The sequence below is a fragment of the Diabrotica virgifera genome, chromosome 8 (genome assembly GCF_917563875.1).
Source record: "Diabrotica virgifera virgifera chromosome 8, PGI_DIABVI_V3a".
In the NCBI taxonomy this organism is placed as follows: Eukaryota; Metazoa; Arthropoda; class Insecta; order Coleoptera; family Chrysomelidae; genus Diabrotica; species Diabrotica virgifera.
The window spans coordinates 150,361,436-150,483,331 of NC_065450.1; the positions used below are offsets into that span (position 1 = coordinate 150,361,436).

The 121,896-nt window shown below is 32.9% G+C and overlaps 1 protein-coding gene across 1 annotated transcript; it reads right to left on the minus strand.

The window, feature by feature from the left end:
• Positions 1–51,453: 51,453 nt before the first annotated feature.
• Positions 51,454–104,721, minus strand: LOC114332037 (activating signal cointegrator 1). The gene is made up of 9 exons (XM_028281744.2): positions 104,542–104,721; positions 104,259–104,482; positions 103,294–103,412; positions 86,114–86,169; positions 85,767–86,028; positions 82,386–82,597; positions 74,085–74,206; positions 67,122–67,325; positions 51,454–51,567 (listed from the first exon to the last, which is right to left on the minus strand). The coding sequence occupies exons 1-9, from the start codon at positions 104,610–104,612 to the stop codon at positions 51,500–51,502; spliced, it is 1,338 nt and encodes a 445-aa protein (XP_028137545.1). The 5' UTR covers positions 104,613–104,721; the 3' UTR covers positions 51,454–51,499.
• Positions 104,722–121,896: the final 17,175 nt, after the last annotated feature.

The window sequence follows — 121,896 nt, forward strand, 5'->3', positions numbered from 1 at the left end:
TTCCAAGATCTGACTAGTCTGAAAGTGCCAACTTGGTTTATCAATCCTTTTAGAGTGGAAGTTTCAACGGCATGTCCTTATCTTCAAGAAAGCTTGATTGATTTTAAACATGATGTTGAAATTGAAGGTCTGTTTCAGGAGTGGGGCTATGAAAGATTTTGACCGCAGATAAAAGAAGTGTATCCAATCTTGTGGAATGCAATCAAATTACGATTATCAGCATTCCCCACAATATATCTAGTGGAGAAAGGTTTTAGTTCTGTATGCATATTGAAAAACAAACAAAGAAATAGGCTGGACATAATTTAAAGAGGGGATTTGAGGTTGCTATTAACCAACATTAAGCCAGACGTAAAGAAATTATGTGAGAGACACCAGGCCCAAAGAAGCCATTACATATAATCATTTATCATTTTACGAAATGTAAAAATAAATAAATACGGATACGTACCTTTTTAGACAAGACGAAAACGGCGGGTTCGTTGAAAAAAATATTTCCATGAGGTTTTTTTCCATAATCACATTCGTGAGACATCCCAGAATAAGGTTCAAGAAGTCGCCCACGTGAAAAGTGGTCCAAATTTTTTTTAACAATTTTTTTTAATCAAATTGTTAAAATCAATATTTTTGGCCCGGACAATTTTTTTAGTTTTTTTTGGACTATTCTGGACAAAAAAGATATCTTATAATTTTTCTCTAAAGTTGATTGTTTTCGAGTTATAAGCAATTTATAATTGAAAAAAACGAAAAATGGCGATTTTTAAGGTTTAACAACTAGGTTAAAAGTTATTATTCTGAAAGTCAAAAGTGACTAAATCAAAGTGTAAAGCCCTCCCTACAGGATCCTGAAGAAATTTTTGTCATTATTTTATTACTAAGCTGTTATTTTTAAATAATAATAATGAGCGCCATGCACGTGTTAGGCGGCCGTCAATGCTGAGTGCGAGAGAGATGCCATTCCGGCAGTCCAATTGTGCATCTTACTCGCACTCACATTTACAGCCACGTCAATACGATCTAACCGCTCATTGTTATTAGTTAAAAATAACAGCTTAGTAATAAATTAATAACACAGATTTCTTCAGGATCATGTAGTGGAGGCTTTAAACTTTGTTTTAGTCACTTTCTAACTTTCGTAATAATAATTTTTAACCGAGTTATTAGGAAAATGGCAATTTTCGCGTTTTTCAAATTTTAAATTGCTTATAACTCGAAAAAGATCACCTTTAAAGAAAAATTATAAGGTCCACAATGGTCCAAAAAACCTAAAAAAAATTTGTCCGGGCCAAAAATATTGATTTTTGCAATTTGATTAAAAAAATTGTTAAAAAAAAATTGGACAACTTTTCACGTGGGCGACTTTTTGAACCTTATTCTGGGGTGTCTCACGAATATGATTATGCAAAATAATCTCATGGGGATATTTTTCCCAACGAACCCGCCGTTTTCGCTCTGTCTATTTGTACTGATCAATTATTTCTTTCAATTTAATTTGAAAGGGGGGGGCGATTGTAGTATTCATAACTGACGAAACATGTCTAAGGGGGCGATCATCGGAAAAAGGTTGGGAACGACTGATTTATATTGTCCACAGATCTCTACGCCTTCGAGATAATCGGTTTTTATCAGTAATTTTGTGATTGAAAACGGCAGTCACAAAATAAAACTCCACTTCTCTGTTTGATGGGCTTCCACACCTGGCATATTTTCTGTATTAATAAGTCCAAAAACTTATACGAAAACTATTTAAAAAGGCAGTATAACTATTAACTAACTTTTGTCTGTTGTTTCTCTTCTCTCAAATTTTATAACACAACAACCACAGCTGTGCTACATCCGCAATATTAAATAATTTTTGACATGTCATTTGAACACCCAATCAGAGCAAAGGTATAACGCGCGTACGTCCGGCACTAAGGATTTTGATGTAAAATTCACTCCCATCGCGTCTAAAGAAGTATAACTTCAAAAAAACTTTTTTTTCCACCTTGTATAAATAATTAAATTATTGTTTATATTACTGAATAGAGAATTACGAATAGAGAATAGAGAATAACCTTTCAAATAAGCTAGCACACGACCCCTAGTCTCATTTAAAAAAATCATTGATTACGTCCTCACGTCCAGATGGATAACGTCACTAGTATGATGTATATGCCAAAAAATTACAACTTAAAAATAAAAATCGACCTGTTTCGGGATTTTTCCTTAAAGTCGCCAGCTTGCGCCATTACGAATTTATTCCTTTCATTTCCACCATACTGTATGTATGTGTGAAATTAATTTTTTTATGTTGAACCCATCACCATCCTATGATAAATTATTTATATGTTATTAACAACATTACTATGTATTTGTAGGAATATTATGAAAATTTTAAATTATGTACTTTTTGGAAAAAAACTTAATCAAATTACAAACAACGGCAAAATTAGCCGAACACCTTAAAAATGGGACATGTTTGATGTCTCGAATTTCCTAAACCTGTTGTCCGATTTGAGTGATTCTTTTAGTATGTTATAGCCTTATTATTTAAGAATATCGGCGTAATAATATTGTTGCTAGACAGGTAAATATCATTTTATACCGGGTGTAGCAATCATACTGTATTTTTTCTTAAAGTATGGAACACCCTGTGGAATATTCTAGCATATATGTATAAAATTTTGAAATTAAAACTCAATTATAGCCTTAGGCTTTCTTAACATTTTATTTTTTGATTAATTTGCTTATTTTGGAAAATAAAAAGTTATGGGCTTTAACAACTAGCCATGTTTTTCATCAATAAATCCTCATAGTAGGGGAGGAAAGTATGCTAAATTTGCAGTTACTCGAGCATTATTGGGACCTATTGGATTGTAAAGAGTGGGTGCTAAAACCAAAAAAAGTTAAGTTAGGTTTTACATAAAGTGTGGGACTCTCCATTTTTTAATTTAATTTTCCATTTCCACCAATCGTTTTTTCCGATTATAGCGCTATCTATCCATAATTGGAAAAAATGTTGCGAATAAAAGTTGCTTATTTTTACGTCAAGAATCCAAATCTGCAATAAAAATTGGGGCTCCCATTTAAGATTTTAAAGTAACCCCCCACCTCACCTCCGTGGGGGGACGTGTTTGGTGCCATTCGATACATTTTTGAAAAACATTAAATACGTGTATTTTGCAGTTTTACGATATGATGTTCATTTCGCAAAATATCGTATTTAAAATTTTTAATTTACCCCCACCGCTCTCCGTGGGATGACGTGTTTAGTATTATTCGATAGATTTTTGAAAAATATTGAAACCCCCACGTACTTTTTAGTATTTCGATCTGACGTTTATTTCAAGAAATATTCGCTTTTTTTGGTGAAACTTTGTGACTCACCCATTTTCTTATGCCCCGCTTAAATCGTCAGATTTTTTAAATATACACTATTTGCATGTACTTAACTTACCTTGTCTTAATGTGACGATTTCGAGCTTTTCTAAGAATAATTTTTTTTTCCGTCCCCCCTTAATGAATTCCCCGGTGTTAAGAACCAATATATGGTATAGGTACATTTACAGGGTACCAGGTTTCTCCCCATGTGATAATCTGACGCGCTCGAGTAACTGCAAAAATCCCCGTTTGGGCTCCCCCACCATCATTATCTGCTTAGTTTAATAAACAAGCCTAAAGTAATTAAATAGATGTATTAAATAAATAAATTAATAAGCGATGTAAGCGATGTCACAATGACGACCTCCCGTGGATTTCAGCTGGAAGGATTTCCTGGCTGAAAAATCTACGAACGTAGTTCAACACAACCACTACAAATCTTTTCAGAGCAGCAGTGTGTAAAGTGCAGATTGCCATGATGGTCGCCAACATCCGAAACGGATAGGCACTACAAGAAGAAGAAGCTTCGAGGGGGGTTTTAATGTCAAACGCTGAGCGCACATGCATTGTAATATTCAGTATTTATTTTTGCATGTTTTTTTACAAATTTTATAGAGAACATCGACCAAAAATGAACATCAGATTGAAAAACTGCAAAATACACGTATTCAATATTTTTGAAAAATATATCGAATGGCACCAAGCACGAGCCCCCACGGAGGTGGGGGTGGGGGATTTAATTTAAAATCTTAAATAGGAGTCCCCAATTTTTATTGCAGATTTGGATTCTTTACGTAAAAATAAGCAACTTTTATTCAACACATTTTTTCGAATTATGGATAGATCGCGCTATAATCGGAAAAAAACGATTGTTTCAAATTGAAAATTAAATTAAAAAATGAAAAGTCCCCCACCATATAGAAAACTTAACTTAACCTTTTTCTGGTTTTAGCACGTACCCTTCACAATCCAATAGGTTCCCATAACGCTGGAGTAACTGCAAATTTAGCATATTTTCCTCCCCTACTATGAGGATTTATTGATGAAAAACGTGGATAGTTGTTAACGCACATAACTTTTTTATTGTCTCCCACATAAGTAAATGAATCGAAAAGGAAAATGTTAAGAAAGCCTAACTCTACAATCGAGTTTTAATTTTAATATTTTACATATGCTAGAATATTCCACAGGGTGTTCCAAACTTTAAGAAAAAAACACAGTATGATTGGTACACCCGGTATAAAATGATATTTACCTGTCTAGCAACAATATTATTACACCGATATTCTTAAATAATAAGGCTATAACACACTAAAAGAATCACTCAAATCGGACTACTGGTTTAGGAAATTCGAGACATCAAATATGCCCCATTTTTAAGGTGGTCGGCTAATTTTGCCGGTGTGTGTATATTTTTTTTTGTTTGATAAAAACTTACTTTAGTCCAGAAAGCCACTGCGCATCCGCTAGGAAAAATATTCTAATTCGGATTTTTTGCCCAATCTTACTCAAAAAGGACTCCTTTTAAGAAATTGTCATGTTGCCAGGACCAAAAAGTGGTCAAAAATTTTTTAAACGTTGTTTTTTTTGTTTTTTCCTAAAATTATTTTTTTTGCATGGAAAAAAAGTTTTTTTAGGTTTTTTGGATCATTCCAAACAGAAAAGGTCTTTAGTGACTTTTCTGTAAAAATGATAGTTTTTCACCTATAAGCGATTAAAAATTGAAAAATTGCGAAATCGGCCATTTTTAACCCTCAAAAACTATGTGAAAAACTGAAAATTTGAATGTTGCCAAGGTAGGTAGATATTCTTTATACATCGATTGATGAAATCCCGAAGAGTTTTTTCCAACACATTATTCAAAACTCCTTTGTTTTTTAATTGCTAATCAAGCGTGCGCGACACTATTTTCCACCGACATGATGGTGCAAATGAAAGGAATAAATTCGTTATTTCGTAAACCGGCGACTTTAAGAAAAAATCCCGAAACAGGTCGATTTTTATGTTTAAGTTATGATATTGTGGCATATATGGTATACTAGTGACGTCATCCGCATGGGTGTGATGACGTAATCGATGTTTTTTTAAATGTGAATAGGGGTCGTGTGCTAGCTCATTTGAAAGGTTCTTCAATTCTGTATTCAGTAATGTAAACATTTACATAATTATTTATACAGGGTGTACTTCTACTTCTTTTGTTGTCAAATAATTTAATTTAATAAAAATTTGGACACCCTGTACAAATAATTATGTAAATGTTTATATTACTGAATAGAGAATTGAATAACCTTTCAAATGAGCTAGCACACGATCCCTATTCTCATTTAAAAAAATCATCGATTACGTTATCACGTCCAGATGGATGACGTCACTAGTATACCATATATGCCACAATATCATAACTTAAAAAATAAAAATCGACCTGTTTCGTGATTTTTCCTTAAAGTCGCCGGTTTACGAAATAACGAATTTATTCCTTTCATTTGCACCATACTGTCGGTGGAAAATAATATTGCGCACGCTTGATTAGCAAATAAAAAACAAAGGAGTTTTGAATATTGTATTGAAAAAAACTCTTCGGGATTTCATCAATCGATGTTTAAAAAATATCTACCTGCCTTGGCAACATTCAAATTTTCAGTTTTTCACATAGTTTTTGAGGGTTAAAAATGGCCGATTTCGCAATTTTTCAATTCTTAATCGCTTATATGTCAAAAACTATAATTTTTAGAGAAAAGTCACTAAAGACCTTTTCTGTTTGGAATGATCCAAAAAAACCTAAAAAAAACTTTTTTTCATGCAATAAAAATAATTTTAGGAAAAAAATAAAAAAAAACGTTTAAAAAATTTTTGACCACCTTTTGGTCCTGGCAACATACAAATTTGTTAAAAGGAGTCCTTTTGAGTAAGATTGTGCAAAAAATCCGAATCAGAATATTTTTCCTAGCGGATGCGCAGTGGCTTTCTGGACTACTTGGCATAACATCATGTTGTATACATAGTGCAGTCAATAAAGGTTTTCACCTCCGATTTCGTTGAACCTCCATTGATTTTCATGAAAATTGGTGAGTAATTAGAGGATACCTCAAGGAACAAAGGTGACATGATGCCAACTTGAGCTTTTACCCTGGGGGTAGATACCCTTCTCGGAGGTGAAAATTACTTTATTAAAAATAATACCACAAATCGATAGAGGCTCAAATTGTAAGTGAAATATGTTATATAAAGTTAATAATATAAATCAATACTTTTTGAGTTATTAAAGATCAAAAATTTTATTTTTCCGTAAAAGAAATACATGTTTTAAAGCTGTTTTTTACGTATAACTCAAAAACTATAAGCTTGTACAAAAAAGTTATAATTACCAAAATTAAAGTTAATAAAAAATTTAATACACTACTCACTTAAAGAACTAAACTAATGTTAATTAAAAGTGAGTTATGGGTAACTGAATATGTATATTTTTTTTTTTCGACGACTACTCAGATCTAAGTAATCAAGCCTAAATAACGGGAAAACGATGCATTTTATAAAATATATCTGCTAAGAACTTCTCAAAGTACTTCGAAATACCAATCAAATGAGTTCCAGAAGAAGTAAATAGCTTTAAAATTAAGCAATTTATGATGAGAATAAGAGAACCCTTTCAAATTTTTTAGGAAAAAGTGAAAAATAAAACACACGCCATTTCCACAAAAATTACAATTTATAGTAGTGCTTACAACAATTTCTTTATATTATCATAAGTAATGATTTTAATAATTTTGACGGGTTTAAATGCATATGTTTTGAATAAAAGATATAATTTTAAAAAATCAGAATTTTTAAAATTATCGTATGTTTCATTTTCTTTTGATAATAACCCCAAAAATACTCAATATACGTAAAAAATTATATATAACCAAATTTTAGCTTTTTCTATATCAAATATTTCGCCGCTCTTGCTATTTCTGAAGGGTAAAAAATAACCGAGATAGAAACGTTTAAAGCTTAAATTTTGCTGCGAGGACAATGTAACCGGGGCCATTTAACCTTTTATTTTTAAAAAAGTAAGGAGTTTAAAAGACTAACTTTAACGCGGCTTAATAGCCCTTAGAATTATATTTCAAATGGATTCTAAGTGAACCTGATATCGTAAAAATTAACGGAGTTATTATAAAAAGCAATAACATTTTTTGGAAAAATTTTTAAAAGATAAATTTTGAACAATTTTTGGAGAATAAATTTTAATGCTATCAACTTGTTCGTGGGCTCATTTGATAGATATTTGACCTTTGACAAATTTTTAATAGGTTTGTGTTATAAAATGCATCATTATCCCGTTATTTAAGCTTGAACACTTAGATTTGGGTACTCGCCGAAAAAAATATACATTGAATTACGTATAACTCACTTTTAGTTAACACTAAAAGGTTTTTCTAGTAAGGTGTTTATTTACGCTTTTACTGGCTTTAATTTTGACAATAATAACTTTTTTGTAAAAACTTTATAGTTTACTAAACTAATAGTTTTTGAGTTATTTAAGAAAAATCGGTTAAAAACATGCATTTTCTCACGAAAAATTATAATCTTTGATCTTTAAAAGCTCAAAAAGTTTTGATTTATTTTAATAACTTAATATAACAAATTTTGCTTATAATTTGTTCCTCTATCGAATTATGGAGTTATTTTTAATAAAATAAGTTTCACCCCCGAAAGGGGTGGCATCCACCCCCAGGGTAAAAGCACAAGTTGGCACCATGTCACCTTTGTTCCTTGACATATCCTCTAAGCACTCACCAATTTTCATACAAATCGATGGAGGTTCAACAAAATGGGAGGTAATAGCTCATATTCTCCTCCAGTGACTGCACTAACAGTGATGAGCGCGCTAATATTCGGCAAAGTAGCGCAAAAGATGGAAAACATACTACATTGCGAAACAAAAAGAGATGAAAGTGGAGGTGGAAATTATCGTTATAAATGTATAAATTAACATTACGTTACGTAGTTTCCCACCTTTAGACGTATCAGAAAAGTATGACAACTGTCACTGTGACAGTAGAATTTTATAAAATACTACTGTCAGAGACGTCTAAAGGTGGAAACTATGTAATGTAATGTTAATTATTACGTTTATAACGATAATTTCCACCTCCACTAGTTTTATCTCTTTTTTTTTTCGCAATGTATTATGTTTTATTTCTTTTTATCTCACAATTTAATACGTTTTCCATCTTTTGCGTTATTTTGCCGGTTATTAGCGCGCTCATCACTGTATATCACTGTAAAGAGCTTTAAAAATGCTGCAAAATGACACCTCTCCCAGCGTTCTAGCTCAATCATGACAGCTTCTAGAACCATTCCAAAAAAGTATGGGCGCAGTGTTTTGGATTTTTTTGGAAAATTTTACATATAGACCAGGGTGCATCTGTAAAAATATTAGTACATTTGGACGTTGAGAGGTGACTCAAATTTTTTTGCAGAAATTGCTTGAAAATAACTCAAATAATAATATTTGAGTTATCCTCCCTCTCAAAAAGGTCCGGAACATTGTTTAAATAATCAAAATGTCAAAAAATTAAGGAAAAATTCGATTTTTTTCTTCGTTTTTTGATTATAACTTTAAAAGTATTCATTTCCCAGAAAAGTTGTACTGGCATAAAAGTTGCGTCATTAAATTTCCTACTTAAATTGGTTAAGAATTTTAAAAAATAGTCACCCTTGTTGCAAAATAGCAATAATTGCGAAAAACCATACAAAAACAAGTATTCGTATTTTACGTTTTTCAACCATTTATGCTACACTTAGGACCTTCATTTTTCACCCAGAAAAACTTTATGATACAGTTAAATAAAACTGTAAATTTCATTAAGATCGGTTTAATAGATTTTGCAAAATAAATTTTGCAATCCAGCTTTCGCATAAAAAATTCATTTTTTTTTTAATCTTGCAGGACTGAAAATAAAGTATTTGCAAAAAAATATATATAATTTGCAAAATTAAAATCTATTGGCGTCAGGAATTTTTTTAAATAAACATTAATTATTGGTGTTACGCGCAGGGCAGCGGATAGTTTGCTCCGATTGAGCATTCCAATTACCTTTGATAATGATTGATACATTTTAATTTTTATTACATTTCGATATAAATAAATTTGTTTATTGCAAAATAAAAACACATACTCTATCTTTTCAAATAACACTATTTTAGCAAAAACTTTATTTGTTCATATATTTTAACTTAGAGAATAAAAGTTTATTATTTTTAAACATATGCAATTGTTTAAACAATATTTCACAAACAATAATAAAATTAGTTTGATTTTTGTGGAATTAAAATATTAAAATACAACAAAATGTGGAGTAAGAAAATAATATATTAGATAAAGATTGGAAGAAATTTTGGTGGAAATCAACTTGTGTGAATCGAACACCGCTGTCCTGCGCGTAGCACCAAAAATTAATGTTTATTTAAAAAATTCCCTGACTCCGTGGTAATTAATCGATTTTAATTTTGCAAATTGCAAATAAAAGGTACAGTAAACTTCTATAGGTAAAAAAAATTCAACCTGCTATTTGCTTTATTTTCAGTTCTGTAACATTTTAAAAAAATGAATTTTTTATCCGAAAGCTGGATTGCAAAATTTATTTTGCAAATTATATTAAACCGATCTTAATGAAATTTACAGTATTGTTTTAACATATCATAAAGTTTTTCTGGTTAAAATATGAAGGCCCCAAGTGTAGCGTAAATAGTTGAAAAATGTAAAATGCGAATACTTGTTTTTGTATGGGTTTTTTCGCAATTATTGCTATTTTGCAACAAGGGTGACTATTTTTAAAATTTTTAACTAATTCTGTGTTGTAGTAAATTTAATTATGCAACTTTTATATAAGAACAACTTTTCTCAGAAATGAACAGTTTTAAAGTTATAATCAAAAAACCAATAAAAAAATCGAATTTTTCCTTCATATTTTGACATTTTGATTATTTAAACAATGTTCCGGACCATTTTTAGTGGGAGGATAATTCAAATATTATTATATGAGTTATTTTCAAGCAATTTCTGCAAAAAAAAATTGAGTCACCTCTCAACGTCCATCTCAAAACAGATGCGCCCTGGACTAATAACCGTATTTCGGAAACGGCTCGAGATAAAAATTTAAAATTTTGTATTTTTTTTTTCATCTAATCATCCACTATGAGTACTCTAAATTTTTAACAAAATCTGAATAGGTCAGGAAAAAAATTAATTCGAAGTATGTTGATTTAACTTGGAACAGCTGGAAAGTTTGCCATTTTGAGACAAGAACATGTGTAAAAAGAACACCTCTTTTTTGAGATTTTCCCTTGTTTTTAACATAACCTTAACTACACATGGCTAAATTTCTAGTGCACTTACAGTAAAAACCATCTATCGGCAACAGCGAAGAGAAGACACGACACATGTTCGTTGATGCGGTGCAGTGACCTTGAGGGTATAATTTAAATCTGTTCATTTATAAGTTCATAAACATTTTGTTATTACATAAAGCATGTCACTGCAAAGTTACGTATGTTTTTATTTATAAATTTAAGCCTAACACAAAGTTTCCAGCTCTCTTATCTTTAAAACGAGCTACAAAACGTTAATATTTCGATCAAATTAGTTTCCGAGTTTACAGGCGCCATAAAAGGTCGAACATAGTTTTATAACATTTTTCTATGGCAGTTACACAGGTAATTGCACTTTTCGAGCTTCACAGTTTTATTGGCAATAAAAATTCAACAGTATCGAATTAAAAGCTTCAACATCTTGGATTAAAGCATTCGTGAGTGACTACTATTCTCGAATGGTAGAAGTTATTTAGAAGTTTTATTTGAGACCAGTAACTTAAGAATGTAAAGTAAGTAGGTATAATAGGTACTAAAACTTTTATAACTTCCTGCTTTTCGGTAAATTTATTTGGACTGCGTTATGCTTATAGTTTTAACCAAATAAAATGGAAAAATATCTTCTCACAATATCAACATTTTGTGTTGGGTTATCCAAGTTAAATATAAGGTGCTCCATAAATTACATAAATACTTTTTATAAGGAGATACATTTGTTCTGTTTCCTCCGTGTATTTGTACATTTATCTGAAGCTGTTCTTCACTAACTACCATCACATTGGTTTAATTTTTGTTTAATTTTATTCCATGTTCTTCTGATGAAGTATTCTTATTCTTCTTATTGCGTCTTCTCCTTTCGAAGGTTGGCAATTCAAATGGCAATTGCAGCTTTGGAAACTGCTCCGATAGATTTTCTGCGGATGAGCTGTCAAACCATCTCCTCAGGTCTTTTAGCCACGAGTTGTGACACCTTTTCTACTGACCTTTTGCTCTGTACTTTACGTTCCAATATGATTTGAAGTAATTCATATATTTCACCTTTCAATACAGCACATAACCTGAGTATTATATTTTCTTTTCTTTGATTATTCTTAGGAATCCTTTCTGTTTGCTCCATGGGCCGAAGTAGTTCATCGTACGTTTTTGAAGTTATACTTCTTTAGGCGCGATATGAGGGTGATTATTTATTATTAATCTGCGCGCATGCGCACACCGAGAGTATGGTATTAGTCGTTATACGGGCTCTGATTGGGTGTTGAAATGATCTGTCAATAATAATTGTTCAATATGGAGGTAAACAAATGTTGTATAATATATTAGTTTTATTGTTGTGAGGACAGAAAAAAAAAGTTTATAATTGTAGTGACTTTTTAAAGAGTTTTTAAAAGCAACAGGTACGTAATAATTGTAAATGTTTCAGTGTCCCAATAAAAAATTTCATTGGTACCTACCTATTTGAACCTACCAAAATACATAGTATGTAATAATTTTATTTACATAATTTGATTACCATCAAAATTTCTATCAATATTCACCTAATATACTGTTTTCTTACTATATGTTTTGTTGTATTTTTTCAATTGTAAATCATTTCAATTCAATATCAAATTTATTTAATTCAGAATTGTCAAATGTTTTAAGGCTGTTTTATCAGTTGAGGCACAATGCGATTTTAAATGGGCGTATCACTTACTTTTCTACACTGCTTACGTCAGACCCACGTGACTCCTTACTTGGAATTGATTTGAAGTAGGGAATGCGATCTACAGTTCGATGTTTACTCAGTGGCGCCGGCGGAAGGGTAGTTTAATGACAAATGCATTATTCTCCATTCAAATTAGGTTTGTCGGGAATACCTTTTTATACTGATTATCGTAGATAATGTTTTAAAAATAATTATCACATTTTTAATTTATAATATCTTAGCTAAATATAGTATTGAATAAAGATTTGTGAAACGTGACTGCAAAAAACATCATGGTGTTTATTTATAATAAATTTACATATAAATTACAATTGGTTGTCACAAACAAATAACCAATTTCGCAGTTATAGCTTGAAAACGATCTCAAGAAGTTATTTATTTGTTAGAGAAAACTGATATTAGCCTAGTAAAAATTAAACAAAAAATCCACATGCCAACAACCTGCCAAACCATCATAATAGTAAATGTATTTATCTGGCAAGTATTTCGAGCCGACGCGACACACTGTGGGGAAAAAGCCCTATGAATGGAATATGTATACAGTTCATCTAATTTACTTACCGTTGCACGTCATTATCTACGCCAGAGATCTAAGTTGACATAGTTGCCAAAGTATAAAAAAATCCTGAATCCATTTTAAATCAAATATATCACATAATTATTGTAAATGTGGATTATACAACAAAACAAATTAATATTCAATGTAAATAAGTAAAAACTTAAGAAATAGAGAACAAGAATTAAGTTATAATCTTTTAAGATTTTCAGTGCAAGCGTTTTTGCACCGCATTGTTAATAATTAAAAAACGGCTCCGAACTCTTGGCAAAAAGCCGCTAGGTTTATTTGTATATGTCTACAATAACAACTAAAAAAGTTGTCAGATACCTCGATTATTCCAAGTCGTTATAAAATTAGGTGAAATTTATATTTTTATAGTAGAGGATCTTTTTATAGTAAAGTAAGTAATAAAAACAGTAAATATAATAAATAAAACAGATACTTATAGTAAAGAATATAAACAAATATGAAGTTTCATCACCGCAACTGTCAAATAAATGCTACCAATTTATTCTAAAATGTCACCTTCGTTCGATTACAGTTACAGTGTGATCCGAACAAATCTGCTTCATAAAAACGCTTTATAATCCATTTATACAAATTAAATGAAACATATTATTGTGTATTTCTTTAGGTTAACATTAATAGAAATCTTCAAATATTATTTCTACGCGTATACAGTGTACTCGGCAAAGTGATTCTAAAAAAGAACACACCTATTATAACAATATTTCGTGTTGGTATCATGCGACATCACAGGCTATGACGCGGATGACGTGCAACGGTTAGTAAATTAGACAAAGTATACATTATTTTAATATATTTATAGGTTGCAGTTACATAAGAAAAGTATCCAATTGATGAATAAAACACAAATCGTGGATAGTAGTATAATTTTCTGTCTTATTTTAAAACACCCTGTTTTGTATTTTATTAGAAGAAAGTAATCTGAAAATACTTTTGTTATTTTGAAACTACTTAAAATATGTGGCACCATATTTTCAATATAAAATTTTTTCAATTTTGGCAATATTTGCTTCCAAAATTCCGGCTCGGCTTTTATCTGTAATTAGAAAATACATATTTAAATTAGTTTGTGTAGTCTAGTATGTGCAGGTATCAGTATTAAGTGTACAATAAATAATGATACATAAATAATAATAATTGTAATCATAAAAATATTGTTTGAATATTTTAAAAATCCTGACAAAAAAAAGTTTCTAATACGTTTATAAACTAATATAAATAAATATGTACCTTATCAACAATGAAACCCATAGGTGTCCAAACAATAAAATAGCAATATTTTTTCTGAGCTATTGCTAGCTGTCCTTGAACTTGATAAAAATAATTATCGATGTGTTTTAATTTAAAAGTATTTTTCTATAACCGTGTTAAAAATGCAATTTTTAGCACTCCATACCTGCGTTAAAAATGTTACTTTAAGGCACTAGTGCTTTAAAATATTTTTAAGGCACTGCAGTTCGTATTGACAGTATAGACAATTTTGATGTAATGTAAAAAAAATATAAAAATGGAATGTCAGTCATGTTCAAGTAAAAGCTTTTGTAGATATTGTCCTGTAATTACGTTTGTAGAAAAAATATTGTATGATATGCGTGTTAAAAAGTACATTTTTAAGGCACTCATGTGAATTGCAGAACTCGCTGTCGCTCATTCTGCAAACTTTCACATGCGTGCCTTAAACGTGTACTTTTAACACTTATATCATAAATAACTATTTCTTCGCGTGTTAGGTATTTAATTTTTTTTTTTTTTGACAGCTTATTCACTTACATTATTTACTTGATAGGTAACACTTATTCCACCGCACTGTATAGTAAGTCAAGTTAAATAAAAGCTTTTAAAAACGGTTGTAAATACTCGTATATAAATAATAAATACTTACTGTAGTGCAATTCCTCTCCTTTTCCTTGGCCTAGGACGTTTACTGGGACTTATTTCTTATCTTGTCAACTTATAGGTATCACTAAACTAATGCAATACTTGTAAACTTGTAAAGAACTTGTAACTTATACCACTAAACTAATAAAATATTACTTAAAAATACCCTTAAACTAAAGAACTTTAATGTTTTCAAAATAACTAAGAATACTGTAAACACTAAGCAAGTTGATGAAGAAAATACAAGAATGAATAACTGGAAATGGATTCTGATTCAAGCGAACTGACCGACTAACCGTACGTTCATGAGATTTGACGTCACGAAGGTGATAACGATGAAACTAAGCGCCAATGATGAGTAACACGTGTCACTATTAGACTTCAGTATTTTTTAGCAATTTTCTTCAAAGTTGGAACACGCTTTTCTTGATTATTACTGGACACAGAAAGGTGAAAAACAAAATAAACGATTACAGAAAAAAAAACTCTTCCAAGTGATGGGCGTAAAAAGTTTGGTTATAATAGAACGTTAAACAGTATAATCAAATTTTTCAACAGAATTTTCAAAAAAATAAAAAAAGTAAAACCATAATTTTAAAGGCAACATAATTTCGAATAACGTGTACAAATTTCGAGACATTTTGTCGGTAAATAACAGAGAAAACACTGCCCCTAGGTTTTGGTGCACCGATAAAACAGCCTTAATCCGTTTAGTTACTTGAACTTCGCACATGATGACGTATAGCCTCCGTGGATATAAGCGTTTAAGGTGAATAAATTTCAATACTAACTGCGCTAATAAACTGGTTCAAACCCCAATAGAAACTATTTTTTTATTTTTTTATACATTTTATGATTGTAAGTGTATTTATTATATAATTTTATTTTCAGAAAATACGTATTTAGTTAAAAAATTTTCCGAAAATTATTGTTCAGAAATCATTTGTGGCATTTTTCAATGTGTATGTGTGTGTTTTATTCTTTTAATTTTTGGCACTGTTTTAATAAAAATGTTTGAAAAGTAGTAAGTATAAATTAGTTTAATATTTAAATAAAATATAAATAAAAGTATATTCATTTCGGTTAAATCATATAATATAAGTATAACTTCTTACGTGCGTACAAAGTACACACACATTCTTTTTTACATTGTACTACTTTCTGTACCCATGGTATTATCAGCATCCATTTGTATATATACATCGCAAATGCATCTATTCCTTTTTCTGTGTCATGAGTCCATTGTCCAAAAATAAAACGGGATAGTTCCCGAAAGTTAGCTGTATACCATCTAGTTAAATTACTTAACCCATTAAGACCGAGAATATATTTTTTAACATCTAATTATATATTTTTTTATATTTGTGAGATTTTGGGAGATATATTTCTCCATTTGGGAGAAATTTTAACCCCTACCGTCATGTGATGTCGTAGACCCTTCGACCATCTGGAAGGTACCGATTCCAGCCACTTAGGAACAAGCTATGGAGCGTTCCAGCTCCAGATTTTTTTCCTGTACCTATTGGAAGGACAGTTCAGCACCTACCTTGTGCTTCTTCTTCTTAACGTGCCCTATCAAGTCCCCTTGACGTTGGCGATTAACATGGCGAAACTGTCTCTGTCTCGAGCTATTCTAAATAGGTGTTCTGCTTTCTTTATTCCTGTCCACTCCCGGATATTCTTCAACCAAGAGGCCTGCTTTCTACCAATTCCTCTGCGTCCTTCGATTTTACCCATCATAATAAGTTGAAGAATATTATACCGGTCTCCCCTTACTACGTGTCCAAAATAGGCCATCTTTCTATATTTGATGTTATCAAGCAGCTCGCGGGTAGCATTTGCTCTCTTAGGGACTGCCACATTTGTCAGCATAGCCGTCCATGGTATTTTTAGAATACGTCTGTGCAGCCACATTTCAAAGGCCTCCAAACGGTTAATGGTGGATATTTTTAATGTCCATGCTTCGACACCATACAAGAGGACTGACCAAATGTAGCATTTAATCATGCGCTTTCGAAGTTGAAGTTGCAAGGTATCATTACAGAAGAATGACCTCATTTTTAAAAATGTCGTGCGGGCTATCTCGATTCTACATTTTATCTCTTTATCTGGATCTAGTTGTTCAGTAATATGGCAACCAAGATATTTAAAACTGGGTACTCTTTGAATCATATGACCATCAACATATAACCGTGAATCTTGATGGGCCAAACGGCTAAATACCATGTACTTTGTTTTTGAACAGTTTATATTTAGGCCAAACTCTCTTCCCACTCTGTTAATAGCATTTAAAAGGTGTTGTAATCCATTCATATCATCACTTAAAATAACTGTATCGTCTGCATATCTGATTGTATTTATCAGAATTCCATTAACCTTCACACCCCATTCCAAATTATGCAGCGCTTCCTTAAATATTCTATCTGCATACAAATTGAACAACAGTGGGGACAGTATACAACCCTGTCTGACGCCTCTTTGTATTTTGCATATTTCTGTTGATTTTCCATTTATGCAAGCTGTCGCTGTTTGACGCCAGAATAATTTTTCTACGATTCGTACATCCTGACTATCAACTCCTTTATCCTTTAGTATTTTAATTAATTTGTGATGTTGTACTCGATCAAAGGCCTTCTCATAGTCAATAAATACAGCAAAGACGTCTTTCCTTTGATCTCGGCATTTCTGCAATAACACATTTAGTGCAAAGAGTGCGTCCCGGGTTCCCAGTCCATTTCTGAAGCCAAATTGTGTTTCATCCTGGTCTTCTTCACATTTGTGCTACTTTGGATACTTTGGTTACCTTGTGCTACTTTGGATATATAGAGGATTTTTCTGGGATGCAGCACCAAACCCTTTTGGGAGTCGTTCGGTAAATCGGGTTTGTTGTGGGAACGGGAACATTTAGTTTTTGTGAATTAATAACTATCTGTATATTGCGTTTAATATCACAGACATTTATAGGTTATTCACCATGTTTAATAATTACTTTTTTTTCAAGATTTAGGTTGTATTTGATTTACAATAAACATATTATTTGATAGAGTTTCCAAACGTATGTATATAATCCTACGGTAATATACATGTTAAAAAGGCAATATCCTAAGTGTCTACTATATACTAGTTCATGTTGTTTTATTAGTATGCTTTGAAAAGGTAAATAACTTCAATAATTGTCATTAGATTGTCTAGTTCATAAATTCATAAAATACATTTAAATTCAAGATCCTGAACATTTATTTAACTTCTGCTGCAAACAATAGTATTATAAGATACTAATAATACTAATAGGTTATGGGCCGCTCCAGTTAGAAAAATATTTTGCAGCAAGAAAAAACTTAAAGATTTGTTTCTTGTACGATGGCTAAAAATTATTATAAAATATAATTACATTTAATTATTAAAAATTATTTTTAAAATCGGTGCTGTTGCGAGCGGCCGAATTTTGCAAATCGCTCGGCTCGCTTCAAATCCGCGCGCTCGGAAAATTTTTACGTAACTTGTATTAAATTTTGACAGAAAAAAATTTAATAATATTACCATTATAATATACAGTCTATTTACCACTCTATTTGTTTTTCTTGATAAACTTTTATATGTGAAATCCAAAAAGAATAGTCACTACAAGAAGAAAAAGTTTTATATTGTATATTATAGTAAGAAGTAACATTATTATTATTATTATTATATTTATATAACAATGAAAAAATTAAAAATATAGTTATATATTTCATATTTATGTATCATTTTTGTAATATTATTTCTTCAGAAATGAAATTTCACATATAAAAATTTATCAAGAAAAACAAATACAGTGGTAAATAGACTGTATATTATGATGGTAATATTATTAAATTGTTTTCTGTCAAAATTTTATACAAGTTACGTAAAAATTTTCCGACGGCGCGGATTTGAAGCGAGCCGGGCGATTTGCAAGATTTGGCCGCTCGCAAAAGCACCGATTTTAAAAATAATTTTTAATAATTAAATGTAATTATATTTTATAATAATTTTTATTTTAAGATAATATAAGTCTTTCTTTAGTCAATGACTGTAAAATAATTTCTTAATTGTTATAAATAAAGGCACTACGACTTAAGAAAAAAAAACAATTATCTCGGCTTCAGTTGGTTGTAGAAAATTTTTATTTTTTTTTACAAATCTTCGTTTTGTGTTCAGCAACAATAATCTGTAAGTTAAAAACTCATAGGATGTACAGGGCCGCTTCAGCTCTAAATGCTTAAAACGAAATTTGCCCCCTTATTTTCAAACCCAAAAATTAGAGGTTTAAAAATGTTTTACGCATTTATTTACATCAGAATATGAAAATATAACTCTTTAGAAGGAGACTAGATGTTTCACCAACTCTCTACGATTTTTTTTTTCAAAAAGTTATAGCCTTCGACCTTTGACCTCTTGGGATAAACAATTTATAATATCTAAGCAACAAATTCGTTAATCTGGCTTTACAATTTTTTTTTGTGTTTGGATTTGAAAGATCTTCATTTTAAAGCTTTAAAAAATCAAAAAAAATTATTTGTACAATAAATAATGCAATTGTAAAAAACGGCCATTTTGGACCTTTCGCAGGCTGTTTTGCAATAACCAATTAACCAAATTAAACTTACCGTACCTGAAATTGTAGGTTTTTTAATTTACTACAACGTTCTATTAAAAAGTTTTTCTCTAAAATCAATATCCTAAGCTGCAAAATTAAAAATCATTAAAAATTGCAAATTTAACAAATGAAAATCGCAATAAAAAAAAGCGCACAATATTTTTGGTTACATTTTAGTAGAAGTTATTCCTGGCATCGTCCTTTACAACACCTGATAGGTTTCAAAAATTCCTGAATTATATCCTAAAATCGACCAATTTTTCACCCACAGCCTGGGGTAGAAGTATTTAAATTTTCTTACATGAAGAGTACAGGGGGAAAACAAGGAATGTCACTTTTTCATTAATTTTGGATTTTCTCGCCATGTGGTAGAAAAAACTGAGTACTATCGACTAGGCTATCAATTTAGGACAATAAATAGAAATATCAGTCTATCTAATATTTTGAAGAATTTGTATCCAGGGGAAGGACCAGGATTGTGCGCACGCCACTGAACAAAAATAAGGAATGTTAGCAATTTTTTGCTGCACTATTAAAATAACAAGTTAATATAGATTCATATTATATTGCGATTATAGAATAAGAACTGCTAGAATTCTACTAAGAATCTCCCTAAGTAGTTTTTAGATATCATAAGAATTAAACCTTTATTGCTATTTATCTCAATATGTATAAAATGTGACATTCCTTGTTTTTACCCTGTACTCTTCACATGTAACATTATTGTTGTTATATTGTATAATCTTGAAAGTATCACTCTTGTCATTTTAGGCCAATAACAGACGGGCGACTATGACTGGCCACTCTGTGGATCCACAAAAGTAGTTTCCGATGATTGACCGTGGGTTCTTATGTGGAGTGGACGTTAAACCATACACGAGCGACTGTGGCCAGCCACTTTTGTGTATCCACAAAAGTGTGGATCTGACGGTATTCACGGTACCTGATCTACTTTTGTGGATCCACAGAGTGGCCGGCCACAGTCGACGGTCGCCCGTCTGTTATGGCGCTTATAGTCACACAGTAATCATTTTGTTTAAGTCGGAGGTTAATTGTCAAAAATCTAAGTAGTTATAATTAATAAATATTTATTTGTTTTGTATATCATTTATTATTATTCCCTCATATGTACATTTATAGAATTAATATATTTTACAGCAGTATAGGATACCTGGAAGAGTGGTCGATACCCTCTTCTGGCGCCCATGATTTGTTTTTTTAATCAATTATTCTTATTTTTCTATTTTCAGTACATTATTCTTATTTCAATATTTTATTTCCTAGCCATGATTCTTATTGTAGTATTTACCTTTTCCAGTCATCAATACTATCTATTTTGATCTACTGTCTTTGACAGGCATGCAAATTGGCCGTATCCATCCTTGAGTGTGAAGTTGTCTTTCTCTTGCATACCTGCTAGCCTAACTACATTCAGTTTACATGTGTCTATTCATACTTCTGTTATTATTCATCATATTCTCTTCATCTGTTCATTTCCCCACACAAAACTACTTTAAAAGAATTATTTTGTTATATCGGCTTCCAACGTATAGCCATTTTTTTTATATTAGGTTTATAATCTATTTTACTACTTCTCTTGGGAGTTGATTTTTAAAACCACCTATCCAATACTCAGCTCCCTTTACATAAACTCCAACAGAAGCCTTTTTTTATTGTTACATTGGAGAAATATATGTAGGTATGTATATAAATATTTAATAATTATAAATAAGGCAGAAATAGTAAAAGAAATTATTTTATTGGTTTGGTTTTTGAGATATGTACTGATACCATATGGTATCCGTAGGCATTTAGAGGCATTTGTATTTCAAAGCTGTTTGCATTACATACCTATAACAATTTTAACATTAAAAAAGTTGACTCATTTAGTCCAACGTTACATATTTTTTGACACGTTCTTCCAAAAGAGTTACAATTCCCTCTCCATCACAATTCTAGACAGGCTGAAAATTGGCTAAACACTTTTCCTTTACTTGGTTTATTAGAGGTCGTAACTTCCAAGCCTTATCAGACTGATCTATTTGGGTGTTGCCGGCCACATGAATGAATTTTTTAATTTTAAAAAATCTGTCTCGCTTCATAGCTTCCCTACCATTTTGTTATGGGTATTTATTATCTTTCATATCCCAGTAGAGACGTGTGTTGGCACGAAAAAACAATGCATTTCTGAAGAAATTATTTCCGCGTAAGCTTTATTTTTAAAATGAGCATAGCGTTGCGTTTTTTCTGCGAGGTATTCAAACATTTTGTCATCAAAAAATTATTCAAATAATTCAACCTGTGACATATCTTTATATCGTCGCCTCAAAGCAACAGTAGGATATGTAAAATAATGTAGTTTCGAGAAAAACACAATTGAAAATTTTACGAAACTTCAGTAATTAATATCTTTTTTATATTTGAATGGATTTACATGGAATTTTGTTTGAGTATCTAACTTTACAGACGTCACATAACAATTTATATTAATTCATAAAAAAGTGAAACATAATTGGAAAAAAAGTTAATTGTCCTACTGTTGCCCTCAAAGATAATCTGTTTTCTAACGATATCCGTAAATTTCTGTTATATTATAAACTTATATTGCACTAAAGTTTTGTTTAAAATTTTACACATTTCAATACAAAAAACAAAACAATTTTGTTGTTCAAACATGTTATTACATAAATTATAACATGAACATACTTGTTTTCCAAAAATTAAAAAATTTGACAAGATAATAAAAAAAATAAAATGAAAAAATCATCAGAATCAGTTTTGGTAATAGCGGATGCTCAAGTTGTGAAAGTAAAAACTTATTGCATTTTCTTAAATCAGTCCGAAATTTCTAAAGGGAAATTTATCATGAATTTAAGTTACTTTTTTTCCTGTGCTTGATAAATTCCAGATAACAACTCAGTTCGCTAAATACACTAAATACTGACTTCTTCTAGATACCCATAATTTTTACAATTTAAATTGGCTGAATTATTCATTTTTACTCATAACATACACCTTTTAACATCAATGTAATAGAACTATTGTTTAAGATTACTGAAGATAAAATTGTGACCACACGCTGGATACAGTGGCGTAGCTGACAGGCCCCCAGGGCCCGCAAGGCGGGGGCTTAAAGCCTTCAAACTTAATACTTCTGCTTTCTTTTAAAGTTGGGACCAAAACATATTTTCCCAATAAGCATCAAAATAGGGAATTTGGAAGGAAGTAATGAAGCGGGTAATTGGCATAACTCTTACTATTTCCGGGTGCAATTTAGCGTTTCGTAGGCATGTTGGTAGTTTAGATTAAAGTGAATCACAAAAATATAATTTTTTTGTCTGTGGTTCTTTTACTAGCTAAATACGATCCTGCTTTAGCTAAATTAATCGATAAAAACAATAACTTAAAAACAAATTAGGTACTTGAGCCCCCGAATACAAAACGAAGTTATAAATTTTTTGGCTCAAGAAACTGAAAACAAATTGATTAATTTAAAAAATGTATTTTTATTCAATAATTCTTAATACCACTCAGCACTTAAGATATTTCAAAGCACGATCAGTTTAGTTTTATTTTCCGGTATGTAAAAATAACTTGCTATGAAAATAATTCACCTTCCAAAGAAGAAGTTGTTGAAAGTTTTTTGGGATTTATTAGCATATTAGACCAAAGTGCAGAAGGTCTTGTAAATGAAATTTTAAAATTTATTGTTTATTTAGTAATATTTTATATTTTGACAACGGCACCCGATTTGGGCATCGAAACGTTAATAAAATTATTTTTTTCATTTTAATTGTGGCTTATTTCCCATATAAATAATTAATCATAAAAATGCCACAAGGAAATAGCTTCAGAACAACGTTATGATGAGTGGTACAAATTCAGGCGTACAATGGCGCATAACTGACATTGAAAAAACTTCTTCCTATATTCATTGTGCATCCCAAAATCTAAACCTAGTGTTGAATGATACCGTTGCTGGTGTACAGGAGTTGGTTATTGTAGGATATATTTAAAAGTTTATGTGTTTTTTAGTGTGAGTATTAAAAGATGGGATGCACTATGTACTATTATGAGTTTGGATTCATCGCGTTTGTCAAAACTAGAAAGGGTATGTGAAACCCGGTGGTCATCCAGACATGATGCTGTTAACGCTTTGCGTCGAGCTTTCCGACAAAGTAATGAAATCTTTAACGAAAATTTCATTGCTATCTAAAAAACGATGAAAAATTAGAAGCTAATGTATTAGAGCATATGAATAATTTTAAATTTGTCGGTAACATTACTTCTTACTAAAGTGATGTCTCCTCAATGGAGGTTGGCTACTACAATTGCAAACTCTTCTCTGTCTTCAGCTGTTCTTATTAGCTGTTCAAAATTTAGCTCTGTCCATTGTCGGATATTTCTGAGCCACGATAGTCTTTTCCTTCCTAGTCCTCTCCTTCCCTCGATCTTTCCTTTCACTATAAGTTGAGCATATTGGTACTTATTATTTCTCAGTATGTGGCCCAGGTATGATGTTTTTTTAACTTTCACTGCGTTGAAAAGTTCTCTTGCCTTACCTATTATATGCAGCACTTCTTCGTTTGAGGTATGCGATGTCCACGACATTACTAGGTAACATTACTATTCAATCTAAAATACTTAAATTTATTAACCTAATATCAAAACTTTTGCAATCTGAAACGGCAGAGTTAACGGTCGCCCTTCAACTTTTTGAAAAAAATCGTGATAATCTTCGAGAAATGAGAAATTCGTTTTCCGAAACTTTAGAAAAAGCAGCAGGAAGCGCAAAATAGTGGGGTATTATACCGACATTTAAAAATAAATGGATAAAACGTATAAAAAAAAATTTACGATGAGCTCAGCTGCGACGAAAAAATAACTTGTAGGTAGCAAAAAAAGTTTTGAAGTTAATGTTTTAAACAACTTACTAATAGGTTTGTCGGATTAAGATACATGTAGGTATAATAGGTTTTCATGTCTATTCCCAAAAAATCTACTGATGAATCTACTAAACACTAACTGATGAAGACTTTAAAGAAATGCCAAACATTGTCGTTTACACATATTTTAGTAATTATATACTGTTATTAGTTGTCGTTATGTTTATAATACGGGGGCCCACAAAAATTGTCGCAGGGAGGCCCCCCAATCTTCAGCTACGCCACTGGCTGGATAATATAAACAAAGACATAATCGCAACTCAGCAATAACTAAGGTACCTTAAGCTAGCATGGCCACATGAGCAAAACCCAATTTAACCTATGCCATAATTTTTCACCAATTTTTCACTCATTTATTACCACCCTAATAATTTTTCACCCCTTAACCCCACTTCAAGAGAGATGTCACGCTAGCTTAATATTCAAGCTAGCAAAATTCTCGATAAAACGGCATTGCATGAGCGCAATCCAATTTAACATATGCAATCATTTTTCACCCATGTTAAACTAATTTATTACCACCCTAATAATTTTTCACCCCTTAACCCCGCTTCAGGAGAGATGTCACGCTAGCTTAACATTCAAGCTAGCAAAATTCTCGATAAAACGGCATTGCATAAGCGGAATCAAATTTAACCTATGCAATAGTTTTTCACCCATGTTAAACTAATTTATTACCACCCTAATAATTTTTCACCCCTTAACCCCGCTTCAGGAGAGATGTCACGCTAGCTTAATATTCAAGCTAGCAAAATTCTCGATAAAACGGCATTGCATGAGCGGAATCCAATTTAACCTATGCAATAATTTTTCACCCATGTTAAACTAATTTATTACCATCCTAATAATTTTTCACCCCTTCACCCCGCTTTAGGAGAGATGTCACGCTAGCTTAATATTCAAGCTAGCAAAATTCTTCGATAAAACGGCATTGCATGAGCGGAATCCAATTGAACCTATGCTATAATTTTTCACCCATGTTAAACTAATTTATTACCACCCTAATAATTTTTCACCCCTTAACCCCGCTTCAGGAGAGATGTCACGCTAGCTTAATATTCAAGCTAGCAAAATTCTCGATAAAACGGCATTGCATGAGCGGAATCCAATTTAACTTATGCAATAATTTTTCACCCATGTTAAACTAATTTATTACCATCCTAATAATTTTTCACCCCTTCACCCCGCTTTAGGAGAGATGTCACGCTAGCTTAATATTCAAGCTAGCAAAATTCTCGATAAAACGGCATTGCATGAGCGGAATCCAATTGAACCTATGCTATAATTTTTCACCCATGTTAAACTAATTTATTACCACCCTAATAATTTTTCACCCCTTAACCCCGCTTCAGGAGAGATGTCACGCTAGCTTAATATTCAAGCTAGCAAAATTCTCGATAAAACGGCATTGCATAAGCGGAATCCAATTTAACATATGCAATAATTTTTCACCCATGTTAAACTAATTTATTACCACCCTAATAATTTTTCATCCCTTAACCCCGCTTCAGGAGAGATGTCACGCTAGCTTAACATTCAAGCTAGCAAAATTCTCGATAAAACGGCATTGCATAAGCGGAATCAAATTTAACCTGTGCAATAATTTTTCACCCATGTTAAACTAATTTATTACCATCTTAATAATTTTTCACCCCTTCACCCCGCTTCTGGAGAGATGTCACGCTAGCTTAATATTCAAGCTAGCAAAATTCTCGATAAAACGGCATTGCATGAGCGGAATCCAATTGAACCTATGCTATAATTTTTCACCCATGTTAAACTAATTTATTACCACCCTAATAATTTTTCACCCCTTAACCCCGCTTCAGGAGAGATGTCACGCTAGCTTAATATTCAAGCTAGCAAAATTCTCGATAAAACGGCATTGCATGAGCGGAATCAAATTTAACCTATACTATAATTTTTCACCCATGTTAAACTAATTTATTACCACCCTAATAATTTTTCACCCCTTAACCCCGCTTCAGGAGAGATGTCACGCTAGCTTAATATTCAAGCTAGCAAAATTCTCGATAAAACGGCATTGCATGAGCGGAATCAAATTTAACCTATACTATAATTTTTCACCCATGTTAAACTAATTTATTACCACCCTAATAATTTTTCACCCCTTAACCCCGCTTCAGGAGAGATGTCACGCTAGCTTAATATTCAAGCTAGCAAAATTCTCGATAAAACGGCATTGCATGAGCGGAATCCAATTGAACCTATGCTATAATTTTTCACCCATGTTAAACTAATTTATTACCACCCTAATAATTTTTCACCCCTTCACCCCGCTTCAGGAGAGATGTCACGCTAGCTTAATATTCAAGCTAGCAAAATTCTCGATAAAACGGCATTGCATGAGCAAAATCCAATTTAACCTATGCAATAATTTTTCACCCATGTTAAACTAATTTATTACCACCCTAATAATTTTTCACCCCTTAACCCCGCTTCAGGAGAGATGTCAGGCTAGCTTAATATTCAAGCTAGCAACATTCTCGATAAAACGGCATTGCATGAGCGGAATTCAACTTAACCTATGCAATAATTTTTCACCCATGTTAAGCTAATTTATTACCACCCTAATAATTTTTCACCCCTTAACCCCACTTCAGAAGAGATGTCAGGCTAGCTTAATATTCAAGCTAGCAAAATTCTCGATAAAACGGCATTTCATAAGCGGAATCCAATTTAACCTATGCAATAATTTTTCACCCATGTTAAACTAATTTATTACCACCCTAATAATTTTTCACCTCTTAACCCCACTCCAGGGGAGATGTTCCCCTAGATTAATATTCAAGCCAGCAGAATTCCAAAAAATGGCACCTCGTGTGCGGAATTGTTTATAATAGGTATTATTACTGATGAAAGAAATTGTCTTTAACAGCATTGTGTTTTGTAAATAAAATTTGCTATTTTAGTGGCCGATGGTATGTTAGTGATAAGCCCTTGAAAAACGTCAGCCTCACCACCCAAAATCATCATCACCTCCACTTTTCACCCTTTGTAACTCCGGAACCGTTGATTTTATAACAATTATGTATAGGACCTTTTTTTATGAAATTTTGTTAAATTTTATGTAGAACATTTTTGTATAGAACATTGTTTAGCCTAAATCATAGATTTAGAAATATTGACGAAAAACGTAAAAAACTACTAATTTACCGACTTCTCCCCCATCTCTCCCATCTCTCCCCGCCCCCCAAACCGGACGCTCAAAATGAACAATATATGGACCATATAGAACAATTTGGTATAATTTTTTAAAATAAGGACACAAACAGTTTTTTTCCATAAGTGGTTTCCACACATTATAATTTCAAAATTTCACCCTGTATTATTCATAATATACCATACATGATGTAGTTCGATGAAATCAGGTTGATAAGCAACTTTTAAAAATATAAAAATATATAGGGTGTTTCATTAAAAATAAAGCTTATGGACTATGCTAGACTTGCGTGAATCACCCTGTACAATCAAATTTAGGTTTAAAAAGCGTATATTTATATTTAAAAATGGACGGGTCTTGGCGTTTTTTAAAATTGTTTAAAACAAGGACAGAAATAATTTTGTTCCATAAGTGCCTTCCACCCTATACAGGGTGAGTCATGAGTAGGGAGCGGATTTTATGCTAAATGCATATTGCATGCATATTTCGCATATTTGAGAACTTTACTAAATTTTGCATATTTTTAAAGAAACATGCATATTTTTAAAGAAACATGCAAATTTTGAGCCTATTTAAAAACATTTAAGTCCAAAAAAAAATTAAAATTTTTTTAATTCAACACAAAATATTTCCCCGCACAGGCTGTCGTATGTATTGTTATATTTCTATTTGATATGAAAATTAAATTTTGATAATTATAAACAAAATTCAATTCAATATAAAATATTTTCAATTTTCTCAACCACGGGCATATAAATTTAAAACAACCTGTATACAACAAATTGTTATATGTAATTTTAAGAAGTGATTAGAATAAGCGTACGAAACTCGGAACAATGTGCTTAGAATAAACAAAGTGAATGACGCGTACCATTATCGTTTCTTCGCGGAAGGTCGATCATTAGCCTATGCTAAATAAAACTCAGTGAAATAGATGATAGTTCATTATCGTTTTTCGCGGAAGGTTTCGATCATTAGCCTATGCTAAATAAGACTCATTTGAAAGAGAGAATAGGTCATTAAAATTTGTAAATAGTTAGAAAGTATTTTAGAATGGGAATTAAATATTTTCTTTTGAAATCCATTAAGCATATTTAGAAAGATTAAAAATTGGTTTTGAGGAATATTACGAATGAGAGTTGGTGGTGGAAGATTGATTTGTGAATTTGGAAGGGATATTTAGAAAGTAGGGGAATGAATGACAAAGTGAGAGCAGAATGTTTTGAGCTGTCGAGAAGTGAAGTCGAGGGGTAGACGGTAGTGTTCGAGGAGTGAGAAAGCCGGTGTAGTTCCGTGAGTGTGGAGTATCTATCGTGGAACGAGAAGTAGGCCAGGTCGAGAGTAAAAGAACCTCCTTGAGCCCAGAGTGTCCCGGTAGCTGATAGCAGTTTCGAAAAAGGTAGAACACAGCATCACGACAAAAGCAGGAACGAGAGCTATTCGAGCTAGTTTTTCAAAGGAGAACATCACTGGAAGCCAGGACGAGGTTTGATCGCAGCCAAGGATAGCAGGAAAGGGTTTTGTGTGAGGACATTTTCAGTTCACCAGGAAAAGGTCAGTCTCATTTGTTTGGACATGAATGTATGGGTTTTTCGTATTAAATTCCACATAAAAAATTGAATAACATAATCAATAATATCAGAAAAGCTTCATCAAACTTAAATAGAGTTGTTCCTAATAACTCCTAATAGTTAAATGTTAATAAAAACTTTCAATTGAAAACCAAAAGGAAATAAGATTCCCATTTGTAAATGTTATGTTTAAGAATAATAAGAAATAGCAAATATTAAGCATTGATTGCCTTTTAAATAAAATAAAAAATATTTTGATTATAATTGTAACCCATATGTGTATTTTTTTTACTCTTTTCTTTTCTATCCCGATTAGGAACCATTAAGAAATATTTAGAAGCCACGGAAGTAAGTAATTAATTTATAATTCGCCCTGAGATTGAAAACATATTGATATGTGATCTGGTTAATTAATTGGATTAGTATTAATACATTGATTAAATTAAGTAACATATAAGAATATTATCTCATATCAATAATCAAGATCACATCAACTGTCGTCCAACGTGGAAAGCATTGTAAAGTATTTCTAGTGGCAAATTTGAAGGATAGAAAGAGTAAAGCCGGTATTTGAAAATTTATATGCCTGTGGTAAAAAGTGAGATACTTACATTTGATAACATAAAATTTTAGATCTCTTTAGGTACAAATTTTACATAACTGATTTAATATTTTATTTTTACGATATTTACATTTGATATATTTATTGACAATTTATAATATTTGGGTGAGAAAAAGTCGTCTTGGTAACATACTAGTAAAATTTCATATTTGGCGGGGACAGTACTTCTTGAAAACAAATGTCTGTGACAAGAAGCCAAAGCAAGGACAACAAAAAACAAAAAGAACATTCAGACCAAGAAGATATTTTAGACAAGACAATCATGGCATCAGAACAGCAAGAATTATCAGGAATAGATAAACTATTACAACTGATGCAACTCCAGTCACAAAAAATGGATGAAGCAAAAAGGACAATGGATAAAATTCAGGAGGAAACAAAACTAGCAATGGATGAAGCAAAAAGGACAATGGATAAAAATCAGGAAGAAACATCAAAGAAAATGGATAAAGTGGATCAAAAAATGGAGGAAACACAACAAAAAATGGAACAGAAAATGGATAAAGTGGAGAAAAAAATGGATGACAATCAACAGGAAACAAAACAAGCGATAGAAGAGAACAATAAGAAAATAGAGGAACGCATAGAAAAGTATGAAATGAAAATTAAAGATCACATGCAAAAACAAGAAATGAGAATGAAGGACCACATGAAAGAACAAGAAATGAAAATTCAAAATAAAATGAAGGAGTTAACGAATTGCCAGAAAAAAGAAATGGAAAGTTTGGAAAACAAGTTGCAAAACGCTATTCAAGCAGACATAGAAGAAGTGGAAAGAAAGATTGCGGAAATCAATACGCAACAAAATGTCGGAGAAAGAAGAGAAATGGTTATACATAGCACAGATGACGTGAAGATAAGGTTTGGCGGGGATGTAAGAAGATTACACCCAGTGCCGTTCATTAATAGCCTGAAAAAGAAAATACAACACATCGGAAATTTCGATACAGCAAAAGAAACTATCAGAAACCATCTCAAATATGAAGCAAGCCTATGGTTCGATAGTAAAGAAGAAGAATTCGGCAATTGGCAACAATTTGAACAAAAATTTTTGAATTATTTCTGGGGAAAGGTCCAACAATTGGAAATTAACAAGGAATTGCAAAATGGGAAATACAATGATAGGATGGGTGTATCAGAAAGGACATATGCTTTGCAAATTTACAATAATGCAAAACATTTACAATATAATTACTCATCGGAACAATTAGTCGAACTGATTGCAAGACATTTCGAGGAAACGCTGGAAGACCATATCACATTGTAAATTACAAAGACATAGATAGTTTATGCCAATTCCTACAAATAAGAGAATCACGTCTAAGAGAAAGAAAATCAAGAAGGTCGCGAGAAGATTACAGGCCCCGAGAAACACAAGATTACAGAGATAGAAATCAAAATAGGAGGGACTATACAAGACGAGATTTTAATCCCAGAAGGGAAAACGAAAATAGAGACAACGGAAGAGGAAATTATGAACAAAGAAATAGGCAATGGAATGAGGACAGAAATCGAGAATACCAGAATAGAAACACCACACGCTCAAATCAAGAAAACAGAAATAATGGTAGACAAAATGAACAGGGATATCGAGAAAACCGAAACAGATCCGACAGACCAAGAGAAAATAGAAGAGAAGTGAATAATACCCAGACAGATGAATATGACGGAGAGAGACATTATGACGAAAATATAAACAACGATGAGCAACCGGTGTCTTTTCACGACGGCGCTCACTAAAAACCAAAAATCAAACAGGAATCTTTTGTCACCCCAAGGAGTTTATTAAATTGGCAGGAAACAACGAAAAGAAAAATGGAGTTAATTTAAAATTTGTGGATGGATTTATCAACGAGAAACCAATTAAAATTATGATAGACACTGGATCTGAAATAACATTGGTCAACAGAAAACTAATAGAAGAAGTTAACTTAACAAATTTAATTTATAAAATACCTAGGGTAAATTTAGTGGGCGCAAACAAACGGACATTGGCAACTATAAATGAAGGCATACGAGTAATGGTACGACTGGGCAAGAATATGTATGCACTACAATGTGTAATAATGCCAAACATGTCACATGACATGATAGTAGGAGTGGACGAATTGGCAGAAAAACATGTAGTGATAGATTTTAAAAATAATACGATGAAACTAACAGAAGAAAAAGAAAAAGAACAGGACAAGGAACATGAGAAACAAAATACGGACGAATCAGGTAAAGAACAAACAGTGGAAATGAATTTGGCAGCGAAGCAAGGACAAAGAAGAAAAAGGAGAAAAGGTCAGAAAAAGATAAAAGAAAATGAAACCTGTGGCTCCTCAAAAGAAGAGTTGAGCCCAGAAGAAGAAAATTTGAGAGTATCAGAAACAAAGGAAACCTGGGATTCCTCAAAAGAAGAGACGGGCTCAGGAGAAGAAGAAATAAAGCTAAAAAATGAAAGTGAAAAGAATATGATTGAAACAGTGGTATTTGAAGAGGAGGTATATGCAAACGAGGATGCAGAATGCACGGTAAACATGTGTGAAGAATCTGAGAAAAAAGACAGAAAATTGATATGTGGAGAAGGGAAAGAAAAAGAATTGCGGTTGATGTTAAGAAACTACGAAAATTTGATCAATGAGGAAAACAGAGTGGCTAAAAAGTACGAACATTCATTTGAGGTGAAAAACTTGGGAAATTTTCGATCAAAGACTTACCCGATTCCATACAAGTATCGACAAGAGGTGAAAGAAGAAATAAATAAAATGTTGGAAGATCAAATCATCGAAAGATGTGATTCACCGTATGTTAACCCGATTGTGATAGTAAAGAAAAGCAGTGGAGAATTGAGATTATGTTTAGATGCCAGGAATATCAACCAGCACACTGTATCACAATATGAATCACCTCTAAACATCGAGGCCATTTTTGGAAGAATCACCGGGTCACACATATTTTCGAAAATTGACTTAAAACACAGTTTTTGGTTGATACCGTTAGCTGAAAAGTGTAGAAACTACACCGCTTTTTCTATTGATGGTATTGTCTACCGGTTTAAGGTAGTGCCGTTTGGATTGCAGAGTGCTTGTGCTGCACTCGTCCGAGCTCTACATACCATTTTGAATCGCCACGAAGATTTCATAGTTCATTATATCGATGATTTATTAATTTTTTCACAAGATACTCAGAGTCATCTGAAACACATAGAAATAATTCTGGAAGAATTGGACACAGCGGGATTGAAATTAAACATTGAAAAATGTCAATTTTTTCAAAAAGAAGTCATTTATTTGGGTTTTCAATTGGACACCAAAACAGTAAGATTATCCGAAGACAGAGTCAAGCTCATAGATGAATACCCAAGACCAACGAATTTGAAAACATTGAGAGGTTTTCTTGGCACGATTAATTATTTTAAAAAACTGATTCCCGATTTGAGCCAAAAGGAAATCCCTCTGATAAAGTTGCTTAAAAAAGGAATAAAATGGAATTGGAAAGAAGAACAGGAGGAAGCTTTCGAAACATTAAAACGAGAATTCGCAAAAGGAACGAAAATATACCACCCCATTTACAATTTACCTTTTATACTCCGAACTGATGCGTCCATACAAAAATTTGCAGGAGTTCTGTCTCAAATACAAAACGACCAAGAAGTGCCGATATGTTTTATATCGCGAGTGACTAAAACACATGAGAGAAAATATAGTGTTACAGAATTGGAGTTTGCCAGTGTACTATATTGCGTGAACAAATTGAGGTTTTACTTATTGGGAGCAAAATTCACAATCGAAACAGACCATGCAGCTTTAGTACATATCATGAAGAATATATTAGTAAATAATAGAATACATAGAGGTATTCTATTATTACAGGAGTATGATTTTGAGTTCCGATATATAAAAGAAAAAGACAACATAATAGCCGACGCTCTAACACGGGATGAGGACACGGGAAAAAAGGAAACAATTACTCTACAGGTGGGACTAAATAGGTTAATACAAGAAGAAGGGATATATTCGTTAAATGAGATAAGGACAAACCAAGAAGACCTAGAGGAAAGAGAGAAAAGAAGAGCGAAAGTAGAAAATGACATATATTTTAAGAGAATAGACGGAAAGGAACTATATTTAGTGACACAGACATTGGCCGAAAAGATAATAAAGAAATTACATGAGGACAATGGGCATATCGGTAGCAGAAAAGTTTGGCTCGTTTTTAGGGAAAATTACATCAGCCGACAGGATTACCGCATTGCAAAGGAAATTACCCAGAAGTGCGATGTATGTCAAAAATATAAGAGTCGGAATTTCAAAAACGAAAATGTTGCCAAAAATATTGAAGCCCGAAACAAACTAGACATTGTAGCAATAGATATGTTAAGCGATCTAATTATGACCACTAAAAGGAACAAACATATTCTGGTAATGGTGGATGTGTCTTCAAAATACGTAAAATTATATAGTTGCCGCACCACAAAGGGGGAGGAAATATTAAGAAAAATCGACAATTTTATAGCCATAGTAGGAACACCAAAAAAGATCCTACTGGACAATGCAACGTATTTCCGAAATGATCGTTTCAAGGGACAACTTCGAGAACGAGGAATAGAGACAAATTTTGTCAGCATCAGGCATCCACAGAGTAATCCTTCGGAACGATTCATACAGGAAGTGACGAAATTTCTTCGCATTGCAACAGATGGTCAACATCGCCACTGGGACAGGAAAATGGCGGAAATAGAAAGGTATCTAAATACAATTCCGAGCACAGTAACAAAAGAGACCCCAGAATACATCATGAAGGGTGTATTGCCGATAAGGCCATGGGAAGACCAAGAGCCAAAAGAATATCAACAGGTGATTGAAACCGTACAGAGAAGATTACGGCGAAGCAACGAAAAATATATCCAAAGACAGGAACAAAATAGAAAAAGAAGACCAGTGACTTTCCAAAAGGGTGAAAAAGTACTCGTGAGGGCATTACGAGTATCAAATCTTCCTGGGGGCATTTGCGCAAAGTTGATGCCTGTTTTCGAAGGCCCGTACATCGTGAATAATGAAAATGGGATAAATAGTTATGAGTTGAGGCACAGGAACTCGGAAAAGATCCGAGGAATTTATAATATTCACGATGTATACAAATATCACGAATAAAAGACAGAATTACATGAAGTAGATAGTAAGTTAGGATATAAGACGTAGATTAAAGTAAGGAAATATACAGGGAGTTGGTTTTGCCTCGAGAAAATTTATTTAAAAATGCAGATAAATTTTATCGAATACAAGGCGGGGATTTGTTATATTTCTATTTGATATGAAAATTAAATTTTGATAATTATAAACAAAATTCAATTCAATATAAAATATTTTCAATTTTCTCAACCACGGGCATATAAATTTAAAACAACCTGTATACAACAAATTGTTATATGTAATTTTAAGAAGTGATTAGAATAAGCGTACGAAACTCGGAACAATGTGCTTAGAATAAACAAAGTGAATGACGCGTACCATTATCGTTTCTTCGCGGAAGGTCGATCATTAGCCTATGCTAAATAAAACTCAGTGAAATAGATGATAGTTCATTATCGTTTTTCGCGGAAGGTTTCGATCATTAGCCTATGCTAAATAAGACTCATTTGAAAGAGAGAATAGGTCATTAAAATTTGTAAATAGTTAGAAAGTATTTTAGAATGGGAATTAAATATTTTCTTTTGAAATCCATTAAGCATATTTAGAAAGATTAAAAATTGGTTTTGAGGAATATTACGAATGAGAGTTGGTGGTGGAAGATTGATTTGTGAATTTGGAAGGGATATTTAGAAAGTAGGGGAATGAATGACAAAGTGAGAGCAGAATGTTTTGAGCTGTCGAGAAGTGAAGTCGAGGGGTAGACGGTAGTGTTCGAGGAGTGAGAAAGCCGGTGTAGTTCCGTGAGTGTGGAGTATCTATCGTGGAACGAGAAGTAGGCCAGGTCGAGAGTAAAAGAACCTCCTTGAGCCCAGAGTGTCCCGGTAGCTGATAGCAGTTTCGAAAAAGGTAGAACACAGCATCACGACAAAAGCAGGAACGAGAGCTATTCGAGCTAGTTTTTCAAAGGAGAACATCACTGGAAGCCAGGACGAGGTTTGATCGCAGCCAAGGATAGCAGGAAAGGGTTTTGTGTGAGGACATTTTCAGTTCACCAGGAAAAGGTCAGTCTCATTTGTTTGGACATGAATGTATGGGTTTTTCGTATTAAATTCCACATAAAAAATTGAATAACATAATCAATAATATCAGAAAAGCTTCATCAAACTTAAATAGAGTTGTTCCTAATAACTCCTAATAGTTAAATGTTAATAAAAACTTTCAATTGAAAACCAAAAGGAAATAAGATTCCCATTTGTAAATGTTATGTTTAAGAATAATAAGAAATAGCAAATATTAAGCATTGATTGCCTTTTAAATAAAATAAAAAATATTTTGATTATAATTGTAACCCATATGTGTATTTTTTTTTACTCTTTTCTTTTCTATCCCGATTAGGAACCATTAAGAAATATTTAGAAGCCACGGAAGTAAGTAATTAATTTATAATTCGCCCTGAGATTGAAAACATATTGATATGTGATCTGGTTAATTAATTGGATTAGTATTAATACATTGATTAAATTAAGTAACATATAAGAATATTATCTCATATCAATAATCAAGATCACATCAGTATATATGAAGGGCTTAATGTGAAACAATGACAAGCCACACATGATTTCAAAACAAGTTAGTGTTATTCTTGGTTAAAGTAATAGTATAACAAGCCACTAACAAATTATCTCAGCCCTTCGTTAATAGATGGCCCGATAAATCTATGGTCACACTATTGCATAGGTCTAGTTTGTCTCTAGTATCTACTCGACATGACAAGCCACATCAAAATGGCGAACATGGGCGGAAGCAATTCGGATAATTATTGAGTTCTGATGATTCTAGCAAGAAAAATAGTAAAGTTGACTTGACATTCGATGACAGTGACCGTAACCCTGACTATGTACAATCTAGAAGTGACTCAAGTAATGAAAATACAGCGATATGTAATTTTTTCCTAAATGTGACCTGTCACATTATTACCATTCAAGATTAATGTAGTGGCTTATGACGTGGTTTGTTATATTATTGCATTTGGTTGTAGGATAAAGAACAAGGTCCGTCAATAAAAAGGACAAAACCAAACACACCCGTCAAAAATTCCAACAAGTTGATGGAGACAAAGAAATAAACACTGTTTAACACGTATAGGGTTGAAACCACCACGAACTCAGTCAATAATAGAAAATTATGAATCTACATATATATCAAAAATTTGGGTATTTATTATTAATGGAATAATGTAATATGCCACATTTATTTTAAATAAATGCTGTTTTTTCTCGAGTTTCAAGTAATTTTATTAATATTGTTGTCAACTATGATCTCATAGGGCATGATGCATCGAAATATCTAAACTAAAACAATAAAAGTTGTTACTGGATTTTTTAATATTATTTTTAACATTCAAAGTCAAATATCTCATTTTTACCTTTTTGAGGCTTGTCATTGTTTCACATTAAGCCCTTCTTATATATTATATATTAATTCGAGAACTACCTGAAGAGAGACGGCTCATTCACTGCCTTTCATTTTTTCTTAGAAAATACCCGATCTTTACACAAAGTACTTATTAGTGCTTATCGTACGCCGTTATAAAATGATTTTAGGTTGTACTGATGAAGGATGGTTTACCCGGAAATCCGAATTTTATTTACTTTTATTATATTTAGTAGGTACCTATAAATTATTCTGGTAATTCTTTTAAATCCTCTATTGTTAAGAGAATTTACACCATAGTTTTACGAATTTCTAACGGAAATTAACAAGTTATTTTAAATACGCCCCAATTACTTCTATTGATGTTGAAAGTAGTTTTTCAAGCTATAAAAATATTTTATCTGATCAAAGAATATGTTTCCTCGTAAAGAATTTGGAAAAACAAATTGTAGTGAATTATAATCGAAGATAATTTATAGTGATATTGTTGTTTTATTTTAAATAGGTAACTATTGGTAGCAGTTTTTGTAAAAACTGTGAATAAATTGCATATATAAAAAATTTTTCCCATAAAAAATACGTAAAATTATAAAAAAATTATTTTATTTGAAAGATAATAAATAAGATTGCCACCCCCCTATAAAAGAACCCCCTAGAATAGAATAGAACAGAAAACTTGTGGTTTCTTGAAATGCGCATTTTTTGAATTTTTGTGCATATCTTGCACATATTTCGTAATTTTTTACCGCTTATATATGCGCACATTTCATCAAAATTGATCGAATATAAATCCGCTCCCTAGTCATGAGGAACTGTACATGCTCCTACCTCGTATAGAGGCTCCTATGAGGAATAACAAATGACCTAATAAAAAGTGTCTGCTTTCATTGTGTAATAATATACAGGGCGAGTTTCGCATTTTGACAGAAATTTGTATTCGTCATAATTTTTGAACGGTCAGATCGATGTGTCTCTTATTTTGGTCAATCGTTACACTATTACCATCTAATCAACTGATTTATTCAAACTGGAAAAAAATCAGGCCCGGATTTAAAAAATTAGTTCGTTTTGGTCTTAGAAAAAATTTCACCCTGTATACGCTTTTTAAAAACTCTAATATGACTTTTACAAATTAGACAAATAGGCAATTAAAATGGCATATTTATTTTTTCCCCACACGATTACTTAATTTTTTATTAAAAAATCAAATTTGTGAAAATCAGAATTTTAACCCAAAAATGAAAAAAATATATCACGGTTAATTCGTTACAACTTTGTTCCATTTTAATATTTTTTTTCTAAAATTTTTACAGCACATATCTCTTACCATTGTGAAGATTATGAAAATTGTTATAGACTTTTAGTCTTCTTCTCGTAAAAGTTATGAATTTTTAAAAATAAAAGGTGCAGATTCATGAATTGCAAAGTTAAATCGCAAAAATTAAGTGAAAAAATTTAAAATTTATCTATTTGATCACGTCTTTGTTAAACTATAGAGTCTAAAGAGAAGTGTTATGGGGAGTTTTAAATCTAGACGTGTTATAGAAAAAAAAAATGGTAAAACTTTTAATTTTAAGAAAAACGTTGTTTAATTTTTTTTTTATTTTTATGGTAAAATTGCGATGTTGACGAATTTGATTTTTTAATAAAAAATTAAGTAATCGTGTGGGGAAAAAATAAATATGCAATTTTAATTGCCTAATTGTCTAATTTGTAAATTTTTTTCTAAGACCCAAACGAACTAATTTTTTAAAGCCGGACCCGATTTTTTCTAGTTTGAATAATCAGTTGATTGGGTGGTAACATAAATTAAATATTTGTTTAAAAAAAATTAATTTTTGTAATAAAAGTTAATTTTTTTAAATCTATGGTTCACTTTACCAAACTTTTAATTCATAGTCAAATTTGATTTTTTTATAAAAATTTATGTAATCGTGTGGGGAAAAAATAAATATGCCATTTTAATTGCCTATTTGTCTAATTTGTAAAACTTATATTAGAGTTTTCAAAAAGCGTATACAGGGTGAAATTTTTTCTAAGACCCAAACGAACTAATTTTTTAAAGCCGGACCTGATTTTTTTCTAGTTTGAATAAATCAGTTGATTAGGTGGTAATAGTGTAACGATTGACCAAAATAAGAGACACATCGATCTGACCGTTCAAAAATTATGACGAATAAAAATTTCTGTCAAAATGAAAAACTCGCCCTGTATATTATTAAACAATGAGAGCAGACACTTTTTAATGGTCATTTGTTATACCCCATAGGGGCCTCTATACGAGGTAGGAGTACAGTTCCTCATGACTCATCCTGTATATAATAATATTAGATTAATATTATATTAAGATTTTAAAACAAGAGTCGCCAGAATTTTGCTAAGAATATCCTAAGTGGTTTTTAGAATATCATAAGAATGAAACGTTTATTGGTGTTTATCTCGATATGTATACAATGTGACATTTATTGTTTTCCCCCTGTAATCTATAACTTAGCCTACTCAAGTCAAAATATGAACTACTTAGCAGTACAAATTAATAATGAAGCATTTATACATTAGAATGCAAAAATATTTGCATTCAGCTAACGCGAATGTGTAGCTTGTGGAATGTTTCCCATTCAGTGTGGTTTTGGTTGTAAAATTATGAGGTTGGTTAACATTAAGTAAAAACTTACCAGAGCCCTTTCTTATTTTACTTATAAATATAGTAGGTATAGTGAAATGTACTACATATTTTATTTGTAAATAAGCCACAATTCAAATTAAAAATGACATTTATTGATGTTTCGGCTTCCACTTCGGAAGTCGTCATTGAAATACAAAATATTAATAAATTAAAAATAGTTTGTTTGTGTTGCTTAGTAAAAAAATTCTTTTAAAAATTTAATTTAATCTGGCTTAAACTATAGTATATATTTCTCAATACAATAGTAAATTTTTTTCAAAAAGATTCCACAAAGAAACAGCTTCAGAATAATATAAAGTACAGTAAAATTGTAAAAAATGATTTTTTTGTCCTTAAATCTTAACTTTCCTGTACTAACGTGGTTAGAAATTATTCAGAGAAGTAAATAAATTTTCATACAGACAATCCACTTACTACAACAATAGTAATAGATACAATAGGTAAACATCTGGGTGGTGGTTTTATCACTTTGAAATGCGGAAAGAATAGTATCATAAAATGCATTATTATCGGTACCCTATTATAAAAATTAAGTAATAAATGTTCCAAAGGGCTGTGTTAGCTATATTCAAAATTACATACTTGTTAATTTAAAAATTATTTTACTTTTATACTTATATATCACAGTTCACTGTCAATTGACATAACGTAGATATATTATACCTATTCGTGTTTTATTCATTATTAATGATAAAATCTAAAAATCAGTTTTTTAGACTGATCTTTTAAAAAATATTAAGAGATGACAATTGAGTCCTATAACAATAATAATTACAAGAATCAAAAACCGCTAAACGCCGTAAAAATGAGTGGCGCATACAATATTCCAGCTAAAAAAGATCTGATATGAATATTACGTGGCGGGACAATATATTTTCATTTTAATGCAAAACAAAATTCTAGTTTTATTTTAAAAGATTTTTCCATAATATTTGCTCAATTTGAAGTAAAACGCGTCACAAAAGACTAACTTTGATACAGTTTGAATTTTGAAACTCTATTGTGGCGCGTTTACTTCAAATTTAGCAAATATTATGGAAAAATCTTTTAAAATAAAACTAGAATTTTGTTTTGCATCGAAATGAAAATACATTGTCGCGCCACGTAATATTCATATCAGATCTTTTGCAGCTGGAATATTGTATGCGCCACTCATTTTTACGGCGTTTATCGTTTATTCTTGTATTGGGAGTTTTTTAAAGTTATTTATAAATTAAATGTATGAAGTTGAATGCAATGTTTCTCGATTACACGTTAAGCTTTATAAATGGTCTACTTTGTTGCATTACCTCCCAAATGACCTAGTGTCCATCGAATGTACACTCAATTCTTTTCTATTCGAAATAGATTGAAAAAAAATATTGGGATGGCTGGCAAAATAAACTCTGATTGCCCGTTGCCAGATCAAATTTAGCGTCGTAATCACTACAACTACATAAACCATTTCGAGAATAATCGTTAACTGGATTTTGAAACATGAGTTTGAAACGTATTGACAAGTAGTATCTGATGCATCTAAGGTCAAGTATGCTAACTGATTACAGGAATTATTGAGCTAGAAACCCGTTTTTTCCCATAGATAATAGATTTGGTCATACTTATAAAGCCTGTAACTTAAAAAAAATAACTTAAAAATCCAAAATTTTCAAAGTTTAGTTTTTCAGTTTTTCGGCTATAATACTGAGCCGCGTGTATGTCTGATCCTGACGGCTTACACACCATTTGAAAGCTTAAATCAACACTATTGATTTGGTGTATTTGCGGTTCTCCTGTATATTCTTGAACCGAAGATATATACCCCCAAAAAACATACCGTTTTGTACCTACCAAGTCCTATAACTGGCTTATGGGTGGTCAAAAATCACAAACTACACCGGTTCTGAATCGGCCCTAACCCCCTCTTCAAACACAGAAAAAAAAATCAGATCGGTTTAACTTATCCACACACATACATACATACATACATAGATACATACAGTTAAGTCCACGAGTCTTTACCCGTGCGTCATCATTTAAAGCCTACGAAATAAGTTGATGATAAGTCGGAAATTGAAATTTACTAAACGCAAGAGCAAGTGACAGTAAGTAGCTACTGCTCCTATTACGGGTTAAAATTTGAGTTATCAAATATGTGTTTTATCTCGCCAGGTTTTAATGACACATGGGTAAAGATTCGTGGTCTCAACTGTACATATCCACAAACATTTTCCCTTTTTTAATTAGAAATTGAGTCATATGTCTGAGCTCGGTAACTTTTAAATGGTATAACCGATTTTCAAAATTAGATATGCGTTGGAAAGGCAATGATCAGTACTATTAGAAGCCGCAAAGCTAGCTTGAATATTAAGCTAGCGTGACATCTCTCCTGAAGTGGGGTTAAGGGGTGAAAAATTATTAGGGTGGTAATAAATTAGTTTAACATGGGTGAAAAATTATTGCATAGGTTAAATTAGATTCCGCTTATGCAATGCCGTTTTATCGAGAATTTTGCTAGCTTGAGTATTAAGCTAGCGTGACATCTCTCCTGAAGCGGGGTGAAGGGGTGAAAAATTATTAGGGTGGTAATAAATTAGTTTAACATGGGTGAAAAATTATTGCATAGGTTAAATTGGATTCCGCTCATGCAATGCCGTTTTATCGAGAATTTTGCTAGCTTGAATATTAAGCTAGCGTGACATATCTCCTGAAGCGGGGTTAAGGGGTGAAAAATTATTAGGGTGGTAATAAATTAGTTTAACATGGGTGAAAAATTATTGCATAGGTTAAATTTAATTCCCCTAATGCAATGCCGTTTTATCGAGAATTTTGCTAGCTTGAATATTAAGCTAGCGTGACATCTCTCCTGAAGCGGGGTTAAGGGGTGAAAAATTATTAGGGTGGTAATAAATTAGCTTAACACGGGTGAAAAATGACTGCATAGGTTAAATTTGATTCCGCTCATGCAATGCCGTTTTATCGAGAATTTTGCTAGCTTGAATGTTAAGCTAGTTTGACATCTCTCCTGAAGCGGGGTTAAGGGGTGAAAAATTATTAGGGTGGTAATAAATTAGCTTAACACGGGTGAAAAATTATTGCATAGGTTAAATTTGATTCCGCTCATGCAATGGCTTTTTATCGAGAATTTTGCTAGCTTGAATATTAAGCTAGCGTGATATCTCTCCTGAAGCGGGGTTAAGGGGTGAAAAATTATTAGGGTGGTAATAAATTAGCTTAACATGGGTGAAAAATTATTGCATAGATTAATTTTGATTACGCTCATGCAATGCCGTTTTATCGAGAATTTTGCTAGCTTGAATATTAAGCTAGCGTGACATCTCCCCTGAAGCGGGGTTAAGGGGTGAAAAATTATTAGGGTGATAATAAATTAGTTTGACATGGTTGAAAAATTATTGCATACGTTAAATTGGATTCCGCTCATGCAATGCCGTTTTATCGAGAATTTTGCTAGCTTGAATATTAAGCTAGCGTGACATCTCTCCTGAAGTGGGATTAGGGGGTGAAAAATTATTAGGGTGGTAATAAATTAGTTTAACATGGGTGAAAAATTATTGCATAGGTTAAATTGGATTCCGCTTATGCAATGCCGTTTTATCGAGAATTTTGCTAGCTTGAATATTAAGCTAGCGTGACATCTCTCCTGAAGTTAGGTTAGGGGGTGAAAAATAATTATGGTGGTAATAAATTAGTTTAACATGGGTGAAAAATTATTGCATAGGTTAAATTGGATTCCGCTCATGCAATGTCCTTTTATCGAGAATTTTGCTAGCTTGAATATTAAGCTAGCGTGACATCTCTCCTGAACCGGGGTTAAGGGGTGAAAAATTATTAGGGTGGTAATAAATTGGCTTAACACGGGTGAAAAATTATTGCATAGGTTAAATTGGATTCCGCTCATGCAATGCCGTTTTATCGAGAATTTTGCTAGCTTGAATATTAAGCTAGCGTAACATATATATCTCCTGAAGCGGGGTTAAGGGGTGAAAAATTATTAGGATGGTAATAAATTAGTTTAATATGGGTGAAAAATTATTGCATAGGTTAAATTTGGTTCCGCGCATGCAATGGCGTTTTAACGAGAATTTTGCTAGCTTGAATGTTAAGCTAGCGTGACATCTCTCCTGATGCGAGGTTAAGGGGTGAAAAATTATTAGGATGGTAATAAATTAGTTTAATATGGGTGAAAAATTATTGCATAGGTTACATTGGATTCCGCTCATGCAATGCCGTTTTATCGAGAATTTTGCTAGCTTGAATATTAAGCTAGCGTGACATCTCTCCTGAAGTGGGATTAAGGGGTGAAAAATTATTAGGGTGGTAATAAATTAGTGAAAAATTGGTGAAAAATTATTGCATAGGTTAAATTGGGTTTTGCTCATGTGGCCATGCTAGCTTAAGGTACCTCAATAACTACATGGCAACAGTAGGATATGTGCGTAAGATAACTTAGTGTTGCATTAATATTGATGACCAAAATGGGTAAACGACAAAATATAATGGTATGATATGTATGTTGTCTTAGTGTTGCATTATAGAATTTGGGCTAAAAGGAATTAAGGTACACAAGCACAACGATATGTAATACATATTATGAAAAAAGTATTTCACTTTTTATTTATCTTAGTGTTACACTCAACAGAAGGGATTATTTCGAATCATTTGACATGGATATCAAAAAAGTCATTTTTTTACATATCCTACTGTTGCTTTGAGACGACGATATAATATACAGTGAGCACGTAAAGGTTGGAATAAATTAATTTTCTCGAGAATGGACAATTTTGGAAAAAATCTCGAAACCGGTCAATTTTTATTTTTAAATTACGACTTTTTGGCATATGTATCATACTAGTGACGTCACCCATTTGGGGGTGATGACGTCATCGATGATTTTTTTAAATGAGAATAGGGGTCGTGTCATAGCTCATTTGAAAGGTAATTCAATTCTCTATTCAGTAATATAAACATTAATATAATTATTTATACAGGGTGTCCAAAAAAATTTATTTTTATTAAATTTATTGACATAAAAAGAAGAATCTGTGTAATTTATTTAATTCAAAATACATTTTACTGCTATCAGAAAACAGGAACAAATGTTTATTTGACAAATAAAAAATATCGTTTTTTGCAAATTCAATATTAAAGCAGCCACCCACCTACCTCTTGACAATTTGAGCATTTAATTTAAGCGAAAAGCAATATTTTTTTCAAATAAACATTTTTTTCTGTTTTCTGAGAGCAGTTAAATGTATTTTGAATTAAATAAATTACACATATTTCTTCTTTTTATGTCAATAAATTTAATTAAAAAAATTTTTTTTTCGAAACCCTGTATAAATAATTATGTTATTGTTTATAGGTACTACTGAATAGAGAATTGAATTACCTTTCAAATGAGCTGTCACATGACCCCTATTCTCATTTAAAAAAATCATCGATGACGTCATCACGCCCAAATGGCTCACGTCACTAGTATGCTATATATGCCAAAAAGTCGTAATTTAAAAATAAAAATTGACCTGTTTCGGGATTTTTTTCCAAAATCGTCCATTCTCGAGAAAATGAATTTATTCCAACCTTTACGTGCTCACTGTATAATAGTATATGCATCGCGCGCTTTTACATCATATTGATTGTTTCCCACCTTTAGACGTATCGGACGAGTTTGGCAAATACCACTGTCACAGTGACAGTTTTAGTTGACATACTACTCTGATACGTGTAAAGCTGGGAAAAATCAATATAATGTAAATAAAAAGGTTACTATCACTAAATTTCCCAGCTCGACTAGTTTAATTTCATTTTATCTCACAACTTAATACGTTTTCCATCTTTTGTGCTATTTTGCCGGTTATTAGCGAACTCATCACTGTATATACTCTGGGCTAATTAGCAAAATTTTCAAGGAAAAGTTATTTACCAGCAATTTTATTGCTGGAATCGAATCTTGTGATTCTATACAGTGATGAGCGCAGTAATAACCGGCAAAACAACGCAAAAGATGGAAAATATATTAAGTTGTGAGATAAAAAGAAATGAAACTAGTGGAGGTGGGAGATTTAGCGATAAAAACCTATACAGCGTGTCTACTTAAGTTGGAAACATATGGGAAACTTTTTTGTTATGCATTTTACGAAAAAAAGTTATTCTTTATAAAAAGTTCTGCATACTCTAAAACCTAAGATTCAATCATCAGATATCAAATTTGCTCAATATTATACGAGGTATGTCAAAAAATATGAACTTCGTTCAAGAGTAAAGTACCTTTATTTCTCTCAATATCGAAAAGTCTTATTAGGAAAAGTTCTTTGGAAATATAAACTAAGATCAAATATGCAATTACATGGTTCTAATTGGAAAAAAATATTTTCCAAATTTTTCTCAAATTTGTTGATACTAACTTCGTTTTTATTTATTGCACATACGATAACTCTTTTATTATTACTTTTACGAAAAAAAGGTATTCTTTATAAAAAGCTCTGTATATCCTAAGGCCGAAGATGCAACCATCAGATATAACATTTTATTAATTTTATACGAGGTATGTCAAAAAATATGAATTTCATTCAAGAGTAAAGTACCTTTATTTTTCACAATATTGAAAACGGCTATTAAAAAAGTTGTTTAGAATTAAAAACTATGTTTCGATATGCAATAACATCCTTCTAATTGAAATATTGTGAAATATAAAGGTACTATAATCTTGAGCGAATTTCATATTTTTTGACACACCTCGTATAAAATTAATAAAAGTTGATATATCTTGGTTGTGTCTTAGATTTTGGACCATGCAAAGCTTTTTATGAAGAATAACTTTTTGTCATAAAATGAATAATAAACGAGTTATCATTGAAATAATTAAAAACGATGTTGGGTATCCATAACTTTGAGTAATTTTTTTTCCAATTAGAAGCATGTAATTGCATATTTGATCTTAGTTTTTAATTCCAAACAACTTTTTGTCATAAGAATTTTCGATATTGAGAGAAATAAAGGTACTTTATCCTTGACCGAAATTCATATTTTTTGACATACCTCGTATAATATTGAGCAAATTAGATATCTGATGATTGAATATTAGGTTTTGGGGCATGCAGAACTTTTTATAAAGAATAACTTTTTTTCGTAAAATTAATAATAAAAAAGTTTCCCATATGTTTCCAACTTAAGTAGACTTGCAAGTACACTTGCATTCTATTTATTGTTTCCCACCTTTAGACGTATCAGATGAGTATGTCAACTAAAATGTCACTGTGACAGTGGCAGTTACCAAACTCGTCCGATACGTCTAAAGGTGGGAAACAATAAGTAGAATGTAAATGTATAGGTTTTTATCGTTAAATCTCCCGACTCCACTAGTTTCATTTCTTTTTATCTCACAACTTAATGTGTTTTCCATCTTTTGCGTTATTCTGCCGGTTATTAGCGCGCTCATCACTGTATATTAAAAATATAGGTATGCAAAGTCCGCATATAGTGTGCTACTTTTTTTATAAACAAAATGGCGCCCTCAAATCGTGTTTTTTTCAATTATGGCTATATAACTCCAAAGATTTTAAGTTTACACCAAAAACATCCAAATAAAAATTCACCGTAATTAAATTCTGCATAGAGACATCTCGGAAAATGCGGGTTTTTCCAACAAACCTTTAATTTTCAACTAAAATTTTAGGTAAGTAATTATATATCAATAATTAAATATCTGGGTGACATAAAAGCCCTTTTGGTATAGATTATATTTCCAGAAGCCGATGGAAATTGAGTAAACAGTTTAGCAACAATTAAATTGTTAATTAAAAATTTACGGTCGCTATAATAACCATAATAATATTCTGCGTCTCTTGACTACCACCATATTACAGCTCTCTTTTCCACCACTTTGGTTTACTTTTCTTTTTTACCGTTCAAAGCAATTACAACACAAAGACTACTGGAAACGGCAGAGATGAGAGTACTGAGAATAATTACAGGAAATACACTGAGAGGTCGAAAGAGGAGTGAAGATATTAGAAGACAATGTAACGTACAGTGTATAAACGAATGGACACTAAATAGAAAAAAAAAGAATGGAACAACCACATAACCAAAATGGGGGAGACACGTGTGGTCAAATAGCAAGAGATAAATGACCAATCGGTAGAAGAGGTATCGGCCGACCGCGCAAAAGATGGAGTGACAACCCAGCAAACAGACTTGAGCCCAGTTACGTGATAATTACGTTAAAGGACATCGCACACATCTTATGGAAAATATAATTTATTCACTCAAATTCAATAAAATGTATACGAATAGATGCGTTTTAAATTAACGGTCAAATCTTATCATTGCGCCAACTCTATATTTTCAATAATAAGACCAGAAATTGATATAAATAAATCTGAAATCAAATGGGTACGTACATAAGTTAGAGAGAGAAAAAATATTTTAAAATACCCAAATTGTCGGTACTCCATAAATCAGCGGATTAGTTTCACTAATCCGCTTAGACCTAGCGGGGTTTAATCTCTTGTGAATAGCACCCAGAGCAATAGTAATTGTAACTGACACTTTTACTGACTCAAAAAATGTGATTTCGATAAACTTTAATTGCAATTTGCGCCGTAATTAATCATAATTAAGAGTTGGCGCAATGATAAGATTTGACCGTTAATTTAAAACGAATCTATTCGTATAAATTTTATTGAATTTGAGTGACATTATATTTTCCATAAGATGTGTGCCATGTCCTTTATGGCAAATTTCAACGAATACGTAACTCGGTGATTTATGACGGGAAAAAACGTATTTTAGTGCCAAATCATTCACCTATATATCAGTGATTCCTTTATACATGTTGGACATTAGAATAATATAAAACCATGACGAATATAGTACATGTTTTTATAATAGTTGTGAATATCGGTTACATCGCAAAGGTACGTTTATTTCACGTAATAATCACGAAACAGAAGTAACTTCCTTTGGTTAAATTTTGAGAAATATTTTGGAAAACAAAATTTTACAACGGTATTGGTTAAATACGTATGGCTTGAATTTTACTCACTGTATTTTATGGACGTCGAAAAATTAGATGTATTTCACGTAAAATGAATGTAAATAATACCAATATTTAAACAAAAAGTTTATGATTTCGCTTTTAAGAACATTATAGCATAACTATTTCAATACAACCTTGATTTGGAGCTATTTTTTTCTTTAAAAATATCACAGGAGCTAAAATGACGTCGAGTTAATTTTCAAATCGCGCGCGGTGAAGACGTACTACCAAGCCTTTCTCATCCTTTAAATACCATCACGTGACTGAAATAGTTGGTTCGAAAACTATATTAATCGATTTATCGAGTAATACGTTTCGATAGGATTTTTTTTATATTATTCTGGTATTGAAATAGATTTTTAGTAAGACCAATTAGTTAATAGTAAAAGAAATTTAAAAACAAAAGAAAAAAGAAAATATGTAAAACTAATTTAAAGTAAGTAGAATAGTTTAACTTTAATTTAAAAATAATCGATTTTTATAATCTATGATCATAACCTCTAAAACCAGCTCTCTTTTTCTCACAACAAAAAGTGAAACGTGAAGTGAAGAGCTTTCTTTATTCTTTCCCTCGTTTTATTTTAGGCGGGTTTATTTATAATAACGTCTTTCGTATTAAATGTTACCTCACTGCTCGAGTGTTGAAGTGCCGATGGTGCAATTACGAAAAACAAGTGTGCTCCTCGAAATAAAAATTGACCTGTGTTTGCATATTTTTAATGTGTCTTTAGGTCGGTATTATATTTGGTGTCTTATCTTGTATAATATTGATACAAGACAAATGTTTTTAAACTCTCTAAATTGTACTAAATAAATACATTGTGAATACTTTATATGCTTGTTTTATTTATAGAATAATATGAGGATAATATTTACGTGATTCGTAAGTTAATTAAGGTGAACCGAGGACGTCTCTTTCACGTGAAAACTAATATATACGTTCCCTAAAAGATACGTTAATCAACATGTGTTTGCAACGTGAATTTCCCGAAACATGGTAAATAACACGTCTATTGAAGACGAGTTATTCATGTAATTTAATTCATTCCAACCAAATTTTCACGTGAAATTCACGTAAGCAATTTACAGTCCCTGGCCATATTATTATGACCACCTATGAATTTTTACAAAAATCAACTATTCCACTGGGTAAGTTTGGTTAAAAATATTATTTTTAGATTTAGTTTTGTTATGCAATGTTAATGTTATGCATTAACTATAATATATTTAATAATAAACAACAATAAAATATTTGAAAATATTACATATTTATATTTTTTTAATATTTTGTCGAACTTCTGACCTTAATTAGATGGAAAATATTTGGGAGCTTTTAAAACGAGAAATTTCGGATGAAAAGGTCACTATTGAAATTGTTTTGATTAAAAAACTAATATTTCATTGAAACCATAATGACAAATTAAAGCAAAAAAACAAAATTTAACTGCATTCAAAGTATGCCAAGACGGGTACTAGCGGTAATCAAAGTTAGAGGGGGTTCAGCAAAATATTTAAAAAATGCAAAGATGTGATATTTTCAAATGGTTTATTGCTGTTTATTATTAAATGTATTATATTTGATAATAAACACCAATAAAACATTTAAAAATATCGAATATTTTTTATTTTTTCAATATTATGTTGAGCCCCCTTTAACTTTGATTAGCGCTTGTTATATATATTTTCAAATGTTTTATTGGTGTTCATTATTAAATATAATATACTTCATGTATAACATTAACATTACATCACAAAATTAAATTTAAAAATCATATTTTAAACAAAACGTACCTACCTAGTGGAATAGTTGATTTTTGTAAAAATTCATAGGTGGTCATAATAATATGGCCAGGTACTGTACGTATATTGGTGAAGAATGTACCCAAAATTCACGTCATTAACACGTCGGTCTGTTTGCTGGGAACCTTCCATAGAGGTATCAGTCCGCCAATAAACAAGCAGAATTGCTTATAAAGAGGAAGAAGAAGAAGAAGAACAAGAAGAAGCAGAAGAAGAAGAAGAAGAAGAAGAAGAAGAAGAAGAAGAAGAAGAAGAAGCAATTACTAAATATGATGCTGCCGCGACTGCTTGCAAAGACATAGTATACTAAACTGAAGTCGCCTGAATGGAATCATGTCTAGACGCATGCTACAAGCGCATGCGATCTAGGGAGACAAATGACGCATGCGACCTTTTAAAATTTGCGGCTCAAAGTCGCAAACCTTGAAGTAGGCGACAAGTGGATACGTGTATCTTGCCTCATGTCGTTCAGTGTTGCCTCAATGGAATTGCGCCTTTACTTGGTATATGAGTAATGAGGAATTACTGTTACATTGGAGTAAGCTAATTCGTAACTTGTGAAATAAAATTTATTAATAAAAACAATATAAATACATCTTATAACACCAAATTGGCATGCTGTAAAGCTAACTTTGCGCATTTATGAAGATCCTTATCCAATGCATCTAAAAAATAAATTATTAATTAATAAATAGAATATTCTCTAATAGTTAAATAAAGAGAAGAAATTTTTTATTTTATAAAAATGAAAAATAATTTTAATATATTCCAGACAACAAAAGACGTTAAAATAAATTAATACCTAGATAAATACATGGTGGCTATACGAAACCGACACAGAGCCATTATCAGTAACTGCCACATTTGAAAAAACCAAGCAACACGTTGAATTTAGATTAAGGGGGGATCACTTGTTATTTCCTATACATTTATTAAATTTAGTCGCACACTTTATATGAGTTATTAAAAAAATACATTTTAAAAATCATATTTTTAGCTGGTTACTTATTTCTTACTAAAACGGGAAAGTTCCCGGGACGCATATTTACAAATGCTCCTAAACTACGGCACCAGAGTGCTGAAATCGGTTAGCGTTTAAAATACACTATTTCGCTACAAACCATCAGTGATTTAGGCACCTATTAAATTTTAAGATATATATTAAATTATGGTGCCTAAGTTTTTATTGCAATTAATATTATTGTAAGTATTGTATATTTCAATTTATTGTATTCAAAATAGAAATGTCGAAACTGCAATAAACCTAGCTAGCATACTTAAGAATATGTTTTTTGACCGTAACCCGAGAAACAAATAAAACAAAAACGCCAGTGAATAAAAAACAAATATTTTTTATTTTTATTTATTTATAAGTACAGATATAATTACTTGTATACAGTGCGTCCATAAAGTAACGCATAAATTCATTATTAACTAAATAAACAACATTATTAGAAATTACCGAAACAGGTCGATTTTGGATTTTAATTTATGATGTTTTGGCATATATATCGGACTAGTGACGTCATCTTTCTGGACGTAATGACGTAATCGATGATTTTTTCAATAAGAATAGGGATCGTGTGATAGCTCATTTGAAAGGCAATTCAATTATCTATTCAGTAATATAAACATTAACATAATTATTTATACAGGGTGTACAAAAACAATTTTTTAATTAAATTGATTGACACAAAAAGAAGACTGCGTAGTTTATTTAATTCAAAATACATTTTACTGCTGTCAGAAAACAGAAATAAAATATTTATTTCAAATATAAACATTACTTTTTGCTTAAATTCAATGTTTAAGCTGCCACCCACCTGCCTTTTGACAGTTTGAACATTTAATTTAAGCGAAAAGCAATGTTTATTTGCCAAATAAAAATTTTATTTATGTTTTATGACAGCGGTAAATAGTACATTGTACAACAAGTGAAAAAAAGACATATTTCTCACGAGCGCCGAAGTTTGCGCAGTAATCAAGCGAGGGAGAAATATGTAGTTTTATCATGTGTTGTACACTATACTTTTTCTGTTGATGCGGTTTTGTCAAGAGTTCAAACTTCAAAATTAAATAATTTAGATGTTTGTGTAATGTATCAACACATTTTGTTTGACAACATTAATAAATTGTGTTTGTATTGTGCATGTTACCATGGAAACGGCTATCATATGTATGGAACACTGGCGGAGAACCCGTGAGAAAAAATATTTCTCACTGCAATGGCCGACTTTTCTCACTGTGTGAAAAATTATAGGTTTTTAATGTATGTAAGTAGTGAGAGAAGTTGCACATTGTATAGCATCCATAGAAAAATGTATTTTGAATTAAATAAATTACGCACATTCGTCTTATTGTGTCAATTAATTTAATATAAAAAAAATTGGACACCCTGTATAAATAATTAAGTTAATGACGAAGTAGTTTTCAATCCTAATAGTAAATTAATAATATTGAAAAATATTAAAAACATTACTAAAAGATTTTTAAATTGAAAACTTATTGGTAGACTTTCCTGGTGACACCTCCAAGACTTCTACAATTTGCAAGTCAAATGGATGCTGCAGTGAAGACGAGAGGGAAGGAACTCTACACTATACAATTCACATCCCCCGTCTGCAGCTGGTAAAGTTCCAACGGAAAAATGCATCTAGTTACTCTACGGAGTAATACGACTATAAAACAAAAATGTATACCATTTTTATTCAGTTGCAATGCGAAGGCAAAACAATCTTACTTTTCAATTAGAATACGGAGTGCAGTCCAGTCCCTTTAATCGCGATTTTCGGCTCTTATTGGAGCCTCATCGGAAAGAACGTAGGCACTGTTCTCCATATTTTAACTGATTCGCATCGAGAGCTTTTCCCACCCATTGCAACCGAAGTGATGATAGTAGGTGGCTAGCGCCATCTGGCATTGAAAGACGAAGTAGTTTTCAATCCTAATAGTAAATTAGTAATATTGAAAAATATTAAAAACATTACTAAAAGATTTTTAAATTGAAAACTTATTGGTAGACTTTCCTGGTGACACCTCCAAGACTTCTACAATTTGCAAGTCAAATGGATGCTGCAGTGAAGACGAGAGGGAAGGAACTCTACACTATGCAATTCACATCCCTCGTCTGCAGCTGGTAAAGTTCCAACGGAAAAATGCACCTAGTTACTCTACGGAGTAATACGACTATAAAACAAAAATGTATACCATTTTTATTCAGTTGCAATGCGAAGGCAAAACAATCTTACTTTTCAATTAGAATACGTAGTGCAGTCCAGTCCCTTTAATCGCGATGGGTGGGAAAAGCTCTCGATGCGAATCAGTTAAAATATGGAGAACAGTGCCTACGTTCTTTCCGATGAGGCTCCAATAAGAGCCGAAAATCGCGATTAAAGGGACTGGACTGCACTCCGTATTCTAATTGAAAAGTAAGATTGTTTTGCCTTCGCATTGCAACTGAATAAAAATGGTATACATTTTTGAATTAAGTTAATGTTTATATTATTGAATAGAGAATTGAATTGCCTTTCAAATGAGCTAGCACACGACCACTATTCTCCTTTAAAAAATCATCGATTATGTCATCACGTCCAGACGGATGACGTCACTAGTATGATACGTATGCCTACTACTACTATCGGTTTATAGCGTTCTCCGACGCCTTCCGACTCCTAACCGCCATTCTTCTCTGTTTAACCATAGACCTGGAGGGATTTCTCTTTCCTCTAGTTCTTTTTCAATTCCCTCCGTCCAGCTTCTTCTCGGCCTTCCTCTTTTTCTTCTCCCTTGTGGTGTCCATGCCAAAATCTGCTTAGGGATCCTGTCGTCTGGCATTCTCTGTACATGGCCGTACCATACTAGTTGTTTTGTTTTTATGTCATCAATTATTGTATGTGTGATAAATATGCCAAATATCATAAATTAAAATCAAAAGTCGACCTGTTTCGGTAATTTCTAATAATGTTGTTTATTTAGCTAATATTGAATTCATGCGATATTTTCTGGACGCACTGTATACGAGTAATTATATCTGTACCTATAAATAAATAAAAATAAAAATTATTTATTTCTTTTTTATTCAATGGCGTTTTTTATAATTTTTGTTTTATTTGTTTCACGGGTTAGTGTCAAAAAACACATTCTTAAAATTTTGAGATTTTTGCATATTTAATATGCTAGGTTTATTGCAGTTTAGACATTTTTATTAAAAATTTCGACATTTCTATAAAAAAAATAAAAGTAAAGCAACAGAATGTACCTATTTATCTATAAAAATAATATTGTATTACTTATGTTATGAAATAAGAAATTTATGACTATGAATCTGCAATCAATCACAAACAAGTCTGGCTAATTGGCTCTGTCAAAGACATTTTTCAGAAAAGAAAAGGCATTTCTATTCCTGTTTTTCAAGCAATAAATTAAAATATAAATATACAATACTTAGAATAATATTAATTGCAATAAAAACTAGACACCAAAATTTAATAGATGTCTTATAATTTAATAGGTGCCTAAATCAATGAGGGTTTCTAGCGTAATAGTGTATATCAAAGGCTAACCATTCCAGCACTCTGGTGCCGTAGTATAGGAGCATCTGTAAATATGCTGCCGGGACTTGGTGTATACCATGTAGTTAAAAAACTCTAACATCGAAGTAAAAAACTAAGTATAAGATATAATTTAATTAAAAACCATAAAAATCCAAATGTATTACATAAATATGTTCAGAACGAACGTTTTCGGACCTATCAGTCCATCATCAGTGAACCTAAAATAGAATAAGTAATTCCACTACTTAAAATGGAAAATATGGTTGAAATTTTTACTGTTAATAAAAATGTGGTTATGACTACTTACTCATGTACTTGCAAGATAGCCCCAAAACCAAACAATGGTTATATGTATAATACAACATTCTTAAATCGTAAAATTATAAAGGCTTGAAGCCAATGTTAGCGGATACTTTCCGGGAACATTACGAGACCCACTGGCGAAGCGTCCATGTAACCACTGTTACCATTGGTAACAGTTAAAAATCTTGCAAATAAATATTTTATGACGATGAATAATTCTATTTACCAGTATTTTTACCAATAGAAATATATTATTATATTATGTGGTAATAGTACCTAACTCAGTAAATAACTCACTAAATAGCCAACTACTCGTAGACACGAAAATATTGGCGAGTTTATGTGACTCCGTTGCACTTTATTATACTCTGTTACCAGACTCATTTCTGGTGACAATGGTTATATATACGCACGCTGGCGCTCGGGACCGGCTAGTGACTGAAAATTTTGAAGAAGCGACGGCATAAGCGCGCTGTGTATCAGTAGGGCTGTTACCAAATTTAAAATTGGTGACAGTACCTATAAAAAGTGTGCGTGCAGTTAACCACAGATGAGTGTCGCTTCTTAATCGATCAACTATTTGAAAAGTAATTCTCCTTGTATAATTTTGAAGAAAAAAATGAGATTATTAAAAATGAAAGACCTATTTTAAACAATTTAAAAAAGGAATCAACAAAAGTAGTTCGATATTTTAAATTTAGTTGGTACAGTGAAAATCCTTGGTTATATTATCGTTGCAAGAAAAATATACTGTATTGTTGGCCATGTCTTCTGGTTTCTACAGAAAAATGGGTGGACCAGATTCACGATTTAAATGGTGTTGGGTTTTTAAAAAGGAGACATGAAATTTCTCCGTTACCTACATGTAAGATGTATACCCAATTTGATTCAGTTTGGCAAAACAAAAATCAAAAGTTCTCTTAACCAAACTTTTAAAGCAAATATTGCTAAACATAATGAGTTTGTTCAAAAATAGATAGGTATATGGTATATCCTTAGCACAATTATAAGAGATACTGTATGTTTTTGGGCCAAACAAGAACTAGCGTTTCGTGATCATTTTGAGTGCGACGACTCTGACAATCGTTGCAATTACGGGGAATTGTTAACATTAATTGCCAAAAAAGATCAAAAATTTTATCAACATCTAGAAACATCTGTTTTTTCGAGAGTTTCAAGTCATATACAAAATGATATTATTGAAGCTACACTCACCGGCACAAAATTCCGCCACCCAAAATTTTTGATTAAGTTTGACAATTTATAACTTTATTATTTTTGTGCTCCGATTTTCAAGATTCTTGCACCAGTTTGTAGGTACATGTATTCATATTGTTTGGTATTATTCCGGTAACAAAAATTTTTGCTTGCATGTCATTGTACAGGGGTGAAAGGAAGCGTTGTATTTTCTCCTAATTTTAAAAAATTCTGTGGAAAAATGGAATAGCTGATTTTGTTTCATAGTCATGTCATATTTTCCCGGAGGCATCACCAACATTTTGTTTTTTGAATTATCCGAATAGCTTTTTTCTTGTAAGAGCTGTACCATTTTTTGTAAATAAAAACACTGATTGACTCATACAATTGAGGTTGGATTGATTAGATTAGAATGGCCCGCATGCAGCCCAGATCTCGATCATATTGAGCATTTATGGGATGAATAAAAAAAAAGCTATTTGCCTTCATCCTAGGCCTCCAGAAAAGTTGGTACATTTATGGCCCTAGTAGAGGAATATCGGGCTATTCCCCAGGCAAGTAAAACACATCTTTATTAGATGCTAAACAGATTGCGAGCAGTCGTTGCTGCAAGAGGTGGACATAACCGCTATTGAATTGCTTTGTTTTCTTATTAAATTTGTTTTGTTTTGTTAATTTTAGTGCGTTTGATATTTTTAATTAAATAAACCTTCAAAGCAGTGTTTTTAATTAAAGCTCTTACAAGAAAAGAGATATTCAGATAATTCAAAAAACAAGACCTTCGTGATACCTCCAGGATAATACAAAAAGGGTATGAAACAAAATCAGCCCTCCAATTTTTCCACAGAATTTTTTAAAGTTAGGAGAAAAAACAACGCTTACATTCACTCCCGTATAATGCCATCTAAGCAAAAAATTTTTGTTACCAGAATAATAGCAATTGACATCAATACATTTACCTACAAACTCGTGCAAGAATCTTGAAAATCGAAGTACAAATAATAAAGTTATAGATTGTCAAACTTAATCAAAAATTTTGGGTGGCGGAATTTTGTGCCGGTGAGTGTATATATACATTTAGCCATATCTTCATTTTTTTAAAATAAGATTTTTTGCATCTGGTTTTGGTAACACTTCAGAAAAAGTCACGCATCGCCACTGACGAGACCCTACCCGAAATCTTATCTTGATCAACTGAAGTCTGCCAAGTGGGCATTAAATCAGGAAGTACTTAAATTGTCGATCGATGATATTGACATTACAGGAACAGATAGTCAATTTTAAATATATTGGCTAGGTTATGATCAAAATATTGATATGTAGTGATTTGAAAAATGTAATTGTCTATATTTTAAAATTATTGTAATTAATAAAAAATTTTACACAAATTTTAATTTAAACCTTTTAACTTTATTTTTATTAAATATTATCTACGTATTGACTGTAACATTAAACTGATCAAATATGTTCAGAAAATAGGCAAACGTGAACTAATATAAATAGTGATAAACAAAAGAATAATTGAGAAATGGTTAAAACCATTTGTGAATACACTAATAAAACCATAATCTACACAGACGGCTCTAAACTTAACGATGGAAAGGTAGGGTCTGCAGTGTACATTCCTTCCAAAAACAAGTCATTTAAAATAAAACTTCATTCGCATTGCTCTATTTACACCGCAGAAGCAGTAGCTATTGGGAAAGCTCTGGATTGGCTGGAGCACGAGGGTAGACAAGATGGAGTGATTATTTCGGACTCTAAGTCAGTTCTTAGCGGACTTAATAATATTGAATTAAATCGTAAGACCTGTGAGCTGATATGTGAAATTAAACATAAAATTAGAAACAAAAATGTAACATTTATTTGGGCAAAAAGTCACAGCGGGATAAAAGGTAATGAAATAGTAGACGAGCTTGCTAAGAATTCCACGCATTCTGGTATACAAGAATATATTTTCACTGTTACGGATCTAACCAAATTTCATAATGAAAAAATAAACTATATAACTGGAAAGACAGATGGAAAGTATTGGCGAATACTTCAAATAATCATTATTATAAGATTCATCCTGTGTTACCATCCTTAACAGAATTACCACATATATTTCAATATAACATAACTAAACGATCAGCTGCAACTATCGTTAGACTAAAAACTAGTCACGGTGCTGTTCCAGCTCACCTGGCTAGATTCAACATTATCGAATCAGGAAAGTGCTCATGCGATAATATTTCCCAGTGTGATATTAATCACATCCTCTTTGGATGTTTTAAGAATAAAACGCTTTCAGATATATTTTCTGAAAACCTTGTAAAAAGTAAGGTGCAACTTCCAGCAAACATAACCCATCTGCTGTCACTCAATCAGAAATCAATATTTGAACTCGTATGCAATCATCTATACGCTTCGGGATATGTAATTTAGATTTGTAACAGTCAAACACAGGTTCAGTTCGTAAATATACCATAATTAATAACTTATAATAAGATTATATTAATATGCAAAAATCTGTGGCAAATGGACTAGTTTCCATGCCAAACATCACCATCATCATCATCATCAAATGGTTAAAAGGATACTGCTATAAAACAAATATGATGAAAACAACAATGACTGATGAAGTGTGTTTAGTTGTATAGTTGTATGTGTATGTATCCAGGAGGACAATTTATACATTGAAAAAATATGAAGAGAAAGTACGTTATAGTAATGATATAGTCAATCACATAGGGAAATATAAGATTGAAATGATCAAAATGACTGGGAAAAAATATTAAGGAAAGACTATGATGAAAAGTAGTAGGGATGTACGAATAAAGTCAAAGATTCCTAAAGTGGTAGTGTGTCCAACTGATAGCATATAGAATTTGAATTAATAATGTAACAAGTATCGTGAATAAATTATATTAAAATGAGAAGTAACATAACATAAGTGATATTATGTTATTAGATTAAATTGTCTGATTCTAAATGTGAAAACTGAAATTGAATAAAATGATAGGAGAAAACAAGTAATTGGACTTCGTAAGTCCTAGGTTTTCACCCAAAGTAAACGACAGTAGAACTGGAAGTCGATATTTGAACGCCTCGTGTAACTTTGCGTCGATCGATATACGATTTTACTAATTTTGAGTCATTTTGACTAAACTTTGGATCATCATTGTTTAAACAGAAATGGCTTCAAAAGAGGAACTAAAGATTAAAACTCAATTTTTCAATACGCTTCGATTGATGTGTTACATGTACTATTTCTGCGACTATAACGGCACTTCTGGTTAGAACTTTTTAAGCGGAAATGATATAAAAACCAAAACTTTTTTCTCATCTTGCTAAGGCACGTCGAATGATATATCGCTTATACTATTTCGGTGACTTACGAACAGTTCATACGGTTGCAACTCTAAAACCTGAAGTCCGATGTCAAATTTCTCATCTTTAATACCATCCTTGGGTTATATGCTTCCATTCGACACATCACTTGTCATTCTATCTGTATTAATAATGGAGGAGTTGTATTCGCGGACGGAAAGACAAATGAGCAGACAGTCATGAAACCGGAAGTATATATTTGTTCTCTTCTTTCGAAGTAGCGTCGAATAATATATCACGTGTACTATTCCGGTGACTTTTCCAGTACTTCTGGTCGCATTTCTAAAACCGGAAGTCCTAGGTCAAATTTCTCACATTTAGTACCATCCTTGCATTATAAGCTTTCATTTGACACCTCATTTGTCATTCTACCTGGTATAATGACGGAGGAGTTATATTCGTAGTCGGACGGACAGACGGACAGACAGCCTAGGTCAAATTTCTCACATTTAGTACCATCCTTGCATTATAAGCTTTCATTTGACACATCATTTGTCATTCTACCTGGTATAATGACGGAGGAGTTATATTCGCAGTCGGACGGACAGACGGACAGACAGCCTAGGTCAAATTTCTCACATTTAGTACCATCTTTGCATTATAAGCTTTCATTTGACAACTCATTTGTCATTCCACCTGGTATAATGACGCAGGAGTTATATTCGCTGTCGGGCAGACCGACGGACAGACAGCCTAGGTCAAATATCTCACTTTTAGTACCATCCTTGGATCATACGCTTTCATTTGACACTTCATTTGTCATTCTAGCTGGTATATTGACGGAGGAGTTGTGATTACAGACAGACAGACAGACAAACAGACAGACAGACAGACGGACATACGGACGTGGATAATTCAAAGTTTTCACATTTTTTCAAAATTGGGTGAAAACAATAAAGAGATATTTTTGGAAATGATCAAAGAAGGAAAGTGTAAAGGTCCGTAATGACTAGTCAAAAAGACAATTGAATTATGGAATGAGGATGGGATGAATGAAGTAGTGGATGTGAAGAATATAAAGTGATTAGAGCAAGGAAAGAGAGAAAAGTGAGAAAAGAATTGGGTTGGTTTTCTTCGTCGACCAAATGTCAAAAATGACGTAAACGTAAAATGATACATCTTTAACAAATCTGCTGAACGAGGAGAACATTCGATGCTGCCTCTTCTCCCAGTCCAATGCCGTGGGAAATGGCCTTAATGTTGACAAACAATGACCAACAACATAATGCGAAGAAGCACCGTCACGTTTTTATACACAAAAATATAATAAATTAATTATAAATAAACACTACTTCCCTATGGATCAGCACTAACGAATTCTTAAAATAATACACTACTGCACTGAACAGATATCGATACATATAACAGAACAGATAAGAGAATCAGGCTATTACACTTAGAAATCTGACGCAAGTTTGTCAAAATGACAATGACTATTTCTCTATGTTGCCTAATCAGTCATTAGTTATAATATGTTCGATTTCTTGTTAGAAATAAAAAAACTTAGTAGTTCCAATGTGACACAAAATCTAGGCATGGGATAAAAAAGTTTATTTGAAGAAAGTGTATTTTTTTGTTCTTCTTGATGACGGTACAGGCTCGTTTTTTTAATATTGTATTTAATTATAAAGTAATTTCCACATACTAACCTATTTCTCAAATTGGGCTCTGTGCCGCCATTCTTTACTATTATTTTTGCCAAACATCTCGACAAAATATTCAAAATTAAAGCCGCAATCTTGGGACGCGTTTTCCGTTTTGATTACGCGCTACTGTAGCCTCTTAATTGGAATCTTTCCCACCTCATCCCATTTCATCTACCCTGTTCTAATTCGACTACATGAATCGGCATGCATTTCTTTACTACAAGTAGAGATCGAAGATATTTAAAACTACTTTTCAGAATCATTTCATCATCCAAAGTTATTATCATATTTATACGGACTGATGTCTGTTGTATTGGTTGTTGCATTGGTTTCTGTCATAGGTAACGTAAAGTACCGTTGTTTTTGGTTTTGTTGGTTACGTAACGTAGCTCTGTTGCCGATATAAATTAGTTTACTGTCTATAACATTTAAAAGATTACATTCAGCCTATGTTAAATACCATGTGACTTCCGACGGCGTATATTTCTTAATAGATCATAAGTCAATATCGATTATAAAGCGTTAAGATTAATGAATAATGGATTTTGTGCCATAGCGTTAAATACTGGAGTTTAAAACTTAACATAAGAAAAAAAGAAACCTGTTGGAGACTACTCAACCATTCCGGCAACTACTCAACACGCTGTACTCAACACAGTACATTCATGTATATCATGTATTCATTTTTATACAAAATTGGCTAAGCACCTATCTCAGACTATTTAAACTCAATGATGAAAACAAACGTATGTCTCCTGATTTTTATTTATCAGTCTAACTATTTGTCTGAACTAATTCACGGTTATATCATTAAAAATGAATAACCATTTTCAATTTCGTTGCAAAACGAAAACACAGCCGAACCATATTCTAGTCCAATCAGAGAGTGCTGCAAGCACCCCTACCGGTTTCGAAACTTATTAGTCTCTCATCAGGAGGCACATATGTTGCTCTCCCCGATCCAACCAAAACAAACCCCAGCGTGCAGTCCCGGATTGCAACGAACGAAATGGCATAGATGCCCTAGCGGCAACTGCTAGCAAAAAGACTAAGTTTTCACTCTAATGGCATATAAAACAACATAATGCTATTCTACATCCCACCAGAATGAAAACAGTGGGAACCTTCTCTGGTTACACCTCCGAGGCTTCTACAATTTGCAAGCCATACGGATGCTGAGACTAAGGAAGATGAGGGAATTCTACAATTTACAATTCACGTCCCATCTGCTCAGCGCGGTAAAGTTCCAACGAGAATGGTTCCCTTCATACTCCACACAGAGTAAATGTAAATCAAAAATGAATAACCATTTTCAATTTCGTTGCAAAACGAAAACACAGCCGAACCATATTCTAGTCCAATCAGAGAGTGCTGCAAGCACCCCTACCGGTTTCGAAACTTATTAGTCTCTCATCAGGAGGCACATATGTTGCTCTCCCCGATCCAACCAAAACAAACCCCAGCGTGCAGTCCCGGATTGCAACGAACGAAATGGCATAGATGCCCTAGCGGCAACTGCTAGCAAAAAGACTAAGTTTTCACTCTAATGGCATATAAAACAACATAATGCTATTCTACATCCCACCAGAATGAAAACAGTGGGAACCTTCTCTGGTTACACCTCCGAGGCTTCTACAATTTGCAAGCCATACGGATGCTGAGACTAAGGAAGATGAGGAAATTCTACAATTTACAATTCACGTCCCATCTGCTCAGCGCGGTAAAGTTCCAACAAGAATGGTTCCCTTCATACTCCACACAGAGTAAATGTAAATCAAAAATGAATAACCATTTTCAATTTCGTTGCAAAACGAAAACACAGCCGAACCATATTCTAGTCCAATCAGAGAGTGCTGCAAGCACCCCTACCGGTTTCGAAACTTATTAGTTTCTCATCAGGAGGCACATATGTTGCTCTCCCCGATCCAACCAAAACAAACCCCAGCGTGCAGTCCCGGATTGCAACGAACGAAATGGCATAGATGCCCTAGCGGCAACTGCTAGCAAAAAGACTAAGTTTTCACTCTAATGGCATATAAAACCCATAATGCTATTCTACATCCCACCAGAATGAAAACAGTGGGAACCTTCTCTGGTTACACCTCCGAGGCTTCTACAATTTGCAAGCCATACGGATGCTGAGACTAAGGAAGATGAGGGAATTCTACAATTTACAATTCACGTCCCATCTGCTCAGCGCGGTAAAGTTCCAACGAGAATGGTTCCCTTCATACTCCACACAGAGTAAATGTAAATCAAAAATGAATAACCATTTTCAATTTCGTTGCAAAACGAAAACACAGCCGAACCATATTCTAGTCCAATCAGAGAGTGCTGCAAGCACCCCTACCGGTTTCGAAACTTATTAGTCTCTCATCAGGAGGCACATATGTTGCTCTCCCCGATCCAACCAAAACAAACCCCAGCGTGCAGTCCCGGATTGCAACGAACGAAATGGCATAGATGCCCTAGCGGCAACTGCTAGCAAAAAGACTAAGTTTTCACTCTAATGGCATATAAAACAACATAATGCTATTCTACATCCCACCAGAATGAAAACAGTGGGAACCTTCTCTGGTTACACCTCCGAGGCTTCTACAATTTGCAAGCCATACGGATGCTGAGACTAAGGAAGATGAGGGAATTCTACAATTTACAATTCACGTCCCATCTGCTCAGCGCGGTAAAGTTCCAACGAGAATGGTTCCCTACTCCTTTACTCTGTGTGGATTATGAAGGGAACCATTCTCGTTGGAACTTTACCGCGCTGAGCAGATGGGACGTGAATTGTAAATTGTAGAATTCCCTCATCTTCCTTAGTCTCAGCATCCGTATGGCTTGCAAATTGTAGAAGCCTCGGAGGTGTAACCAGAGAAGGTTCCCACTGTTTTCATTCTGGTGGGATGTAGAATAGCATTATGTTGTTTTATATGCCATTAGAGTGAAAACTTAGTCTTTTTGCTAGCAGTTGCCGCTAGGGCATCTATGCCATTTCGTTCGTTGCAATCCGGGACTGCACGCTGGGGTTTGTTTTGGTTGGATCGGGGAGAGCAACATATGTGCCTCCTGATGAGAGACTAATAAGTTTCGAAACCGGTAGGGGTGCTTGCAGCACTCTCTGATTGGACTAGAATATGGTTCGGCTGAGTTTTCGTTTTGCAACGAAATTGAAAATGGTTATTCATTTTTGATTTGCATTTACTCTGTGTGGAGTATGAAGGGAACCATTCTCGTTGGAACTTTACCGCGCTGAGCAAATGGGACGTGAATTGTAAATTGTAGAATTCCCTCATCTTCCTTAGTCTCAGCATCCGTACGGCTTGCAAATTGTAGAAGCCTCGGAGGTGTAACCAGAGAAGGTTCCCACTGTTTTCATTCTGGTGGGATGTAGAATAGCATTATGTTGTTTTATATGCCATTAGAGTGAAAACTTAGTCTTTTTGCTAGCAGTTGCCGCTAGGGCATCTATGCCATTTCGTTCGTTGCAATCCGGGACTGCACGCTGGGGTTTGTTTTGGTTGGATCGGGGAGAGCAACATATGTGCCTCCTGATGAGAGACTAATAAGTTTCGAAACCGGTAGGGGTGCTTGCAGCACTCTCTGATTGGACTAGAATATGGTTCGGCTGTGTTTTCGTTTTGCAACGAAATTGAAAATGGTTATTCATTTTTGATTTACATTTACTCTGTGTGGAGTATGAAGGGAACCATTCTCGTTGGAACTTTACCGCGCTGAGCAGATGGGACGTGAATTGTAAATTGTAGAATTCCCTCATCTTCCTTAGTCTCAGCATCCGTATGGCTTGCAAATTGTAGAAGCCTCGGAGGTGTAACCAGAGAAGGTTCCCACTGTTTTCATTCTGGTGGGATGTAGAATAGCATTATGTTGTTTTATATGCCATTAGAGTGAAAACTTAGTCTTTTTGGTTATATCATTGTTTATATAGGGAGATAGTTGGTCAGCCCAATAGGAAAATTTGTTTGATCCAAATTGAGACAGTCACCAGATGTCTCCACAATTTCTGTCAGCGTCGCAACTTCAAAATGCATAGACACCAAGTTGGATACGATCCTATTCATAACACCCCAACTCGCATACATATTAAGAAAAATAGATATTATGGAAGAATTTAGAAATTGAATTAATGATGTCACGCTACTATACATTATATTATATAATAACATGACATCATTAATTCAATTTCTAAATATATTCTTCCATATATTATATTTATTATTTATTTTTCTTAATATGTATGCGAGTTGGGGTGTTATGAATAGGATCGTATCCAACTTGGTGTCTATGCATTTTGACAAATTGTGGGGACATCTGGTGACTGTCTCAATTTGAATCAAACACATTTTCCTATTGGGCTGACCAACTATCCCTATATAAAAAATGGTTATATCAAAGAAAAATATTAGAAACATCAATCTACACGTAAATAATAAGACGATAGAACGAGTTCAGAATTATAACTATTTAGGGACAAACATTAATGAAACAAACGATTATACCAAAGAAATCAGAATTAGAATAGAAAAGGGTAGAAGTGCATTCACTAATATGAAATAAATATTATGTAGTAATAGTACCTCAGCCTAAATCTTCGAAAACGAGTACTAATGTGTTATGTATTCTCTGTTCTGTTGTATGGTGTGGAGATATGGACTCTTAATAAACAATGGCTCAATAGATTGGAAGCATTTGAAATATGGACATATCGAAGAATGCTGAGAATCTCCTGGACAGACATAATAACCAATGAAAAAGTACTAAGAAGAACAGAGAACAGCAGTGAGATACTGGATTCCATCAAAATAAGAAAACTGCAATACTTCGGTCATATAACACGTGATGACAGATATGATCTCCTAAAATTAATAATGCACGGAAAGATTCAAGGAAGATGCAGCATAGGCAGAAGAAAAATGTCCTGGCTGAGAAATCTCAGAGAATGGTTTAGATGCAGCTCAACTGAACTCTTTCGGGCTGCAGTGTCAAAAGTTAGAATAGCAATGATGATTTTCAAGATGGCACGTAAAGAAGAATTTGCTGCTTTCTCTGTGGTACTTTGTCTTTAGTTAAATGATAATGGTTTTATATCTTTATACAACTCTTAATCCTAATTCCAGATAAATCACTTACATATTTTATGTTTACCAACAATCGGATAGAAGATAGGCAAAATCATTGGATTAGAACAAATAAGTACATATGGACTGTTGCTTTCCGATTTATCCGAATTTCCAAATCTCTTTTGATACGCCTCCTGGTCTAAGCAATCCTCAACGAAGACACAACCAAGCAGACAGCTTGTTGGGTAATCTTTTGGAAATTGTAATGTCGGATCTAAAAATAAATAGAACGATAAGGTTCTGAAACTGTTTTCTCGTGACATGTCTAAGTTAAATATTCTGTTTGTATTACATTTTTACCTAAAAAGATTTGACGTTTCGATTTCCACTTCAGAAATCGTTTTCAAAAAAGATTATTAAAGAAATTGTGTTTAAAGAGTACTGCCAAGCAGTGGCGGCTCGTGGTCTTGGAGACAGGGTCGGCAAGGTTTTTTTTGTCTTCTCGTATAGGTATACCATCAAACTAAAAGGCTTAAATCATCATAGGAGATTTTGTTGTTTTTTGTTTTTTTTTTATTTGATGTACTTGACATTCTCTCTTGTTTCATGGTGTTTCGACAATACGTGTTGATTCTTTTGAGACAAGATAAATCCCGTTTATTTGAGGCAGAAATTGGTGGTAATAAGAAAATTGATGAACAGTTTGTTGTAATGAATTGCAGTACTTACTACATAGAATTATACATACATATTTTGTAACTTATCTCACTTTCTGAAAATATTTGGATCGGCATAATTTTTAAGTACCTAACTGGTAATAATAAATATCTTGGAAATTCTTTGGCAAAGGATACTTTTAAATTTTGAATCGTAAAAGAGGTCAAAAATTTGCAAATCTTCAAAATTCGAAAAACGACTATCTATTTGCATATAATAGTAGATATCCAAAATTTCAAGATATACCTACTAGTTTTTCGAGATATGTATCATGTCAGTGTCTTTTTTGGGATGGTTCGGAAATATCAAGCGAATCCAAAACGTCACTGCGTATATATTGGAAACTAATTGCACCAGCTTTCGTATTCTATTTTTGGAATTAATAATGTCAGTTGACTGATTTTGAACAACAATGAATATCTTGGGCCAACTCTGTCTTAAAAATATTTAAAAGAATATTAAAAGAGTAATCATTTAATAAAGTTCTCAAACCGATTGCTTCACGGATCGAGGTATCGCCGCTTTCAAAATCGTCGCCTTCGATAAAAAAATCAAAAACTTTCAAAAGCTGTTACGAAAATCTGCTACAGATACTAAAACTACTAGAGATAATCTGCTTAGATAAAACTAACCGAGATTTAAAATTTCATCGCTTCTGACAAACTGTTCGCTGTTTTTTCGAAACAATTTTGTTCTAAAGCAGTAACCCGTTTAGGTGAGCTAAACTGGCAAGAAAAGACGATATTCTTTATTTTTTTTTTACACGTATCATGCAAAAATAAATTCATTATATGCGCATCATAGTTCATAGTGAGTAAATAAAGCTTGTGATGCAATAGTTTTAACTTTTACCTGGAGACCATTCAATTCACCACACATCACAGCAACGCCGTCATAAGATTGCCCCAGTTTGCCCTACCAATTTATTTTTGATATCAAAAAATTTTAATCTGTTCTTTAAAACACCAAAAATATATTCTGCCTTATTGCTTTTACTCACGTCTCTAAAACCTAAAAAATCTCTCATAAATATTACCACGTAACGCGTATCGAACAACAATATAATTGTTAATTGTAAATGACATGATAATCAGAAGTTTCATCTACTTCCAGCGAAAAGCAAATGGTTTTCTAAATCTCAGATTCAATAACGTTATTCAAAATGTAACTATTTGATTATATTATGTATTAATTCATTCTGTATTACGAATACACTTCGAATCAGAAAGTAAATAGTTCTAAAACAATTTTATTAATTCTCTATAATTACTTTGATTTTTAACAAATGCTTCGATCCATCATTTTTGACAATTTCTGCCGATGCGATGCGATGCTCCAAATAAAACACCGACCGGCAGATTTAAATGTGCCGTACTTGGCCGCTTAAACCCCAGTCGTCCCCAGTCCAATGCCCACGGAGAGAATGTATGTATGTTCGCTTTCGCTTGCTCATCGACTTGTTATGTCGTTGAGTTTTACGTGTCGTCAAGCGTTGGGTACGGCTAGCTGAAAAGTCGGATGAATGGCTCGGATCATTCATTTTTTGAGAAGTCGTGTTATGAGCAGGGATCACTTTTAACGTTCGGATTGATCAAATCCTTTTAAAACCCATGAATAAAATTTAGTCTGTATTATCTGACAGATTTTTTTACTTCACAGATACAAATATTAAAAAAAATATATCTATAAATGTGTGGGTCGGCACTGCCGACCCTGACCGGCCGCCACTGCTGCCAAGGTAATGAGGAGGTTACGTATTATCAAAATTGAGGTTGACATTCTTGGCCATGGTGTTGTGGGCACAATGAACTGTCAACCGATGGAATGGGCAAGAAGTGAATTTAATGACGCCAGGATGAGATAGCGCTAGTCAGGGAAGGAGGGAAGATAATGGCCATCTTTCGTAAACAAAAAATTTATAGTGGTAGTCAGCGTTGCCAGCTTGGGGTATTTTTCCATAATTTTTGAGTAATTTGAAAGCCTCTAGAGGAACTTTTCTAAGCAGAAATGGTTGGGGAGGGACAATTATGAGATATTTTAAGGGGTCATGGTAAATTAAATTTGCTAGTTCGGTTAGCATGGTTTGTAGTTCTTCAAAACTTGATGCTATGACTACTACATCGTCTGCATATCTTAGGTGGTTTAGTTTCTTTCCATTTATGTTTATTCCCATGTTTGTCCATTCCATTGTTTTGAAAACATCTTCCAGTGCTAATGTAAATCGTTTAGGAGAAATAACATCTCCCTGTCGCACTCCTCTGTTAATTGGTATGGGTTTTGTGGTTTCTTCCAATTGTACTCTCATTGTTACTTTCTTATATATATTATGTATTAGCATTCTGTATCTGGAATCTATTCGACAGTTGTTTATAGCTTTTTCTATTGCCCACATTTCCACGCTGTCAAATGCTTTTTCGTAGTCAACGAACGCTAAGTGCAGATCTATATGGTATTCGTTAGCTTTTTCTATTAGTGTCCTAATTGTTAGAAGATGATCAGTGGTGCTATATCCCTTTCGGAATCCTGCCTGCTCTACGGGTTGATACGAGTCCAATTTGTGTGTTAGTCTGTTGTTGATAATCCTCATAAATAGTTTATACGTTTGCGACAGCAGTGAGATTTTTTATTCCCTGTGGTACATCAAATTATGTGTGTTTCTGCATTATTTGTATGTGCTTTATGCGGTTCTGTGTACTTATGGAAGGAAGTGTTAGTATTTGTAACGATAAGAGTTGCCTAAATCGTTACGAGAATATTCATATGTCAGAATAAAAACTCAGATAATAACCTTAATAGTATGCAACCAACTATGCAGCTGGCTGTCTCGGGTGTTGTGTTGATTTTGGTACGATTTAATGGGAATATTTTGGTAACATTTGAATTGGTAGCTGGCAATCTGTCGAGGATAATTTCCGCCGAACTTGATTGACAGAAGTCAAAGACTTTCACTCTTTCCGATGATTTTGTAGGGATCACATCTCCAGTGGCCAGTGCTAAAGAATAGTTTTGTTTGAAATGTTTTAATTTATTGTGAGATTGATTACGTTTGAAGGAAATTTTTGTTGGGTTTTGTGAAGTTAGGAGAAGAGTTTGGTTCCAATTTTTAAAAGGCACTGGGTATGTATAAAAATGTCATTTCGCCATGTTTGTTTTTCTAATTTTTTCCTTTAAAAAAAATAACCATCTTTATCATTCTCAATACCATATTTATATTATATTAAAAGAATTGTTACTCTTCCACCATCAGATTTTCAATACTTCAATACCATCAAATCTATGTTCTCTACAGTAAAAAAGTGTTATAAATATATTTCCAGTTCAAATAATTTCTGAAATCAATCACATTCTCATTTGCATTTTGTATCTAAGTCTGTAAAGTAATCCTTTACTTATATTCATATTTATATTTATTTATTCAAATATTCCCTTACATGTGTCCAAAAGCCGATTTCAAATCAAGGTCATACTAAGGTCAATGATATTTCACGTATATACTTAAATACTTCATTTTTGGTTAAGTTTTTCTGTCAATTCTTACAAGGTTTTTACACCTTTTTTATAGGCCCCTTTTCATGTGTACTCAAAGGAAACCAGCTAATCAAAGGTTTTTTGTTTTCTTTTAGTCACTGGAGAAAAGAAGAAGATTAAGTCAAAATTTGGTATATAATTTGGTTGGTAATGGAATAAAGAATCATTTTGGGGACTTTGGGTCAATTGTGGGTTATGGATTTTGGATTTGGAACCATCAGCGTTGCAGTAGTTTGGAGAAGAAATACGCTCTCAATCCTTGAGGAGCGACAGGTTTTTAAAACTAAATCATTAATCATTTCTTTTTAATAATAACTTTCAAACTTTTAATTTTTTTGTCAACTTTTAAATAACCTTAATAATAGTATAACTTCACTTTTCTAAAATATAACTAACTTCAATAATATTCAATATTTTTCTGTAACTTTTTATCTTTTCCCCGTTTATCATAATTATTTAAAATAGTCTGAGGGTTGTAGAACCCATCATTGTGAGGTCGTTGTGCACAAGAGATCATTTGGGGTTTACTTCTTTACGGTATTAGATATGTTTCATTTGGATCTGTTCCTTCTGAACAGATCAACCGGGTAATATACTCAGGTTTACCACTTCAGATCAGATACGAAATTGTCAACCGATACTGTAACCATTATTAATATTATAATTTTGTTCAGGTACATACTTATTGATACCAACTAACTGTCTCGGTCTAATCAATTAAATTAATATTTTTCCACTGTAAAACTGTATTGTCGACAGGAGTTGACTATTCTAGTATCTCAGGTTTGTTTAGTTAGATTGTGTAAAAATTTTATATAGGGGTTCTAGGTATATTTTTAATTAAATCTGGTTGTAAATAATCATATTTTTTTAATACCCTACCTTTTCATGTAACTGTATAAAGTGTTAGTTAAGTGCAGCAGTATAAGTCACTCGGCGAAGTATTCATTCAATATTTCCCTGGCGCCCAAAACCATTCTTATTTAATATGTTCTCTGTCAGTATTTCCTTTCATTCGTTCTTATCTTAGCTTATTTTCTTTAATATTCAAGTTCTTCGATAGTTACTGTCTTTTAGATCATGCAAATTGGCCTAATCATGATTATTGATGCATCTTTCTGTTTTTTATGTATGTTTCATGATCATTTATCCCGTGGCTTGCAGTTTCTCCCACATAGAAATTATTGCATTAACAATTCTGCAATATCTTGGCAGTTATACGATTTCCACAGTGGAAATCGAAACATCAAATATTTTTAGATTTCACGGTAAAAATGTAATTGTCATTACAATCAACTGTGGCTAATCCCATTGTTTCGTCTCCTTATAGTTTAGTTATTTTAGTTTTTTCGATTTTATTTTACGATGTAAATTCATATCAGACCATTCTTAAAGTTTGGGTAAATTATTTTCCAGAAATCTCTTAAAAGATTAAAATACATTCATTCTTACCCATGATACTATAAATAACAAGATAATACTTGCACATCCTGAAGTCGTGACGTAACTGGAGACCGGCAAGTTCGTAATGGTTCGTAATCATTCGTAATGTCCGAGTAATTTGCATTGTTCGCGGTTGTAAGCTAAGTGTATTTTATATTTTATTTTTGACAGTTATTTTAACAGGAATCTCGACACTAAAATTTTTTCGAATACATTGAAGTTTAATGTTATGTTGCTAATTGAATAATTTCATCACAGAATGCATACAAATCCCATTTAACTTTAACAAGAGTTCAAATTCAACTTCCGGTCTCCAGTTACGTCGTCATGCGCGAACTCGGACGTATTTGAGCTACGGGAAGATACTATCTCGTTATTTATAGTATCATGTTCTTACCTATATTTCTGGGAAACATTTGCCATTTGTATCATAATCCTCTTTAGAAAGTAGGTATTTGGAAAGTTAGGCGAGTCAAGCGGTTAGTAGCGGAAAGTAGGTATTTGGAAAGTTAGGCGAGTCAAGCGGTTATTGTCCCCTTCTGAGAAGGACAGTGATAAACGGTTTTCAACAGTTTTGTAATTACGTTTTTTCCAAAGTGAAATTTTGTAGGACATAAATATAGACATTTTTGTTTTCCCCACCACCAGGGATTTCTGGTCGAGAGCCGTTTTGTAATTTTAGTAGTATTCAGTAGCGAGAGAAAATTAGATCTGTAAACACGTATGCAATCAATAAAGAGTTCTATCGAAAAGTGTCGTCGTATATTATTTTAATTTGCTAAAGTAATATTTTATAGCAACGTATTCGCGGTGTGCAAGTACTTGGAAGGGAAACGAGAAACGACCGTGCGCGAGTCGCTGAGAAATATTGCAACTATCTTAAATAATTCATATTGTCAATTGAAATTGTCAAATTGACGTATATTTGATACCTTCTGTCATTGAAGCAGAAAAATTATATATTGCTCCACAATATCGATATGATATGCAATTATTATATAAAGGTAAATTTAATTAATTGTATTTTGCTTGCAGTACTGCATTTTAATAACTAATTTTATTTACTACATACACTTGTTTACGTTTGCATAAAATAACCTGCATCTTATTTTTTCTTCTTATTATTTTTTTGGACTATGGCCTTGACAATTATCCAGTAACCATGACTAATATAATTGGCCAATATAATTAAAAGTGCGAATAAAAGTACAGAGCGTAGAAATAGGGGTCGCTTTGCCGAACTTGCACGGTCCCAATACTCACGGTAAACTAATCGTGGGTCAAACACCCATATAAACACAATATTTAAAATAGAATTATTTTAAAAAAATTTTATATTTAATACCTTGATAATAGTCTCTATAAAATGATTCTAAAGCTTCAATTTCTTCTTCTTCTGGAACTTTAGCTGCTGCTGCAATCCATAATCTTCCTCTGTGTGTCGTTGGCCATGTTCGTCCTTCGTGTCTAAAATAAATATATACATAGATATATGTATAAACTGTTTACACAAGAAAATATAAATCTTCATCAAAAACATTAATAATTTATTACAACTCTGTTAATATTTGTTCCTTGAATGACCATTGACTGTCAATTTTTGTTCCCGTAAACTGATTGAGAATTGATATCTATCCCAACTTAGCTGATACTACAACTTCAGAAAACCTCATTTCAATATTATTAGAAGACGAAATTAAAAGTATTGGCACAAAAAATTTTCTAAGCTGTTATAAGAAAAAGTTTTATCAGTTCATCACATTATTGTTTACCTTAGTTGTTTTTAATTCACAAATCTTTGAATAATTAAAAATGCATTGATAGAACATCTAAACAACGTTTTATTGCATTATTTTTGTCTCTTTTTATATTATAAGAAAATCAATTCTTTTTACTATCTTTTCTGAAGCTATTTACGAAAATTGAACCCGGTACTGTGGGATAACAACATCAGTATAAAAACAAAAAGAAGAATATATAACACTATGGCACCGGATACACCATGGTTTAAAAAGTTTCCATATATTGATAGAAGACACTTAACGAACATAATAAGAATGAGAACAGGACATGGTATATTTGGAACTCATTTGCATAGAATCAACATTAAAACCCATCCATACTGTGAGTATGGACAGGAAGAAGATCTAGACCACATTTTTTTTCATTGTCCAATTACTAAAATCAATTCATGGGATATACATAAAGTGCTCCAAGCTGCAGGAGCAGCTGACACTTCTAACATCAAAGTTATATTACAAAATATTAACAAAAAACAAATAGAAGTGTTAAATAATTTTTTAAGCATCAACAAGATGAACATATAAATAAAAGATTATTTTAAAAGAAGCTAACCCAAAGTTATATCTTCTGTTAAACTGCTGTTTAAACTCCTTTATTGTGTTATTGTTGTTGCGTTATCTGTGTTTTACTGAACCTCACCAATACCATTAAATTCATAGAAACAGTATTGCATATTGCCATGACCAAGAGACCAAATGCAATACTAAGAAATGTGCTGGCAAATGCACTAGTATGCACGCCAAAAGTGAAGAAAGAAGAAAAACACTATGACAAGAAGTATCCTGACTCATGGGTGTGAAAATTGGATAATACATAAGAAAATCAAAAACAAAATAAGAGCAACAGAAATTGAATTCCTAAGGTGAAGCTGCAGAGTAACGAGAAGAGATAGAATAAATAGCATAGAGATTAAGAAAAGAATGGGAAAGAGCTCAGATATAATAGACTACATAGAAGAGAAGAGATTAACCTGGTACTGGTACAGACATGTCAGAAGAGCAGACAAAAAACGTTGGATAAACAGAATAACAAAGTGGAGCCCGATAAGATGAAGGAAGAAAGGCAGACCCGAAGATCGTTCAGAGATGAAGTGGACGAAGCATTGGAAAGAAGAAATCTGCAGGAAGAAGACTGAAAAAAGAACAGAAAAAACTGGAGAGAACGATTGAGTGAAGGAAGACATTGAAAACTGTCCTAGTATGTATGTCTGAAGCTTTTTTATTGTGGCAAATAACAAGGAATAATTATTTTTTATATTAATAATTTTCTTCTGAATGAATTTTCGTCAGAACAAGTATAATATTTTGACTATATCTCCTAAGGTTTTAATGATTCCCTTTTTAATATTGATGTGGTGATTTGATTTGTAATTCAGATATTTGTTGGTGTGTTGGTTTTCTATACACCTTAGTCTCATATCCAGTATCTCTCTTTAAAATGAAAACATCGAGGAAAGGTAGGAAACGATTTCCAAAATGTAATCGAAAAATCAAATAAACTTTAAAGTAAAATTGTGGCTTATAGCCAACAAAAACAGTAAAAGGCTTTTTACTGTTACAAAATAAATAAAAATCCCTAAGAATATAAAACAGACTTAGGAGTAATCCTAAATGTTAAAAATACAATAAGTTATCTAAACGGCACTGGATTATATCAGCTATTGTAACTTTACACCTGTTTTATGTTTTTTATGTCGCTAATAACCCTTGTGGTTGCAGCGTAAAATAAATAAAGAAAATAAATAAAATACAAGTATTATTTCAAAGGCGTAAAAAGTCATGGCCGAATACATATAGCTTTTAGGTCACTGCTGAACAACTTCAATAAAAATAGAAAGAATTAATGCGTATACAGTCCGTCTAATTTACTTACTGTTGCACGTCATTATCTACGCCAGAGATCTAAGTTGACACAGTTGCCAAAGTATAAAAAAATCCTAAATCCATTTTAAATCAAATAGATCACATAATTAATTAACAAAACCAATTAATATTCAATGTAAATAAATAAAAACTTTAGAAATAGAGAACAAGAATTAAGTTATAATCTTACGTTAAAGTAAATAATAAAAACATTAAATATAATAAAACAAATACTTATAGTAAAGAATATAAACAAATATGAAGTGTCATCACCGCAACTGTCAAATAAATCTTACCAATTTATTCTAAAATGTCACCATTGTTCGATTACAGTGTTATCCGAGCAAATGTGCTTCATAAAAACGCTTTATAATCCATTTACACAAATTAACTGAAATTTATTATTGTGTATTTCTTTAGGTTAACATTAGGTTTGTTCGTAGTACGATCCAAACGATCAGCAACCGTTGCCAACCGTCAGACGCATGCGCAGTTGGCGCTGCGCAGTTAACAGTTAGAGTTCGTAGACTACGAACGCGCATGCGTCTGATGGTTGGCAACGGTTGCTGATCGTTCTACGAACAAACCTATTAATAGAAATATTCAAATATTATTTCTACGCGTATATAATAAAATATGTCTAGTGGCTGTAATTCCAGTGTACTAGGCAAAATGATTCTAAAAAAGAACACACCTACCGTTTAAATATTTCGTGTTGGTATCATGTGACGTCACAGGCTATGACGCGGATGACGTGCAACGGTAAGTAAATTAGACGAAGTTATATGTAATATGAATTTATGAGGTGAGGAGCAATAAAAATTATTTTTATTAGTAATGGATACACACAGCCAGAAAACACTGCTATATCCATGTTGGATACATATAGCACTGAAGGTGTTAGCGGGGTTCTTCTTCAGATGCCATCTCGTCTAAGACGGTGGGCAATCATTATGGCAATTCGCACTTTCGATACCGCTGCTCTAAACAGATCAGCAGAAGTGCAGTTAAACCAAGTTCTCAAATTGTTTTACCAGGAGAAGCGTCTTGTTCCACGACTCCTACCCTGTATTCTTCCTTGTATTATTAATTGCAACAAGCTATAATGCTTGCCCCTCATGACATGTCCCAGATATTGCAGTTTTTCTAACTTTAATTGTATTCAAAACCTCTCTTTCTTTTCCCATTCTTCTCAACACCTCTACATTTGTGACTCTATCCACCCAGCTTATTCTTAATATCCTTCTGTAGCCCATAACTCGAAGGCTTCTAATCTGTCCGAAAAATCTTTCTTTAATGACCAATCTCATGAGTCTTATCTTTAAAGAAATCATTTCTTGCCTGTCCTATTCTTGCTTTAATCTCTTCTCTGTATTCATGATGTTCATTAATTACTGTACCCAGATATTTATATTTTTCCACTTTTTAATTTGTTGTCTATGTATTGTTAAGCCTTCTTGGCGCTGTTGGACTTTTGTTATTACCAAAAATTGTGTCTTTTTTATGTTTAGGGACAGTCCGTTTTCTTCGTTGACTTCTGCCACTCTAGTGTAGCCGGTATGTGAAACAATTGTGCGTTTAATGATAGAAGCATATAATTTGGACCACATATACTACACATACAAAGGTTCAAATTTAGATAGGAAGCCATCTCAGATTTTTCCTTTCACAAAAATGGCGGGCATTCAAAATGGCGACTATACATATGTGACTAATAGCACGATAACTTTTGAACGAGACGTCCGATTTCAACCATATTTGGCAAATGGGTTCTTTTTTTATGTATAAGGTCGAGGTCTTGAACCGAAAGAATCGGTTTATCAAAAGTTGTGTTTTTCCTGTTTTTATGTAAAAATATGTTGTTGTTTTTTTTATTTTTTTCACCCTGTATATATTAATTTTTCAAAAAGTTAATACCGCCATTGAAAATAGCGTGAAAATATTTTTTAGGAAATATTTTGAACTTTTTAGTTATGTTAATAACCATTTAATAAATGCATAATGTATCTTCACATGTACCTATGTGTGACAGATTTGTGCAAATATTATAAGAATTATTGTGCATTTAATGGTAGAAGCATATAATTTAGTCCACATATACTACACATATCAAGTTTCAAATTTAGATATAAGGCCATGTCAGATTTTGCCTCTTACAAAAATGGCGGGCATTCAAAATGGCCACTATACATATGTGACTAATAACGTAATAACTTTTGAACGAAAAGTCCGATTTCAGCCAAATTTGGAATCAAGGTTCTTTTTTTGATGAATAAGATCGAGGTCTTGAACCGGAAGAATCGGTTTACCAGAAGTTGTGTTTTTACTGTTTTTTTTTTATGTAAACGATGTTTTTTTTTTCAATTCTTTCACCATGTATACAGGGTGTTTCATTAATAATTGTCCATATAGTAACTGAAGAAACCTTAGCACAAAATACGAAGATTTAACCTAAAACACTTAAATAAAATGTGGTCCCTTACTGAGTTACAGGGTGTTTTATCTAAAATATTAAAAACTATTTTGGCTCAGCATTTTAAAACTATTCGACGTATCCTTTTCATACTTGGCAGAAAGTGCGACTACTAGACACCCTACGAAATTATGGTAAACAAACGTTTCTAGCTACTACCAAAGGCGTACAACAGGGGATGGTGAATGGTTGACCCTTCTCAAATTCTACACCACTGGACGAATTACTATTTTAGTGCCATTTTTAGATTCTCCAATACTTTCTACGTAAATAATATACTCTTCATTGGTAACGATAAAGTAATTAGTTTTCGAGATATTTGAAGTTAAATATGAAACGGCACAGTTATTTTTATTAATTTATGATGATTCATATGATTAAAATTTAAAAATTATTTGTACCCAGTACTTTAAAACTATTTGGCGTATCCTTATCATACTTGGCAGAAAGTGTAGGTACTATACACCCTACTAAATTAAGATAAATAAACGTTTCTAGCTACTACCAGAGGCATACGACAGGGGATAGTGTCTGGTTGACCCTTCCCAAATTATACGCCACTGACGAAATTTTAGTGTAATTTTTTGATTCTGCAATACTTTTTATGTAAATAATATACGCTTCATTCGTAACGATAAAATGATTAGTTTTCGATTATTTGAAAATAAAAATGAAGTGACAATACATTAATCAAAATAACCGTGTCGTTTCATTTTTAACTTCAAATATCTCGAAAACTAATGACTTTATCGTTACGAATTAAGAGTATATTATTTTCATAGAAAGTATTGAAGAATCCAAAAATTGAACTAAAATAGCAATTTCGCCAGTGGCGTAGAATTTGGAAAGGGTCAACCGTTTTCCCCCGTCGTACGCCTCTGGTAATAGCCACAAACGTTTTTTTGGCATAATTTAGTAGGTTGTACAGTACCTATACTTTCTGCCAAGTATGAAAAGGATACGTCGAATAGTTTTAAAATGCTGAGCAAAAATAGTTTTTAAATTTTAAGATAAAACACCCTGTAACTCAGTAAAGAACCACATTTTATTTAAGTGTTTTAGGTTAAATCTTCGTATTTTGTGCTAATGTTTCTCCAGTTACTATATGGACAATTATTAATGAATTTTTCAAAAAGGTAATACCGTCATTAAAAAGAGTGTAAAAATATGTTTTAGGAAATATTTTGAACTTTTTAGTTATGTTAATTACCATTTAACCCGCGAGTGGTCGCGCGGTGAGATAGAATCTCAATTTTTATCCTTTTTCGCGATAACTTGATGAAAAATTTTGCAATTTTGAAAAAATTTCGTAAGTGCCTCGAGGAAGGGTGTAGTAATGCGTAGGAATTTTTTTTCTTCTTCTTCTTTTTGTGGAATTTATGGCTTTGGGGAGAGTCAATTAGCTTTAACCCGCGAGTAGTCGCGCCGTTAGATAGAATCTCACATTTCATCCTTTTTCGTAATACAGTAAAACCTGTCAGTAAGGCCACTAAAAATGAAAGAACTATTGGCCGATATAGCAAGGTGGCCGCTATTGCCAGTTTTTGTAGTCTACATATTATAATTGGTTTAGGAAATTTTTAAACTGGCCGTTAGGACAGGTGGCCGATGTTGGCAGGTGGCCGTTAACACAGGTTTTACTGTACAGTAAAATTTGTCAGTAAAGGCCACTAAAAATGAAAGAAATAATGAAAGACAGGTGGCCGATGTTGGCAGGTGGCCGTTAACACAGGTTTTTTTAATAAAATTGTTACAAATATATATTTTCAATATAAAAAGTAGATAAAAATAGTACAAAATAAAAATTTGTTTTAAATTCGTATTTTGAGATAGAATCTCACACGCGACTATCGACGTTACAGAAGTGAGCGCGACTACTCCCGGGTTAATAAATGCATAACGTATCTTCACATGTACCCATGTGCGGCAGATTCATTTTGAATACCCGCCATTTTTGTAAAAGACAAAATCTGAGATGGCCTCATATCTAAATTTGAATCTTTGTATGTGTAGTATGTGTGGTCGAAATTATATGCTTGTACCATTAAATGCACAATAATTCTTATATTATTTGCCGCATAATCCGCCAAATTGCCACGAATCTGCCGCACATAGGTTCATAGGTACATGTGAAGATACGTTATGCATTTATTAATTTGTGATTAACATAACTAAAGAGTTCAAAATATTTCCTAAGAAATATTTTTACGCTCTTCTCAACGCCGGTATTACTTTTTTGAAAAATTAACATATACAGGGTGAAATAATTGAAAAAAAAACAACATATTTTTACATAAAAAATCAAGAAAAACACAACTTCTGGTAAACCAATTCTTCCGATTCAAGACATTGATCTTATAAATCAAAAAAAGAACCTATATACCAAATTTTGTTGAAATCGGACTTTTCGTTCAAAAGTTATCGTGCTATTAGTCACATATGTATAGTCGCCAATTTGAATGCACGCCATTTTTGTAAAAGGCAAAATCTAAATTTGAACTTTTGTATGTGTGGTATATGTGGTCCAAATTATATGCCTCTACCATTAATTAAATGCACAATAATTCTTATAATATTTACACGAATCTGCCGAATGTAGGTACATGTGAAGATAAGTTATGCATTTATTAAATGGTAATTAGCATAACTAAACATTTCAAAATATTTCCTAAAAAATATTTTTACGCTCTTTTCAACGCCGGTATTACCTTTTTAAAAAATTAATATATACAGGGTGAAAGAATAAAAAAACAACATATTTTTACATAAAAAAACAGGAAAAACACAACTTCTGGTAAACCGATTCTTCCGGTTCTAGAGCTCGAACTTACACACCAAAAAAAGAATCCATATACCAAATTTGGTTAAAGTCGGACTTTTCGTTCAAAAGTTATCGTGCTATTAGTTACATATGTATCGTCGCCATTTTGAATGCCCGCCATTTTTGTAAGAGGTAAAACCTGAGATGGCCTCATACCTAATTTTGAACTTTTATATGTGTAGTATATGTAGTCCAAATTATATGCTTTTATCATTAAATGCACAATTCTCATAATATTTGCACGAATCTGCCGCACTACTCTGTCAACCATTTGTTGTAAATCTTCAAAACATTCTGCTAATGAAATAATGTCGTCGGCAGGCCGTATATTATTGATGGATCGTCCATTTACATTTATTCCCGTGGTTAGTTCTTCTAGTGCTTCCTGGATTATTTCCTCTGAATACAAATTGAACAAGATAGGAGACAGAACACAGCCCTGCCTGAATCTGTATTTCATTTGAAAAGACGTTGTTCTTTTTTACCTGTGTTAGCGTTACAGTATCAAAAATGTAGTAACTTATTGTTGTGATATTAACGTTACAGTCTCGTAAGTCATCGAAGATGAGTTCCCGATTTGGGAACACCTTTTTTATTTTATTTTTTGTTTATAAAAAAATAAATGATAGAAAAAGTGTAATACAAATTAGGGTTACATTTATTTATAGTAAATAGTACTTTTCTTACTTTTTTACTCCTGCAACTAACAAACTAGCCCACGGTTGATGCATACTAAGGCATAAACCATGATCAGTATTTACAATAGAATCTTCATCAAATATTCTAGTTCCATAGTCAATAATCGGCATAGAAGAGTCCTCTTCGCCCAGATTTTCTTTGCCTGGTGGTTTTTTGTGTCTCATCTGGATCAATAGGTTAACTAAATCTTCATTTGCATTCTAAACAAAAAAAAATATTTTTTGAGGAATTATTTTTTAAAAGCTAAGAAGTCTTATAGGGCATGTACCTATACTATTTTTAGTACTAAAACACGCTTACGTTATTCAATATTTCTGACGTCAGAGCAATGCCAAAACATTAGAATATGAAAATATTCGAAAATAAGACAAGAGAGGTTTTTATCATGAATTAAACGAGGAATTCAAAAATAATTTTTAATTTAAAATACCTCAGTGGCGTACTATTTTTTTGTTTAAGAAAGTTCAGACCATGAACCGTATGCGCACCAATGATGAATACAAAATTCTTATTTGTATGTCAAAAAATGCGTAATAACTACCTCTTAAAACCTACCAAATTTCAATTTCATAGCTCAGCCGCTGTTAGAGTAATAAATAAATTGGCACCTTGAAAAAAACATTTCAACACCCCGTATCTTGGAAACGAAGTATTTGCGGACATATGTTTATACGCCCTGAGATTCGCTGGTATCGCCACCTACTTAGATGATTACTAGTACAACTTTCGTTGGAAATTTCGCTGGAAAGAGAAATGTGTTGCCTATCCTCTGTGAGTTTCGCTGGTATGGCTGGTATCGCCATCTAGCGGATGACTTACTGGTTCGGCCGGTAATTTAAAGAGAAAAGGAGAAAAGCAGATAATAATTGTTTCAAACTTATTATTTAATTCTTATCGTGTAATATTTACAACGTAAAGAAGTAATTGGATTGTAATCGATAGTTAATATCAATCAGTAAGTACAGAATTTATTATTCGTTATGATTATTTTTAAGATTTTGCTTATCGTTTTGAAGTTTATGTTGAGAGATAATATTAGAAAAAATTTATTCTGTAAAAAAGTATAATAATTTAGTTATAATATGATTATAGTATAATACTTCTTAAATATTAAATTATGCATTTATTGCACTTAAATAATTAATTAAGAGGATGAACGTAAAATTTCGCACCAACTCTTTTTAAATGCATAACTTTTTTTCGAATCCTGAGAGAACCAATAAGTATATTTGAAAAATTTAAACGCAGAATGAAAGACTACATTATTATCTTCTTCTTGTATATTATTATTATCGAGGGTCAAAAGTCCCTGAAAATTTCTGTTTATTTATTTTTTTTATTTAGCTAATGCCTCGACAACTAATGGCCATTGGCATAGTAGGTAGGGTGAATTTTTGCAGTTAGGTACCTAGTGTCATGTGTCATGTGTAGTGTGTGTGTTGAGTAAGTGTCTTGTAACTTTGCAAAGTCGACGTCATTGTCTTTGCAAAGAGACGCTAATTGTATCCGAACGTCTGCGGTCTCTCCGGTGAGTACCGATCCCACAAGGACAGAAACTACTTTCATTTATTAATTTATAATAAATAGAGAGCGGAATATATGCAACACAACATTACCAAAATATGCGCATATATATATGCATTACTTTTACTACAAATATGGAGGTATTTTTTCTAAATGTGTCTAAATATGCAAATGCATATTAAAAATACTCAAAAATAAAACAATATATTAAGTCGTAAGATCTTCAGAAAAGTTGCCTTCAAAAATACGTACAACTTTCCTGAAACAATCGAAGCCCTCATTTTTTTCTAAAACATTTTTTAATTTGTTTCTAATTGTAATCCTTGTATTTCCGGGAATTTTTTGACAATGAGCAGAAAAAGTGTTAACAAGATTAACCGAATCCCTTAATTGTAAATTCCTTTGTTCTAATGACTTTATTAGATCTGGTAAAAAACTAAAATTAACTTTTATGAACATAAGTTCTTTAGCAATTTGTACGTTACTTAAAGAACAAAGTACGTTACTTAAGCTGAAGAACAAAAGCGGAATTGTCTACAATTTGATGGATTTTTGTATTTTGATGCTTCTCTCTATGTCCGTCTTTATAGAAGTAAAAGCGAATTTGTCGAATAAAAACACTCTTTCCAGAAAAATTTCTTTTGTGGGACATAATGCTTTTGTTTGTCAGTTCCTCATTTAAAAAATGAAATGTGAAAATGAATGTAACTTACGATTTGGGAACAGGCCTAGCAAAATACTTTGTCTCCATTTAGCTTTAACTCGGGAAAACACTTTATCCAAGCACTTTTTTGAATGGTAGACATATTTAAATTTAATATATACCAATCACTTCAAAAACACTAAATACGATACAACGTTTACTTTAAACAAATGTTGGCCGGAAACTGACAAAATAATTATTAGACCCTTAAAAGCAGGTAGGTACCTACGACTTGCTACGCTAATAAAATAATATTTTTCTGGGAACACCCATAATTGTTAAATTCAGGTAGTAATGGGAAAGTCCAGATGAGCGATAGATAGATAAATAACGAGCTCGTTCATATCGAAGTTATAAAATTCCAACTAAGAGAGGAAAATTTTAAACTTTTATATAATTTATTTTTAAAATATGCAAAATAAATCGTGTTTAGCTTAAATATGCAATGTTGTGTTTGTTGTCTGAAAATATGCAATATATGCATCTACATATATGCACTTTGCATATATTCCGCTCTCTAATAATAAACTAAAAATTTCTGAGCCTGGTGAGATTCGAACTCACGACCATTCGGACCTTTCGATCAAAAGCTAGGCGCTCTTACCACTGAGTAACAGAGGGGGTTTGTTTATTTTAATCACATACAGAGGTGAAAAAATTCAAATGGGGATTCATTTTTTTCGAATTCTGAGAAAACTAATAAATATTTTTTAAAAATTTAAACGCAGAATGAAATATTGCGTTATTAGCGAGGGCCGAAAGTCCCTGAGAACTTCTATAATGTTTATTTTAATAAGTTACAGGGGTGAAAAACTAAGAGAAAATTTAGTGTGATTTTTAATTTTAAATATCTCGTTCAAAAGAAACTTTTTGTTTATTCTAACGAACTTTCGGCCTTTTAAATGAGACATTTAGTAAAAATTATATGCAACTCTTAATGCAGAATTTCAAATTTCCAGTTAAAGTTCACTGACTTGTCACTACTGGCGCTCGCGAATTTTTAATTATCCCCTCTACCTACGAACTCAGAGCGGATAGAGTAAACTGTCATTATTTTTTATGTAGAATTACCCCTTAAGTTTGTCATACTTATTTAGAAACACCCTCTACACATAATTTCTGGATTATAAATAGCTTCTTACCTCTACTATATTTCTTTGATATGATGTTTCTGAATGCTTCTGGATGTCTTTGTACATTTGTTCAACCTTCTTTAAATGCTCTATAGATTCTTTAAGTAACCTTTTCCTTATTTTTTCATCTTCTTTGGTACCTTCAATAACTTTTCTAGAAGCAAAATCTAATGCAACAATCATTTTTCTTTTGTCATCTTTTCCATCCTTCTTTTTGGAATTTACTTTGAAATAGTCGTTATCATCATCGAACACTTTGTTTTCTTTTGGTCTATAATAAAAGTAAAATATGTAAACTTTGGATGGATCATATTATAAAGTGGGAGATATTTTGTATTATCAAAACTACAACTTACTTCATAATTGATTTTTGTTTTCTCCCATTCAATACTTCCTCACCCCTTACAGTTATCTACAACATAAATACATCTAAATTCAATACCCCAGTAAAAAAGTTAATATAGATTTATACAAAGTTTAGAATTCAATAGGGACATAATATAAAACTCGTTTATGTGGAATTAAGTGATTAAGTTTTGTTATTGTTTTTAGTAGTGCAAATCATTGTTTAAACTGTAATTAAAAGGCAATACCTACACAGTTTAAAAGATAGAAAAAGTACTTATATTTTTCCACTTATATTTTAATGCATTCCAAATAAGGATAAACCCATTTTGAACTTATTTAAACAACAATTGAGTTCAATGTAACCCTGATATGCCCAAAGATATTCTCAAACTATTTAGTGGTTATTTTGTTGATATTTAGGTGAAAACAACAATTTATAACAAAAGTTTATTGCAAAAAAATTAATTGTTTACAATAATATGAATTTTAAGCCTTACTATATTATAGGACATTGGGCAATTCTACTACTACAATTCTACTTAATATACTAAATTGTAAAGCATCTAATGTGAATACTTATGTCGCATTTTTTGTACCTTGTAGTTTTTTGATGACATGCTGCGCACCTTGACTGATTTCTCTGAAGGATAACACAATGATCGAGTAGATCATAGCTGAATTGCATATATTTATCTTTAGAAAAATACCCTATTTGGTAAACTGATTTCCTTTTATTTTGGAGAAGTAATAGATTAGCTCTGCGAAGCTCTTAGAGCAGCTGAAGATAGAGACCAATGGAGAAACATTGTTAGGAATATTGGAAGAAATCACGATCTTCAGTAATGAGAAAACGACAAAAGAGAGAGAGAGAGAGAGAATAGATTAGCAATATTACATCTAAATGAAAGCTGGTCCATTGTTCCACCAGTGTCGTTAGGTAATTGCCAAGCTTTGTTGGTTGCCATATATCAACACTGTGGGCTATTAGAGGAAAATGCCATTTTTTACCTCTAATGGCCGGGATACACGAGGCTAGTTTTTCAAGCTAGGATAGCAAACTAGCGCTTTCAAACTAGCAAGCTAGTATTACTAGCTTCATGTATACAGAACTAACTTAGCTTTTAGGCTAGTAAGCTAGTGAGAAAGACAGTAAGCCAGTGTCTTAAGAGGATCGGTACGTTTTTTCGGCTGCCATGCTATTCAAATGGGGATTCATTTTTTTCGAATTCTGAGAAAACTAATAAATATTTTTTAAAAATTTAAACGCAGAATGAAATATTGCGTTATTAGCGAGGGCCGAAAGTCCCTGAGAACTTCTATAATGTTTATTTTAATAAGTTACAGGGGTGAAAAACTAAGAGAAAATTTAGTGATATTTTTAATTTCAAATATCTCATTCAAAATAAACTTTTTATTTATTCTAAGGGACTTTCGGCCCTCGGTAATAATTTAGTCTTTCATTCTGCGTTTAGATTTTTCAAAAATATTGATTGGTTTTTTCAGGATTCGAAAAAAATGAACACAATGTCCGTGGTAATTTTCCAAATCTATCTTTGTCATACAACGCACTCAGTCGAATAGAATATTGTCAGTCAGACACTGACAATCAGTTGTCATATTGTTTAAATAATATTGATATATAGTGTATTTGATAAATAATTGATTTAAAAGGTGAACTTTATAAAAATTTATTTATTGTGTATTATTTATGGAAGATAGAAGCAGAGAATACATCAAGATATATTCTGTGATCCAAGTATTTTGTTGTTAAAGATGTTCAAAATTGTAAGCGTTCCATAGTAACAATATATTATTAAAAAATCACTTTAACACTTTTCATCTTTTCTCGATTGAGTATTAGTTTTTGTTGTAGGTACATATAAATTATTACAATCACTGAATACATAGCTAGTGAAAAAATTATCACATTTATTAACTGAATTAATAGTTTGCAATTATACAAAAAATAACAGTTATCCAAGAACATTCAAAATCCATCCCTTTAAGCTAGTTATGACATTGTCAAGTATAACGACATTCTAGTAATATGTACATATCCATACCAGTGTGAATTTTACTACACGTAATTTGCCATGTAAAGACAGAAAAGGTAGGGATAGCCTTAAAATATTTGCGAATTATGTACCCATGGCCTTAAGCTAGGATAGTTTAATAGCATGGAGTTCTATTTTGTTAAGCTACTTGCTTCCCCCTCTACTGCACTAATTTTATACAAATGTATTGCAAGGATAAGTGTATTCGTGGTTCAGCGTTGTCAAAACGCATTTTTTCGATAAATCCTCTGTTAATTCATCCAATGCAATTTGACACAGTTTCCAAAGTAGCTGTTCACTCGAACATTGTTTTTTTAGAAATATTTACCATTTTTAGTGGATTTGTTGCTCTATTGACCTCGCAATAGTACTAGCTACTGGCTGAAAATTTCCTAGCCACATGTAAACCGTTCTAGCATGCGCCAAGCCAGGACAGTAACTCAGGCTAGGATACCGGGATATCTAGCTTGCTATCCTGGCTTGAAAAACTAGCCTCGTGTATCCCGGCCATTATGGCTGTACTGTAAAGACTGATGTTCTGATAAGATCAGTCAACCCCTCCCATACTTTTGATATACCTAAAATTTTATGGGGCTGGTTGACTTGAATAAATTTCGAACAAAAAGATACAATATTATTATCTTGCCATTTTGTAAATATGATGTTACTGTCGGCACCTTTCTTATAATCATGACTACCAAAGGGTGATTTCTTGAAAAGTTTAGGATTACACATGGTAACCTTCTTCTTGTAGTGCCTATCCATTTCGGATGTTGGCGACCATCATGGCAGTCTGTACTTTGCACAATGCTGCTCTGAAAAGATTTGTAGTGGTTGTGCTGAACCACGTACGTAGATTTTTCAGCCAGGAAATCCTTCGCCTTCCTGGTCCTCGCTTTCCTTCTACTTTTCCCTGCAAGATTAGTTGCAGTAGTCCACATCTTTCACTGTTCCTCATGATATGACCGAGGTATTCGATTTTGGCTGTTGCATTCTCAGCAAAACACCCTGATTAGTAATGTGGTCGGTATAAGATATCTTCAGGATTCGACGATAAAGCCACATTTCAAAAGCCTCAATTTTCTTGCAGGTGGCGTCTGTGAGAGTCCACGACTCAACTCCGTACAACAATATAGGAAAGATATAACATCGTAGTAATGTGACTTTTTGTTTTCTTAGTGTTTGGTGAAAGTCCGTATCTCTGGCTGACTTCTGCGATTCTGTTCATTAACTCCTGGACGGCTTCAGAACTGTTAACGAATACCACCGTGTCGTCTGCGTATCTTATGTTATTGATACATTCACCGTTAATTCGTATTCCGGCTACAACATCATCCACTGCTTCTTGAAAGATTTCCTCAGAGTAGATGTTAAACAGCAGTGGGGATAGTATACATCCCTGACGGACCCCACGTTTGATTTTGATATCGTTCGATTCTCCTGCCTCTGTCCAGATAGATGATGTTTGATTCCAGTACAGATTGCTTATAATCCTTAAATTACAGGTGTTTATTCCAATATTGGTTAATATCTCCATCAGCTTGTCGTGCTTTACTGTATTGAACGCTTTATGGTAATCAATGAAACATGCATAAATATCGCAATGTACGTCTCTACAACGTTGAAATAGCACTTGTATACTAAATAGAGCCTCTCTTGTATCCACTGCATTTCGAAAACCCAAATGTATTCGGTTGATTTTTTCTTCGCACACTCTATAATATATCCTTTGATGCACACACACACACACACACACACATGCTCGTATCAACCCCAGCCCCGGGGAACATGTGTGTTCCAATGGAAAAGTGGAACCCACATGTCCGAAGATCAAACCGGTCACACCCCGTAATGGAGTGGTACCTATCTGACCCCCAAGCTATACCTCCACCCCTCCCCATCGAAAGACATACCGAATGGGGAGGCGTTGATCTTAATGTTACTTTGGATGCCCTGGGTAATGGGACATCCTTTGTATTACTTCATGTGGTTAAGCCACCTGGTTTTAGGGGTAGCTAGAAGAGCTTTTCTCCCTATTAATGACTAAGTTAATTTTTTACTTTACTTTGGACTTGTGTCCTAAAAAAAAATGTGTTCCGGACATCAAGGCACCAATCTAAATCGGTGTCTTGCTGTCCAGACCGTGTGTGCTCGGTCACTCAGCCGGCGAATTGGCAAAATAAATTTTGTTCTCCTCGACGGCTGAGCGCCCGAAAGGTGTGGCCATCAAGCCCACGTCTGTCGGTACGTGACCTTGATGCTCACATTCCGCGGCTATGGTCCATTTGACCTACCTGAAGGGTACTTAGTGCCTGAAGGGCGACATTTGTGTTTCGATATTCTGTGGTTATCTCAATTTTTCATTCTTAAGGGTTTCCTCTATATCCAGCTAACTGCTGTCTAGGCCGTCTATGTACCGTTCTTTGGTTTTCGTCGTAGTTAGTCAATTCTCTTAATAATCTGCTAGGATGGTTTCTGATATTGTTAAATATTTCATGTGCTCTTTCGTCTATCATTCTCAGGACTTTCTTTTGTTGCGTATGTCCAAATACGTATCTTAATGGGACATATGTAGGTATATTCAGAGCTTCCCTGATCATGTGGTTTTGGATGGTTTGTATTTTTTTCTTGTTGGTTTTACACGTTTGCCCCCATGCGGCTGAGGCGTATGTTAGTGTTGGCAAAATTATACAATTTGCCATCCTAATCTTTGTCTTAAATCTCAGTTTACTCTTTCGACCTATTAGCGATGACAGTTGACTCCTAAGGGCTTTAGCTTTGTTGACCGTTTGTTTTACGTGTTCTGTAAAGGTCAGCCTTTTGTCCAACATTACGCCTAGGTATTTGGCTTGATTTGACCATTCAATTTGGGTATCAAATAGGGATAGTACCTCATTTGGTCTGCCTCTTCTTTTTTGGTACATAACGGCCTGTGATTTGTCAGGATTGACAGCTATTTTCCACTGCACACACCATTCTTGTAGTTCGTCAAGAGCTCTTTGTAGATGTCTTGTCGCAAAATCTGGGTGGGTACTGCTAAAAGCTATCGCTGTATCATCTGCGTATAGACTTAGCAACGATCTGGGTTCAGTTGGGGTGTCTGCCGTATATATGGTATATAGATATGGCGACAACACTGCCCCCTGTGGCACACCAGCCTCCATGGTCCCAACTTCGGACAGGGTTGGCCCTATCCGAACTCTGAACCTCCTGTTGGCTAGGTATGACGAGAGAAGGCACGTCATCGCCTCACTATAACCATATTGGTTCATTTTATACAGCAGGCCGTCGTGCCAGACCCTGTCAAATGCTTTACTGACGTCTAGAAAGACGGCCGCTGTATATTTCTTTTCGTTGAACCCTTTCGTGATATATTCTGTTAACCTCAGCACTTGAAGTTCACACGAGTGCTCTGATCTGAATCCGAACTGTGCTTCAGGTATTGTTCCGATTGCTTCAGATTCTTCTTTTAGCCTAACTAATATGACCCGCTCTGCGATTTTGCTTAATGCTGATAATAAGCTTATCGGTCGATAATTCTGTGGAAATGTACCATTTTTTCCTGGTTTTTCAATCATGATTACGTGAGCCTCTTTCCATCTGTCAGGAAAATGTCTTAGTCTTAAGATGTTGTTTATTAAATTTGTTATGTACACTATTGCTTTTCCTGGCAGATTTTTCAGAGCTCTGTTTGTAATCTTGTCCGGTCCTGGAGCTTTTTTAGCATTAGTACGATTGATCAGCTGTCTGACCTCTTCAGGGGAGGTGTGTGTAATACCTATAATGCCCTTTCTTCTTTTTAGAATTCTACATCTTCGTTCGACTTCTTCTGTGAAGTCTAGATTTTCATCGGGATGATAGTTTTCCCTACATTCTCTTTCTAGCGTGTTTTTCATTACTTCCGCTTTGTCTTCTTCTGTGTACACAATTCCATTTTCACCGTGTAAAGGAGGGATTGGTTTTTTATCTTTTCTTAGTATTTTAGATAGCTTCCAGAACGCGGATTTATTTGGGTTTAGTTGCTGGATATAGTTGTCCCAGTTTTCATTTCGATGATCGTCTAATTGTTTTTTGACTTCCCTATTCAGTTCATTAGCAATTCTTTTGTCCTCTGGGTTTCTTGTTCTGTTGGCTCTTCTTCTTTTCCTGTTTTTCTCGTTTATCAGTTCTTTCAGCTCATTGCTGATTTCCCTGAATCTTCCTTTTGTTGTTGGAGTTTTTTCTTCTGTGGTGCTGGCCTCGATAGCGTTTTGTATCGTTTTTTCTAGATGTTTAACGCATTCCTCTAGTTCTTCTTTTGTATTTATTGTTGGTATTGCACCAATAGTTTCACTTACTATTCTTTTGTAGTTTGGCCAATTTGTTCGTTTTTTCTTATAGGTTTGCAAGTTGTTTGTTTCTACTGCTCCCAGGGTCAGTACAATTGGGTTGTGATCTGAGTCACCCTCATTCATTGAATATATTTCGTATTGTTGACCCACATTTTGTAGAATTGCTATGTCTAGGAATGTGGGAAGTCTGTTTCCACCATGGAAGCATGTGGGTTCTATGGGTCCCGCCACCATCGTGTTTGGTCGTTCTTCGAGATAGCCACACAAGATTCTCCCGTTGCGGTTTGTGGTTCTATCGAACCAGTTCGGAGATCTTGCGTTCAGATCTCCTATAATGATAGAGGGCTCTACTGTGTCTAATATGACATTTAAGTCTTCCTTGAAGATTGGATCATTTGGTCTAACATATGCTGAAACAATTTTCAGCATATCTTTTCCTGTCTTGATCCTCACTATGGTGGCTTCCATAGTGATGAGTCCGTCTGGTGTAGGAATTACTTGGTGTTTGATTCCTTTTTTCACCAAGATCGCCGTGCCTCCTGATGTGGCTGTGTAGTCATTTCTATAGACATCATAACCTGGAAATTTTGTTTTTGTTTTTTGCGTTATCTTAGTTTCTTGTAAGGCTATGATGTCTAGTTCGAGTCTGTTGGAAAACTCGTCCAAGGTGTTAATTTTCTGTTTTAGCCCATTTGGATTCCATGACCCTATACGCAGATCGCCCAACAGATTAGTTAGTTCTGTTTACACCAATATTGCCCATTGCACTCACTACATTGGTCATCCTCTCGAACATGAACATGAAGTTTTTCATCTGTTCATTTACAATTGCCATGAGATTTTCCGTTTCGTTGTTTTGTTTAGATTCATCTGTCGTCTTTGTTATTTGTGCGTAGCTTTTGTTGGTACTTCTGTCTGTAGGTGTGTGTTCTTCTGTTCTGTTTCTTGTTTGTGCCTGTGCGGTGTATGTTTTTCTTTTTGGTGCTTTGGAGCATCCTCTGTAATTAGCTGTGTGGGCTTCGCCACAGTTTGCGCACTTTGGTTCGGTGATTTCTATTTTCACTGATTTCATCTTCCCTTTCACTTATTTCACCCTCGCTAGAATTATTATGGGAAATACATGTGGATATATTACTATTACTAGACATGGAATCAGTAACTACTGTTACTATGCTACCTACAGAATCTGTAGAATTAGCTCCATTTAGGAATTCAATGTTTGCAATATCTATTTTCTTTTTATTTGTTTGTGAATTATTTATTATTTTTAAATTGTCTGATGGACCTAATTTTGTTTTTAGTTTATTGGTATGATTTGAATTTACTTTATTTGTCTTATTTAATTTTGAATTTTCTAAATCATTAGCTAATTCGTCATCTGTCAATTCAGGCAAGCTTTCAAAAATGTTATTGTCTATAAAATCATCTAAGGTACTTAGCTTAGTCGTCATCCGGTGTCTGGAAGGCTCTTTCGTGGGCCAAGAGCCCCTTTCTGTCCTGTTGTTTAGCACTTTACACTGTTGTTCTTGTTTTTTTTTTTGTTCGTCACTTATAAACACAAATAAAATAGTTAAATTAGTTTATATTTAGCACGTTAGTTCGTCAGTTTAAAGCCACGATTTTCTTCATCAAATTCACTAATTTTTTTTTTATATACTAACACTTTGATGTATAATTTATCCGTTGATGTATAATTTTTAGAAATAATTTTATTTCTAAAAATATTATTTAGAAATAATTTTATACTTTGATGTATAATTTATCCTTTGATGTATAATTTTTAGAAATAATTTTAAAATATGGCTCATTAAGCTGATGGTTCGGAAATCACTGCAGGATACGGGTTTTGTTTTCTTTGGTAAAGCAATAAACGTCGCCTTCAACCATGTTCTTGGTATTACTCCGCTTAAATATATTTATGTTGTTAAATATTTTGGTTAGGCATTGAGTACCGTCGGTGTTAAATAGTTTTATGAGTTCAGCATATTTATGCATTGTCAGGTCCAGGAGCTTTGACATCTTTTAGTTGTGATATTGCTCTTTCCACTTCATCTAATGTGATTGGTAAGTGGTCATCACATATATAGGATGGAAGTTGTTTATATATATTATATGTTCTTCTCTGATGTTGTTAAAGGTTTAACATAAATTTTGGAGTGATTCTTCGGCATTATATATTTGCTCCATATTACTTAGCTTCTCTCAAAGAATCTGTGCGACTGTCTCTTTTGTTTTCTTATCATTTAGTATTCTCATATCGCACTTTTTGTTACTATTCTTTTTTGCAACCTTCTTAAATTTAAACCTAAATTTACCAACAACAGGAACATGATCTGATGATACGTCAGCATCGGGGTAACCCTTAACCGATAAACATCCATTACGGAATCTCTTGTTCACCATTATGTAGTCAATTTGATTCCATATTACGTTTCCTGGTTGATCTTGCGGGGAGACCCAGGTATACAAACGTCTTGGTGGTAGTTTGAAGAATGTGTTTAGTATTGCAAATTCTTCTTCCTCTACAAAGAGTTTTAATCTGTCTCCCCTTTCATTTCTCTGTCCTAGACTAAAATCACCTACGAATTCACTGCTTCTCCCTTTACTGGTAATTCTTCTGGTAATTTTAGGTATTAATCATTCAAACATTATTTAGTTTTAAGGCGGTACGAAGTTTGCCGGGTCAGCTAGTTAATAATAAAAAAGTATTAACTCTTTTAACTCTATTAATTATTAAGTATATTAAGTATATATTATTAAGTATTAACTCCTTCCTGGGTTCATGTAAGTACAAAAACTTTGCTTGAGGTCATCATATGATTAAATGCATAGTTTACGATTCTATAAGGGACATACAGACAAAAATTCATTGTTATACGTTATAGAGAACAGGGAAATAATTAGATTGCTATTAAAAAAATGGGGGTTGGTGATAGAAAAGTGAAAAATTAGGGTTGAATGTATCTTTTGGTTTTACATCACATAAAATTATGCAAAAAACAGTTTGTCTAAAAAGATAAAAAAATGTCAGGAGGGAGGTGGGGAGGCCAACCCCCTTTTTCACTTAGATTGGTCGTACTAACTCAGGAAGCTTCAGGGGTTCATGTACAACAATTTTGCTTATTAAGGTCAATCATAATATTTATGATCAAATGTATATATGCTATTTCATAAGTTCTATGCATAATTCTATAAAAGACATACAGATTTTTTTATATTGTCTCGTATAAATAATAAAAACGTGGTATTATAAAAATAAATATTTTTCAAAATAAAATGTCAATTTAAAAAACAAAAAGAATTTTCCGCGCCAGGATTTGAACCCCGATCTCCTGAGTGAAAGGTAGGCGCCAAGTAAGCAAGTCCGTTAAATGTTCTGAGTAACGTATATAAATATTTGACATTTAAGCTGTAGCGTTGGTCCATCAACTTTCATGTTTCACCTTTTCTTGACTAAAATCCCCGGTTTTTGGCTAGCTGACACATCATTTGTTAATAAGCTTTGGAACACCTACCTAAATAAAAAGAAACCAGCCATGCTAAAATGCTCCGGTCAAATTTGACACTACCTCCCTGGCTAAAAGTTTTTAACAAAGTTTTTAGCAAGAAAAAATGTTAAAAATTGTTTAAACAGTAGTGTTATAAACAAAAAGTATTTTGCGTTCCGACTAAAATAAAAAATAGCGGGCGTAGTCGACTGACTGAATAGTGGGCGCGGTTGGCGACCGGCAGCAACTCCTCAAATTACGTTATACCGACCACAAAAATCAACTTTAAAGTGAATAACAAATTTTCGTCATTCCTTATGTTTTCGAGGTCTCCGAATCCAAATATGGAGTTTATTTTTTTCTACAATTAGTGGAACATGTTCAAAAATCAAATTTTATGCCAAAATGCGATAAATCAATTTTGATGATTTTTCAATTTTAACTCACTGTATTTTTGGTCGCTGTAAATATTTCCTTTTGAAAATTTTACTGTGCTATCTTTGAAGCATTTAGATAACAATGAGATTCGTCCAAAATGATTAAACACATTAAAAGAGAAGTTGTTAATTTTTAAACATTTTGTCGTCATATTTCGTTAGTTTCATGCTTACTTAATAAAGTTGAGTGACAAACTTTTAAGTTTATAATTATAACTAACACAGAAATAAAATATAATTCATGAAGAAGTTTTCCAAAAAAATTTAATTTAAAATATGCAATAGGAAAAATGTTATGTGACTTTATAGACGAGCGGCACACTAGCATACCCCAAAAAAAGCTTGTAATACTTTATATTTTTGATGGTGCTGAAAACGAAAATTAGGGTTGTTTTGAAAAAATGCCCCTTTTTTGAAAAAATCACTGTTACGTTAATTAACAACACTAAGATCTGAAATTAACCAATATTTTATAAGAAAAGTCAAAGTTTTTAATGAAGTTTTTAGCAAGAAAAAATGTTAAAAATTGTTAAAACGGTAGTGTTATAAACAAAAAGTATTTTGCGTTGCGACTAAAGTAAAAAAAAAATAATGGGCGTAGCCGAATGAGAATAAATTCGCGGACTACCATTCGCTAACGCTAGACCGCTGCAGCCCATTTTTAACATTGACAGTATACCGGATTTGAAGCTTAATATTATATTTATATATTTTGGTAGAAACTTGCGTTTTATGAATATTATTATCTTGCACATTTATTTAGTAAAATTATATTTTAAATAAATAAATTTAAAAAATGACAATAAAAAGGCCACTTAAAAAAGGTTTATACATCCCATTAGCTGCTTTGTTTTGGATAATTTTGCAATGAAAATAAGATAAACATGGTTACTTTAATGTGGTACCATAGATAAAAAAAAATAGTAAACTTGGTACAATAGAACCCGATTGGTAGGTATAGGCCATTTTTTATTCTCTATTTTGAATCCGTGTGTAGTCCAGGCTGTATCGTCGACCCCGTTAGGTAAATTATTCCGATTCTTATTTTTTGCACAAACTTACTAAAAAAAAAGTTCCTTATAACAAATCCAAAAGGTACCAAGAGCTACCGCGGCCGGAAAATTGTTTAAACAATTGTTTCATTAGTTTTCTGTTAACTTGTAAAAGTTGGGTGACAAACTGTTTAGTTTATAATTTTAATCAACGCAGCATTAAAACATAGGTCCTGAAGAAGTTTTCTGGAAAATTTCAAGTCAAAATATACAACAGAAAAAAAGTTACGCGACCTTATAGACGAGTGGTACTCCCCAAAAAAAAAAACGCTCATTTCTCGAGATATCAACCACACTGTGGTGAATGGCTAATTTTGGTCTTACTTTATGTTTTTGATGGTGCTGAAAACGAAAATGAGTTTTATTTTGAATTTTAGATGGGGAAACATTGTCAAAATCGAAATTTTACCCTAAAAATAAAAAAAAATGGAATCACGTGTTTCTTAAAATAAAAAGTTACACCACCTTTTTTCTATAAAACATTTTGTTCTCTGTACTCTAGATTTTAACATAAAATTAATTGAACAGCTAAATTTCAAATTTTGTCACTCAACTTTTGCGATTAAACTTTGCAATTCAAGAATCTACACCTTTTACTTCAAACAATTTATAACTTTCTTTATAGCAAGACAGAAATATTGAAGCAGGTCCCATTGTCTTCAGAGTGGTGAGAAATATATACTATAAAAATTTCAGAAAAAAATATTACAATGGAACTGAGTTGTAGCAAGTTAAACGCAAAAAACGTGATTTTTATTTTTAGGGTAAAGTTGCGATTTTGATAATGTTCCCCCACGTAAAATTCAAAACAACCCTAATTTTCGTTTTCAGCACCATCAAAAATATAAAGTACCTATTACCAAAATTAGTATCAGTATCTCGAGAAATAAGCTTTTTTTGGGGTGTGCCAGTGTGCCGCTCGTCTATAAAGTCACATAACATTTTTCCTATTGCATATTTTAAATTAAATTTTTTTGGAAAACTTCTTCATGAATTATATTTTATTTCTGTGTTAGTTAAAATTATAAACTAAAAAGTTTGTCACTCAACTTTTTTTGTAAGCATGAAACTAACGAAATCTGACGACAAAATGTTTAAAAATTAACAACTTCTCTTTTAATGTGTTTAATCATTTTGGACAAATCTCATTGTTATCTAAATGCTTCAAAGATAACACAGTAAAATTTTCAAAAGGAAATATTTACAGCGACCAAAAATACAATGAGTTAAAATTGAAAAATCATCAAAATTGATTTATCGCATTTTGGCATAAAATTTGATTTTTGAACATGTTCCACTAATTCTAGAAAAAAATAAACTTCATATTTGGATTCGGAGACCTCGAAAACATAAGGAATGACGAAAATTTGTTATTCACTTTAAAGTTGATTTTTGTGGTCGGTATAACGTAATTCTAGGAGTTGCTGCCGGTCGCCAAGCGCGCCCACTATTCAGTCAGTCGACTACGCCCGATATTTTTTACTTTAGTCGGAACGCAAAATACTTTTTGTTTATAACACTACTGTTTAAACAATTTTTAACATTTTTTCTTGCTAAAAACTTTGTTAAAAACTTTGACTTTTCTTATAAAATATTGGTTAATTTCAGATCTTAGTGTTGTTAATTAACGTAACAGTGATTTTTTCAAAAAAAGGGGCTATCTCAGACCCCAAGGGTCGTACGACCTAAAAAAAATTTTTTTTACAAGTTGTGTATTTTAACCAGCTTTCCGTACTTTTTATTGCCATTTAGTTTGATCTAATTTCTACGAAATTATTGTAATTGTTTATAAGCTTAAAAACTGCTATTTATTAACAAATAATTTTGTGTACGTATATGTAATTTTTTTTACTTTTTTTTCATACGCTGTTAGTATACATCTTAACGAAGGAAATGAGCCCCGGATTATTGAGATACATTCAGCCATATTAACTGGACCAGCCTCAGAAATTACCTCATTTTTCAAAAAATTTTATAAACAAATTCAATTTTGCGAAAACTATTTAACAGATCTGGACCATTTTTTGCACACCATTCAAACACCATAATGCCCTCAATTTTAGTTATATTAAAACATATTCTAATAAACAATTAACAATATTCAAAAACAGTGATTTTGTCTTCCGTTTTGCAATAACTTTTTTGTTTATTAACCGATTTTCATTTAGCATATCTCATTCGATGTATCTTTTTTTTTTCTGAAAAAGTTATCTGTGGACGTCAAATTTCTAAATAAACAAGTTTTTAAGTTATGAGCAAAAAACTAAGTTTGACGTTTTGATTGTTTATTTAAAAAATGTTCCACTAAAAAATTGATGAATCCCAAGATGGTAGTCTTTTTGTAATATCTCATACTACACATTTCAACTATCAAACCTCGTCTTTTCCGTTATGTCTAGAAAAAACCTAACTTGATTGGCCTATTAAACTTTGTTTGTTTTTTAAATCGTAATGTTCTTTTTTTTCCTTTAACTTGTTAGCTTTGTTATCCAATAGATATTGTAATATTTGTTCTTTGTGTTGACACTGTTTATGTTTTTGCTTTTGTCTTTGTAATATTTTTTTTGTAATAATATTTTCTGAATTGGGCTTGCCCATAAATAAATAAATATATAAATACAAAAAATTAATTATAAAACTCAAAATATAGAAGAATGCAGAAAAATCGTTTTTATAACTTAGGGATAATGTGGGTAATTGGAAACACTATTAGAAATTTCATGACATCTAAGCATTTGAAATTTATTTAAAAGTATACTGTTTCATATTGTAATAAAATAAAAGCTCTTGGCTCTTATACAATCAGTCTGCAGTAGAATGTCTTAAAAATTAGTAAGAAAAAGTCACAAAAAAATAAGATATTCAAAGTTTCCGTTTAGCCCAGAAATTTTAAGAAAAAAACTAAAAAACGGGGTAAAAGTAAATAACAATCTCAGGGTGTTAAACATGTAACAATATTGTTTTCAATTTTGGCTGACCATGCAGGTCAGGCCATGGCAAGACTTTTAATAAAATAATTCCCTTAACATAAAAATTTGATTTCCATTTAACTCACATTGTTTCCATTTACCCCTAACAGGTGTATTCATTTACCCCATGCTCAATATTTAAGGGGGTAATTGTGAACATTTACTGTACTTACCTACTTACTTCTTGTAGTAAGTAAATAACATTCAAATCAACATTTTAGGCCATATAAATATTCTTGTATTAGCTATAAATTATATAATCGCTATACTTAACTAATATAGAGAGATGAAATTTGTAAAATATTGGCAGTGTTTCTAAATCGATTTATGTGTTTAAAAACAATCAAATTTAAGTTGCACAGAATGGACATAACATTCCACAGAATAAGATTAAACCATGGCAATTTTCCTGCACATTTAGCTAAAATAGGAATGCGTATCAACTCTCTCTGTTCATGTGATAACTACTCTACTGCTGATTTAAATCATATAATCTTTAATTGTGAACTTAATAAATACCATATGAAAGCACTAATTGCTAGACTTCAGGAGCGGAATGTAAGTTTACCGCTGAATATTTCACACCTACTAAGCTTCAACACCAAAACTATTAATGATATTATCATACAATTTCTTAAAGATTCTAAAATAAAAATTTAATATGACATCTTCAATCTTTAACTTTCAAATAACTGTGGCAAAAAGTTTATCTAATGCCAACCCCTTCTTTGTGAACACACACACACACATTCCACAGAATAAGCAAAGATGGAATTATAATTGTATGTATGTGATATTGTTGCCATATTTAGTTTCTAGCAGTAGGGAGTATCGTTTCCAATCACCCCTGTTTCAAATTATCCTGACTGACCCCAGTGACGGCTCGTACCACTTTAAGAAGGTAGTGCCAGAATTCGGCCAGCCGCCAAAATTTTTAGTGACGGGTTCACGATATTGTCAAAAAAGTTATAAAACAAAAATTAAAAAATAATAGGCGCTGATACTTTTACCTTATGTATGAGGTGCCAAGAAATTGTGCAAAATTTATCAAAACATTTCCGTAAATTCATTAACAATAAAAAACTCTCAACTAAAAAACTAATATTACTTAGCTTGTACATATTACGATTTAGTCTCTATTTACAAAATTATAAAAATAATACTAAGTGCGTTCGCGGGTGCCTGTCAGCGACTAGTCGGCGACAAATTAGCAGCAAACCGCATGCGCACTTTAAAATGATATAAATAATATCGTTAATAGATAAATAATCAAGGTATATTTACCTATTATAATTTAATAATTAGTTATTAATATTAATTAAAAGTAAATATACCTCGTTTATTTATCTATTAACGATATTATTTATATTAAATGAGGTTAGAAATTGTCGGCGAAAATTTGTCAACTGTACCCGCGAATGCACCTACTATTTCATTATTTACACACATGCACAAAGTTGTGTTAATACCACTTTTAAAGTTTACGATACATTCTTCTTGTTTTTTTGGTTGCAAAGTTTTCAATGACTTTATTATTAAAATTATCAATACCATTTTCAAAATGCTTTTCTGCAGATACCTAAGTCGTTCTTCTTTTATTGTATTTTTAACTAATGGTTTAATTCGTTTTAACATTGAAAAACAGCGTTCTGCTTCAGATATTGATATAGGAATAATAATTAAAATGCTTAAAAGTTAAATAGTTTCTTCCAATGTGCTTCTTAAACCTTCCTCATTTAATAAAACTCATAGCGGAATAGCCCCAGAGGTAGTACTTAATTCGTCTCACTAATACAGTACTTCTAATTCAGTTTTAAACTGAGTTTTCTTTAAAAATTAAAATTGTCTCCATGTTTCATTAAAAAATGATTCGGGGAACCGACGCTTGTAAGCAGAAAACTTCTCCGATATAAATAAATTAGAAGCAACTACATGTCAGGAGACGGTAGACCTTTGAAAGATCTGGAACTTTAAATATTATGAACCTTTAAGTCGTTGTCTAATGCAGCGCTAAAATTGACCAGTTCCTTAAATATGCCTCTATTTTGTGAATTTTTTTCGTCGTGACCTCTTTAAGTTAACTCGAATGCTCCACAAAACCTTGTAAACAAAAATTTGTAAAGAAAAACCACCAAAAGAGTTTTTTAAGATACTAATCTGATTCATTGTCAATTAATAAATTAAACTAATAATCAAAATATTATTTATACTACACCCACGATCATGATGCACTAAAAGTTTAATAATAATATCAATATTATAAATACAAAAACTTTAACAGAAAATAGACATAACAAAAGCGACAAGCCAGCACTTAAAGAAACTCAAGATCTTGTGCCAGGCACGAGATTCCCATTTAAGGTATACTAAATAGTCCAATATAGCTCTTTCTCTGTCACTTATATAGGATGCTCGTAAAATCTTTCTCTTTTCAGCCGTGGTAATACCAATTTTGGCTCGAGATTCTACAGCCGAATAATCTCCACTGTAAGTGGCAGCGATTGTACTACGCGCACAGTTGCCAGATTTTATATAATTTATGAAGATAAAAAGAAATACACACAAAAAATTAACAGGCATTAAAAGATTTTAAAAATAAAAATATGCTTCTGCATAGTTAGTAAGGTAGTGCCATGGCTCTATGGCACTACCTCACGAGCCGCCACTGACTGACCCTATACTCTTAGTACATAGCATGTTAAGAATTTTTTAACTGTGACCAGATTTCAGTACTATAAACACAGCTTAGGTGTTTAGAAAAATAAAAAAATAATAAGTAGATGGAAAGAAGAGAAAACCCATGTAAAACATATTTATAGAATATGGTGAAATATATTAAACAGATTACAATACTTACGTGATTTCCACAAAACAGACATGGTCCTGGTCCTTCCTCTATACAATGAATCCTACCACATACCATGCAATTATTCATAAAATCATGCTCTTGTCCCAAGCAGTCACAGACTTGACGACCTAAAACATATAGAATAGTATATAAGGTACAACACTTTAGTAAGTACCTAAATTTACAATCAAGATGCAGATGCAGTAGAAACAAACAAACCAAGACACCTTAAATGCTACTAGGAGCACTCCCAAATCATAATTTACAATGTATATACATTGTAAATCCCAAATCATGATTTCCAAAGTATATTCATTGTAAATTATGATACGGGAGTGCTCCAAGTAGCATTTAACGTGTCTTGGTTTTTTATTTCTATTGTATCTTGATTGTAAATTTAGTATTCATACAACTTCATTCTAATAAGAGGCTGTTTACCTAGTAAAGAGCATATCAGATTAGCTCAATGTAAAATAAAAATGTACCACCAAAAGATTTTGTGATACTCTGTTCTCTGAACCCAATTTCAAGTGTCTAGTAAATTTACCTACTAAATATTTTGCTACATTGCTTTGGTCAAATAACGTTATTATACAGACGAACCTCGATAGTCGGATTAATCGGGACCGCGGCCGATCCGGGTTATCGAAAATCCGTGTTAGCCGGAGAATATGGTAAAAATTAATAAAATACGGTGTACTTACAGATAAACTCCATTATAATTCCAAAAACATGAAATACATATGCACAATACATCTAAATTACGTACAGTTGTATCAGTATTGTTCATTTCTGGGTAAACAACTCAGTAAAACTGAAAAAATGTTTGTTTTTTTTTATGAAAATCTGTCCGGGTTAGCCGGACTTCCGGGTTATCGGGGGCCGACTTATCGGAGTTCCACTGTACTAACCTTCTTTTTCTTTCTTTTTTTCTTGATACACATTTATGTCCTTAATAACGTTATTATACTAACCTTCCTTTTCTTTCTTTTTTTCTTGATACACATTTATGTCCTTAAACTTCTTTTTGCCCTTTTTGTTTGCATTTGTTATCTCTGGTTTTTCCTTTTCTGCAGTTTTCCGAAATATAATATTCCTGATTCCATCATAAGAATTTTTATGTGCTAAATTGGATCTATCTATTATATTTTCCATAAACTCTTCATAATCGTCTTCACTCTTAATACTTTTGATGTAACTTAAAATTATTTTTTAATTATTGATGGATTAAGAAAATAGGTATTTTATAAAACATACCTGACGATGTCGTTTGATACATCGTTTCCTAAAATTACGTTTAAATAATTTATTATAGCAGTATCACCCATTTTTAATTTTCTTGGTACAAATACAATGAATGTACAATATTGAATTTTGTAATATATTACAAAATATTGCAAAATCTAGATGTATACTTAACCTCGTTTGTAAACGTCATCCATTATTGCTCTGATGCTTCTTCTTATCTTCTTTCAGTTTGTACTACACATATTGAGGTCCACAGCCAGGGATAACATTTATTCATTATATTTTATCGGTGATATTTTATTCAGTATTTTACGTCGTTGTTTTATTCTCATTTATATTCAATATTTTTTGTCATGTCAATGGTTATTATTTGTAAACGGTATATATATTTGAAACCTTGAATTACAGAGTCTCTGAGGGGCCCACACAAATTACACACTTCACTGTAAAAGTTATTCATTTTGTATTAATTTCAAATTAAATTTTTAATTTTTCCAGTGTGTTTTATTATTTATTCTACACAACTTAATGCAGGTTTGTCCTACAATTTAGGAGAAACCACTCAGACCTCTCGATTTGACATTAAACATAATAATTTAAAGTCATGTCAAGATTTATTATCTGTCATTATTTTTGAATTGACATATTTTCATAAATTATAATAAAACACGAATCAATGTATGGATACTTAATTGAGATGACGGAAAATTACAATTGTTTTAGTTTTTAGTATGTATATTAAAAAATGCGATCTGTCGCACAGCCCCGTTTTTACCTAGTTTGATATAATATTTTCGTTGAACTGGCAACGTTGCCCTAGAAATTGGAATGACACTTGTGACAAGATTAACTTACACAACTTGAAAAACACGATTTTCGGTTATAAGAGTTGTACCAGTTTTTTTGACGCGAAGTGTACCCTACTGAACCACATCGGGAATAAGGAATGGATGATGATTTCTGACAATATTGAACCCACATACATACTTAAAATACCTTTCCAAATAGACATTTACTCACGACAGGAATGGGACAGAGAAAACATAAGATCCAGACTTCGGGGTTGTACCACCGGTTGTACCTGCTGGTCTGGTACCTACACACATCATCATCATCATCATCAGTAGCATTACTACTCGTTATAAGCCAAAGCCTTCTTCAGAACAATCCTGCATTCACCCCTGTCTCTGACAATTCTTCTTCATGCTCTAACTCCCAATAGATTTTAAATCTTCCACAGCAAATTTAATGACATTAGTGAGAGATAGAATGCAACAGGCTCTTATTGTAGTTACAGAATGTACACACTTAAATATAGGGCTCCGGAAAAGTATCTTGGAGCAATATTAGACTATACTTGGAATCAAGCAGACAAATAACCAAGAGAGTGGTAACTACGTCTTAATGGTAACCAGACGCACTCACAGAAAATATAGGGCTTAAAACTTTAAAAATAGATACTTATGTCATATTTGAACAATATATAACATAGTGGCAAAACCAACAATGACATTTATGCATAAGTGGTATGGTGGCGTGGTCAAAAGTTCAGCAAAAAGTGCAATATTCAAATTAAGCAAAGGAATTACTTACCTCAGAATTACTGGGGCTATGAGTGTTACACCCACACCAATGGCAGCTATGGAGGCACTACTTGACGCTCCTCATTGTCAATGGGACGGTTTCATGAAGACTTAAGCAGTACCTAGACTCTGTAGAAGACAACCTGAAACAGTCAACCGTATCTGGCATAACTTTTTTGTGCATCTTTAAAGAGAAGAAGGAAAATCTGGATTCACGTACATGTGATCCAGGTAGCGTTGGTTTGCTAATACCCTAACGAATTTGTGCTAGGAAGATATGCCTAGGGGAGTTATACCGTTAACACTTCATCCTGTCACCAAGCCAAGGTGATTGGCGTCCAAGTAACAACCTCTCCTCTATTATTCCAGACATCGGGATGGAACCGCTGGCTAAAACACATCTTCCCTGATGCTCTGCTATCATGTGATTCTCATTGTTCCTCCAAAACATTCATCCGGAAAACTACAACCACATAAACTACAAAAAATTTTCAATCCGCTGCGTTAGTGAGGCCGCCCTATCTTTCTCCCTCTCGCGTCCTCCGGCTTCGGTTTGTGACATTTTGAAACCTATTGAGTTGCTACTCGCTCGTTTTAGAATTCAGTTAAGAGTTCCCTCTCCTCTCGTTATTTCGAAGAGAGCAGACCTCTGATAAATTTTTAATATGTGTCCACAATTACTCATCCTCCCATATCTTCTGTACTATATATTTTAAATTTCGAGGCCAGATTGCCACGCTCTTTATGTCAACTTCTTAAAATACAGAAAGGTTCTCATCTTTTAAAACGCAGATGTTGTAATTTATTGCCTTTCTAGCCATATTGTAAAACCGCAAGCATGGTGACATAATAAAGTGTGGTGGTCTCGCAGTATCGTCACGGCAGCCACGCATTTCAGACGCACCGTCGCTGTCCTCAAACAATAAACAACCCTCTTACGAGATAAATAAGCACGCCTTTTAAACAAAAATAAAATAAATATTACTGTTAGTTGTTTACACTTATTTTTAATTGATCCCGTTAACACCAACCAACGGAGTATCTGTCTTTCACCCGCTTAACTTTTGCAATCCAAGATTGGGTGAGTCACAGTATCCGAAATAACACAGTACTGTCACTGGTCGGACTCTGCCTTTACTATGAACCCTGGCTCTTCCATCTGCCAACACATGTAATGGAACGCAGCCGTATGACGTATGACCACCCGTAAATAAAACATGACCTGTAGGAATCCAGTTACAAAAATCTGCTAAATGATCTATTGAATAAACTGGCGACTGGCACTATAACATATAACATATAGATAAGATAGAGAGATAATAAACTGCTGCTAATAGCCCGATGAAAGAACAATCCGACCCCCAAAAAAATAAAGGACGGATGAAAATTTGCGAATAGGTAGTTAAAATTGTGTATTAATATATAAGAAAAACTTTACAATTCTACAAGGTACGGGATTCCGAGTTAACCAGACAGCACAAAATTGATCACGTACATTGGTGTCTTCAACACCAAAATTGAAACATTGGAAATTGGAAAACTATGCTATTTTCAAACGAAAGTAGGATGTGTAAAATCAGATGATTAACGCATTCGTGTACTTAGAGGGCGAGGAAGATAAGCAAGAACGGAAACTGCCAGATTTGTTCTGCCTAAATATAAAAGAGGAAGGGTCATGTTCTGGGAAAGAATTATGATCGGTAAAAAATCCTTTAATTTTCTTCCAACCAACTTAGTCCTGTCGCCAGGTGGGGTGCAACGGCCTCCTTAATTCAGATGGACTTACCCAAGTTTTTTTATGTATTTTGACTCGTAGAATACGAATTTTCTGGGTAACAGTTAATCCGGATGTCGATAAGTTTGTTATAATTATAAACAAAGAACTTGAGGAATTACATAACAGCGATTTTTCGCAAAACAAAACATTTTTTTGTATTTTTGGGTGACTCTTGAAAAGGCATTTTAATGGATTCTATGACTGAAGTTTCTTGAACATATTGCTATTTTAGTTGACCAAAAAAAAAAATTGAAATCACCTTATTTTTTTATTCGCTTTAAAAAATTTAAAAGAAAAACAACAAAACGAACAGATATGTGATAGTAAAACAAAATGAAATAATATTATGAAACAATAAAAAGAAACTTTCTTGAAACGTCAAAACCGAATGGAAAAATATGAAGATATGAAGGTTTATTTAGAGAAAATGCAGGAAGAGGTAAATCAGATTGCTGAGGAGATACAGAAAATTGAAAAGGCGGAAGAAAAATTAAAAATACGGTAAAATTCGATATGGAAAAAGTAGAAGAAAAATTGACGGAGATAGGAAAATGTCAAAAAGAAGGAGACCGTCGGAAAATAATTGTATACAGCTCTAATGAGAGCAGAATCCTATTTGACGAGGATATTAGAAAACGATATCCGGTACCTTCAGCAGTAACACTCTCGAAGGTGAATACCGTCACTGCTATTAGATTTATTATGCTGTGGTACTGGTAAGGCTGATTCCAATGTGCTCATTCCATCTTACCCTTACCTTTATTTTCAATATGTGGTACCATGTGGTTCCGTTCACGTAACAAGATGTGGTCTGGGGTAAATTGGTTAAGACAAAGTAGCTGGGACCGGGGGTCGCTATTCCGGTTGCATTTTAGTTTTTATTTCACCAAAATAACTAATTACCTCAATAACAATTTATATCATTACGAAAGGTCTCGGGGGCCCCAGCTTAGCCCGAGCCCCTCTTCCAATGACATTTTAGGTTTTATTACGCCGAAATAACTAATTTCCTAAGTATTAATTTATTTTTTTATGTTAAGGTCTCAGGAGCCCCAGCTCAGCTCAGGCCTCAGGGACCCCTTCTAAGGGTTCTATTCCAATTGCATTTTAGTCGAAAATACTAATTTCTCCAGTGAAAAATTAAAACTTTATGTTCAGTTATAGGGTGCCCCTGTAAGGTCTTTTTAAAATTGTGTCATTTGAAATATTTCGTTGGGATCGGCTTTTAAAATACATATTTTTATTTTCCTCGTTAAACTCTATGCACGGTCAAAAAGGGGCACCTTCGGAGCCCCTCTTGGCCGGGGCCCCGGGGCACTGCCCCGGTTGTCCCAATGGTAGTTACGGCCCTGGTATGCGCGCCTACTCGTTCGATTTCAAATGGGAAATGCATTGAAAATATCATTCAATCACTATGTGTTTATAGCTTTGTTTAACAATAAAAAAATTAATTTTTAGCAATGAAAGTAAAAAACCGGTAGAATTTCACTTGAACTTTCAAATGCGGTAAGCAGAATTGCTATTTTATTTTTCAATCAAAAGTTATTCGGGTTCAAAAATTGCAATTTTTCGATTTTTTGAAAGTTCAACCGCATTTATGTCGAAAACTATGCATCCTACGAAAAAACTTTTAAAAACATTTTTGCTTAGAATGACCCAAAAAATACAAAACAATGTTTTGTTTTGCCCAAAAACGCTGTTATGTGATTCCTAAAGTTATTTGTTTATAACAATCTTATCGACATCCCGATCGACTGTTACCCAAAAAATTCGTGTTCTACGGGTCAAAATACATAAAAAAAACTTGGGTAAGTCCATCTGAATTAAGGAGGCCGTTGTACCCCCACTGGCGACAGGACTAACTTTAATATCTCGCAGGTATGTCGATTTTGGTTCTAGAACCTCTAGTTAGGCTCCGGAGAGGTACGATAGAGAAAAATTTAATTTAGCTTAAAAAATAAATCCGGTTAAAATAATAAAAAATATCAGATGATTCCATATAACTTTGGTTGTGTAAGTCAGGAATTGGATAAAATGACTAATTCTAAGTAACTTTTGTGCTATAGAGTTTTTTCACTAAGTCAATACTTTTCGAGCTATTTGCGAGTGAATATGTTCACTTTTAACAAAAAAAAAAACATGTTTTTGGACGGTGTTTCGCAAATAACTCAAAAATAAGTACAGTTTGTAGAAAAAATATTCTTAGCTAACATATAGCTTATAAAAAAGTGAAAAAAATGGTGTATGTATGAAGTATGTATGAAGGAGTAAACCTAGGTGGTGTTAAGATATCTAACTTGCGTTTCGCAGACGACACTACACTTCTAGCCTCTACTCCAGAAGAAATTACTGAATTATTAAGAAAACTCGAGGTAGAAAGTGCTAAATTTGGACTCATGGTTAACTACAGCAAAACCAAAATCATGGTTATTGATCGCCAACAACCGTTTCCTGAAACCCAAACTATTGCGGGATGCGAGGTAGTCTCATCTATGATATATCTTGGAGCTCTAGTTAACAACACAGGCAGTTGTGAACCCGAAATTAGAAGACGCATTCAACTAGCAAGAGCAGCAATGAGTGAACTAAACGGGGTATGGCGTGATCGTCACATTACTATGACAAACAAAAAGAGACTCGTTTCAACTCTGGTCTTTTCCATATTTTACTATGCATGCGAGACATGGACAGTCAAAGAATCAGATAGACGACGTATAGACGCCTTTGAAATGTGGACATGGAGACGCCTGCTTCGAATTCCATGGACGGCTCGCCGTACAAATATCTAGGTTCCGGATGAAATTAAACCGGATCAGCGTCTCTCCAGTACCATTTACTCTAGAATTTTAAAGTTCTTTGGTCATATCCATCGAAGTGATCACAAAATGGAGCGGTTGGTGGTCCAAGGAAGGCCTCAGACTCAACGCCAACGCGGAAGATCTCCACAGCGATGGGCGGACATTACTAAAAAGCTTCTCAACAAACAGTATACTGAGGCAATACATGTAACTGATGACCGCGACCAGAGGAGAAATATTATCAATCAAACTGTCGGAGCTGCTGAAGCCCAATTATGAACCACAACACATCTACTAAGATGTTAATGACTATGATGATGATGATGAAGTCTATAGACCCAGCAGAAGCAGAGCTGGAGCTAATGAAAAGTAGGATCTTATTCGTCAAATTCCAAATCAAATATTTCAACGTGAAATAACCAAAAAACGAAAAACTTTTCGGGGGAAACTCATTACAACTTTTTTAGTGTTTAAAAAAGGTTTATTTTTGTTTTTTAAAAAACTTCTAACATTAAAAGTAAGTGAGTTACGCTCAAAATATTGTTGGTCCCTTTTATTTTTTAGTAAAAAGAATTGCGAAAATCACCCCCTAATTAGCATCACAAATAAAATTAATCGTTAACTCTTCACAAGTTACTTTACTTATGTATTGTTTACATGATCTATAAGTTTCATTGGTTCAAAATGCTCATTTGCGCTTTTTGCCAAAAAATAAAAGGGACCAACAATATTTTGAGCGTAGCTCACTTACTTTTAATGTTAAAAGTTTTTTAAAAAAACAAAAATAAACCTTTTTAAACACTTTAAAAAAGTAGTAATGCGTTTGCCCAGAAAAGTGCTTGGTTTTTTAATAATTTCACGTTATAAGGGGTTGAAGGAGTTTGGGGTGTGGAAGTCAGGATATATAGGAGTTTTGCTCGTACTGGAACTTCAACTGTAAATAATGGGAAGCACCTTACACATCGGGGTTGAATAATAATAGGCACAAACTTTACTGTGAGCGGTATAATTACCGAAAGAAACAGAAACAAACTACATTATTAAAACTAGATTACTAATACATAGTTCAATGGCTCCTCACTGCTCGGAGCGTAAACACGAACTCTGAGAGTCGGCCTCCGCCGTGTCAGCTGTCAGCCGTTGGGAGAACCTACGTCACTACGTTGCCAAGTATAATTCTTGTTACAACGTTGAAATATTCGATTTGGAATTTGTCGAATAAGAACCTACCTTTTCATTAGCTACAAATCTTCTTCGGATGGATCTACAGACTTCATACATACACCATTTTGTTCACTCTTTATAAGCTATATTTTTGCTAAGAATATCTTTTTCGATAAAATACTTTTTGAGTTATTTGCGAAAAACCGTCCAAGACATGTTTTTTTTTGTTAAAAATGAACATATTTATTCACTCGCAAATAACTCGAAAAGTATTGACTTAGTGTAGTGATAAAACTCTATAGAACAAAAGTTGCTTAGAATTAGTCATTTTATCCAAGTCCGGGCTTATTTTGAATGTATATTTTTTCACCCCCGAGAAGGGGGTATTTCCCAATTTTTGTAAAATGGAGGGGGTGTAGAAGTGTAAACTTTTTCTTATGTAATAATAGATACTTTCAACTACGTATGTGCAAATTTTCATTCATCCTTAATTTTTTTTTGAGGTTTTCGTAAAGCTTTGTGTTCTTTGTAAAGCTTGGTTCAGCGAACCAATGTAAAGTCCAAGGGAACGACCTAGCTGAGCTATTATGTGGCATCACGAAAGATTCAAAAGTAGCTGGAAAAAATGACAAGAAATGGAGACAGCTACTACAGGGGTAAACATATATGAAGAAAATCATAAATAACATTTTGACACAAATCTTTTTTTTTTACTATGATGGGTCTTAGCAGACCAGAAGTGAAGGCGGTCGCAGATGAGATGACTGCACATATTAAAGAAATGCTGATGATACAACAACGTATGATAAGCGGGCGGAGGTAAATTCCTCACCAACCAGTAAAAACATATAATCCGACAGGTATTTTCCTCACCAAATTTAAGGGTTCCTATTAATCCGGTAGGTATTTTCCTCACCAACTCACTCAGGTAATAAAATAAAAATACAGATGTAATTTAAGAATGATTATTATGAAAGCATCCAAAATCCGAATAAAAGACATTAAATTCCTTACATTATAATAATAGTTTATAATATAGATAATAAGCAAAATGTATAAACTATTATTTAATATTTACTATTATACTAAGAGACACACTTTACAAAATCCATACAAAATTCATTTGATTAGACTGATATTAATAAATTTTCTACAGTTATTTTTCAATTTCAGTTTAACTTCTTTATCTTTGATAGGTTTAGCAATATCTAAACTTTAAATTTTAACATACGTATATATCTGAAATTCTTTAATTTATTCTAAGAAGATATATATGGATGGATGCGTATTATAAAACGATGAACTAAAATGCGACTGAAAAGATTCGCAAGCATTCGTAGTACGAATAACAGAAGAATTTGCCTCTGCTCACAAATATGGGGAGAATATGGTATTTTCGTCTACATAAGTTTCAACTAAATAATCAACATATTATCTAAAATTTTATTTTCTGGTTTGCATGACATTAAATCAAACACAAAACAATCTGATACGTCTTCTGGTTTTATATATATGTAAGGCCAAAAGTCTGTTTGAATCACTTACCTACTTCAGAATCATTTTGTATATTCTGATGTTAAATCAAGAGACTGAATTTTTCTATACCAAGCTTGGTGTAGATAAAATCTAGAACCATGTATTTCAGTGTTCGGACACATTTGAATGATTGCATTATGTATAGCCTTTTCAAAATCTACAAAAATTTTACTATAATTGATTGGGGGGAGGGGTGATCAAAAATCTTCAAAAATTGCGTTACGTAATACGTGAACGCCCCATTACGGTGCGTTACATAGGGGGGAGGGCGGGGTCAAAAATCTTCAAAAATTGCGTTACGTAATACTTGAACGCCACCAAACTCAATTTTGAGAGCTTTAAAAATTTCTGATTTTAATAAATAAAAAAATTGTTGTAAGTTTCTGTTTTTTGTTTGGCAGTAAACAGTATATCTAATAAAGATATAATTCCCATATACATAATGCCCATTACTTAACCCTTAAATGCCCAACCTTTTTTAGGTTCCATGTACGCCCAAGGGTGGGTAAAAAATGTCCACCTCGAAAATAGCTAATATATTTATTGAGAGTTGTTGGAAATAGAATAAACTTAAGAATCTTATGCTTAATAAACACAGCATCTTCTAAAATATTAATATAAACAATTTACAAATCTTACAACAAAATTACAATGTACATCAAATTAACATACCAGTAAAAGCCAGTAATTCAGATTTGTCGATTTTCTCCACATTCTTCCTTTCAACCTCCTCATTGGCGGATAATTATGTAGATTACGTAATTATACGTCGATAATTATATGAATTATCTTCCTACCAACGAGAAATTATATAGAAATCTTTAGTAACAAGTTTTACCAAGCATGTACTTTTTATGCCCACCCATATTTAACTCAAGATGCTACTTTTATTTTCAAAAATATCGGTAGAACCAAATTAACATTCGATAAATGGGGCTGTCTTTTTAACAATAAATAATTTTTATAAAAATTTTTAAACACGTAATAAATATGTTACAAGGGAATACGCATTAGGTGGACATTTTTTACCCACCCTTGGGCGTTTAAGGGTTAACCCAAGACTAGTGAATAATTGCAAATAATATGTGGTACAGTAAGAAATGTAGGTACCATACATACGAGAGGGGCAAAATTATGAAATAAATTCATTTTCTCTAAAATGGACGATTTTGGAGAAAAATGCCGAAACAGGTCGATTTTTATTTTTAAATTACAATTTTTTGGCCTATATTTCATACTAGTGACGTCATCCATCTGAATGTGATCACGTAGTCGATAATTTTTTTAAATAGGAATGGGGTCGTGTGGTAGCTCATTTGAAAGGGTGTTTAATTCTCTATTCGGTAATATAAACATTAACATATTTATTTGTACAGGGTGGCCAAAAAATAATTCTTGTATTAAATTAATTGACACAAAAAGAAGAATGCATTTAATTTATTTGACTCAAATACATTATATTGCTGCCAGAGAATAGAAAAAAATGTTTATTTGGCAAATGAATAAACATTTTTTTCTACTTGCTAACTCTGACAGCAGTACAATGCATTTTGAGTTAAATAAAGTACATACCTACTTTCTTCTTTCTGCGTCAATTAATTCAATTCAAAAATTATTTTTTTGGTCACCCTGTATAAATAATGATGTTAATGTTTATATTATTGAATAGAGAATTATTTTACCTTTCAAATGAGCTATCAAACGTGACTAGTATGAAATGTATGCCACAAAATTTTAATTTACAAATAAAAACCAACCTGTTTCGGAATTTTTTTCCAAAATTGTCCATTTTAGAGAAAATGAATTTATTCCATAATTTTTACCCTCTCTGTATAAAATTCAATGTGGCTAAAATTCTTATATTTGTTTCACAACTAAATACAATTAGGTATCTTACTTTTGACACAGTTTATAAAGAGAAAATTTTCCCCCTTGGTTGTTTTTTGAGCACAGCTTTTCACAAATTCTTGAACCTCATCAATATTGGAAGGAGGTTGACCAGGCATCATTTTTCGTCGATAAATATATAAATATATTTTCTTATGTAACTGACATCAATCGTAGTAATTGTTTCAGTCAAATTACCTGCAAGCTCTTGGCGTATAATTTTTGCTGGTTTTTCAGTTAGATTCTCTTCGGATTTACGTTTACAAGAGTTAGAAACAATTTTTAGGTATATCTTCTGACGCTCTGGTTCATGATTATGGTGTAGGCTACTTCGAGATATTGTAAAATTTGCACCAATAGTAAACAATTTCGCACTACAAGTTGTTTTATTACACCTCCAGAACACTTCTTCACTTCTTAAAACTTTCATTTTATAAAAAATAAAATTTTCAAATACCAGTAAAGGTTTACCGCAATTACTTTCTATTAAACATGCCATTTTTGTCAAAATTCCACTAAAAATAAAATACTATAATCAATTAACTAATTATTATTATAGGTACCTACTGTAATTTTATAGTAGATAAATATGCTTTGAATGCCTTTTAGTAAAATCTACCTGAAAGAACCATTTCGGTTTTGGTGAGGAAAATACTTGTGGGATTATGACATACCCTTCCAAACGCAGGTAAAAAATTATTTTGGTGAGGAAAATACACCCGCCGTGATAAGCTGTTAAGAAAGTCATACGGTCATACATTGTACGTTGGATGGGAGCGCTGCTGGCTAGCACATAAATCGCCCATATCCTGCAAGCTGTATAGTGGCACCACTTTGTGTCAACGCCCAATGTAAACTATTTTGATGATTGGACTATCGTAACCAGATAGTGTCAGCATGTAGCCTCGTCTGTTGCATAGTTTATTCACCAATAAAACAAGGTTGTTTTCGAACCAAATTTATTTTTTGTTTTAATAAATATACACATTTTAAAATAAACATTTCATGCACCAAAAATAATTTTAGTCAGATATTTGTATCACATTACATAAATATGAGGTATTTAAATAAAATATATTACATTCTTCAATTTTCTCAAATGCAAATTATAATAAAAAACACACAACTCAATATTTACATATCTAATTATTATTTATTTACAAAAACATCTGTAGGAACTCGTCCAGTAGGCGCATTGATATGATACCAAAATGTTTAAATAGGAACAACTTTTTTATTACACTTATTAATGAAAGTAGATATATTATTATAGTAATGGCTATCTAGGAACAATCAACGTCTCGTATTTTAGAATTTTCGTATGTTGATACTTATTCTTAACACAGTATCGCACCATGGTCCCTGATTAATGTAAACAAATACCCTTACTGGTTGGAGCAGTCCAAAAATGAGAATCTTTGCTGGTTCGTCCTAAGTCCCAGTTTATAGTGAAGCGTGAAGCAGTGAGCGTTGAGGATAGCGGTAAGAGGTGAGTAGATAGAGGTGCCGAAGTTGTAACTAGCGGTAAGTAATTTATAGTGAAGCGGCAAGGAGCGCGTCGAGAAGTGCGCGAAACGTTAAAAATTATATTTCACTGAACATAATTTAACGTTTATATTGTAAAATTAACAATACAATTAATATCAAAATTAAAATTCTACGTTTTTGATATTGCCAACTCATCCCCAACCTCTTTCCACAATTTTTCTAGCATGAATCTGTTTCTGTGGTTCTTATCCTTCTGATTCCATAAAGCTCGACGAACGTGAACGGTACCTAGTAACGAATCAGTAGCTGACCTAGTAACGATAAACAATATATTATTTGTATAAACAAAAGACAAACAAGACTGGTAGATCAACACAAAAAACCTGATATCTTGATTACAATAAGTAGGATAAGTGAACTGGTCGGGCGGAAACAAGAAGAAGACGGTCGGAGATAGTCGTGGACGCCCGGAGGCTACCGAACTCGTATGTGGACCGCTATTCGTTGTGAGCCGATGAGTAGAGGGGACTTGACTGTTTTCACCAGCGCTGTTAGTGACAGTTTTATGCATTGAATTTGAACAATTTCATCAGAAAAGTACAAGTTTCAAACCGCGAGAGAGCGCTACCGACAAAACTCAGCCAATAAAAACAGAGAACCTCGAAATTTCACATAAACTTCTTTTTTTCTCTCAATGGCCTCTTGCGTAAGCAGTCATCCAGTCACACGAACTTATATATTAAATATTACAATAATTATAATGAATAAAATAAAAAAACATTACTTTTTGTAAAAAACTGTATGCATGATTTGTATGCATTCTGTGATGAAATTATTCAATAGGGCTTTTCATCGATTGTCATTTTGTTTCGAGCTTCTGTCAAATGTCGTATAATCCGTGTATAGTAAAAATATACACGGATTATACAACATATGACAGAAGCTCGAAACAAATGACTGTGAATGAAAAGCCCTATTAGAAAAATATCATTAAACTTCAATGTATTCGAAAAAAATTTAGTGCCGAGATTTCTGTCAAAATAACTGTCAAAGATAAAATATAAAATACACCTAGCTTACAACCGCGAACAACTTGCGAGTCTCCACTTACGTCACGACTTCCGGATGTGCAATATATTATTTTGTTATTTATAGTATCATGCAAAACAGCTATCTACACCGCTTTTCGCTACGCCATCCTCAGAGTATTACTAAAAACGGGTGAAATACTTGCAGCGCGTTTGTTCACATAGAGGTGAATCTCTAGGTAAACCGCCACGCTATGCTATATTATGCTCACCGCTTTACTAAAAGCTACGCTATGCTCTATGTGAAAAACCGCGGTGGAAAATAGCACTCGTTTACAATAATGCTGTGAGGATAGCGTCGCGAAAAGCGGTGCAGATAGCAGTTTCCGCCCGACCAGTTATTTTATCTCACTTCTTGTAATCAACATGATACTATAAATAAAGAGATAGTATTTTCCCGCAGCGCAAATACGTCCGAGTTCGCGCATTGATGACGTAACTGGAGACCGGAAGTTGAATTTGAATTCGTGTTAAAGTTAAATGGGATTTGTATGCATTATGTGATGAAATTATTCAATTAGCAAAATAACATTAAACTTTAATGTATTCGAAAAAAAAAATTAGTGTCGAGATTCCAGTCAAAATAACTGTCAAAGATAAAATTATAAAATACAACCGCGAACAATTCAAAGCAATCGGACATTACGAATGATTACGAACTTGCCGGTCTCCAGTTACGTCACGACTTCCGGATGTGCAATATATTATCTTGTTATTTATAGTATCATGGTAATCAAGATAGGTTATTTTGTGTTTGATGTATTGTTTGACTTTTGTTTATACAAATAAAATATTGTTTATTGTTACTATGTCAGTTGCTGTTTCGTTATTAAGAGTTCAAAAAAACTCCTACAGGGAAGTGTTTTATCACCAATCCTTTTCAATATACAGGGTGTCCCCGAAAATAGTGCATTCCTTTAAGGTATGAATATAATACACAATTTAGAACAAAAAAGTCCTATAATATTTTTTTCTAATCTTAACCGTTTCCAAGAAAAAAATTACATTGTTCTCCATATAAGTGAATTTTTATTTTCATAAATTTGAATGACATGGCAACGTAGCCTAGAAGAAATTGCTGTGACTGTGGAAATTTAACCTAATAACCCCTTGTTTATTTACTTTGAGGTGTGATGTTTGGGGTTGTTGACATCGTAGGTACTTACCTGCAAAATAATGGATATGGGTTTGGTTGATATTTACATTATTTTACCTACCAGATGCAACTGACCTACAAACCTACTTTTTTAATCTTTAGATTTTTGAGTTGCGCGTTGTTGCCAGACTTCAATTTGCATATAAAAATGTATTTTCGTTTTTTGGCCAAACGGATCAATTTAGAAAAAGATGTTATAAGACTTTTTTGCTCTACATTGTGCCTTCTACCTATACCTTTAACGAACGCACTATTTTCGGGAACACCCTGTATATACGAACGACCAACCCACGCCGACTGAAACAAAGCACTTCTTCTAGGCTGACGATCTCGCAATATGTGCTGAAGAAAATAGTTTTGAAAAAGTGGAAGATAATCTCGAAACTGCCTTAAAAACAATGACAGCGGAATTCCCTGCAAAATTCTCTTCGCGCAAAGGAAGCCAAGCGAAAACTCCAAATTGCGTGGAATGGTAATGCATTAGAATACACATTACACATACCAACCTATATAAATATATGTCGGAGTAACACTGAACCGGTCCCTCACCTACAGACAACATTGCATAAAAACGAGAGGGAAAGTAACAACTAGGATCATCATACTCAGAAAACTAACGGAAAGTAAATGAGCTTCATGTCCTGGCGTCTTAAGAATAACTGCACAGGCACTGTGTTTTCAACTGCTGAATATACGTGCCCCGTTTGGGACAGATCTGTCTACACCAAACAAGTTGACACTGCCTTAAGTGGGACAAGCAGGATAGTAACGGGGACCAACGCCACTCTCAAATCTATATACAGCAGAGGCGTTTGCGAACCCTCAACAAGCAGAGGCGTTGCAGAGCACATAGAGAAAATTAAACAGATCGCGGACGAGCGGCATGTCCTATACAAAGCTCGAACAGTGCTTCTTGGAACAGTAGGAAAAGCTTCCTTGGAACAGTGCAGGATGGACCGCCTGAGTATCTTCCTTTTTCCCAGGTTCAATGGACCGGCCAATCTTTAGACTTGGAAAACTATGAATTGGAAAATTATGGAATGGCAAACGTGAAAAATTGCTTACCGCTTAGTTAAAACTTCGGCACCTCTATCTACGCGCCTCTTACCGCTATCTTCAACGCTCACGGCTTCACTATAAACCGGGACTAAGAAGGCACTACTTATATCAATCAATTTGAGCGTATATTACGAATAAATTGTGCGTCAAGTTTAACAAAAAACCATGGATAAAAAATATGTAAGTCACTACATTTTAAACATTTTGTTATACATAAAACAGTCATAACATTTATTCACCAACCGTGAAATTTTTCTGCCTAAGCCTACAGATGTTTTAAACAAAACAGTCGACATTATTTATTATAGCCCAAATTATTTGTACATAACCTAATAGCTATAGGTATTACTTAATTACTCTTAACAACAGAATATAATATAGCTCTAAGTCAAGTTCGTTCAAGTTTACAGTTTAATACTACAAGATTGACTTTTTTGGTGTGATAACAAAGTAGTGCGAATATAAAATAATTGCCGGCACCACACTTCGCTATGTGCTATTTGTTATAGGTACGGCTACGCTGTATGCTCCAAATGTTTGTCTTTTAAAGTGTGTAAAATCTGACAAATGGATGATAGTCGTATTTGCTATGCGTGATTACTCGCTATGCGCGCGCATAATGCGAAGATTGACAAATTATGAACCCTTCTAACTTCGTCCTATGCGGCTGAATAAAGCGCATAACAAATAACGCGTAGCGAAGTGTGTCAAAATTTAGATTATATTAAAAAATAAAATTAAACGCGTCCAAAATCCTTAAATGCGTTTGAATAACGCGCAAAAAAACAAGAGCAACTGCCAAAACTCAAAGACGGTTGGTCATTAAGGCAAGTTGCTGCAAATTTGAACATGAGCCATATATGCATATGGAAAATCAAATAAATATGGGATAATTTGCACTCTATAGCACGGTTGGGTGGTTCAATAGGACAGAATATCTCTACAGAACAACAATATGAGGTGCTGATTATCTGAGAGAAGCTCCTTTTACCACAACTCGAAAAGCTACAGAAGAGACAGCGTTTCCGAGCAGTATTTGCACTGCACGTAGAAGTATTAAAGCAAATTGATAAATTGTACAGCTGCAAGGAAACCTTTTTTTGACTGAGGATCACAAGAGGAGATGAGCTGCATTTTATGATGAATTCAAAAACCGGGAAGACAACTTTTCATGTTCATGTTTTCATATTCAATCATATAGAAATGGTCGAATAAGACTTTATCAGCCGAGAAATCATAGTTTTGATAAACGGTATACTTCATCATTTAAGCGCAGTTTAACACACTAAGAATTTGACGCACGATGACATTCCAATGGTGGCTCCAGCAATCCCAGGGTAACTTTCACATTACACCGAACGTTCTCGCCGTGTAATGTGAATGTTACCGTGGAAATTCTCGAGCCACCATTGGTTCAAATTCTTAGTGTGTGAAACTGAGGTTAGAAATAGGGGAAGATTCTCGGTAAACGTATGGGAACGGATATGTGTTGAAAGCCCGAACGTTTGTTCTCATATAGAAGAAAAATTTGCAGGATTATATCATAAATATATTATAAATATATTAGCATATATACAGAAACTTCGCAATAACAATTTCATTTTCCAACATAACAATTGCCCGGTACATAGGAGTAGAATTGTTCGAGAATGGTTGGAAGAAACTCTTGTAAATGAGCTGCCGTGACCTTCCCTGAGTCCAGACCTTAACCTGTCTGAAATGTGTGGGCAGAGTTGACAAAGAAATTAAATAAAATAAACCTTAGGCCACGGAATAGAATTGAAGGAACTGAGCAGGCATGGGAAGGTCTTGTTGAATATAACATGGG

Excerpts from the sequence above, each read along its gene's own strand:
- LOC114332037 (XM_028281744.2), bottom strand. The coding sequence starts at position 104,612 with ATGGGTGATACTGCTATAATAAATTATTTAAACGTAATTTTAGGAAAC. Across the intron at positions 103,413-104,258 it reads AAAAAAGAAAGAAAAGGAAG|GTCGTCAAGTCTGTGACTGC; the intron begins GTTAGTATAATA and ends TATATGTTTTAG. Across the intron at positions 74,207-82,385 it reads TTAGTTGCAGGAGTAAAAAA|ACACGAAGGACGAACATGGC; the intron begins GTAAGAAAAGTA and ends TATTTATTTTAG.